At 39.8% G+C, this 105,541-nt stretch overlaps 1 protein-coding gene across 1 annotated transcript; it reads right to left on the bottom strand.

The window, feature by feature from the left end:
• Positions 1-3,865: 3,865 nt before the first annotated feature.
• TMOD3 (tropomodulin 3) lies at positions 3,866-99,212 on the bottom strand (the record flags this gene model as incomplete). The annotated part of the gene is made up of 10 exons (XM_079698774.1): positions 99,071-99,212; positions 58,799-58,992; positions 53,587-53,743; positions 20,932-21,054; positions 19,532-19,621; positions 15,969-16,099; positions 14,131-14,238; positions 10,487-10,630; positions 8,748-8,892; positions 3,866-3,900 (listed from the first exon to the last, which is right to left on the bottom strand). The coding sequence occupies exons 2-10, from the start codon at positions 58,922-58,924 to the stop codon at positions 3,866-3,868; spliced, it is 1,059 nt and encodes a 352-aa protein (XP_079554900.1). The 5' UTR covers positions 58,925-58,992; positions 99,071-99,212.
• Between the last annotated feature and the right edge of the window lie 6,329 nt (positions 99,213-105,541).

The following is a 105,541-nucleotide window of genomic DNA, read 5'->3' as shown; positions in this document are numbered from 1 at the left end:
CTAAATGAAGTAAGTCAGAGAGAAAGACAAATAAATACTGTATCACCTCACGTATCAGAATCTAAAAAAACTAAATTCATAGATACAGCAAGCAGAGCGGTGGTTGCCAGAGGTGGGGCATGGGGAGTGGGTGAAATGTGTGAAGGTGGTCAAATGGTACAAACTTCCAGTTATAAGAAAATGTCCTATGACTAATGTACAGCATAGTTATGACAGTTAATAATACTGTATTACATATTTGAAAGTTGCTAAGAGACTAGATCTTAAAAGTTCTCATCACAAGGAAAAACATTTTTTAAAACTACGTGAGGTGACAGATGTTAACTAAACTTATCGTGGTAATCATTTTGCAGTATGTGCATATATCATGTTGTACACCTTAAACTAATACAATGTTATATGTCAATTATCTCAATAAAACTAGAAAAAAGTTTTTTAAGTGAAGTGGCATTTGAAATGAACGAGAAAAACTGGACAGTACTGAACTTACAGAGAACGGAAATTGCTATGGATTCTAGAAAAACAATGATCCTTGCATCTGCTGGGAGGTAACAGTGATTCCTGATTTTATAAGGAAAAAGTGAGGCAGTCCTGGGACCACAGAGCGAAAATTTAAAGATTTTATGAAACCTCATGAATTATTTAATCTTATTTTAATGGTAGCAAGGGTTAAATATAATGTACAATAGAACATGACTAACATTTTATCAAAACATTTTTTCTTTTATAATTTTCAGTATACCATGGACTCCCCTTTTTAAATGAAAAAAGATCAGATGCTGTCAACGGAAAAACAATATACAAAGCTCTATACATGTAACTTTTCCAGAGGACACCTACTGTACAAAGCAAGTATGTGGATTATTTCATTCAAATAACAAGAATCTGCAATTTAACAATCAAGACATAATTCTCCTTAAGATCTCTAACAGTCTGCTAATTTTTTAAACACAAAATGTTTATTTGGTCTTTTAAACGACAGGCACCACACCATTAGAAAATGTATTTCACCTATGAATTAGACTTCTACTAGGCTTTAGCTCCAAGTATACAGCACCAAAATCCATTTTAATAATATCAATATTATTATTATTATTATTATTTTTTTTTTTTGTGGTATGCGGGCCTCTCACTGTTGTGGCCTCTCCCGTTGCGGAGCACAGGCTCCGGATGCGCAGGCTCAGCAGCCATGGCTCACGGGCCCAGCCGCTCCGCGGCATATGGGATCCTCCCAGACCGGGGCACGAACCCGTATCCCCTGCATCGGCAGGCGGACTCTCAACCACTGCGCCACCAGGGAGGCCCGATCAATATTATTAATATTGATTTTTTAATACATACAATTTCATGCAGACAAACTGGAAGAATTAGAACTTCCAATATGAATATAAAATTTTATAAAATGGGAAATTAAAAGCTTTTTAAAAAACAGCAATTTAAAAATGCAGAGAATAGTCTTTGCTTAGATAACCAGACAAGTTTACACTGGTTACACTACAAAAACTTAAAGTCTTAGAAAATCTTTGGTCTAAAAATCAAGAGTATTTCACAACTCCAATCTGTTATAAAAAATTTTAGAGAAATACAGAAATACTGAAAGTTACTAAAAGGGTAAGAGGTGCCAGATTTTTAAAGATCAAAGTAAACATCAGTTTTCTCCCTTGTAATTACAATTCTTGAAAGATTTTCTGCATTTAATCAGATGAATGTTCACCCTTATTTATTAAGAAATCTCTTCTTCAATTATATAATGAACTATTGTAGCTCAGAACTGGAATGGTACAAGGAAAACACTCAACTTCTTCATACTTTGATAAATAATAAGTGGAAAAGATATTACCCCAAGTATAACACACAATTTTAGGTGGGGCCCACCTACCTATATTTTAAAAAAAGCTTTGGGGAGGAAAGGGTAACATACTTAGCAATTTACTGACTGACTTACAGGGCAGGGCAAGCAAGCAAGCCTTGCTAAAAGTGTACTGGTAGCTCTGTACAGCTGCTCCATGCTGACTCCCCACCCTGCTGGAACTGTGCAGTCTCTAAACCAAGTGCATTTCCAAAGTCATTTATGAAAGGAGAGAGGGAGAGAGCGAGCGAGAGTGAGCTTGACTTGCTAACTTGGAAAAACCTCCAGCACCCTATAACTGAAAGGGAATAGCAGTATAGTACAAAGTCAATCTTTGGCCCCTCTCAAACAATGGATACTGATTCCAAAAAAACACACACTCAGTCCTCATGAGGAAAGCTTTTGCCTGTTAAGAAGGCTTATTACTGTAGCATGCAAGGAGCTGCCAAGCTCATTAGATAAACTGTCCAACCCAAGACAAAGGAGCAGACATTTTATAATTCAATTTCAAGAAGTTTAAAAAAATTAACAATAGACCTCTCCCCTATTCTGGAAGGAGATTCCTCCTTTAGAAAAATCTCCCTGTAAGTGATACACCCAGGCCTGAATTGTGAAGGCCAGGACTGCTCAGACTCCTTTGCCCCTGTCGTCTGCAGCTGTAACGCCTCTGCTATCTCCTGCTCCGGGGCTGCGCTGAAATAGGACATGAATGCAGGCCCAAATTGTCTATCATACTATTGGATCTGGAGTAGTCTTCCCACCACAGGACCACCGTTTAACTGTTCACCTTAATACTTTGAATGATAGGAAGACAGCTTGTGTTATGAGAAATTACTTTTATACAATGTAGACCAAAAAGTACAAGATGAAAGGAAACATGATAAGAGTTAGATTATCTATCAAGAACAGCCATTTTCCCTATTGGTTGGGAAAATCTGTAGTGAGTGGTGGTTATATACCATTCAGACAATTCTGTGTTGCATATAGGAACGTCTCAGTATCCTGTGCAGCTCTTAATTTATACCCAGGCCAGTTTCTAATTTACCATCAGTAACCATCAATTTAAAGGACTGTTTTGCATGCTCCTCAGACTTAATCTCCACCATTTATTAACTTTGATTTCATGTGTTTAACAACAGCTTTCTTTTTTCTTTTACCCTAAATAACTGAGAGTTGGCTGTATGCCTTTTACAGGGAAGGAAAAAATAGCTTTCCCACTCAGATGCTTTTTTTTTACTATGAGCTTTCACAAAAATTTAATAATGCCCACATTATTACAATGAAAAACGGTAGTGAATTTAGACCTAACTATATTTTTAAACAAAGTGTGCAACCTGGCCAAGCTGATGACTTTGTTGAAAAAAAACCGTAGGTGTTGCTGAGACACCTTGGACAGGTGCAGTGCCGTGGAATGCACAGGAGACTGCTTCCTCTCTCCTAGAGACCTGCTTTGACTCCAAAACAGATGAACAGGTTTTGAGTCATCTGTTTTAAAATGCTGGCATTTCCCTTTCTTGATAGAAGCAAAAACCATACTCTTGCCAAGTTCATGTGTTCTGAAACTTGGAAAAGTCTCCTTGCCATGGAATAAGGAAAGCTTTGAAGTTCCTTGTATCTAAGAGGTGCAACAATTCTGACATCAGCAATGTCCCTTTTTGACTTAAAAAAAGATTGGTCCTTAGAATGTTCATATTATTCTACATAAATGACTTCCTAAACTTTTTTATAATTGTATTTTTTTAACCCAAGACTCATCATAAACCATTTAATTAAGCTAAATTAAAATTGATTTAGCAGAAAGTAGAAATAATGCTTTAGAATACAAAATATCACCTACTAGTGATTTACAATTTGAAACTGGTAACAACTTAAACTAGATAAAAGATACATGTAGTTAAAAAAAAAAAAAAGATTTCCAGTCTTTTCCCTTCTCCCGAGGAAAATTTTACATCTGATATCACAACACAGGCCCTTCGCAAACTTTCGAAGTCTTCCAAAGATTATATGCTGGCAGACTTACTGGTGGTCTCCTTCAACTCGTCTCTTGCGAACTATGAGAAAAATAAAGAATGTTAGAAGTCCCTGTTAGTTTGTACAATGTTAATTTGCTTGTGACAAGTTTCTGTGTGATCCAGTTAGAGTTGTACAAAAATGAATTGTCCATTTGCAGTTCAGATGGCCATTAAAACAAAAAATTCACATCTTTCACCATGGTTACTTACCTGTTAAGAACTGAGGGGCTAAGCTCAGCTGTGCTTACACAGCAGTAACATTAGAAATCTACAACAGAATGGTCAGCAGTCACCTTCAAGTCACTGTGCCTGTCTCATTTGTGTATTAAAATTTATACCTCCATTAAAAAATGATTAATAACTTACTGTATTAAATTTTGCAATGACATTCAGGCAGCTGGGATTAGAAAGTATTAAACGTAACTATTTGCATGCTCTTCTGATTAATTCCTTAGTTTGTGCAAGAACATACCAAAAATAGTATTATCAGTTTCAAAGGTAAGTGACTTGCTGCTACTGCTCTCCAAATTTTCCTTCTCTTATCTCCTACAAAATGAGCCAGTTCAGGGCTCTGAGAAAACAACAAATGCAAAGTAATGAAGATCTTAGACCCTGGTAATGTGGTGATGTCACATCTCGCTACCATAAACTTGGGCAGCCACAGTGGTTGGTCAACTAGTCCAGTTAATGGAGTAAACAAAGGTGCACATCTGAGGACCCCCAGCCTCTTCCCGGGCTGGTGACCCTGAGCCACTTGGCTGTGCTCACTAGCAGCAGGGCAAAGTCTTCAGCGTCAGGGTCTTGCTACCTTCACTCTCACCTGTCAGCTACCAGAGAATATTTGCTGAGAGCCACCAGGTCAGGGCTCCTCAGCATTGTGGCAACTCCTATTTAGAGAGGAAAACGAACACAGGTTCTGGAGTCAGCAAGAGTGGGAATCTGTTGCTTTTTGTGGTTTGCTCTTTGGCAAGTAAGGTAAGCTCTCTGAGCCCCACCTCATCCTCTGTAACGGGGGATAATGATACCTGTACCTCACGGCTGTGCGAGTAAAGTCTGCTTAGTATAGTGTTAATATAGAAAACATTCAGTGAAGGGTACTCAGCCTCATCACCACAGTGGGGTCATGGGATGGTCCTGAGGTCAGCCATCTTTTCGGGATGAAGAAAGTCAATTTAGCTTTTATAAAGCTAGAGGATTTGCATGTATATGTAATTGGTTTTGATACTCTAACCAGTAAGTTCCTCTGTTTAAGTTACATTGCTGGTCTATTAATTTCTATACTCCCTTCTATGGAAGCAAGTAGGAAGACACCTGCCTTTGTTCAGCCTGAATTGGCTGTTTTAACAGAGGAATGAAAATCTAACAGGTGCACTGGCCTCCTGGCCAGGCTACGAATTCTGCTCTCATGCTGTTCTGACTGCTGGCTTCTGTTCACTGGCCTTCAAGAGATGAGACTGGACAGTTAAGTGATGCACATAAAAGCTTGTCCAGAAAATAAAAACCAGGAGGACTGAAGTATCAGGTCCCCATGAACATTTTTATACTTATTTAACTAGGTGCACCCAAACTCTAATTTCAGTCCATGTTAATTAACAAGTTTCATGTATTTACTGAAATATTAGGGGAAGAAACCAAATGGAGAATTGAGTCCTCAAATACAAACTTAATTCATGTATATGGATCTCTGAAGAAGATGGATATATCTGAAAGGCAAAGCACATAATTCTTTAGGGTAGGACATTTCCAAGAAAATTTTGAATTGCAGTAGTGTTTGGATGTTATTGGCAGACCATTTCAGATGTTAAAAAGCATGTTATTAAAAAAAAATGCACATTATAAACAAGATCAACAAGGACAGATGGAACAAACAAAAAAAGTATAGAAAATTAATTATGTAGTTAGCTAGTGTAAAGATAGTAACGTGAGACAAAGTTCAATCGAATATTTCACGTACACCATATAACCTCTTTGCTGTTATAGCCGTGATACTCCTTTAGCTGAAGAGATGGCGAGTAGGTAGGATTATTTCAATGAAAAGTTGAGACTAAGAAAACAATGAGAGAGGGAAAGACAGTATCAAAATCAGAACACTAAAGCTCTGATGTAGCCCCATTTGCAAGGTGAAGAAAAACTATATGTCCCAGAGATGCTGTACAAATTTCAAGTCTTGTGCTCCAATATCTGTCCAGTTACCACATACTAGAAAGCAAGTAAGAAGACGGTCTTTAGGCTTGCCACCTTGATCCACAGGCAGAGATCAAAGTGCAGGGCTAAAAAACAAATCCAGCTGAGGGTGGATGGAGGGCCGGCTGCTGTTGCTGTGACGCAGCACAGCAGAGGGAGGTGGGCAAAGAGCACTTCCGATCCCTCTTCCTCACTTTGTGCCCACTTGTTACCTCAGCAATTCTTCAGTTCATCCTGTGGATGAAACACTGATAAATTCGGCCCTATTAACAATTCTTTGGCAATTTCTTTCCAAAATCCACTCCACTAATATAAGTTCTCGATACTTCATGATTAGTCAGTTGCCAATAAATCCTAACTAATCTCATTTCTTCTCTATCTCCAGAAGAGTAATAAGAATAGTGTTTTTGAAGTATCATTTTAATCATGCACTCAGTGGCTTATAAACTCTCAAATGCCTCCACATAAAGTCCAAAGGAATCTAAGTTCCTTACCACGTAATTTTAGTGCCTTCTATCAGCATTCCCTCTTAATCTGCTGAAATAATTTTTTTTTATTCTGTTAGCTTCAAATAGCAAGTGCTTGTTCAAAGTTTATTCTGGATCCTGCATCCTGTTATGAGAGTCAGTTCTCAAAATCTGCAGGCTGTCTTCAGCATATAAATAACTTGCTTACTCCCAAATTTGAGCTTTTATTAATGCAATTCCTCACTCCAGGAATGTCCTTATTCTCATTTCATGCCTAAGACCCATATGTCTGAAGATCTGCTTTGGATCAGAATGAACAGCATGGGGAGGGCAGGCAGCTTGTCTAGAGAGCTGCCAGCACAGAGCTGTGTGCCGTTTCTCACCTCTGCTTCGTGTCAGACCGCACCTTCTCCAACACGGCCTCCTCATCCTCTATCACACATGCCTGTGCACAGCTCCTCGACTGCTCAGTGTTGACATAAAGCAGCCTAGGAAACTGTTTTCATCTACTCCCCTCATCTTCCATCTGCCAAAATCTTCCTTGCTCTAACAGTAGGCCCTCTTTTCTTAGAAAGATCTGGGCAAAGCACCTGCCATAACAGGCTCGCAGAAGAGCACAACTGCTGAGGCCTTGAAAGGCTGGCGTCCCTTTCACGTGCAGGCATGTGCACGTGCAGACTCTCACTCTGCTGCTCCTGCGGCACAGCTGCCGGCACCGCCTCCTCAGGGAGGGGCACAGCTGACAGACATGGCTAGGGCTACAAAGATGTCAGTGGGATCCTGGGACAGCTAAGGTGGTTTCTGAGGAAAGGAAGAACGGAGACACTTCTGGCTTAAGTTTATAGCTACTTAAGTTACCAGAAAATTTCAACTTTAAGCAGGATTCAAATTCTACCACTTTCTTTTTTTACTTAATAAATATTAAGTACCTACTATTGTCACACATGGTTTTAAAGAAAGTTGTGAATTCAACAGATGCACATGGCCCCTGACCTCCAAAAGGTTAAAGTCTTTGAAAACAGACTATTACAATGAAGTATAACCTAGTAAGTAAAAAACTAACTTTTTAGGGCCAATAATGTATACGTTCTTAAGGTTCTCTATTTATGAAGTTCAGTTAGACTTGAGAAACACTGCTCTAAAAAGCAAAATTAAATTCCTGAAGGAAAAAAAATAGAAGCCAACGAATGAAGCAACACTAAAATACTAGCATGACCTTGCAAACTACATCTAAAATCAACAATACACCAAAACACACCAAATTTCTCTTTTAAAAAGCAAGAGGCTAAAATCTTCCATGGGAAACTACAGTCATCAAAGGACAGAAAGGGTTTGAACTAATACTCTTTACAGTGATCTAGATTAAAGGAATGAGGCTGTAGTTCTGCTCCAGAAATCTTTAAAAAACTGCAAACTCAAATATGGCCAAAGCCTAAAAGAACTGCATCACGGTGAAATGTGACTCGCTTTAAGAAGTATTATTTTAATTCTTGTCTAAATGCATTTTTTAAAGTATTTCAATGACAAACACCAAATTTAAAACTCAGGTTAAAACTATTTTAGGGACTTCCCTGGTGGCGCAGTGCTTGGGACTCCACGCTCCCAATGCAGGGGGCCCGGGTTCAATCACTGGTCCGGGAAGTGGATCCCACATGCATGCTGCAGCTAGGAGTTCGCATGCCACAACCAAGGAACCAGCGAGCTGCAGCTGGGGAGCCCACAAGCCGCACCTGGGAGCTGGGAGGCCGGCGAGCCGCAGCTAAGGAGCCCTCCTGCTGCAACTGAGACCCGAAGCAACCAAATGGATAATAAATAAATTTTTTTTAAAACCTATAATTATTTTATATTTTACCATACAAAACTGAATTTCTATCTAGGCCTTTGATCAAAAGGGCAAAACTTTCCTGTAACATTGAAATCTTTGTTTTACTAGCTCCAAGGTGACCTGTAATTGAGAACAAAATATTTTTTAGGGAAGCATTTTTTATAATGTTTGTTGTAGAAAACTATTTCACTAAAAGCTGTGAAATAGGTTGTCACCCACTAACCTATAATCACTACAACCTCAGTTAAACTGAACTATAATTCAGTGAGTATTATAAAGGACTGTGTGGATTTTAGAAACAAAGGCCAAATAATCTTCCTGTGTAAAAATGTATTTTAAAAAAAGTCCCTCCAATACATTAGCTTAATGATACAATTCAGAAATTCAATTTTACACCGAATATGTCTTACCTAAGTCATTATTTTTTGTTATAGCATTAGCTGCCCTGGTTCGGGGTCCCTGCTGCGTAAACTGATACCCAAATTTAAGGATATTGGTATTTTCCTCAAGCATCTTGGCCATTTCCAATTCTACAGCCGTCCCCAACTGCTGCCTCTGGAATAATTGAAAATAAAGAATAGTGTTAATGAGCTAGATCAAGATACTTTTCAGGTACATGCTGATTCCTTAAAAATTTTCCCAAGTCTTACACCATACATAAGAGAAACAAAAATGTAAGTTTAGTGTATGATCATACAGACATCAAAAAAATGTGGATTATTACAGTGAGAGACCACTTCATACCCACTAGGATGACTATAATCAAAAAGACAGACGATAGTAAGTGTTAGCAAGGATATGGAAAAATTAGGAGATTTAGGCATGCTGGCAGGAATGTAAAATGGTAGTAAAACTGTTATGGAAAACGATTCGGCTATTTCTCAAAAGGTTAAACACAGAGTTACCATATGACTCAGCATTTCCACTCCTAGGTATATACCCATGAGAAGTGAAAACATATATTCATATACGAATCTGTACATGAGTGTTCACTGCAGCATATTTGTACAATTCGAAAAGTGGAAACAACCCAAGTATAATAGATTATTCAGCCATAAAAAGGAATAGGTACTGATATACGCTACAACATGAATACACCTCCTTAACATTTTGCTAAGTGAAAGAAGGAAGACACAAAAGGTCACATATTACATAACTCCATTGATATGAACTGTCCAAAATAGGCAAATGCATAGAGACAGAAAGTCGATTCGTGGTTGCCAGGGGTTGGTGGGAAGGGCGGCTAGGAAGTGACTGCTGACGGGTGTGGAGTTTCTTTTTGGGGCGATGAAGATGTTCTGGAGTTAGACAGTGGTGACGGTTGCACAACTCTATGAATATACTAAAAACCATTTAATTGTATACTTTAAAAGTAAATTTTATGGTAAGTGAATTATATCTCAATAAAAAAATTGGAAACATTGATTAAATAGCATTCTGGTTAAATTTTAAGATATAACTCTTCTTTCTACCTTCATAATCTACAAAATTTACTTTGAAGGATTAAGGGAGTCATTTACCACATATTTTTTTTAAATAACGAGTTATTTTTCAAGTAAAATAGACTGAAGTGTTTTAGTCAAATGTGTAATGTTGTTTTATTTTTAGTTAATTACCACTCTGGATGGAAACACCTCTAACATGTATATTTCTCTGCTTCTTTAAAGAAAAGTGCGTCTGGCGTGGGTGACTCAGCATTACCTTACAGCGTCAGCACTGAATGTGGCTGCACAGGAGTATGTGTCTCTGGGTAACCTGGGTACTGGAGTTTTTTGTTTTTCACTGAGCCTATTCTGTTCACCTACTGTGTCTGGGACTGACATGCTACAGATGCAAAAATTCTATTATGTGGATCTTGCCACTGAAGAGCTGAAAAATTTGAGGATGGACTGTCACCTGTAAGAATTATTCCAGTTCAAAACAGCCAGCCATCTAAATTCTCTTAAGCCAACCAGGGAGAGTTGCTTGTATACCTTTCTATACATTAAGTTAATATTCTGGATGCCCCAAATGTTCCTCTCATCCCTTTTCAGGACCATCTTCCCAAGGATTCCCTGAAAGCCCTCCTCCCACCCACCTCCTGAGTCCCCAAGCCCTGCACAGAGTGTGGGCTGTAGTTTCCTCAAAGCTGCTGCTGTACATCACCGACCTGATTGTCGATTTTCAGCTCAGCCAGGGTTTCATTATCTCTCAAAGCATCAATCAGTGCTAGAATCCCAGCTCCTGTAATAAAGTTGGACTCCATATTTAAGCTCTTCAAATTTTTGTTCACTCTTAGCATCTCTGCAAAAGCCTGGAAATTAAAGAAAATATTTGGAGATTACAGTTTGACAGCACCTAGTAAATAAACACTGAACAAGCCTGAAACAGATACACAAATCAATACAACTGCTTTAATGTTTCTTATTAGATTGTTTTAGCTTGACACACTACACCTCACAGGTCTCACATGTATCTATTTTCACATGCACTTGGTCACAGACTTTAGATTTTTTTTTTTGTCATGTGTAATTCCCCATTGGTAACATTCTCTACTGCTATTCATTCCTACTTCCACTTCATGCTTCTTTCTCCTGCGTCTCTCATACTTTCTCTGAGTCTCTGTGTAGGAGTAACTTCATCAATGTCTCTTTGCTTTTTTATTTCCCTTTGCCGGCACCACACAGCATGCAGGATTGTAGTTCCCTGACCAGGGATCAAACCCACATGCCCCTGCAGTGGGAGCGCAGAGTCTTAACCGCTGGACCGCCAGGGAAGTCCCATCAATGTCTCTTTGGAACATCTTTTCTTACTTGCGTCCTGCTGCAGCTGGGTTACTGTGAAGCCCAAATGAGGGTAAATTATGGACTAATTTCCAAGGCAGGGACCAAAAGGACTGCCTAAGGCAGAAGGCCAGAAAAGATCACAGATGACTGGAACTGAGAGAACACAAAAACTATGGAGAAGAAGGGGCTAACTAAATATTCAACTCAAAGAACGGTATGTTTTCCATCTGCTTCTGTTACATTTCTCACAGGATACGGCAGTGCTAGGCATTTGATCCAGTGCTTAATAAGTGCTATACTGATTAATTAACAAAGCCTGTAAGTGTGCAGAGGGGAAAGAGAAGGGAGGGGGGAGGAGGAAGAATACGAGTGTGAGTTTATTTAAAAAGTCCTGCAGAGGCGTCAAAAGAAAGGCCGAACTCCAGAGAACATGGGTAAGATCAAGCTTAAAATTAAAGTCAAGTTAAAGAAAAGGCAATAATGCGCAGTGATACTAGAAAGAACTGGCGACAGATATCTACACACTTGAACACTCTAATAGCAACAACTGGCTATGTGACTTGGAGCAAATCCCTTATCCATCCATCTGTACACACATTTATTAAAATATTACAATGGCCTATTTTTGATAAGTACTGTTCTGTAAATTCAGAAATAAAACATACAAATCTCTACCTGATGGAACTTACATTTTACTGGGGGGCTCACATAGTAAGTAAGCAAAATGTAATGTCAGATGGTAAAAAGGGCTATAGAGAAGGAAAAAAAGGCATAGCAGGGTGGATGGGGAGTGCTGGGGGTAGGAGTAGGGTTGCTGTTTTATATACGGGGGTCAGGAAAGGCCTCACCTGGAAGGTGACATCTGAGCAAGGACGGAAATAATTTAAGTGATGAAGTAAAACTACGTGGAATATCTTCAGGGAGAAAGTTCTAGGCAGGAGGAACAAGTGTAAAGGCTCTGAGTTGGGAGCATGCACCGGCATGTTTGAGGCAGAGCAAGGAGGCTGTGTGGCTGGAGCAGAATGAAAGAAACAGCAAGAGGGGAGATGAGGTCTGCTCATGTAAGGCCTTCTTAGGCCACTGAAAGATTCTGATTTTTACTTAGAGAACTGCTGGAGGGTTCTGAGTACAGGAATGAGAACATTTAAGTTTTAAGAGTCACTTCTGATGCTGTGTATAGAGATGAAGCAGGCAGCTCAGTTAGGATAATCCAGGTGAGAGAAGTCAGTGGCTTGGACCAGGGTGGTAGCTGTGAAAATGGTGAGACGTGGTTGGATATACAGGAAATATTTGAAGACATAGCTGGATATACATTTAAAGTTGTGAGAAAGGGAAGTCAAGGATCACTCCATTATTATTATTATTATTATTATTATTATTTTATTTTTTTGACTTGAGCAAATGAAAGAATGAAGTTGCCATTTAGTGAGATAGGAAAGAGTGTGAGAGAGGCAGGTATGGGACGGAAGTCAGGAGTTTGGTTTGGGACTTGGGTTTGAGATGTCTGTTAGATATACAAGTAAAGCTGTTAAGCAGTAGCTGGACATGGGTTTGGAGTTGAGGGGAGAGGTATGAACTGGAGATAATAATATTGGGAGTCATCAGCATGCATAGATAATAAATATATAGTAATGAAACAGAATGAGATCTCCCAGGAGGTGAGTGCAGATAGAGAAAAGAAGAAGGACTAGAACCGAGCTCTGAGCCATTTAGGTGTTTAGATGTTGGGGAGATGAGGAGGAACCAGTGAAGGGACCAGAGAGGTAGGAGGAGAATCAAAGGGAGTGATATCCTCAAAGCCAAGAAGAAAAGGGTTTATACCCTGATCAAGGGGGATTTACCCCAGAAATGCGAAGTTGATTTAACATATAAAAATTAATCAGGGGCTTCCCTGGTGGCGCAGTGGTTGAGAGTCTGCCTGCCGATGCAGGGGACACAGGTTCGTGCCCCGGTTTGGGAAGATCCTGCATGCCGCAGGGTGGCTGGGCCCGTGAGCCATGGCCACTGAGCCTGCGCGTCTGGAGCCTGTGCTCCACAATGGGAGAGGCCACAACAGTGAGAGGCCCGAGTACCGCAAAAAAAAAAAAAAAAAATCAATGTGGGACTTCCCTGGTGGTGCAGTGGTTAAGACTCCGTCTGCCAGTGCAGGGGACACAGGTTCAATCCCTGGTCCAGGAAGATTCCACATGCCGCAGAGCAACTAAGCCCGTGCGCCACAACTACTGAGCCTGCGCTCTAGAGCCCGCGAGCCGCAATTACTGAGCCCACGAGCTTAGAGCCCGTGCTCCACAACAAGAGAAGCCACTGCAATAGAAGCCTGCGCACCGCAATGAAGAGTAGCCCCCGCTCACCACAACTAGAGAAAGCCGACGCACAGCAACGAAGACCCAATGCAGCCAAAAATAAAAAATAAAATAAAAAAATAATTATTAAAACTAATCAATGTAATACACCATATTAACTGAATAAAGGACCACATGAATAAAACCACATGATCACCTCAACAGACACAGAAAAAGCATTTGATAAAAATTCAACACTATAGATCCATAAATGGAACCCTCTTGCAGGTGTTAAAAGAATGATGTAGAACTTTATATGCTGATATGAAAAGCTCTCTGAGATATACGGTTAAGTGAAAAATTAAGTTGCAGAACAGCCTACATTGCATGACTCCATTTATGTTTTAAAAATTTCATAGAAAGGAAATACAGAAAAAAGTAAACATAAAATGGTAGTAAATAATGTATTGCCTAATAGTAAACATCAATTGAAAAAGAGTAAATTTTTTTTAACTGATATTTGCTTTGATTGTTGAACATCATGGTTACTAACAGTTGATCTTACAACACAGAGTTTTGAAACTACATTAAAAAATTATTTTAGTTTTTATATTTATTTTTTATTGAAGTATAGTTGAATTAAAAGAGAGTAAATCTTGTTCATAAAATCAGTTTAAGCACCTTTGTAACATGCCCTGGTATTACACAGCCATAATTTCGATATTATTAGTAGTTAGCTTACTTACAACAGCAACGGGGTCATTGCTTCGGGTGGCTGCAAGACTGAAATATTTCACATGTGTGTTGGTTTCCAAAGCCTTTGCAAAATCTTTTAGGGTTGGAATTGGGATATTCTTGAAAGACAAAAATGTGACACATTATTACATTTTAGTTTTCAGGAAATTCGGTCCATTAATCAAATACATCTGTACTTTCTTTTTTGCATTAAAATGTATTCAGAAATTATGCAACATACAACCGCTGGTCTACAGCTGAAAACAACTCAGCCTCCTTCTTACCTCTTTGATTTTTCTGTTATGGTACAAACTGTTGGCATAGAGCAGAGCATACATCACTGTTTCTCTAGCATTGAGGTTAAAGAAATTCTCTTTTTAATTATTTGTATTATGAGAAGTCAGCCCTTGAATACTCAAAGTGGATCCACTTTTCTACAAAGAGAAAGATGTGGGAATCTACTTATGATGATTCCTGAGGCAGATGACATACTGTTTTCAGTCACTCAAGCTGTAAGGTATTAAGAGAGATTAACTCTACATTTCTTGAAATGAGGAAAGAGATAGTTTTAGGAGACACTGATCTTTCCCCTTAGTACCAAGACTTTAATTTCCTGTAGCCTGCCTATTTTCAGATTGTTACTATTGATTTAGAGACAGACATACACTGAATTGAACTGAATTTTTTTAAAAAATAAGAAGACTAGTGATCAACTAGGGATATTAGCTTTCCCCAAGGCTTTTCCCCCTCCACTCACAGGAAGGAACACCCACAAAAAGAGCACAGAGGTCTTATTCCCTAGGTTCTTGTAATTTCCACATGTTCTCCCTGCCTCCAATTCAGATAAATTAAGATTTAAAATGAGGAATTTGTAATGAAGCTATTATACAATGGCTAATACGTTAAGAGATCATTTGAGTTTACTCTTTGGTAATTAATTATCCCTATGCCCTCCTAACTCATTTCTTCTTTCTTTACTCCAGGGAAGAGTTGCATTTTAAAAATCCCAATGAGATCCCACAAAGCCCAGTTCTAGGTGTTTACTCAAGAGAAATGAAAACATACGTTCACGCAAAAACCTGTATGTGAATGTGTATAGTGGCTTTATTTATAATCATCCCAAACTGGAAGCAACTCATATGTCTATCAACTGGTGAATGGACACACAAACTGCAGCACATCCAGACAAAGGAATGCTGCTCTACAACACAAAGGAGCAAACCACTGAGACACACAACAGCATGGACGAGTCTCAAATGTACTGTGCGAAGTGAAAGAAACCAGACTCAAGGGCTACACACTATATGGTTCCATTTATATGAAATTCTGGAGAAGGCAGAACGATAGGGAAAGAAAACAGATCGCTGGTTGTCAGGGGCTAGAGCTGGTGGCAGGGAATGATGACACAGGGGTGTGACATGTTCTACATCTGACTGTGGTGGTAGTTGTACAACTGTATGCATTTGCTTTAACTCATAGAACTGCACACTAGAAAGGGAGAATTTCACTATATATACCTTATAGCTCAAGAGAGCTGATTAAAAAAACAAAACCTGAAAGGCTAAAATGCTCCTAAAAGTGGGCAGTACTTTGGAAGCCCTAGAGGTATACTCTGACAGTCCGTAGAGCTTATATTTCTATGTGATAGCCTTTAAAAAGTAAATCAGAAAAATACTATAATACTTTAACTTCTAAAATCAAAGGAATCTATGTTAGAATACTACTAGAAGTAAAAACTTTACCATTAAGTAGAAAGGATTAGACTACATCAAAACTGCCCAGCTCTCATCCTAGATCCAACTGACTCAAAGCAATTCAAAACAACTTTTTGTTTGCTTATCACACCTACCTTTATATTATTCAAATTAACTTCAACAAGACGAACATCATTTTCTTTAATTCTCTGTAAACTCTCTTCAACATTGGTTGGATTTGGGGGCTCATCAAATACTGGAAGAATCTTTTCACCTTTTACCACATCTGTAGCAACAAATGAAAAGAGCAAAAGTGTCACTGGTTGATACAATTACAGTGAATGCATATATTAACTTGGAAACACATAGCACACATACACAAACATATTCAGTAGAACAAATTTATAAGTTTTTTTCCCCAAATTTCTAAAACATCCTTTATGTGCTCCCACATAAAGCACTGAAATAAAATTTTACTGAATATAAATACCAAACATAATTCAACATTTAATTTGTTTGCAGTGTATCAGCCTTCAGAAATGAGTATTTTCACTGCCTCTTGCCTCTTGGTGTATTACAAGATATCTTTACCATGAAAATATAGTTGATGACATAAGCTGGTGATCCCATTTATTTTTAGCAATGTTCAAGATAAAGTTCTCATATGACAAAATCTAACAACTCATCATTTTCTCTGAGGATTGACTAGTAATTAAGGCAAAGGCAGTAAGAATCAGAGACATGAACAAACACAGCCTCCACAAAGAGTGCGCTGACAGAAGGACACACTGCCTGTTCCTCCCATGGGGAGTAAAGGGCAGAGGACTCTATCAGGAAGAAGAGTAGAGACAGGGAATGGGGAGACAGAGAAAGGTAATGGTACATAGAAGAACTACTGAGACAGGGATTCCCTGCCCTCCTTCATCCCACAGCCCAATCCTTCACCATTTACACCCACACGCATGGCCAGAATACAGCTATTCAAAACTGAAAGAGGACCCAGAAGGCTTGAACCCTCTAGTGAGATGTAAATGTGCTCTGAGGTATGTGTGGAGGTCCATGAACACCTACAACAGATAAACTTTTATGGATATATTTTCTGGGGAGAACACCTAGAGCATCAGATTCTCAAAGAGGAGAATGACCACAACATTAAGAGCAAGTGACATGGAAAGACTGACAGGGTCGCTGTTTGGCTTAGTTACTCCCTGGTGCCCTCCTCTAGCTTTTAAGAGCAAAACTCACCTTAAGACAAAGTATATTGCTTACTCATCCAATAAATTCCCTCTAAGAGTACCTTGTTCTTTTCAAATATCACACACACACACACACAGAGACACCCTCCTACACACAGCATCCTGAAGAGATCAGCTCAGACAAAAGTCTGAAAATTAATTTCCTGAGGACAGCTGAAAGATCAGCAAGGCAGTCTTCTTCAAGATGGTAGATCAAGGGGACTGGAGAAAATCTTCCTCACTGAATGGAAAATTCAATGAGCTCTTCCTCAGTTCTAAATTTTCTAAAACCAAAAAATTCCTTTTCTTCTCTGCAGAATGCATATAAAGAGCCTTGCTCTATAATGAAATAATGGATCCAGTCCACAGGATGTGGAAACCATTAAGAAAGGTTCGTGGGGAACTTTAATTGGATGGATCAGGGTGCCAAAATTTGAGTCCACTGATCAATCTTAACACATTCCCCAAAGAGGAATGACCAGACTTGATATGTTTGCTAATGTGATTCGATCACTACCCAGGCAGCATTCTTGCCAAAAAAAATTAAAAACTGCACCTGAATTTGATCAAGCTTCTAGAAAACAACAGTTTACAGAAACACAAGAGGTAGAGAGAAACAAGTAAAATGATACCACAAGGTTGCAATCAGCCAAATCCAGAATGTGGAAAATTCTACATGACAACACAGTTTCTTCAAGGGATAAATGCCATAAAGAAAGTGGGAAAGAAGTTGAGGAGGAGAACTGTTAAGAAATTAAGAGGAACTTAAACCAAACGACAACCAAATGCAATATGTGACCCTTATCTGGATCCTGATTTGAACAAACCAGCTGTGAAATGACGTTTTTGAGAGAAACTGGGAAACCTGAACATGGACTGGGCATTAGATGATATGAAGGAATTGCTGGTAATCTTTAAGTTTGATAATGGCATTGTGGTTATGTTACAAGAAAAGCCTTTGTGAGAGACACATATGGAAATATTTATGGGTGAAGTAATACAAACAAACAGGATTTGCTTTAAAATATTCTAGGGAAAAGAGTAGAAGGGGTGGGAGGGAGGCAGATGGTGGATGAAACCCAGCTGGCACAATGTGAAAAACAGCTGAAGCTGGACGATGGATATATTATTCCCTCTTCTATAATGTATGCTTGAACATTTCTACAATAGAAAGTTAAAAAAATAGAGGAATGGCCAATTATAGAACATTCATAAAATGGAATGTTATACAGATGTTTGAATGAGGTAAATCTGTATGTACTAACTAGGAAATGTGATATATTGCTAAGTGATATACTATATAGCATGGATTAAAATCCTCACCACCGATTTCGTGGGATATTGAAGCTAGTTACTTAATCACTCTAAAACCTCAGCTCCTTCAAAGGCATATTAAAGATAATAATAATACTTGTTTCATAGAACTGTTGTGAGGATTGAGAACAATTTACATTTAAGAGCTGTGCACAGAAGAACATGGCCCATGGTAAGCATTCAAAAAAATCAGCCAACAGTATTATTATTGAAAAATTCAGGGACAAGAAATATCTCTAGTATGATCCCATTTTTGTAAGAAAAGAAAAGACAATTCGTGTATAGCACGTATACATATGTAAGTTTATATAAGCATAATACAAAGTCTGGAAGGATATATTCCCAATTGTTAACAGTTAGGGAGGGGGTGGAGGTGGGGTACGGGGAGTAGGAGGCATGACGGCTGTGAATAGAGACACTTCTACTGCTTACCTGGTTCCCTCAGGTCTTGTTTAAATTTACTACAAAATAGGCATGACTGGTGATTTTTTTTTTTTTTTTTTTTTTGCGGTACGCGGGCCTCTCACTGTTGTAGCCTCTCCCGTTGCGGAGCACAGGCTCCGGACGCACAGGCTCAGCAGCCATGGCTCACGGGCCGAGCCACGGGTGTGGGATCTTCCCGGACCGGGGCACGAACCCGTGTACCCTGCATCGGCAGGCGGACTCTCAATCACTGCGCCACCAGGGAAGCCCGACTTTGGTGATTTTAAGATGTTTTATAAATAAATTTTTTTAAAAGCTTTGCTTTAGGTTATCTAATACTTTCCGTCAGACTAAAAGGTTTAGGGGCTGAATAGTTCTTTGCTTTCCCCTGAATCTGATTTTATAATATACTTTCTTTGTCAGCACTGTTGGGGGTTTCTTGAAAATCAGGAACACTGAAAATAAAATGTCAGTAAAAGCCAAGTTTGACTAGTTTTTATAGCGTTTACCATTAGTATTATTTAGTGAGGTGAGAGTAGTTCCTATTGCATTTGCTGACACATTAAGCATAAAATATTTAATATTCCATTCTCAATGGTTTTCTAGGTCAATACCATCTAACTGGAATCTTAGGTTTCAAGTACATATGCATTACATTTGGTATGCAAATACTGAAGCTATTACATGGAGAAAACAAAACATAATTAACAAAGGACTGGAATTTACAAAGCATTGTAAGTACTCACTTGAAAAATGTTCTTGGTCGACACCATTACTACTTCCCACTATATTGCAGAACTGTGTATTCGTTATCAAATTGTGCATCCCAAGAATAGCTATAAATATAGAAAAAGAAAATTATTTTTTTATTTCCATCAATTTTAAACATAAAGAATTAATTTTATGCCCCCAAATTTCTATCAACGATTTTAACACTCTCTGGGCTTTTTCCTACTCAATTAAATACACATTTCATAGCTAAAAAAAAAAAGAGAGAAAACATGATTAAAAACCACCTACAATCTCTTTCTTATCAATACCCTTGTAATTTCTCCCCACATTTCTGAATTCAGACACAGCTGGAGCCAGCTTAACCCTAAACCTAAGTCTATGCTTAGCTCCATCTGGTGGCCAAGAGAGAAAATGGAAATGATCTATTGTTGCTGTTCATCCTCAGAGGGTTTCTCCAAACATAATGCGATAAAAGGCAGATTTTTCAACTTAACCTTAACTCTCATATTAACTTACACTTGTATTTTAGCTAAGAGTAGAATACTACAAGTATGGTTGAATTCTCATATTTAAGATTAAAGTAGCATCCCTCAAAATTGACACTTAGGAGGAGAAATAAATTTGGTTTTTGATGGCCTTTTGTACAAATAAGGCAGAAGCTACAGTATGCCTCTGGCCCATTCCACTCTGATGAATGTACCATTTATAAATCCATTAGCCCTCAGCCCCCCCCCCCCCAGGGAATAAGATACCTGCTCTAGCTGTGGTACCACACCTTGACTGTCCCTTCCCTGGGTCCTTCCCAAAGAACCATCACTGCTCCTTTTAAACATGTTAGTTCTTGAAGTTATTTGGTACTAACCTCTCCCCATGTGTCATATTTTTCTATCTAGAAAAATGGGTGTGGGTGGAGGCAGCTGGGGGAAGATACTGGTCCAGATAAGAAACTGGTAATGATGAAAATCACAGGGAGGTCTGGAATGTTCCATATATCTTCAGAAAAGTTGGGAAAGTGGTGAGTATAGCTCAGGACTGACTATCTTACCTAATTTCCAGTTACCCGTTTCTGGGTCTTCTAATAAAATGGGATAGCAGTAGACTCTGGAGACAGCTTCTAGCTGAGCACCAGCTGATGAAAGATTTTTTATAAAGACTTTCAAAGATGGCAACATGGGAAAAGACATCCAATAATCAATAAATTCCATTAATATAAAAATTTCACCATTAAGAGAATTTAAAGAAACTAAATCCTTTATGTCAGATTTATAGTATAAAAAACAAAGCCAAATGTACAGTTACTTATTCAACAGCACTCTGCTGGGCAAAGCAAGCATTTGTATAGTGTGTATAAGGTGTGTGCTGGTATTTTCCTCCCCTCTATACCATTCACAAATTAATTTGTTTTAGGAGATACCTGCGAGATCACACAATTCTGTATCAGAAGCACTTGTCAAAGCTTCTTCTAGTTCTGGATCAAGAGATACTTTTTCTTCTGTAGAAGTCTGTACAGGTTTCTGCTTAGGGATAAATATTTTCCCTGTAAAATAAAGCAGTTTGTTAGTTTCATACTACTGCTAGTAACTCACCATTTTATTCTTACAAAAATTATTAGAAGTATGTGCATCTGAAGCTGAAGTAAAAGGTCAAGATTAACATCTACAATAATTTTGTTTCATCTTTGGTATGTATTTATAAGTTTCTAAGGCAACACTTTGGCCATATAAGTTGGAACAAGAAAAAGAAATGAACCGAGAAATTTTCCCATTTGTGAAAGTAAAAACAGGCTCTTTTTGGAGTAACTATGAGTTATTCTACAAATACTAAATCAAAAAATAAACAAATAAACAAAAAAATCTATAAATTAAGGAAAAAACAATTCATTTTCTTATTCTTAAGCAAGGAACTGCTACAGGCCCTTGGGGGATGGCAGAGGCAATTCTAATTCCAGAAATTCAAGTTCTAATTGCAAAGAAATTCCTGTATGTCTTGAGTGATAGTCTGAAACTTTCTGGCACTGTTCTTCTAAGCCTCTATGACACTAACAAGGTTACCTGTTAAGAAACTAGTTATTCTAGAAACCTACAGTATTTATTATGTGAAAATCAGTATTTTATTACCATATGTTCAACGCAAAACTGAAGACATGAAGGGAATGGAAAATGATAAGGATATAGCTGCAGCACAAGCCAACCAAACAAGAGGTACTTACACATGGTGGGACTGAGTTACCAAGATTGACTCTGGTTTCCCCCGAGACAGGTGAAAATTCTAAGTGATCTAGGAAGGCCTATGTGTGGATTCACACAAGCTCCAATTATTTTCTTTTCTATCAGAAAATTACCAGGAAATTGTGTGAGAATATGTGACCTGATGAATCTATGTAGTGCTCTATCAAAAGAAATGTTTGTGGGCTTAATAATCAGTGTAGTGAATGTTGTACAATTCTTGTTCAAGGTAAATATCAATCAGTGTAACTCATAAGAAATCCTTCCACAATACAGATTGCTCCCAGGAATCTGACCAAAGCTGGTCAGGTATTTTCAGCTAAGCCCATCTAAAAGATTTAACTTCTGATATTATATTTCTTTTTTTATTATTTCCACTTGGTTCTTTTTTTTTTTTTTTTTTTTTTTTTTTTTGCAGTACACGGGCCTCTCACTGTTGTGGCCTCTCCCGTTGCGGAGCAGAGGCTCCAGACGTGCAGGCTCAGCGGCAACGGCGCACGGGCCCAGCCGCTCCGCGGCATGTGGGATCTTCCTGGACCGGGGCATGAACCTGTGTCCCCTGCATCGGCAGGCGGACTCTCAACCACTGCACCACCAGGGAAGCCCTCCACTTGGTTCTTGTTAAAAAACATTAGCTTCCGTCTCTCTGCCAAAATTCTTCATCTCTTCACACATGCCTTGTCCACCAGATTTTCTGAGATTTTTATCATAAAGTTCCTGACTGATAACACCAATATTTGGGTCATCTCTGGTCTTCTATTGACTGTTTACTTTTCTTGACTATAGGCCACATGTGTTTTAAGACCTCTGACTTCGTATTGGGCATTTTTGTATAAAAGTATAGCAGAGACTAAAGGAAATGACATTTATTCCTAGACAGGAATGTGCCACTCAGGTCAGTGCTGAAGTAACATGCTCTACAGCTGAGCTGAATCTGGGCTTTTCGTTGCAACGTTAGTTTGATTCATTTCCTCACTGGCTTCAAACATTTTGAGGACAGGGTCGGGACTTAATCTTCAGCAAGGCCTAGGATTAGAACTCTGGTGAGGTTCTGGAGATCTCCTGAGCTGCCACTGCCTACTGTTTTGAACTGTAAAGTAGCAACATTGTTCCTGATGTGTAGTCCTGGCTGCCAGATTTCCAGGAGCTCTGTTTTCCAGTCTCACCCCCCACTTTCCCACTTTTGGGGCCTCGGCAGATCTTTCAGCCCGACGCTTATGTTGTCTGCTCTACACTTTGTGAAGTGGGAGATGGCCTGAAAGGGATTTCTCTCAGCTCTCCTGTCTCTCTCTCAATCTTCCGAGCTAAAAACCTATGCCTCAGGAATTTTCTCTCAGCTCTGCTTCACGGCCTCAGTTCTTGGAGTAGTATCCCTAGCACTAAATGAAGGCCTGAAGCAAAGAACTGGAGGGTAGCGCAGTCTCACCCTATCTCTAGGGCTGCACTGTTCAATATGATATGTTCAATACGGTATGTGACTATTTAAGTTTAAATTAGTTAAAATTAAAAATGCAGTTTCTCAGTCACACTAGCCACATTTGGCTAGTAGCTACCATACTGGTTAGCACAGATACTGAACATACCCATCATGGCATAAAGTTCTAGCGGATGGTGCTGCTCTAGGGATTCTCTGATTTCTAGTCTACCATGCTGGCCCATACACAGCCATTAAAAGTTTAAAAGTTAGGCTGACTTCTCCTTACTCCTCTCTATGGTAGTTTCCTCCTTTTCCCTATATTTCAGTCAGGAAAGAACGCAGAATGGATCACCTTTTTTTTTTTTTGGATCACCTCTCTTATGGAGGGCTTGCCACTTTCTGGAGTCACTAAGATTTGTGTCTTCAAGCTTTCCGATTTTTTTTTTAACTATGATTAATGTAGCTTATATTGCTTGTTTTGGTGAGAATAAGTCTCTTGCAACTTCCTACATCTGAATCAGAAGTCTTTCTAGGCAAGTATTTTCTTATTTAAAAAATGGCACTTGGCCAATCTACAATGTATATTAGTAAGGATGCTTGTAACTGCATATAACAAAATACCCATTTTAAAGTGGTTTAAACTGGTGCTTCTCAAGCTTTAATGTGCATGTCATCTACCTAGTGATCTTATTAAAGTGCAGATTCTGATGTAGTAGGTCTAACATGAGCTCTAAGAATCTGAATTTCTAAGCAGCCTCCCAGGTGATGCCGATACCGCTGATCCACAGATCACTCTCAAAGCAGCAAGGGTTTAAACAATAAGTTTTTTTGTTTTTTGTTTTTGCGGTACACGGGCCTCTCACTGTTGTGGCCTCTCCCGTTGTGGAGCACAGGCTCCGGATGTGCAGGCTCAGAGGCCATGGCTCACGGGCCTAGCCGCTCCGCAGCATGTGGGATCTTTCCCAGACCAGGGCACGAACCCGTGTCCCCTGCATTGGCAGGCGGACTCTCAACCACTGCGCCACCAGGGAAGCCCAACAATAAGTATTTTTTATCTCACTTAATAACCCCACAGGTAGGTGGCTGAAGGGTTGGTTCAGCAGCTCAATGTTGACGTCAAAGATCCAGGCTCTATTTTTCTCTTTGTCTATAACTAGCATGGAAGCCTCTGTTCTCAGGCCATTAGTCTCAAGATGACCTTTGTAATACTACATATCACATCCTCATGTGGCAAGGTCAGGGCAGGAAGGAAGGACACTTTCTCAACTGCTGACTTTTATAAGGAAAACTGTCCGATAGATTTCTTCTCTGGTCTCATTGACCAGCACCAGGTCACATGTCCATGCCCCACCTGCAAGGGTAGCTTGAAAAGCAAGCATCTGGCCTTTTCAGTCTATTTCAGAGATGGATTCTGCCAGTAAGGAAGAAGGAATTTGTGAATGCTTGTTAAATAGAAAACTACCACATTTGTCCCAATACTGAACCAGATGAAGTACACTTCTGTGCTCCCTTAATTCCCTGAACATTTCACTGTGGCTACACTTACTCATTTTGCATGTTTGTCTGTCCTCTGTGAGCTTTTCAATATTCTGTTCCATCCTTATATTTCCATCCCTACAATTCCATCCCTACATTGTCTGTCCTCTGTGAGCTTTTCAATGTTCTGTTCCATCCTTACATTTCCTAGCTCACAGCAGGCAATCCAATTTGTTGAATAAATAATCTGGTGATCACCTCTAGCTCAACTACCTCATTGTATAAAGTATAATATAAATACCCTGGTTCAAAGTTACACAGCAGAGTTAGCACGAGAACACAGGCTCCCAAACTCTCAATCCAGTAATTTTTCCAATAAACTGGTGGCTTTCAAACTTAACTCTTTAGCAGTGGACTTTTCAACTCAAACACATGCTTATCTATATGGTGGAACGTAACTGATCTTCTTAGTACCAAACTTTGGAGTTCTGGTGATTATTAGATAATCTTTTATCATTAGTTCACAGACAAAGGCAAACCCAAATCATTGCATTCTGATAATTCCTTAATACTTTTCACAGTAGCTGATATAACAAAGTGGCATACAATTCAGATGGCATGCCTTTAACTGCCATTTCAGGATAATTACATTTTCCTGAGCAAAATCTTACCAGCACTTTCAGGTGTCTATCTCCGTGGCTAATGTTGGCTGCACAATGGATTCACCTGGAAAATTTTAATAAATTCTGATGTCCAAGTCCCACCCCCAGAGATTCTGATTTAACTGGTCTGATGTGCTGTATGGGACATCTGGATTTTCAAAAGCTCTCTAGGAATTCTAATGCATAGCAGCCAAGGTCAAGAAACATTGGATTATGGTATTCACTTAGTAAACAAAACTATATAAACTATCAAGAAGCTGCCTATGTCTTATTCTAGGGACCAATGGAATCTAAAGCGTTATAAAACTCTAAAGTGTTTATTTTTGTAATCCTCATTCACAGTCCATAGAGGCATTATTCTTTTTTTTTTTTTTTTTTTTTTTTTTTTTTTTTTTTGCAGAAGGGAGTTCCAATCCCCCATCAGCATGTTCTTTCTTTTCCTTTTTAAAAAAAATGTTTATTTATTTATTTATTTGGTTGCACCAGGTCTTAGTTGCAGCAGGCAGGCTCCTTAGTTGCAGCTCACCAGCTCCTTAGTTGTGGCATGCAAACTCTTAATTGTGGCATGCATGTGGGACCTAGTTCCCTGGCCAGGGATCGAACCCAGGGCCCCTGCACTAGGGGTGTGGAGTCTTAACCACTGCGCCACCAGGGAAGTCCCGAGGCATTATTCTTAACTAATTTTCCCCCATACATAAACTTTTGCTAATACTTACAAATACAAAATGGATCTCAGCAGAAAAAAACAACAAAGCAAAACAAAATTTCCAAGGGCTTATGGAAATTCTGTGACACAGAATTTTGCTCTATTTATACAGCTGTGAAATAATTTGGTACCTCTTCTGATACTCCTCTTTACAATTTCTCTGTATGTAGAGATTTTTGTTGCAGAGGTATTTAGCTTATACAGTATTGTGTTTTTAACACTACAAAAAGTAATCACTTCATATTTCTTCATGATTAGTTTAACATGAATACACTGTAAGAATTATACTTTAATGTGTATATATAAAATCTTGTTATAGAAAATTAAAAGTAAAGAAAATTACTTTTGTAAGAAAGGATAAAATAGGCAGAACTTAAGTTTAGTATTATGAATACAGTACTTAACCGGTTCTCCTCAAACTCTTTATAGACTTAACCCCTTAAACAAATCTCAGCTATTTGCAGAAAGTGACAAGGTGATTCTAAAATTCATGTGGAAATCCAAGAGACCCAGAATAGCCAAACAATCTTGAAAAAGAAGAACAGCTGAAGGACTCACACTTCCCAATTTCAAAACTTAATACAAGACTTCGCTGGTGACCCAGTGGTTAGGAATCCACCTGCCAGTGCAGGGGACACGGGTTCAATCTCTGGTCCGGGAAGATCCCACATGCCGTGGAGCAACTAAGCCCGTGCGCCACAACTACTGACCCTGTGCTCTAGAGCCCGCAAGCCACAGCTGCTGAAGCTTGCACGCCTAGAGCCCATGCTCGGCAACAAGAGAAGCCACCACAATGAGAAGCCCACGCACCGCAACAAAGAGTAGCCCCTGCTTGCCACAACTAGAGAAAGCCCGCACGCAGCAACGAAGACCCAATGCAGCCAAAAATAAATAAATAAATAAATAATTTTTTAAAAACCTAAATACAAAGTTACTGTAATCAAGATAGCGTTATGGTGTACAAGAAAAGACATTTACATCAATGAAACAGAATTGAGAACCCAGAAATAAACTCATATTTATGGTCAATTGAATTTCTACAAGGATACCAAGACAATTCGATTGAGCAAGAGTTGTCTTTTCAACAAATAGTGTTTGGACAGTTGGATAGCTATATGCAAAAGAATGAAGTTGGACCCCTATATTTTATACCATACACAAATATTAATTCAAAATGAATTACAGACCTAAATGTAAGAGCTAAAACTATGACTGAGAAAAAAAAAACCTAAGAGTAAATATCCATGGCCTTGAGTTAGGGAATGATTTCTTAGACATAACAACAAAAGTACAAACAACAGGACTTCGCTGGTGGCACAGTGGTTAAAAATCCGCCTGCCAGCTCTATTTACAATAGCCAGGACATGGAAGCAACCTAAGTGTCCATCAACAGATGAATGGATAAAGAAGATGTGGCACATATATACAATGAAATATTACTCAGCCATAAAAAGAAACAAAATTGAGTTACTTGTAGTGAGGTGGATGGACCTAGAGTCTGTCATACACAGTGAAGTAAGTCAGAAAGAGAAAAACAAATACCATATGCTAACACATATATATGGAACCTAAGAAAAAAAAAAAAGGTCATGAAGAACCTAGGGGCAAGATGGGAATAAAGACACAGACCTACTGGAGAATGGACTTGAGGATATTGGGAGGGGGAAGGGTAAGCTGGGACAAAGTGAGAGAGTGGCATGGACATATATACACTACCAAAAGTAAAATAGATAGCTAGTGGGAAGCAGCTGCATAGCATAGGGAGATCAGCTCGGTGCTTTGTGACCACCTAGAGGGGTGGGATAGGGAGGGTGGGAGGGAGGGAGACACAAGAGGGAAGAGATATGGGGATATATGTATATGTATAACTGATTCATTTTGTTACAAAGCAGAAACTAACACACCATTGTAAAGCAACTATACTCCAATAAAGATGTTAAAAAAACCCAAAACAACAACAACAACAACATAAATAAATAAATAAATAATAAAAAGAATCTGCCTGCTAGTGCAGGGGACACAGGTTCGATCTCTGCTCCAGGAAGATCCCACATGCTACGGAGCAACTAAGCCTGTGTGCCACAACTACTGAAGCCTGTGCACCTAGAGCCCGTGATCCACAACAAGAGAAGCCACTGCAATGAGAAGCCCACACACCACAATGAAAAGAGTAGCCCCTGCTCCCCGCAGCTAAAGAAAAAGCCTGTGCGCAGGAATAAAGACCCAATGCATCCAAAATAAATAAATAAATAAAATTTAAAAGGTTATTGTAAAACAAAGAAAAGTACAAACAACAAAAGAAAAAAATAGATAAATTGAACTATATCAAAATCTAAAATTTTGTGGGACAGTGATACCACCAAGAAAATGAAAAGACAAGCTACAGAATGAGAGAAGAAAAATTTCAAATCATATATTTGAAAAGAAACATATCTAGAATATATAAAAAGTGTTTATCAATAATAAATCAAATATTTTGATTCACTGACAAAAATCAGTAATAAAAAGACATCCCAATTTAAAAATAGGCAAAGGGGTGGCACAGTGGTTAAGATTCCACCTGCCAATGCAGGGAACCACCAGTTCGAGCCCTGGTCCGGGAAGATCCCACATGCCACAGAGCAACTAAGCCCGTGTGCCACAACTGCTGATCCTGCTCTCTAGAGCCCATGAGCCACAACTACTGAGCCTGCGAGCCACAACTACTGAAGCCCGCATGCCTAGAGCCCATGCTCCACAACAAGAGAAGCTACCGCAATGAGAAGCCCGTGCACCGCTACTAAGAGTAGCCCCAATCACTGCAACTAGAGAAAGCCCGTGCACAGCAATGAAGATCCAATGCAGCCAAAAATAAATTAATAAATAAATTCATTAAAAAAATAAAAATAGGCAAAGGATTTGAAGAGACATTTATCCAAAGAAGATATAAGATGTCTAAGAGCACATGAAAAAATGCTCAATATCATTAGTCATTAGGAAAATGCAAATCAAAACCACAATGTATGTTATCACTTCACACCTACTAAGATGGCTATAATCAAAACGACAGACAAAAGTTGGTCAGGATGTGGAGAAATCGGAACCCTAATACATTGCTGGTGGGAATGTAAAATGGTGCAGCCACTTTGGAAAACAATTTGGCCGTTCTTCAAATTGTTAAAAAATAGTTACTAAATGACCCAGCAATTCCACTAGTAGGTATACATAGCAAACTGTACACAAGTGTTCACAGCAGCATTATTCATAATAGCTAAAAAGTGGAAACAATCCAAATGTCCATCAACTGATAAATGGAGAAACAAAGTGTGTGTTTCCATAGAATGAAATATTATTCCTCCATAAAAAGGAATGAAACACTGAAACATGCTAAAACACAGATGAAACTCCCAAACGCTAGGCTAAGTGAAGGAAGTCAGTCATAAATACATATTGTATGATTCCATTTATTTGAAATGTCCAGAATAGGCAAATTTAGAGAGAGAAAGTTGATTAGCGGTTTTCTGGGGCTGGAGAATAGAGTGAGGAATGGAGACTATTCATAGGTACAGCGTTTCCTTTTGGGATGATAAAAATGTTCTAAACTTAAGATTATGGTGATAGTTATACAACTCTGTGAATGTACTAAAAACCATTGAATTGTACACTTTAAATGGGTAAATTTTATGATGTGGGTTGCACCTTAAACACATTCAGCCAGCTAGTGCTTATGCTTCTTAGTTAAAATCAGCTGTTCTCTGGGAAATACATAATTAGCAAACTGCTTGATTGATTTCATATTAACAGAAAATGCGTTTCTAAACATGTGTGTTAATTTAAATTAGTCTCATATAAATTAGATTTAAGTTACAAATCTTAATTACTAAGAGATGCTGATAAATAGATCTCCATTATAATGGTTAATGTGATTTGTGCCCTCAATGTCTTGCAGGATGAGTGAAATGTTCAGCTTTTATTCGACGTATAGGTATTATGGGTGTGTGTGTGTGTGTGTGCGTGTTTGCAGAGGGTAGGGAAATGTGTAAATTTGATACTGCTTTTATCCAAAACCAACTGTTAACAAAATTAGTACACCATTTTATTATGATTATCTTTCTTCTGATATGTTTTTTTAAATTATGGATTATTCTTTATAGAAATTTCAGTCTCATTCTGATAAAATGATTTAACATATATAAAGCAACTGGTATACAGTAAACGCAATAGACACATGTTAATTAGTTATTCTTATTTTCTCTGGAATTTCTTGCATGTGTACGTGAGAAAGACACAGAGCGTTTTCCAAAACAAACAACCCAGGAGGACTGAAAACCATAAAGTCCCAAGTATCTATATCAGTGATTGTTTTTTAAAATTCATTCATTCATTCATTTATGGCTGAGTTGGGTCTTTGTTGCTGCGCATGGGCTTTCTCTAGTTGTGGGGAGCGGGGGCTACTCTTCGTTGCGGTGTGTGGGCTTCTCATTGTGGTGGCTTCTCTTGTTGCGGAGCACAGGCTCTAGGCGTGTGGGGTTTCAGTAGCTGTGGCTCGTGGGCTCTAGAGTGCAAGCTCAGTAGTTGTGGCACATGGGCTTAGTTGCTCCGCAGCGTGTGGGATCTTCCTGGACCAGGGCTTGAACCCATGTCCCGTGCATTGGCAGGTGGATTCTTAATCATTGCCCCACCAGGGAAGCCCTATATCAGTGATTCCTAAACTCAGAAAACGAAGATTGACTAGGCATGGATATTTTTGAAAAAGCTCCCTACGTGATTCTGATTTTTACCTACTCATGTTGATAAAGTGCTAATCTGTATAATTAGAGCTCTGAAAAGATTAGGATGAGTACTCCTGTACTGATCTAATTTTACTTTTCCTCTCCTTGAAGTATGTTCAAAAAGCTCTGACTTATAACTTTTAATATTTGTATTTATTTGAAATAACAAAATGTCTTAAAAAATGGTTATTCACTTCTATTCTTCAGTACACAGCATTCTATCTAAATACTTTATTTAACAAAGCAACATCTAAAACTGGATTTTTTAAAAACTGAAATTACAGTTCTTTATATTGTAGAAAAATATGAAAATAAGCAATGACAAGATCAGAAAAATCTCTGACAAGTATGAAAAGATATGCTTGCCACCCCCAAATGAAACAAAACAAAAACAGGGCTATGACTCTGGGTTGCTAAGAATGTTGAAAGAGTTCAGTAATGTTTCTGTAACTACAAAATGGCAGCTAAGGAAATAGAAGAAACCAAGATAAGAATTCATATAATGGTAGCTTAAATGCATGGCATTTATCCAAACCTGTGTTTGTGCCAAGAGGAGGGAAAAAAAAGGAATATCTTGCCAAGATCCTTGTTATTGTTCTAAAATAAGTAAGATACTATGAACCAAATTAACAATTTTATTGCCAGGACCTTTCTTCACAAGTCCTCATCTCTTTTGCTCCGATATCAAGTTACAGCTACTACAATGTTAAGAATTATCTTAGTCATGGTCCCATCCTTGCTAAGTATATAAAATGTACAATAACTAGGGGCTTCCCTGGTGGTGCAGTGGTTGAGAGTCCGCCTGCCGATGCAGGGGACACGGGTTCGTGCCCTGGTCTGGGAAGATCCCACATGCCACGGAGCGGCTGGGCCCATGAGCCATAGCCGCTGAGCCTGCGTGTCCGGAGCCTGTGCTCCGCAACGGGAGAGGCCACAACAGTGAGAGGCCCGCGTACCGCAAAAAAAAAAAAAACAAAAAAGAAAAAACGTACAATAACTAGAAACAGAGGAGTCTCTTAGTTATTTCATTTCTACAGAGGTGAAAGGCCCTAGCTAATTTTACTATGTGTATGTTTATAAGCTACCTTGTTCCAGAAAAGATTTAAGGGAACTAGGCCACTATAATCTCCACAGGGGGCTTTGGGATATCCTTTTGACAGGAAGTGCACAAACCTCAAATCAACCAAACCAAAGGATGAGGGGGCAGATACTGGAAAGGCATTTTTGGTTTGACCCAACAGCACACATGACACCTGCTCAATACTACAATATGATCACCAATAAATGCTTCTTTGTTCAACAAATGTTTAGTGAGCCTGTATATACTAGATAATGAGCTAGAAAGATAACATAAGGAAAATGAAATATGAGATTCTTTACTTTGAGGAGCTTATACTCTAGTTGGGGAAACAGGATATCTATTGTATATGATTCTGGAGACTTCCACTTCTGGCCAAGATGGAGTAGTAGGGTCAGGATTTATCCATGACTGAAACAACTCCAAAATGGACAAAATATAAGAAAGTTTACAAGACACTGATCATCAGGCAAAAAAGAACAGTGATTCCTGAGAGATGAGAAACAAAGTGAGCTCCATGACTGCCCAGGTTACTGCCTGGAGAAAAGTGTCCAGGCTGCAGCACAGGGAACAGAACCCACGCAGAGCCTGGGGAACTATCTGAACCAAAGAGACACAGCTGAGGTCCAGAAAGACGAGGGCAGCCAGTGTTTATAGAACAGAGTGCCAGAGAGGACAGAGTTACACAGCGCACTCTGGAGATCTGCAGAGCCCTGCCTTTTAGCGATCAGCAGAGCAGCACATGTGTATGATGAAACTACCTTGGGCCAAGGTAAAAAAAATCTGAAAAAATTAGAAATAACAGTGCACAGGCTCATGCAGGGCTGGGAATAGAACGTGCTCCCACCAGCCAGACTGGAAAAACTCGTAATTCACAGGGCACTGGGTAGGGAACTCAGGAGAGTCTTGCCTCAGTAGTGGAGAAATAATGAGCCCTAGACCGAACACTGCTCCAGTCCCATCTAACAAATCTGAAAAGCAAGACCCTAAAGAATCAAATGGGGCTTCCCTGGTGGCGCGGTGGTTGAGAGTCCGCCTGCCGATGCAGGGGATGCCGGTTCGTGTCCCGGTCCGGGAGGATCCCATATGCCACGGGGCGGCTGGGCCCGTGAGCCATGGCCGCTGGGCCTGCACGTCCAGAGCCTGTGCTTCGCAACGGGAGGGGCCACAGCAGTGAGAGGCCCGCGTACAGCCAAAAAAAAAGAAAAAAAAAAAAAGAATCAAATGACCAAATTGTTTCCAAGTAACTTAATTTTGTCTCAGAATGAAACTCAAGACTATTTATAGGGGTATCAAAATATCCAGCACCCAAAAAGTTAAAATTCATAATGCCTGGTATCCAATAAAAAATTACCAGCATGCAAAGAAGCAGGGAAATTTGACCCGTAAGGAAGAGAAAAAAAAATCAATATATCAAAACTGACTTAGCAATGACAGATGATAAAATCAGCAGGTAAGGATGTTAAAACAGTTATCATAATTATATTCCATATGTTCAAAATGTTATATAGAGACATGGAAGATATGAAACAAACAAACAAAAAGTTGGAAAGAGAACAAAGAACTGATGGGACAAACAGAAAAGATATACTATGTTAACACTAATCTAAAGAAAGCAACATTGGTTATATTAATATCAGACAAAGTAGATTTCAGAGCAAAGAATATTACCAGGGATAAAGAAGGTCATTCCATAATGATAAAATGGGCAACGCATAAAGAGGATATACAAGCTTAAATCAACTAAAAAGAAAAAACATGGGGGGAGGAGTCAAGATGGTGGTGTGGGAGGATGGGGAGTTAGCGTCTCCCCACAACTAGGGCACGTGCCGGCCGCTGATGGAGGACTCTAACCCCCAAGGAGACGGGAGGAACCCCAGAGTGAACCAGTAGGATGTAGGGGGACTGAAGGGGCAGGAGAAGTAGAGGCCAGACAAGATCGGCACCCCTGAAGCTGGAGAGATCAGGAGAGGCAGGTGGCAGGGACTCTCTGGGAAGAGCGGGAGAGGAGTGGAGGGTGATCGCCTGGACCACTGGGGCCGGGGAGCCTGCTGAGCTCGCAAGCCGGTTCCCCATCTTTCCAAAGCCCCCTCCAGGCCACATGGGTCCTGGGGGCATAGGAGGGAGGCCAGGGAGATCAGGAGACGCAGGCGGGAGGGGCCCTCCCACACCCCAGACCGGAGGAGCAGGAGAGGAGAGGAGGGTGTTTGCCCCACCCACTTGAGCCCAGGAAGCCTGCTGTGCTCCCAGGTGAGGTCCCCTACCCTCTGAGACTGGGACCCTTCAGTTCCTTGAGCCTAAGCCCCACCCCACACAGCCCCCAGGGCCTTTTCCAGTGCTGTGGGTCCTGAGCATTGGCCCTGCCCACCACCCAAACCTCGCCCTTGCTTAGGCCCTGCTCTCCACAGCCAAGGCCTTCCCCCGCTCCTTTTATTTATTATTATTTTTCTTTTCCCTCCTCCTCTCTTTTTTACTATTGTGGTACTGATGTACCTTCCACTTGTTGATTCATCTATATTTTTATTTTTAAATTGTTTCTAACATATCTGTTAGTTTACTAGTCTAATTTTTTTTTTTACTTTGTTATTGTTCTTTTTTTTTTTTTGCCACCCCATGCAGCTTGCGGGATCTTGATTTGCTAGCGTGGGGTCGGGTGGAAGCTCCTGCGGTGGGAGCTCTGAGTCTGAACCACTGGACTAACAGACACCTTCAGACCCCAGGGAATATTCATCGGAGTGAGATCTCACAGATTTCCTCATCTCAGCACCAAGACCCAGCTCTACCCAATAGCCTACAAACTCCAGTGTTGGAAGCCTCAGGCCTAACAACGAGTAAAACAGGAACACAATCCCACTCATTAAAAAAAAAAAAAAAAAAGAGACAGCAAAAAAATATGTCACAGATGAAGGAGCAAGGTAAAAACCTACAAGACCAAACAAATGAAGAGGAAATAGGCAACCTACCTGAAAAGGAATTCAGAGTAATGATAGTAAAGATGATCCAGAATCTCGGAAATAGAATGGAAGCACGGATTAAGAAAATACAAGAAATGTTTAACAAAGATCTAGAAGAACTAAAGAACAAACAAACAGATGAACAACACCATAACTGAAATGAAAAGTACATTAGAAAGAATCAGTAACAGAATAACGGAGGCAGAAGAACAAATAAGTGAGCTAGAAGACAAAATTGTGGAAATAACTGCCGAGGAGCAGAATAAAGAAAAAAGGATGAGGGCTTCCCTGGTGGCGCAGTGGTTGAGAGTCCGCCTGCCGATGCAGGGGACACAGGTTCATGCCCCAGTCCGGGAAGATCCCACATGCCACGGAGCGGCTGGGCCCATGAGCCATGGCCGCTGAGCCTGCACGTCCGGAGCCTGTGCTCCACAACGGGAGAGGCCACAACAGTGAGAGGCCCGCGTACCGCAAAAAAAAAAAAAGAAAAAAGAATGAGAAGAATTGAAGACAATCTCAGAGACCTCTGGGACAACACTAACTGAACCAACATTCGAATTATAGGGGTCCCAGAAGAAGAAGAGAAAAAGAAAGGGTCTGAAAAAATATTTGAAGAGATTAAAGTGGAAAATTTCCCTAATATGGGAAAGAAAATAGTCACCCAAGTCCAGGGAGCACAGAAAGACCCATACAGGGTAAACCCTAGGAAAAACACACCAAGACACATATTAATCAAACTAACAAAAATTAAATTCAAAGAAAAAATATTAAAAGCAGCAAGGGAAAAACAAAAAATAATATACAAAGGAATCCCCATAAGGTTATCAGCTGAGTTTTCAGTGGAAACTCTGCAGGCCAGAAGGGAGTGGCAGGATATACTTAAAGTGATGAAAGAGAAAAAACTACAGCCAAGATTACTCTACCCAGCAAGGATCTCATTCAGATTCGATGGAGAAGTCAAAAGCTTTTCAGACAAACAACAGCTAAGAGAATTCAGCACCACCAAATCAGCTTTACAACACATGCTAAAGAAACTTCTCTAAGTGGGAAACACAAGACAAGAAGAAGACCCACAAAAACAAACCCAAAACAATTAAGAAAATGTAATAGGAACATACATACTGATAATAACCTTGAATGTAAATGGATTAAATGTCCCAACCAAAAGACACAGACTGGCTGAATGGATACAAAAACAAGACCCATATATATGCTGTCTACAAGAGACCCACTTCAGACCTAGGGACACATACAGACTGAAAGTGAAGGGATGGAAAAAGATATTCCATGCAAATGGGAATCAAAAGAAAGCTGGAGTAGCAATACTCATATCAGATAAAATAGACTTTAAAATAAAGACTGTTACAAGAGGTAAGGAGGGACACTACATAATGATCAAGGGATCAACTTAAGAAGAAGATATAACAATTGTAAATGTTTATGCACCACACATAGGAGCACCTCAATACATAAGGCAAATGCTAACAACCATGAAAGGAGAAATCAACAGTAACGCAATAATAGTAGGGGACTTTAACACCCTACTTACACCAATGGACAGATCATCCAACAGAAAATAAATAAGGAAACACAAGCTTTAAATGACAAAACAGACCAGATAGATCTAATTAATACTTATAGAACATTCCACCCAAAAGTGGCAGAATACACTTTCCTCTCAACTGCACATGGAACATTCTCCAGGACAGATCACATCTTGGGTCATAAATCAAGCCTCAGAAAATTTAAGAAAATTGAAATCGTAGCAAGGAGCTTTTCTGACCATGATGCTATGAGATTGGAAATCAATTACAGGAAAAAGACTGTAAAAAACACAGATACATGGAGGCTAAACAGTGTGCTACTAAATAACCAAGAGATCACTGAAGAAATCAAAGAAGAAATAAAAAAATACATAGAAACAAATGACAACAGAAACACAGCAACCCAAACCGTATGGGACGCAGCAAAAGCAGTTCTAAGAGGAAAGTTTATAGCAATTCAATCTCACCTCAAGAAATAAGAAAAATCTCAAATAAACAATCTAACCCTACACTTAAAACAACTAGAGAAAGAAGAACAAAGAAAACCCAAAGTCAGTAGAAGGAAAGAAATCATAAAGATCAGAGCAGAAATAAATGAAATAGAAAAGAAGAAAACAATAGCAAAGATCAATAAAACTAACAGCTGGTTCTTTGAGAAGATAAACAAAATTGAAAACCCCTAAGCCAGACACATCAAGAAAAAAGGGAGAGGACGCAAATCAATAAAGTTAGAAATGAAAAAGGAGAAATCACAACTGACACTGCAGAAATACAAAGGATTATAAGAGACTACTACAAACAACTATATGCCAATAAAATGGACAACAAAGAAATGGACAAATTCTTGGAAAGGCACAATCCAAGACTGAACCAGGAAGAATTAGAAAATATAAACAGACCTATCACAAGTACTGATATTGAAACTGTAATTAAAAATCTTCCAACAAACAAAAGTCCAGGACCAGATGGCTTCACTGGTGAATTCTATCAAACATTTAGAGAAGAGCTAACACCAATCCTTCTCAAACTTTTCCAAAAAATTGCGGAGGGAGAAACACTCCCAAATTCATTCTACAAAGCCACCATCACCCTGATACCAAAACCAGAAAAAGATACCACACAAAAAAGAAAATTATAGACCAGTACCAATGATGAACATAGATGCAAAAATCCTGAACAAAATACTAATAAACAGAATCCAGCAGCACATTAAAAGGATCATACACCATCATCAAGTGGGATTTATCCCAGGGATGCAAGGATTCTTCGATATATGCAAATCAATCAATGTGATACACCACATTAACAAGTTAAGGAATAAAAACCATATGAGCATCTCAATAGATGCAGAAAAAGCTTTCAACAAAATTCAACACCCATTTATGATAAAAACTCTCCAGAGGGCTTCCCTGGTGGCGCAGTGGTTGAGAGTCCGCCTGCCAATGCAGGGGACACGGGTTCGTTCATACCCCGGTCCAGGAAGATCCCACATGCCGCAGAGCGGCTGGGCCTGTGAGCCATGGCCGCTGAGCCTGCACGTCCGGAGCCTGTGCTCCGCAATGGGAGAGGCCACAACAGTGAGAGGCCCGCGTACCACAAAAAAAAAAAAAAAAAAAAACCTCTCCAGAAAGTGGGCTTAGAGGGAAACTACCTCAACATAATAAAGGCCATATATGACAAACCAACAGCAAGCATATTCTCAATGGTGAAAAACTGAAAGCATTTCCACTAGGATTAGGAACAAGACAAGGATATCCACTCTTGCCACTATTATTCAACATAGTTTTGGAAGTCTTAGCCATGGCAATCAGAAAAGAAAAAGAAATAAAAGGAATACAAATTGGAAAAGAAGAAGTAAGACTTCCACTGTTTGCCGGTGACATGATGTTATACATAGAGAATTCTAAAGATGCCACCAGAAAACTACTAGAACTAATCAATGAATTTGGTAAAGTTGCAGGATACAAAATTAATGCACAGAAATCTCTGGCATTCCTATACACCAACAACGAAAAATCAGAAAGAGAAATTAAGGAAACACTCCCATTTACCACTGCAACAAAAAGAATGAAATACCTAGGAATAAACCTGCTTAAGGAGGTGAAAGACTTGTACTCAGAAAACTATAAAACACTGATGAAAGAAATCAAAGATGACATAAACAGATGGAGAAATATACCACATTCTTGGATTGGAAGAATCAATATTGTGAAAATGACTATACTACAATATACAGATTCAATGCAATCCCTATCAAACTACCAGTGGCATTCTTCACAGAAGTAGAACAAAAAATCTTACAGTTCGTACGGAAATACAAAAGACCCTGAATAGCCAAAGCAATCTTGAGAAAGAAAAACGGAGTTAGAGAAATCAGGCTCCCCAATTTTAAACTATACTACAAAGCTACAGTAATCAAGACAGTATGGTACTGCCACAAAAACAGAAAGATAGATCAGTGGTACAGGATAGAATGCCCAGAGATAAACCCACACACATATGGGCACCTAATTTATGACAAAGGAGGCAAGAACATACAATGGAGAAAAGACAGCCTCTTCAATAAGTGGTGCTGGGAAAACTGGACAGCTACATGTAAAAGAATGAAATTAGAACACTACCTAACACCATACACAAAAATAAACTCCAAATGGATTAAAGACTTAACTGTAAGACCAGACACTATAAAACTCTTAGAGGAAAACATAGGAAAAACACTCTTTGACATAAACCACAGCAAGATCTTTTTAGACCCACCTCCTAGAGTAACGGAAATAAAAACAAAAATAAACAAATGGGACCTAATGGAACTTAAAAGCTTTTGCACAGCAAAGAAAACCATAAACAAAACAAAAAGACAACCCTCAGAATGGGAGAAAATATTTGCAAATGAAACAACAGACAAAGGATTAATCTCCAAAATATACAAACAGCTCATGGAGCTCAACGTCAAATAAACAAACAATCCAGTTAAAAAATGGGCAGAAGACCTAAATAGACATTTTACCAAGGAAGACATACAGATGGCCAAGCGGAACATGAAAAGATGCTCAACATCACTAATAATTAGAGAAATGCAAATCAAAACTACAATGAGGTATCACCTCACGCCAGTCAGAATGGCCATTATCAAAAAAGCTAGAAACAATAAATGCTGGAAAGGGTGTAGTGAAAAGGGAACCCTCCTACACTGTTGGTGGGAATGTAAATTGATACAACCACTATGGAAGATAGTATGGAGGTTCCCTAAAAAACTAAAAATAGAACTACCATATGACCCAGCAATCCCATTACTGGGCGTATACCCTGAGAAAACCATAATTCAAAAAGAGACGTGCACTACAATGTTCACTGCAGCACTATTTACAATAGCCAGGACATGGAACCAACCTAAATGTCCATTGACAGATGAATGGATAAAGAAGATGTGGCACATATATACAATGGAATATTACTCAGCCATAAAAAGAAACGAAATTGAGTTATCAGTAGTGAGGTGGATGGACCTAGAGCCTGTCATACAGAGTGAAGTAAGTCAGAAAGAGAAAAACAAATACCGTATGCTAACACATATATATGGAATCTAAAAAAAAAAGGTACTGATGAACCTAGTTGCTGGGCAGGAATAAAGAGGTAGATATCAAGAATGGACTTGATGACATGCGGTGGGAGGGCAAAGCTGGGGTGAAGTGAGAGTAGCATCAACATATATACACTACCAAATGTAAAATAGTTGGCTGGTGGGAAGCAGCAGCAAAGCATGGGAGATCAGTTCAGTGCTTTGCGATGACCTAGAGGGATGGGATAGGGAGGATGGGAGGGAGGCTCGTGAGGGAGGGGATATGGGGACATGTGTATGCATATGGATGATTCACTTTGTTGTGCAACAGAAACTATCATGGTATTGCGAGGCAATTATACTCCAATAAAGATCTATTAAAAAAGAAAAAAAGAAAAAATCTAATAACAGAGCCTCACAGTGTATGATTCTGGAACAATTAAAATCAAAATTCTGTGATATGCAAATTATATACAGACATGTTGGAGGGAAAGGAATATCCAGAGTGGGTATGTTTATACAGGGAAAGTTTCCCATAAAACATGAACAATCCATCAGGCTAACTCCCCACCCCAAAGGAGTAGTGAGTGAATCATTCAAAAGATACAGTGACTAGTCTCCAAAGGAGATGCCTGCATCTGCATGACTAATTTAAATAGCCCAGTCTACATATCAGTGCCTGATAAGACCACTTTTTAGAGGTATATAAAGGACATTTACAATTTATGAAATTTGAGTACAAAAATAGAGCCAGTCTTTATCTTGAATTTAGTGGAAACCAACTGCACACTCACAGTTACATAATCCTGCTGATTTAGGCAGTTTATAACTATGATCCTTCTGGTTTAAGAAATCAAGTCTGCCTTTCCTCCAAAAAGAAATCATGTACTCAGAAAGATGAGGGAAGCATCTTTCAGAAGAGTGACTATAGTAAGTTTTCTGGAAGGCTAAGGGAACTGTGAATAAATAATCTAGAAAGTATATGAGAACCCTTAGTTTAAGGCAATCTGGTTAAATTCACCTTAGTAAGCAGAGCAGGGCATAGGAGATTCTTGGAAAGAAAACCCAAGGGCATTCCTTTATCCAGGAGAGGAAGGGAAACCACCAGAAAGAATAGATGGCTCTACCCCAAGGGCCAACTGGGAGCACAGGCAAGCTCTTCAAGGAGGGGAGGGGCCCAACCTAGGAGTGTCAGTGGCTCGAAGGGAGGGGTTCTTTGGTGGTGCACAGGAGAGAGTGTACAAGGTGCAGCAGGCTCTAGTCTATGAAATAAGGGACAATGAGGGGGGAAAATGTCTTAGGCTAGGTAAGGGTGAAGTGTGATGTTAGACATGGGGAGGAAGACTCCTGGCAAAGCAAAGCAAAATGAGAGTCAGTAAGAAGTATTAAAAACTGGGCCCACGCGAGCGGCTGGGCCTGTGAGCCATGGCCGCTGAGCTTGCACGTCCGGAGCCTGTGCTCCGCAACGGGAGAGGCCACAGCAGTGAGAGGCCCGCGTACCACAAAGAATTAAAAAAATAAAGAAAAAAAAAAAAACTGGGCCCAATTATTTCTTTGAGTGTCAAATCCATGGCAAGGCTCTGAGCCTTATCTATCCTGGAGACAGAATATTCAAGATATGTAAAAATATGATGAGAAATAATAACCAGTCTGAACTCTGCATTTTCACCATTCTCAGGAATGAGAAAGAGCTGGATAAATACTTCACCCTTGGTCTATGCCTCAGTTACATCTTCTGCAACATTTCAAGAAGAAAGAGGTAAAAAGCTTCCCAACATTTTAGTATTATATATTCAAGCAAATGGAACATTATATTGCAATTATGTTATTGTTTTAATTTTCTTAAACACTTAGTTTCTCAACATTTTGAACATAGTAGGCTCATAGCAAAGACATTTCCATTAATCTCTACCAAGATTACTTGAACCATTCCTACCATGAGCTTGTTAGATTTAGATGAACTTAACAGATGTATATTGTGGATTCTACTGTAAATAATGCACTTAAAAACAATCCTTCGGCTGCCGCCGCCGCCGCCGCGCCTGTGTACGAGCGCGGGTCACTGTCCGCCCCGCCTTCCGGGGGGCCTGTGCACCCCGCCACTGCCGGGGTCCCGGGACCCGGGGACGGCTTTCCCGGGAAAGCGCACGGAGCGCCACGGGCTGCTGCAACGTCACGCCGGCCTCTGCCGCCGCAGGCCCGCCCCACACTGCGCGCCCCTCCCTCCCCTCTGCCTGAGTGAGCCAGAGCCCCCGCATCAGCGGCTCCTTTAAACCCGTCCTGTCTGAGCGAAGAACGGACGCCCTCTGGCGACCTACGCGCAGAGGCGGGGCCGGGTCCAAGGCTGAGACCCGGGAGTTGTGAGAGCAGAGACAGGGAAATCTCTCTGTGCAGCCTCCGAGGCAGCGGATTAAAGCTCCACGGTCCATTTGATGTGCCCTGCGTCTGTGGAGTGCATGAATGAACAGCGAATCATCCCAAATTGAGGAAGTGGACCTTGAGGACAAGATTTAAGACTTTCCCCCCTTTTTCCTCTTTTTACAACGAATTATCCCAAATTAAGGAGGTGGTCTTAGCAAGATTTCAGACTTCTCGCCCTTTTCCTCTTTTTACAACGAATTATCCCAAATTGAGGAGGTGGACTTGGAGAGCAAGATTTTTGATTTTTCCCCCTGCTCTCTTTTTGTGAATGTGTATGTGTAATCTTCTGTGTAAGATTCTCTCTGTATAGCTTTGCTTCCACCATATGTCCCAGGGTTCTATCGGTCCGTGTTTTTTTTCAATAATTACTTTTTAATTTTAATAACGCTACTATATTTCATACTTTATTCTATTTTACTTTACCTGCTCTTTCTTTTTTTCTACCTTCCCTTCCTCCCTCCCTCCCTCCGCTCCTCCTTTCCTTCTTTCTTTTTCTTTCCTCCCTCCCTCCCTCCCACCCTTCTTCTTTCCACTTTCTTTTTCTTTCCTTCCTCCCTCCCTCCCTCCTGTCTTTCTTTCTTTTTTTCCTTCCTCCCTCCCTCCCTCCCTTCTTCCATTCACTCTTCCTTTTGCTTTCATTCCTCCCTCCCTCCCTCCTTTCTTTCCTTCTTTCTTTCCATCCTTCCTCCCTCCCTCCCTCCTTTCTTTCTTTCTTTCTTCCTTCCTTCCTTTCTTCCCTTCTTCCTTTCTTTCAATCTCTCTTTCTTTCTTCTACTAATTCTTTCTTTCTACTTTTTCTCACTGTTATTCTGAGCCGGGTGGATGAAAGGCTCTTGGTGCTGCAGCCAGGAGTGCTGTGCCTCTGAAGTGGGAGAGCCAACTTCAGGACACGGGTCCACAAGAGACCTCCCAGCTCCACATAATATCAAGCAGCGAAAATCTCCCAGGGATCTCCATCTCAACACCAGCACCCAGCTTCAGTCAACGACCAGCAAGCTACAGTGCTGGTCACCCTATGCCAAGCAACTAGCAAGGCAGGAACACAACCCCACCCATTAGCAGAGAGGATACCTAAAAACATAATAAGGCCACAGGCACCCCAAAACACACCACCAGACGTGGACCTGTCCACCAGAAAGACAAGATCGAGCCTCAACCACCAGAACACAGGCATTAGTCCCCGCCACCAGGAAGCCTACACAACCTACTGAAACGACCTTAGCCACGGGGGACAGACACCAAAAACAACGGGAACTACGAATCTGCAGCCTGCAAAAAGGAGACCCCAAACACAGTAACATAAGCAAAATGAGAAAGCAGAAAAACACACAGCAGGTGAAGGAGCAAGATAAAAACCTACCAGACCTAACAAATGAAGAGGTAATAGGCAGTCTACCTGAAAAAGAATTCAGAATAATGATAGTAAAGCTGATCCAAGATTCTATTTCCCAGATCCAAAATCTTGGAAATAGAATAGACAATATGCAAGAAACAGTTAACAAGGACCTAGAAGAACTAAAGATGAATCAAGCATCGATTAAAAACACAATAAATGAAATGAAAAATACTCTAGATGGGATCAATAGCAGAATAACTGAGGCAGAAGAACGGATAAGTGAGGTGGAAGATAAAATAGTGGAAATAACTGATGCAGAGCAAAATAAAGAAAAAAGAATGAAAAGAACAGAGGACAGTCTCAGAGACCTCTGGGACAACATTAAACACACCAACATTCGAATTATAGGGGTTCCAGAAGAAGAAGAGAAAAAGAAAGGGACTGAGAAAATATTTGAAGAGATTATAGTTGAAAACTTCCCTAATATGGGAAAGGAAATAGTTAATCAAGTCCAGGAGGCACAGAGAGTCCCATACAGAATAAATCCAAGGAGAAATACGCCAAGACACATATTAATCAAACTGTCAAAAATTAAACACAAAGAAATCATATTAAAAGCAGCAAGGGAAAAACAACAAATAACACACAAGGGAATCCCCACCAGGTTAACAGCTGATCTCTCAGCAGAAACTCTACAAGCCAGAAGGGAGTGGCAGGACATAATTAAAGTGATGAAGGAGAGAAACCTGCAACCAAGATTACTCTACCCAGCAAGGATCTCATTCAGATTTGATGGAGAAATTAAAACCTTTACAGACAAGCAAAAGCTGAGAGAGTTCAGCACCACCAAACCAGCTTTACAACAAATGCTAAAGGAACTTCTCTAGGCAAGAAACACAACAGAAGGAATATACCTACAATAACGAACCCAAAGCAATTAAGGAAATGGGAATAGGAACATACATGTCAATAATTACCTTAAATGTAAATGGACTAAATGCTCCCACCAAAAGACACAGAGTGGCTGAATGGATACAAAAACAAGACCCATATATATGCTGTCTACAAGAGACCCACTTCAGACCTAGAGACACATACAGATTGAAAGTAAGGGGATGGAAAAAGATATTCCATGCAAATGGAAATCAAAAGAAAGCTGGAGTAGCAATTCTTATATCAGACAAAATAGACTTTAAAATAAAGACTATTAGAAGAGACAAAGAAGGACACTATATAACGATAAAGGGATAGATCCAAGAAGAAGATATAACAATTGTAAATATTTATGCACCCAACATAGGAGCACCTCAATACATAAGGCAAATACTAACAGCCATAAAAGGGGAAATCGACAGTAACACAATCATAGTAGGGGACTTTAACACCCCACTTTCACCAATGGACAGATCATCCAAAATGAAAATAAATAAGGAAACACAAGCTTTAAATGATACATTAAACAAGATGGACTTAGTTGATATTTATAGGACATTCCATCCAAAAACAACAGAATACACATTTTTCTCAAGTGCTCATGGAACATTCTCCAGGATAGATCATACCTTGGGTCACAAATCAAGCCTTGGTAAATTTAAGAAAATTGAATTTGTATCAAGTATCTTTTCTGACCACAATGCTATGAGACTAGACATCAATTACAGGAAAAGATCTGTAAAAAATACAAACACATGGAGGCTAAACAATACACTACTCAATAACGAAGTGATCACTGAAGAAATCAAAGAGGAAATTAAAAAATACCTAGAAACAAATGACAATGGAGACATGACGACCCAAAACCTATGGGACGCAGCAAAAGCAGTTCTAAGGGGGAAGTTTATAGCAATACAATCCCACCTTAAGAAACAGGAAACATTTCAAGTAAACAACCTGACACTGCACCTAAAGCAATTAGAGAAAGAAGAACAAAAAACCCCCAAAGTTAGCAGAAGGAAAGAAATCATAAAGATCAGATCAGAAATAAATGAAAAAGAAATGAAGGAAACGATAGCAAAGATCAACCAAACTAAAAGCTGGTTCTTTGAGAAGATAAACAAAATTGACAAACCATTAGCCAGACTCATCAAGAAAAGAAGGGAGAAGACTCAAATCAATAGAATTAGAAATGAAAAAGGAGAAGTAACAACTGACACTGCAGAAATACAAAAGATCATGAGAGATTACTATAAGCAACTCTATGCCAATAAAATGGACAACCTGGAAGAAATGGACAAATTCTTAGAAATGCACAACCTGCCAAGACTGACTCAGGAAGAAATAGAAAATATGAATAGACCAATCACAAGCACTGAAATTGAAACTGTGATTAAAAATCTTCCATCAAACAAAAGCCCAGGACCAGATGGCTTCACAGGCGAATTCTATCAAACATTTAGAGAAGAGCTAACACCCATCCTTCTCAAACTCTTCCAAACAATATCAGAGGAAGGAACACTCCCAAACTCATTCTACGAGGCCACCATCACCTTGATACCAAAACCAGGCGAGGATGTCACAAAGAAAGAAAACTACAGGCCAATATCACTGATGAACATAGATGCAAAAATCCTCAACAAAATACTAGCAAACAGAATCCAACAGCACATTAAAAGGATCATACACCATGATCAAGTGGGGTTTATTCCAGGAATGCAAGGATTCTTCAATATACGCAAATCAATCAATGTGATACACCATATTAACAAGTTGAAGGAGAAAAACCATATGACCATCTCAATAGATGCAGAGAAAGCTTTCGACAAAATTCAACACCCATTTATGATAAAAACCCTGCAGAAAGTAGGCATAGAGGGAACTTTCCTCAACATAATAAAGGCCATATATGACAAACCCACAGCCAACACTGTCCTCAATGGTGAAAAACTGAAACCATTTCCACTAAGATCAGGAACAAGACAAGGCTGCCCACTCTCACCACTCTTATTCAACATAGTTTTGGAAGTTTTAGCCACAGCAATCAGAGAAGAAAAGGAAATAAAAGGAATCCAAATCGGAAAAGAAGAAGTAAAGCTGTCACTGTTTGCAGATGACATGATACTATACATAGAGAATCCTAAAGATGCTACCAAAAAACTACTAGAGCTAATCAATGAATTTGGTAAAGTAGCAGGATACAAAATTAATGCACAGAAATCTCTGGCATTCCTGTACACTAATGATGAAAAATCTGAAAATGAAATCAAGAAAACACTCCCATTTACCATTGCAACAAAAAGAATAAAATATCTAGGAATAAACCTACCTAAGGAGACAAAAGACCTGTATGCAGAAAATTATAAGACACTGATGAAAGAAATTAAAGAGGATACAAATAGATGGAGAGATATACCATGCTCCTGGATTGGAAGAATCAATATTGTGAAAATGACTCTACTACCCAAAGCAATCTACAGATTCAATGCAATCCCTATCAAACTACCACTGGCATTTTTCACAGAACTAGAGCAAAAAATTTCAAAATTTGTTTGGAAAAACAAAAGACCCCGAATAGCCAAAGCAATCTTGAGAACAAAAAACGGAGCTGGAGGAATCAGGCTCCCTGACTTCAGACTATACTACAAAGCTACAGTAATTAAGACAGTGTGGTACTGGCATAAAAACAGAAAGATAGATCAGTGGATCAGGATAGAAAGCCCAGAGATAAACCCACGCACATATGGCCAACTTATCTTTGATAAAGGAGGCAGGAATGTACAGTGGAGAAAGGACAGCCTCTTCAATAAGTGGTGCTGGGAAAACTGGACAGGGACATGTAAAAGTTTGAGATTAGATCATTCCCTAACACCATACACAAAAATAAGCTCAAAATGGATTAAAGACCTAAATGTAAGGCCAGAAACTATCAAACTCTTAGAGGAAAACATAGGTAGAACACTCTATGACATAAATCACAGCAAGATCCTTTTGGACCCACCTCCTAGAGAAATGGAACTAAAAACAAAGATAAACAAATGGGACCTAATGAAACTTCAAAGCTTTTGCACAGCAAAGGAAACCATAAACAAGACCAAAAGACAACCCTCAGAATGGGAGAAAATATTTGCAAATGAAGCAACTGACAAAGGATTAATCTCCAAAATTTATAAACAGCTCATGCAGCTCAATAGCAAAAAAACAAACAACCCAATCCAAAAATGGGCAGAAGACTTAAATAGGCATTTCTCCAAAGAAGATATACAGACTGCCAACAAACACATGAAACAATGCTCAACATCATTAATCATTAGAGAAATGCAAATCAAAACTACAATGAGATATCATCTCACACCAGTCAGAATGGCCACCATCAAGAAATCTAGAAACAATAAATGCTGGAGAGGGTGTGGAGAAAAGGGAACACTCTTGCACTGCTGGTGGGAATGTGAATTGCTACAGCCACTATGGAGAACAGTATGGAGGTTCCTTAAAAAACTAAAAATAGAACTACCATATGACCCAGCAATCCCACTACTAGGCATATACCCTGAGAAAACCATGATTCAAAAAGAGACATGTACCAAAATGTTCATTGCAGCTCTATTCACAATAGCCCGGAGCTGGAAACAACCTAAGTGTCCATCATCGGATGAATGGATAAAGAAGATGTGGCACATATATACAATGGAATATTACTCAGCCATAAAAAGAAACGAAACTGAGCTATTTGTAACGAGGTGGATAGACCTAGAGTCTGTCATACAGAGTGAAGTAAGTCAGAAAGAGAAAGACAAATACCGTATGCTAACACATATATATGGAATTTAAAAAAAATGTCATGAAGAACCTAGGGGTAAAACGGGAATAAAGACACAGACCTACTTGAGAATGGACTTGAGGATATGGGGAGGGGGAAAGGTAAGCTGTGACAAAGCGAAAGAGAGGCATGGACATATATACACTACCAAATGTAAAACAGATAGCTAGTGGGAAGCAGCCGCAGAGCACAGGGAGATCAGCTCGGTGCTTTGTGACCGCCTGGAGGGGTGGGATGGGGAGGGTGGGAGGGAGGGAGATGCATGAGGGAAGGGATGTGGGAACAGATGTATATGTATGACTGATTCACTTTGTTATAAAGCAGAAACTAAAAAAAAAAAAAAAAAAAAACAATCCTTAATATATCTTTTGTCAGCTGTGCCTTATTAGCTGCCTAATACCTTCTTTTTTGCTGTCAACAAAATTACAGTTATTAAAAGGAGAACATTTATTACTGTAGGACAAAACGTTCCCAAAATGCATCAGACATAATGCCTTGAATTTCACCTAATTAGGATGAATCCCTCCTTCTCAGATGTTGACATATGCTTTTAATTCTGTAAAATGTACTATTATAAACAACCATTTCACAAATCACAAAATGAAATTACTAATATATCTCTATATAACAACCCTCAAGTGTTCTTATTCTGTAGGTCTTTTTGAGGCAGTCTGAGATGATCTAGAAAGATAAAATTTGGCATGAGTGTACAGTTTTTGTTCATGGTCAAAAAGAAAAATCATGAAATGTTCAATTTTCAGTTTTATGGGGATTCCCTTTTGTCATACCAGTTCTGTATAATTTTAGCTCCAGAAAGAGTGTGTCTTTAAGTTAAAAAATAACAAGTATAATTAATCATCATTTAGTCTCAGAACATAAGAAAGTAGTTGGATAACTATTCCTTTTAGTGGTTCCCAATTTTTCTTTTAAAAGAGAATTGAGTAGTCATCTTTAAAAATAATTTACAATGAGAGATCCCTATGAGATTCTGGCATATAACTTGGAAGGAGTTCAAGGAACTGAGTGAATCGCTATAACATTCCCTGGTACAGAAAACTAATACTGCCATTGGGGACTGAACTCTGAAACCAGTCATCTTAGTATGAAAAATGATTTAGTTTAGAGAACAATGGCACATTTTACAGATTCTAGCTAGTCTGAGTACACCAAAAAAGTAAAATGCTCTTATTTCTTAACAGGTTTGCAAACTGTTTTAAGAAGAACCAGGAGAAACTCTCCTGTCTGGGAAGGCATTCTCCATCTGAAAGTCTATCTCCTGTGAAATAAACCATTCAGTAAGAAACCTGGGACTCAACCCAGGTGTTTAGGTAAAGAGTCATTAGAGAGGCAGCTTAAAAAAACAAGCTTCTGAATTCTCAGAGCTAAGGAGGGGATTCACATTTAGCTTGATTGGAAGGTATGCTAATACGACGTAGATGAATTATTCTGAGGATCTTCTGGAATGTGATCAAAATCTTGGGGATGAGACCCAAAGAAAGGAAGGCATATTAGTGACTACGAATAACTAAGGCCAACCAATTTAAGGATGAGCTCCAGGGTGGCTTTAAGAAGCCGAGAGCCGTCTCTTAGCTGTATTTCAAAACAGAGCTCTGCAACCAAAGTTCTCCAATTGTTGAAGGTAAACTTGCCCTTCTTCATGTCTACAATACTGTAACATGGCTTTTAAGGCTTGGCCTGAGGAACATGACACATAGAGGGCCCATAAATAAACGCATGCACCTATGGTCAACTCATCTATGACAAAGGGGGCAAGAATATACAATAGAGAAAAGACAGTCTCTTCAATAAGTGGTGCTGGGAAAACTGGACAGCTACATGTAAAATAATGAAATTAGAACATTCTCTAACACCATATACAAAAATAAACTCAAAATGGATTAAAGACCTAAATGTAAGCCCTGAAGCCATAAAACTCCTAGAAGAAAACATAGGCAAAACACTCTTTGACATAAATCTTAGTATTTTTTTGCATCTGTCACCTAAGGCAAAAGAAAAGCAAAAATAAACAAACAGGACGTGATTAAATTTAAAAGCTTTTTGCACAGCAAAGGAAACCAAGACAACCTACTGAATGGGAAAAAATACTTGCAAATGATATAACTGATAAGTGGTTAATACCCAAAATATACAAACAGCTCATAAAACACAACATCAATAAAACAAACAACCTGATTAAAAAATGGGCAGAAGATCTAAAGAGATATTTTTCCAAAGAAGACAAAGAGATGGCCAACAGACACATAAAAAGGTGCTCAACGTCATAATCACCAGAGAAATGCAAATTAAAACCACAATGAGATATCACCTCACACCTGTCAGAACAGCTATCATCAAAAAAACCCACAAATAACAAAAGTTGGTGAGGATGTGGAGAAAAGGGAACCCTTGGTGGGAATGTAAACTGGTGCAGCCACTGTGGAGAACAGTATGGAGGTTCCTCAAAAAACTAAAAATAGAACTACCATATGATCCAGCAATTCCAGTCCTGTGTATACATCTGAAGAAAACAAAAACACTAACTCAAAAAGATACATGAACCCAATGTTCATGGCAGCATTATTTACAATAGCCAAGATATGGAAGCAACCTAAGTGTCCAACAACAGATGAACAGATAAAGAAGATGTGGTATGTATATACAATGGAATAGTACTCAGCCATTAAAAAGAATGAAATTTTGCCATTTGCAACAACATGGATGGACTTGGATGGTATTATGCTTAGTGAAATAAGTCAGAGAAAGACAAATACCACATGTTATCACTTATATGTGGAATCTAAAAAATAAAACAAACTGGTGAATACAACAAAAAAACAGACTCACAGATATAGAAAACAAACTAGTGGTTACCAGGGGGAGAGGAAAGGGGGCGGGGGCAAAATAGGGATAGGGTATTAAGAGGTACAAACCACTATGTATAAAATAAATAGGATAGGGACTTCCCTGGTGGTCCAGTGGGTAAGACTCCAAGCTCCCAATGCAAGGGGCCTGGGTTTGATCCCTGGTCGGGGAACTAGATCCCGCATGCATGCCGCAACTAAGAGTCCACATGCTGTAACTAAAGATCCTGTGTGCCACAACTAAGGCCCAGCACAGCCTAAATAAATACATATTTTAAAATAATTAAATAAATAGGGTACAAGGATATACTGTACAGCACAGGGAATATAGGTAATATTTTATAATAATTAAATGAAGTATAACCTTTAAAAATGTGAATCACTGTGTTGTATACCTGAAACTTATAAACTGTACATCAACTATATCTCAATTTTTACAAAAAGGAATGAATGAACGAATGAATGAATGAATAAATAAAACCGTCTCTCTCTACACACACACACCCTTTTGGTTCTATTTCTCTGGAGAACCCTGACTAATACAAGTATCTAAGGTAGTGATTCTCAACTAGAGATAAGGGGAAGTGGGGTCGATAAAAAGAGCAGAGGGGTTGGAGAGGATGATTTTGAAAAGGCATGGGCAGACCTTGTGGAATACCTACTCAAAAGCCATTCACAACCTTCATCTATTACAGAGGTGGGAATACTAAAACGAATTTTCCACCTTCCCCTGCAGCTAAGGGATAGCCATGTAACAGAGTTGTGGCCAGAAGGGCTTCCTTCCCAAATAAAAAGCTAAAGCCTTACTAGGAGAAAGCACTATGCTCTAACCATTCTCCCCCCCTGGCCTACTAAGGATTCAGATGTAAAACCAGTGCCTGGAAGAGCTGAAGATCAACTCTACTGCTGCCACCATTCCCCAGTGTTCCATGCACAGCATTTTAAATAGGAGTGCAAGCAGAATCTGGCTTCTTAGGCCAACCTGTACTGAAAGCTGAGAAATTTAACCTACTTCATGTTAAATGTTATTATATAGACAGCTTTTAAAATTATAGCTGTACTCCTTCTCCACTGAGGCTAGCTAAGGTCAAAATCTGCAATGGGGGGCTTCCCTGGTGGCACAGTGGTTAATAATCTGCCTGCCAAAGCAGGGGACATGGGTTCGATCCCTGGTCCGGGAAGATCCCACATGCTGCGGAGCAACTAAGCCCATCTGCCACAACTACTGAGCCTGCACTCTAGAGCCTGCAAGCCACAACTACTGAGCCCGTGTGCCACAACTACTGAAGCCCACACACCTAGAGCCCATGTTCTGCAACAAGAGAAGCCACTGCAATGAGAAGCCCGTGCACTGCAACGAAGAGTAGCCCCCACTCGCTGCAACTAGAGAAAGCCTGAGTACAGCAATGAAGACACAACACAGCCAAAAATAAATAAATAAATAAAATAAATTTTTAAAATCTTCAATGGGAAGGACTTGGACTAGAAGAATTTCCTGAAAGTAATGATTATGAAGCACTGACAATTAAAATTATAATGGTTATGAATCAATGAATTAATAAGGAAGGCTGTAGGGTAAGAGTCTTTGAAAATATGTCCTGAATTTTTTTATGGCATTCCACTTTAAAGACAGGAGTTAGAATTGAGTGGCACTTTGACATCAATGCATTTTGTAATACAGTAGTGCATTTAAAATTTTACCTCAGTACACTTTTAATATTTGCTACAGTTGAGAACTAAAGAATTCTAAAGAGAACTAAAAATCACTGTGTAATAAAACCTCACTAACAAATCATTAACAAGGAACTTACTGGCCAAGTACGTGAATGTAAAGGAAGTGCCCAAATTACCTAATATTTATTTATTTGTTTGTTTGTTTGTTTGTTTTTGGCTGTGTTGGGCCTTCGTTGCTGTGCACTTGCTTTCTCTAGTTGTGGCGAGCGGGGGCTACTCTTCGCTGCAGTACACGGGCTTCTCATTGCAGTGGCTTCTCTTGTTGTGGAGCACGGGCTCTAGGCATGCGGGCTTCAGCAGCTGTGGTTCGTGGGTTCTAAAGTGCAGGCTCAGTAGTTGTGGCACATGGGCTTAGTTGCTCCACAGCATGTGGGATCTTCCCAGACCAGGGCTCGAACCCATGTCCCCTGTGTTGGCAGGAGGATTCTTAACCACTGCGCCACCAGGGAAGTCCCCTAATAATTTTTACAGTCAACAGTATCATATCTTTGAGGCTATCAATGATGCACCTTTAAAAATATTTTCTCCAGTCCTACCTGTAAGAAGAAAAATCGAGTGCTGTCAAATAATGACTTCAAAATTCTGTGCTTACCTTTTTTTTCTCCAGTGTAGGGCACATAGTCTTCCCTGTCCTTATGCTCCAAAGCTTCCTTCTCCAAATATGAAAGGAGGTGTTCTCTATCAAATGGCCCTGTGGCAGACTTTGATGTCTGGTTCTTCTGCCGGAACCCTGCAGGCAGAAGGGCATTCTGCCAAAGAGAATGAATCAGCCATTATGACCAGCAAGAATGCCAGTGCTATATACGTCCAGATGTTACCATCTAAGAAAGATTTATAGACTAGAATGGGATGTAGGCATTAAAGACTTCATTACAGGGTTTTAGGGCAGCAACATAAAAGTGTTCCAAACAAAGTTTTTAAAAATTAGGTAGAATTCACTTACATTATTATTAAAATAGGCACATTCACCTTTTCTTCAGAAAGTATTCTACTAGCAGGAAACACCCTTTACTTTTTAAGTATCCTGGGACAGTAATGATAAGTAGTTTGTAATGCTTAATAACAGCTCAGCATATATGTATACATAGAAAATAATTCCATTGCAAAAGAATGTTAAATGACTATATACATCATAGTCCTTCATAATGTCTGCTATTTCATCATAAAGACTTTCTCAGAAGAAAAACATGTATATCATACAGTAGGGTATCAGGATATTAATGTTTACTTGTTTGTGTTTAAATGCAAAGGTTCAACTTCTGCGTGTACGTTATGTGTGTATATATCAGCACTAGGACGTATCTGCAGCAACCACTGTCATTGCTACTCAAGACACTCAGAGATTCTCACGGCAAGAGTTATATCCCTAGGTTTCCACCTGGGTACAGCCTTTTTGAGTGCATGGAGTAACAGAGTCGGGGAGGGGTGAGAGGCAATGGACTAAAGTTGTCCCTTTTAGTCCCTACTCTGTATTTTCACTAAGCCCAGGAATAACAAGCGGTGACTAAACAATGTGAGCTGCATCTTTTTGCTTGTCAAAAACCAAAGAGGTGATACTACCTTGTCTCACAATTCCCAAGTATTCTTTGCTTTGAAAATGGGAGATGGCCAGAAAAGTTACACAAAAGGGCCAACTCTGTTCTACAACACCTCACAATATTGGCAAGGATGCTGAATCTCCTAGGTGTTATAAGATCATTTTTCATTACAAAGAGTGATCTTGTATGGATAGTGATAATAAAAAATACTCATTTTATAACTAGAAAATATGGCACTTCAACTTTGGCCATTTGCTGAAATCCACAATAATTTTCATAAAATTCACCTTTGTGTTTTCCTCATGTAATGGTGTATGCATAACACAGAAAGCTCACCTATCAAGATGAAATACAAGAGGTTTTTCCTAACCATGCACCAAAAATGTTTCTACAACACAAAATTGTCTATAGGAATATAAAAAAGAAACACAAGATTTCTACCCTCAGACTTTGAAATCAAGACAAGACTTGTACATGAAGAATCCATTCTCAACAAACCATCAAGTCCTATCCATTTTTACTTCCTAAAAAACTGTCTAACTTTTCTCCATCTCCAATACCATTACTTTGGTCTACACTATGATCCAAGCTGGGATGGACTATTACATTAGCCTCCCAACTGGTCTCCCTGGATCAGTTGCTGATACTCTTCAACCTTCACTCCCACCCGCTAAGGTCATCCTAGCCTCATCTCACATACCCTCCCGTTCTAACCACATCAGCCCTTGTTCCTCCCTGTACTTGCCATATACTTCTTTCCCTGGAATGCTCTGTCCATCCTTTTTTGCACCTCATTTTTCAGACTGCAGCTCCATTCCCCCAAGGAAAGCTTTTCCTGACCTCCCATTATATGCTCTTATATATGGCACGATTATTTGATTGATGTCTAACTCCTCACACTCCTACCAGACTATACATCATGAGGGCAAAGACCACATTTGTTTTGATCACTCTCATATCCCTAAGCCTAGCATAGTACCTGAGATGTATAGGTTGCCCCCCACCCCAATACTTATTGAATAAAGATTTGAGAATACTTTTAAAGAAAAATGCTCGTTAAGGCAAATTAATATAAGTTACTTTCCTTCACCATCAATAAGGCACATGTATACATACTGCTACTTCATGGCGGTAGCAATGGAGTTGCATTATACCACCTGCCTGTTCAAGCCCATGTCAAACATACAGGTTTTAAATGATATGTTAGCTTGAATCCTGGCCCTTAAAAACAGTCTTTGACCACAAAATAAATGACAGCTAACTGGCTTTGGAGGTTATGAGCTAAGCTTTATTAGAAGCACACTTTAATCAAGAAAGTTAATGGATCATAATTACTTAACAAATAGATAAAAAACTCATTAAAATGACTGCCTCTGAAAATTACATGCTTCTCCCTTGCAGTGGAATTTTGTTGTAATAATTTATTCCCAGTCTTAGAAACGAAAAAATACCTTTTGCCTAGGCCTGGCTGGCTGTCTTTTTGAGACAGAAGTTTTGAGAAAACACAGTTAAGCTAGCAAATAAATATACTGAATGCAGAGTAAGGAAAGTAAAATAGCCCTCCAAAATATAACAAAATAGCACCATATACAAACTTCATCTGCTCTTCTCTTATCTACCTTCTGAGACTTTGTAAGGTACAGTGTGTTCCTCTGGTTGAAGTAGCTGCTGCTACCCTGGCCCTCTTGTCTGCCCTGGTCCTTTACCGAAACACTTTCCAAAAACTTCACCCAACGAGTGGCAAGCTGTCAGTAAACATCACTGTTCTTCTAGTCTCAACTAACAGTATCTGAGGTTGCGGAAGTTACAACTAGGGTTGGGGAGTCTGCAAAATACATCCAGAAGTTAGAACCCAAGCCTCCCCATACAAGAAGCAGGCCATGGATTTGCAAATAAGAAAATATAAGCCATCAGCTTTTAGACCTATAGAATAAAGCACGAGTTAAAGGGGACTCACTGTAGTTTAACAGAAAAACCACTAGACTCGGCCAGGGATCAATCAGGTAGTAAAGGATCTAGTCTCAGTTCTTTCCCTAATTGTAATAACTGAGGCAAGTCACCTAACTTTTGTTTTCCATCTGTGAAACAGAGGGCAAGCACTAGATCAGTGTTTCTCAACCAGGGGTGTTTTCATCCCCCAGGGGACAACTGGCAATACCCGGAAACATTTTTGATTGTCACAGTTGGCGGGAGGGCATATTAATCACTTTTAAAATTTTCTGTATTTTATGATGCTTTGACATCTTGGGGACCTTGTTAATCATGGAAAGACTGCCCCTCCCAGGGCTAACTAATTCCTAGAGATAGCAAACAACTCCCCACAAGCCCCTGCCATGTGCCTCTCACACGAAAACCAGCCAATCCAGAGCCCACACCCCCGACCACCTCTTTCATCTTTCACACACCAAGCCAATACTTCCCCTGCCCTAAACTGCCCAGGGCCAGGAACTGGACAACTAGAGACCACTCCTATAGCCCAGAGCCACTGAAATTATTCAAACTATCCAATTTTAAACTTGCTCAAATCTGCCCACCCTGCCTCACCTATTCCTTCCCTTGGAAACCACAAGAAAAGTTCTGGGCCACACTTGCACCTCACTCCTACCTCCTGACCAACCCAGCTGCTCCCCCATGTGGCCCTGCGTGGCTTGGTGCGCCTCCTGCTGTTGGGAACTGAAAGTAATAAACTCTTCTTCAAGGAACTTTCCATGTATGGTATCTCACCAGACCTGATTAAAACAAAATCCCAGGTACATTTTAAATCAGGAGGGTATGCTATTAGTATGTTGTGAGTAGAGGCCAGGGATGCTGCAAAACATCCTACAATGTACAGGGCAGCCCCACAGCAAAGAATTATCCAGCCCCAAATGTCAACAGCGCCAGGGCTGAGAAACCCTGGACCAGATGAACTCTTATGCTCCTACCATTTGATTCAAATAGGTCTGATAGGCTGAACTGCCTGGAGCAGATACTGCTGTGACATGCAAAACAGCACTGTTATTCTGAGTTACCTCCACAGACTTAGGTGCACTGAAAAATCTTCCCTATAGTAACAATTATGGTTAAGGGATTTGATCAGTGGTATTGACACATTACCCAAGTGCTAAAGTAATGCTGAGAAAAGGAGTGTAATTCTCAATATAAATTAGAAAACCTTCTAGCAGGAAATAAATGTGTGGTAGTGACAAGAACATTTTCATAAAACAAACTCTTACCACAGTCCTTAAAAGGCACTAAAAGTCAACGTCTTTTTTTTTTTTTTTAAGTCAGTGTCTTGTCATAATAAAATGCAGTAAAAAAAAGCAGCCTTGGGCTTCCCTGGTGGTGCAGTGGTTGAGAGTCCGCCTGCTGATGCAGGGGACATGGGTTCGTGTCCCGGTCCGGGAAGATCCCACATGCCGCGGAGCGGCTGGGCCCGTGAGCCATGGCCACTGAGCCTGCGCATCCGGAGCCTGTTCTCCGTAACGGGAGAGGCCACAGCAGTGAGAGGCCCGCATACCGCAAAAAAAAAAAAAAAAAGCAGCCTAGCAAATAGCCATTACCTTCAGATCAATGAGCCACAACCTTAGTGTTCTCCCCTCACTGCCTCCCAGCCGCACACGCCCAGCCACAACAACCACTCCAAACATACCAGGGATTAACAATCCCAGGGTCAAGGGTCTCCACCTTAGCCTTATGTAATGCATAAGGTAAGCAACGGCCATTTTGCAAAATAAAACATATATACATATATTCACATCTGCTCTACATGGATTGCAGTATTGCCCAGAGTCTGCTTAGATCTATTCTACCAATAACTAGAAACTTTGATCCAATTTGGTCAGCATCTTTCAGAAAGGTAATAATTAGATTTTAAGGTCATGAAGGACCCTCTAGAGACACTCTCTACACTGCAGCCATCCTGGTACAGAAGCCCTGAAGAGGCATAGAAGCTGGCGTACGTCAAAGAGCTAATCATCTGCTGCATTTTACCAAAAACATTCTTCCCAGCCCAGAGAGAAAAGATTTCTTAAAGGGAAGAAAATTTCAGGAGATGTTTGAAAATAAAAATGTTGTAGAAAATAGTTTAGAACAGTCATGTCATTAGAGATACCAGGCAGAAGTGGGGGTACTGGAAAGGAAGCCAAAAGTTCATGTGGATAAAGAGGAGGAGGGGGATGGCAGTGTCAGGGAAAAATCATGGAAAAGCTAACTGTTCAAAGGCAGCTGCTTAGTATCAAAGGGTTTGAAAAATTATTTCATTTCTCTGTATTGCCTAGCACCTACCTCAGGGTCAAGATCATCCAGCACAGTTTCCAGTTGTTTCAGTTCTATTTCTGACAGATTCCCAAGGAGTTCATCTTCATCAACGTCCTTGTACTTTTCTAAGTCCTTCCGGAATGATAGTGCCATGGTTTGCAGTCACTTAATTTTTGCTATTCAGTACAGTCAGAAGTGATTTCTTATTTTTTTTCTTAAAGCTATGGAGAGAAGAAACAAAAACATTTAAAATATTAAGTCATCCCCACCTAATTAGATCTATTTTAGGTTAAATGAAATGTAATTTCCATGTGTCATATATTCTTTGACTATGTATCACACACTACCCTTGCCTATGAATCATTCAATGTCTTTACCTTTTGTCTTTTGTTGACAAAAAGCAACCAAACAAAAACAAAAAGTCACACTGGGAAAAAAGAGGGGGAGGAGAGAATAAAATTGAAATCCATTAAAACAGCTACTTGACAGAATTTAGATTCCTGATAACTGAGCTTTAGGGGGGAAGAACTTATAATATGTACCAAAATATATTTTTTTCCATCAATTGCTTTCAAATGATTGCTACCAGTACCAGAATACTTTGTTTAAGCACAGTATGTTTGAGGCATGCTTGTTTTCCTGTAAATTGCTTAGAACATTATTTTCTGACTCAATATTAATATAGAAGAGATATTAATATACTTCCATGGGAGGAATGGCCATTGGAAAAAACATTTTTTGAAAAGGTTCATTTAAAAATTTTTTTTGCATTTTTTCTTCTAATTTATATTTTGTTGCATTATGAAAACAATACATTTATTTGGCAAAGTAATCTAGGTTACAAGTTGAAATAAAAGAAAATTCTGAAGAAAGTGCACTGATTATTTTTTAAATATGAAATATTCGATGTATTCTAACCAATACATACTAGCATTCTTATTAGGAAAAGGCATTTTTAAAGGAAAAAAAAACATAGCATTCTGAAAAGGTTTCAGCAAAATATTCAAAACCATGCTGCGATATGTCATCCACTGACTGGCAAGATTGGTCAGGAGGGTCTGGTGGCAGGAAAGGATCTTCACCATTTCCTCACCATGTTCATCTCTCCCAAACAGCTATGAAGTGACTCAAAAAGCAGCATCTTTCCAGATATAGCAAGACTATTCTATAGGAAAAAAAAATACTTAAAATAAGTACTGCAAAAAGCATGAAGTAAAAATGAAGTATTTCTATAAATTCTAGCCATATATGTGGATCATTTGCCTCATAAAATGTTCCTATGTGAATAAGAAATAATCCTTAGACTTCCTGATTTGGCTATATTTTTCTTGGCTGTAAAACGCCCAGTACTTCAAAGTTTGGATATACTTTCTACTCCCTTCTCCCAAGTTTTCCCAACTTAATATTTTAACGAATACATTTTCCTCCTCAAACTAGTAACATTTTATGGACCCTTTTATGTGTTTTCATATCCTATGAAGACAGGAAGGTTCACCACAGGGGTCTGTCAGCTAGCAAGCATCTGGGACGAATAACAAGCAAATTAACAGAGCTGTGCTTATGCAGATGTTAAATTGCAGGCATTTTGTGTAACTGCCCAAGACAGGTCTGGGTTACACCTGTTCTTCTGGCACTTCATTGGTTGAGCAGTTACCCTGGATTTTTTTCGCTTTTTTGAACACATAATTATCATTGTTGTCATTACTAAGTTTGGTAAACATCCTTTGTATTTCCAACTTTAAGACAACAAGCTTACCAAGTATCCTGAGAGTGTATTTTCTCAATTAAAAATAATACAGTCTGAGGAGACGATTCAATAGAAGGTAGTAGCACTTTCAAATATATTAACCGTAAAATGCAATTTTAAAGAAGGTGGCACAGGACTTCCCTGGTGGTGCAGTGGTTAAGAATCCGCCTTCCAATCCAGGGAACACAGGTTCGAGCCCTGGTCCGGGAAGATACCACATGCCACTGAGCAACTAAGCCCATGTGCCACAACTACTGAGCCTGCGCTCTAGAGCCCGTGAGCCACAACTACTGAGCCCATGTGCCACTACTACTGAGGCCCACGCACCTAGAGCCCGTGCTCCACAACAAGAGAAGCCACCGCAATGAGAAGCCCGCGCACTGCAACGAAGAGTAGCCCCCACTTGCCACAACTAGAGAAAGCCCACGCACAAAAATGAGGACCCAACGCAAACATACATACATACATACATAAGTAAATAATTCACTTTAAAAAAATAAAATAAAATAAAGAAGGTGGCAGGCAACTTTAGGAGAAAAACTAAGTAGATGGAACATTTTGAAAAAATACTCCCTTTATTAAAATACCAATGATATGGTATTTGAGACAGATAAGGGTAAGAAATTGATAAAAGTACATGAATAGGTACCATGAGTAATTATTTAGTTTTCACTATTCTTTAATGTTTGGACAATCAATCCAAAAAGTTTTTAATGTAGTTTATATTTTTGAGGTTTATAACATACAATAAAACCAACTTCTTGTTCAATAAATATTTCAAAGAAATACATATTATTTTGAGCATCCCCTCACTTTACTCTCAAGTGTTCCAGTTTGGGCCATAAATTCAACGGTCATCCTACTAATAAGATATTACAATGGGCAATATGATAGGAATGAGGTGTTAGGGGCAAAGGCAATGTTATATGCCACCCAGGGTCTATAGGTTTGGAATATGACATCCCTTAGAGTGACTAAACAGGTTACTCCAGAGATGGCTCCTTATCCCAAAGTAAAATCTGTCAAACAAAGCATGTTTATAGTATTGCTTAAATAAAATGAACACCATGAACACACCACCCAGCCTCAGAAAGAAAACATTACTTTGTACTCTCATGTTCCCCTTTCCAGTTGCATCTCTTCCCCCAAAAGAAGTAGCCATTGTACTGAATTCTGAATTAATCATTTCCTTACTTTCTTTAGTTTTACCTTAAATGTACATATCTTTAAACAGTTTTAGTTTTGCTATTTTTTGCATATATATATATATATATGGACTCACACAGTATGTATCCTTCTGTGACTTGGTTTTTACACTCAGCATTGCTTTGAGTTCATGCTTAGAGCTGAATTTCTTTCATTTTCATTTCTATATAATATGCTGTTGTATAAATGAACATCTGAATTACTTGTAGTCTTTCCTGCTCTACTTTTCTGCTGTTACCTATTTCCTGGTATACATGTGCAAGAGTTTCTCCAAGTTGTCCAAACCTAGGAATGGAATTGCTGGGAAAAGGGTATGGTATTACTCAAGTTTACTAGGTAATGTCAAACAATTCTCAAAGTGGTTGTACCAATTCACATTCCTAGAAGATTCAATGCATGACAATTTCATGTTTCTCATCCTTGCTGATTGTTGATATTATCAGTTGTTGTGGGGGGGTTTTGCCCATTCTGGTAGATGTGAAATGATATTTCATTGTGGTTTTAATTTGCATTTTGCTGAGTTATGATGAGGTTGAGTATCTTTTCATACGTTCTTGGCCTTAGTCACTTAGACATAGTGGTGTTCCTTAGTCTGTGAAGAATCTTTGCCCGTTTGTTTTTTTTTTAATAAATTTATTTAGTTTATTTATTTTTGGCTGCGTCAGGTCTTCATTGCAGTGAGTGGGGGCTATTCTTTGTTGCGGTGCGCGGGCTTCTCATTGCAGTGGCTTCTCTTGTTGCAGAGCACAGGCTCCAAGGCACATGAGCTTCGGTAGTTGTGGCAGGAGGGCTCAGTAGCTGTGGCTCCCAGGCTCTAGAGCACAGGCTCAGTAGTTGTGGCGCATGGGCTCGTTGCTCTGCGGCATGTGGGATCTTCCCGGTCCAAGGGTCGATCCTGTGTCCCCTGCACTGGCAGGCGGATTCTTAACCACTGCGCCACCAGGGAAGCCCTCTTTGCCCATTTTTATATTCTGTTATCTTTAAAAAAAAAAGTAGTTGCTCCTTACTATATTCTGGATACTAATCTTGTCAGTTATATGTTAAAAATCTCTTCCATTTTCTTTTTTTTTTTTTTTTTTTCTTCAGTATGCGGGCCTCTCACTGTTGTGGCCTCTCCCGCTGCGGAGCACAGGCTCCGGACGCGCAGGCTCAGCGGCCATGGCTCACGGGCCCAGCCTCTCCGCGGCATGTGGGATCTTCCCAGACCGGGGCACAAACCCGTGTCCCCTGCATCGGCAGGCGGACTCTCAACCACTGTGCCACCAGGGAAGTCCTCTTCCATTTTCTTTTAATTCATTAGTTTATTAAGGTATTTCTAGGGGGAAACGTATCAAAGTGTTTTTCATTTAATCATTTAAGGAATTTACTTCTTTGGCTTGTTTTTTCCTTTTCAAAGCAATGGAAAGGCATTTCCTTCAAGTTCGGATTATGAAATCTTGCCAAGAACTTCCAGGTACTATACCAGAGTTTCCCAGAAGCTTCAATTCTGCTTCAGTAAAAAGCAAACAACTGCTGCTCATCCTACCTAATGCTGCTCAAAACTCACCACAAGTGTTCACATGCTCAGAGTCTCTAACTTGATTGTACCTTCTCTCTCAACTCTCATCCTTTACTGAGGATTATCTGTGTGCTGACAGTGCGCCAAGTATTAGCAAGAGAAGCTCAGAACTCCTTAAGAAGGGAAGCTCTGGAAGCCGTGCTTTGCTCTGCTTTCTGTCCCATGGATAACATGTCCTCTCTTGCTTGTCCTCTGCCATCTGTATATTGGAAGGGGAACAAATTCTGAATGGTTTCAACCAGTGTGCTAGAAAAGTATCTTAAGTCTACACTAGGTCTACAGGAACTTTTTTAATCCCCAAGCTAATGTAAAATACATTTCATAAAAATACACTTCATAATCTACACAGCACAGGAACAGATTTTTTTAACCATAATATTCTCAGTCTTTTTTTTTCCTAAAGGTTGTATATAAGCAAAAGTTAGTTTTGCCAGATAAGTTAGGTAAACTTTCAGGCGGATGTAGAAAATCTTTTAACTTGAAATTCTGGTATGATCAGACTGTTTAATTCTCCATCCTTAACTCACTTTTTAGAGCAGTGGTTTTCATGTTTTAGGCTGAATCAGAACCCCCTGGTGGGCTTGTTAGGACACCACACCTGGGCCCCACCCCCAGTTTCCTGATTGAATAGGTCTATAGGGTAGGGCTGAAAATCTGCATTTTTAACCAGCTGCCAGGTGGTGCTGATACAGCTGGTCAGGAACTAGGCTTTGAGAGGCACTGCTCTAGAGGAACTGACTTCATAAATTTGTAAATTCTGACAACTAGGTCTCACATTCTTGTGGCAGTCTATCTTGTCCTATTCACAGGCTGCAGAACTTTGTTAAAATAGTCCCCAGAGTCTATGGGATCTGTTGCCATGGTACGCTTTCCTTTTCACTCTGCCACTGCTTCACTGGATTTCAGTTAGCAGAGGCAATACCGAGGAACATAAGGAAACTCCTGGAGTATTCTGGGCCAAAAGCTTTCATTCCATTAACCAACTTTCTTTTCATGTATTACTAGTCTCTAGAATCCTCCTTATTTTTCACACAAGACTTTCAGGACCCTGTTAATTTCCAGGTGGATTCTCAGCCATCTCATTTCACAGATGTTTTAAATTTTAGCTTTCTATTTAGATACTTTTAAAATAGCTGTATTCTAGATCTTTGGGATCATTTTTTTAAATTTATTTATTTATTTATTTATTTATGGCTGTGCTGGCTCTTCGTTTCTGTGCGAGGGCTTTCTCTAGTTGCGGCAAGTGGGGGCCACTCCTCATCGCAGTGCGCAGGCCTCTGACTATCGCAGCCTTTCTTGTTGCGGAGCACAGGCTCCAGACGCGCAGGCTCAGTAATTGTGGCTCACGGGGCTAGCCGCTCCGCGGCATGTGGGATCCTCCCAGACCAGGGCTCGAACCCGTGTCCCCTGCATTGGCAGGCAGATTCTCAACCACTGCGCCACCAGGGAAGCCCCTGGGGTCATTTTAAATGAAGCACTGTTGTGAGATTTCAGATGCCATATTTACATTTATTTATCATTGCATCAGCACCAGGTAGAACTGCCTTAATTGTTCTAAACTAATACAGAGGCAGTCTTAATACCTAAATGATGCATTTGCACAAAATGGAGACACAGCACTACGTAACCAAAGGTTGCTCTGAGATTCAAACATAGAAAAATAGTAGAAGGGGACTTCCCCGCTGGTCAAGAATCCATCTTTCAATGCAGGGGACGCAGATTCAATCCCTGGTCAGGGAACTAAGATCCCACATGCCACGGGGCAAATAAGCCCAAGCGCTGCAACTACTGAGCCCGCGTGCCTCAACTACAGAGCCCACGCACTCTGGAGCCCACACGCCACAACTAGAGAGAGAAAAACCAGCATGCCACTAGAGAGAAGCCCGCACGCTGCAACGAAACATACAGCATACTGCAACGAAGATCCTGTGTGCTGTAACTAAGACCTGATGCAGCCAAAAATAAATAAATAAAATGTTTAAAAATCTGTATAAAAAAGAAAAATAGTAGAAGAGCTATACCTGCACATGGCAGATGGTCAGAGAGGCACAGTGAACTCAAAGAGAACTTGTACTGAAGCAGTCAGTGCCATATTCCCATCGATGGCAATTTAGTTTTTGCAAAAATCAATTAACACTAGGATCCACAATAATTTTTTAAGAGAAATACTTCTCTATTTAACCAATCTCCACTTATTTTTCTTCAGTTTCACATTTTTTTATAGAGTAAGGTCTTGACACTGACTATTAAGAAAAAAACTGGAATTACGTGATTCAAAGTTACATTCTCTCAAAATATGAGGTGTTAACCCCCATTTCATCACTATTTCAACAGGGCAGGCTCAGAGTTCAGCCTCTTATCTGTTCTCTCTTAAATGCACACATGTGATCATGTTGTTCTCCAGTTCAAAAATCTAAAATAGACCCATAGTACCTTCAATGGGGTTAGGCAAAGTACAGTGTCAGTGGGCCAAACTCGGCCTGCTGCCTATGGCTGTGAATAACGTTTTACTGGAATAGTCCCATTCATTCACTTACGTATTGTCCATGGCTGCTCTTGTGCCACAATGGCAAAGTTGAATAAATGCAACAGAGACCCATATGGTCTGTAAAGCCTAAAGTATTTACTATCTGGCCCTTCAAAGAAAAAGTTTGCCAAGCCCTGACCTATAAGATAAAGTCCAAATTCCTCAGCATGATATACGTAGTTCACAACCAGGTCCCAGCTAGCTTTCTATTATAATATTATCTCCGGCTGCTCACCATCACATAGCCCATAGGCCAAATAGGCCCCAAAGTTTTAGGTCTCTAGGCCATTTGCTTATTTCATTCCCTCTCTCCACAATGCATGCACTCTTTCTCATTTACCTCTGTCCTCAAACCCCTACATATTCTTCAAGGCCTAGCTAAAATGTCATACATATCTTCCCTGAAATTTTCCCTGCTCTCCTGTTTGATAGGACCCCCAGGAAAGATTAGTATCTTCAACTGATAAGATCAACATACGATAAGAGAATGTTTCCCAAAAAAGTAGATAGAACAAATGACTATAGAATGATGGTAACATAACCATGGAAAGAAGGCAGTAAGCAGGCAGATATAAGAAAATGGGGTTCATTAAGCAAGATTTGGCCGTGTTCATGAAGCACAAAGGAGGTATGATATCCTGACCAGCAGACGTGATTGGTTGGTTCCCACTGCAGTTATATGTCCCATCTGAAGAAGCATCAGATGGCCAATGCCTGATGTCATTACATCACTCAATTCCCCTTATTCCTCTCCATGCTCACACCAAGTAATCTTCTAATTAAAACTTGGCTATTCATGTAGTCTTCCTCACTGTAAATTAATAAACTGATGTTTTGACTTACGCACCAGTCTTTTATGAGTGTGGTTAGTATGGGTCACTTTTTAAGAAATTAGGCACCTATTGGTGGATTGAAATCAGGTCTCTGCAAAAGCAAAGCTGAGGACCATCACATGAAATCCTATCCCAAGGATGGCTGGTCAGCTACTCCTAAAGACACCCTCTATCTCATGTCAAACCAACAATGACAGTGTATTAGGGCATCTTCTGTCTCTCTTGCTGGACACTGTAAGCCCCTTGATGAAGAGAGATTCTCTCCTAGATCTCATTTCTTACTGGGTTGCCATCACCAGGTGCAGTACGTGGTTACACATAGTTAAGCCAAATTTGATTTAATTGGATCATATATCAGTCTCTCCTTTCCCTTTTTTGGTAGTTCCCTCTACCTGCCCCAGATATCTAGTATCTCTCTTGCTCCCTCACTCTATTTCCCTTATCACAACTAACAAGGCACTGATAATCAGTCCTTGATACTTCTGCTAATCCTTTACAACCTCTGCATTGTTCATCTTTTCTTCCCTCAGTGTCAAACCATTTTGGCTCAGAGTTCTCTGCTGTCTAATCTTCCCTAGTTAAAACAAAAGAAAAACATCTGATTATCAGTCACCAGACCTCTGAAATTAAATACATGCCCTGATGATGATTTGATTTTCTTTTGAGTAGAAATGAATTTCCTCTTTGGGAGATACCAAGCCTTACACGTCAGACGTGCTGGGCTTATGACTGCGTGTCTTTTCCTCACTGGCTTCTCCTAGGACCCCTGGGTACTGAACCAACCTGACCCGCCAGATCAGAAACTTCTTTTTTTCTGTCACAAGATTCCCAGGTGATTGTTTTCCAATATATTTACTGTTCATTCAACAAATATTTTTGAACATCTTCTGTACCAGAAATTGACTTGTTCCAGACAATAGGCATAAGAATTATACAAGACAGACAAGTTCCTTGCTCCAGTTTAAAGGTGGTGGAAAGACAAAAAACAATGAACAAAAAACCAAGGTAATAACAGATAGCAATAAATATGATAAGGAAAAACCCAGGACAATGCTATAGGAGAAGTGAGGGTCGGGAAAGTTACTTTAAGTGGTTCAGATAGACTGTTCTGAAAGGTGACTTTTAAGCCAAGATCTAAAGGTCTCTCGCAACTCTCTCAGCCTAGGACTCTGCTAACAGCAGCAATCTAGGTGAAAAACAATGGTGGCTTTGCTTGAAGTTGTAGCTGTGGAGACAGAAGTGGGAAAAAACATGTGACATATTTTAGAAGCAAAGCCAAAAGGACTTGTTCACAGACTGGCTGTAAGGAGATAAGGACAAAAGATGCCCTAAGGGATGACCTCTGTGTTAATTTCAGTTAGTATTTAATAATTTTTGTTGTTGTTGTTCCATACCTATTTTTTCTGAAGAGCTGAACATGGCCCTATGCCACCTATATTTCTAGGTCTGAAAAAAAAAAGGTTCTTGGTTAATATTTTCATAATCATTTGTTTTGAGATCCACATTGTAAACTGTTCTCATATGACAAATCTTGAACACCCATAATAATAATAACCAATTAATGAAACAAAATAAACCAATTAAAAATTACTAAATAAAACAATTGCTGGCTATGGTCTTTAAATATATTTGTAGGCTAAACAAAAGTGCCTGTCTATGTTAATACTATTTCTGGCATCATCTTTTGCAAAGAGCTGAGACTAAAAAGTGAAACAAGCAAATATTTTCATGATTTAAAAAAAATATTATACAATTACTGTTCCAAACTTATTTTTCTCTCCAATATTTTTAATACTTATAGTCAAACTGCTGAAGAAGAGATGATCATGAATTTGGCACCCAGCAATCACTGTGATTTCAAGATCCACACTGCTGACCCTCAACACCTAGTCTCTGAGTTCCTTGACCTTCTCTCTTCTGATGGTCCCGTCCTCTGCCCTACCTCAGCTCTACATCCCTATGGTTGTAACCTAGTTCTAATCATTACCAATAATTGTACCCCTGCATAACTCTCAATTTCTTTGATCCTCTCTCTCTGGAACTCCTCTAGCAAAACCCCAATCCTGGTTAAAACGCTCTTCCTACTTCTCACCTGTACCAGGGTGACAGATAAAGCAGGAGAAAAACACACCAACTGACCAGCCATATTTAATATTTATCACCACTAACATCAAAGAGTGCTGCCTACTAATCCCACTGCATTTCCCTAGTCCAGTGAGTCTCCCACAATCTGACTATTTTACTTCTTCTTTTCCCTCAGACCTTTAATATTTCTTATCTATCACTCTCAGATGAAGACCCTACCTTAATATTTCACTGACAATATAGAAGCAAACATAAAAGGATAACTAAGCTCCCACTGCTACATCTACCAACCGACCTAAATTTGTACCCATATACTCTATCTTCTCTCTTGTTTTTATAGATAAACTGTCCAGACTCTTATCTAAAGTGAATCCCACTGCCTGTGACCAAATCCCATCCATGCTCATTTATACAAGATCACTTCAATAATTGGGCCCTTTTTCTACAGGATCATGCCCATCAGCATACAGACTGTAACATACCTCCCAAATTAAAAACAAGCATTCCTTTGACTTCATATCCCCCTCCAGACACTTCGCATCCCCCTCCCAACAATTTCTTGGCTTCTCTCTATAGCAGAATTCATTGAAAGAACTGTTTTTGGTATCCCAAGTTCCCTCCCTCTTATTCTCTTATACCTTCTCCAATTTGGCTTTTGTTCCCAGCATTTACTCCACCCAAACTGACCTTGTCAGCAATGACCTGCATGGTGCCAAATCCAGCTGTCAATTCTTTTTTTTAATTTTAAAATATTTTATTAATTATCTATAGTATATTATTACATTTTATAAATTACATATAGAACTGTACATCATTCTGATGTACAGTTCTGTGAGCTTTGATAAATGCAGAGAGTTGTACAACCACCACCATAATCAAGATACAGAGACATCAATTCTTAGTCCTCATCTTAGGAGGCCTATGAGAAGGAGCAACTGACAACAGATCACTCCTTTATCCTAAAACACTTTTCTCACTTGGCTGTGGGGACATTATTTTCTCTTGGTCTCCTTTTATCTCTCTGACTCTCCCACCTCATTCTCCTTTGCTAGTTCCTCCTCATCTTTCCTACCTTTAAATGTGGGAGTGTCCCCAGGACTTAAGTTCTTTGGACAGCTTCTCTTTCTATATTCACTCCCTAGGTGATTTCATACACTGACAACTCTTGGATTTACATCTCCAATTTGGATCTCTCTCCCCAACTCCAGGCTTAAAAATAACTACCTATGTAACATCTCTACTTGGACGGCTAACAGGTATCTCAAATGTGAATGAACAAAACAGACTCTTGGGCTTCCCTGGTGGCGCAGTGGTTGAGAGTCCACCTGCCAATGCAGGGGACACAGGTTCGTGCCCCGGTCTGGGAAGATCCCACATGCTGAAGAGCGGCTGGGCCCGTGAGCCATGGCCGCTGAGCCTGCGCGTCCGGAGCCTGTGCTCCACAACGGGAGAGGCCACAGCAGTGAGAGGCCCACGTACCACCAAAAAAACAAAACAAAACAAAAAAAATAGACTCTTAATTTTCTCCCCCAGACCTGCTCTTGCCATGTTTTTATCATTTAATAAACAGCAACTCCATTCTTTTAGTTGCTCAGTCCACAAATTTTGGAGTTAACTTTGACTTCTCTCACACTCCGCATCTGATCCATCAAACATTTGGCTCTATCTTTAAAATATCATGGACTTACCATCTACACTGCTTCCACTCTGGTCCAAGTCATCAACATCTCATTCCTGGACCACTGCAATCTCCTCCTAACTGGAGCTCCTCCTCCCACTCTAATGCCCATACAGCCTATAGTCTATTTTCTGCTAAGGTACCAGAGCTATCTTATTCTTTTTAACTGAAGTTTTTATTGAGATAGTTATAGGTTCATATGCAGTTGTAAGAAACAACACACAGGGATCCCTTGAACACGTTGTCCAGTTCTCCCTGATGGCAACATTTTGCAAAACTATAGTACATCACAATGAGCATATTGACATTGATATAGTCCACTGATCTTATTCTGATTTCTCCAGTTTTACTTGTACTCATATTTGTGTATATGTGTGTATAGTATGTTCCATACAATTTTATCACCTTTTAGGTTTGTGTATCCACTACAGTCGAGATACTGAACAGTTTCAACACCACAAAGATTCCCCATATTGTCCTTTTATAACCACACCCATCTCCTTCTCTAACCCCTGGCAAACAACTTATCTGCCCTCCATTTCTAAAATTAAGTCATTTTAAAAATGCTATATACATAGGATCATACAATATGTAACCTTAGGGATCATTAAGCATAAATTCCTAAAGATTCATCCAAGTTGCTGTGTATCAATAGTTCACTTTTAAAATTGTATTCCATGGTATGTATTTTCTGCAGTTTAACCATTCAGATGTTGAAAGACAGTTCTTGACTACTACAAATAAAGTGCCTATTTGTGTACAGGTTCTTGTGTGAACTTGCCAGATTCCATTACCTCTGCTACTCACAATCTTCTAATGGCATCTCATCTCAATCAGAATAAAAGCCAAATGGCTTTACAATGGTCCACAGGCCGTACACAATCCCCCCACCCCACTAAGCCTCAACTCATCTCCAACCATTCTCCACTTTGCTCACAGCACTTCAGCAACTCTGATCTTCTTGCTCTTCCTCCAACAAACCAGGCATACTCCTGCCTGAGGGCTTTTGCACTTGATGTTACTTCTACCTGTAAAACTCTTCCCTGAAACAGCTAAATGACCTGTTCCCTCACTTCTTTAAGATCTCTGCTTAAATATCAATTGCTTAGAGAGGACTTCCCTGTCCACTATATACAAAATATCAACTCCCACATGCCCCTCCACTACTGCACTAGGCAATCTCTATTTTCTTACCCTGTATTTCCCTCTATATTATTATCTGACATGCTATATATTTATTGGTTCATCATCTATATCTTGTCACTAAAATCTAAACTATATTCAGTCAGAGACTCTCTTTTGTTCACTACTACATCCTCAACAGAGAATAGATCATGGCACATACCAAGTACTAAAAAACAGCAGATATATGTAATTTCAAGGCTAAGTGTAAACTTATTAAAGTCACTTAAGTTAACCTGGAGTCATTCAAGATTATTGAAACACTAACCTCTTACCTTTATATGACAGTAGCTTTGTTTATGATGTTTCTTCCTAGATCAAAGTTAGGAAGTTGTTTAAGAACTAAATCGAGGCTTATTTATTAAGAAGTAAATAAATTAAGCTAAGAATAGGATAGTTAACATTCGACTGAGCTGCCTAACTCTGTATTTTTAAGTTTCTCATATTAAATTGCTGAGATGGCCTGGCTTTTTTTTCCTTCATAACTTGCCTTTTTAAAAATAAAAATACATATACCTACCAGCATGGCTAAAATGAAAAAGAATGACAATACCAAGTGTAGACAAGGATGTGTAGCAATGATACGCATAATTTGCTAATGGAGTACAAATTGATTCAACCACTTGGGAAAAGTATTTGGTAGTATCTACTAAAACTAAACATACTCATACCACAATGGTGTAGCAGTTTCACTCCTAGCCATCTACCCAAGAGATGGCTAGGAGTGAAATAGTGTTTGTGTTAATAAAATAAGATGTACAAAAATGCTCACTGCAGCTTTACCCATAATATCTCCAAACTAATAGAAAATGAGCCAAATGTCCATTATCAGGAGAATACACAAATGAACTGTGGTACAGTTATAAAAGACAATTCTTCATTAAAGAGCAACTATGATTATGTGCAAAAACATGAATGAATCTCACATGTATTATGTTGCAGCCAAAAAATAAAAAATAAAATAATAAAATAAACACACAAAAAATACTTATAAAATAAAATAAGTTATCTCTACCTGGAGATTTTAACATTTAAAGCATCTAAATGTTGTCCCATTTAATGTCGGCCTTTAGTTTCATCTCTGCTGGTCTGAGGAACATTCTCTTTGATGGAGAAGGCTGGAGTAAAGAAAGTCATCTATTCCTGGCATTGCTAAAGCACAGGCTGAGTATGAATATCTGTCTGGGATATTGTGCAGCAGATTCCTCAACTGAAAGGGAGTTTAAGAGTCTCACAAGGTCATTTACTTTTTATGAGCTTATGATTCTAGATAACACTAATTATAACCAAAAAATGTACTTAGTGCTCACTGCGTCCAAAGCACTACGCACACAGTATTTACCTTCTAAAAAATAAAAACCATTTTATTTTAGTTGTATATTATGTATATTACTTTTGTAGTAAATAAGACATTTTTAAAGGAAATAAGTTGGATGCTAAATCTATCCTTCTGTTCTGTTCACTGCCTCTTCTATACAATGAAGTGAAAAAGCCAGTGCATTAAGTAATGATTTTTGCAGAGTTCTTAGGATGCTATGGTTGACCCAGATGTGGACACATCTGAGTGAGGTAGGTGCTCAGCACACAGAAGTTTGAGAAACTGGTGGTTGATTATTCTGTGTAAAAGTTCTATGGAAACTTACCAACCTTCACTAATTATGAGATTAGCTAAGCAGCCCCATCTTTCCTGTCACTGCAACTGATGCCATCTCGATTTTTTAAAAATGAGATCTGTAGATCCCAAAAGCACAAGGAAAGAAAATAAAGTCTGAAGTCTGAGGGCAGTCTGGAAAAACTTGTTAGGGCCAGAACAGAGAAGAGATTTAATTGGAAGCAGGTTACTGAGGGCAACCTTAAAGTTGAAAGCAGCAAGGTCATTTCTGTGACTATTAGGAGAAATACTTCATAGGTTACTCATAGCACTTCAAAAACAATCTTTCAACAAGACTCTACCGAGAGACTTTGTGGCTCCCATGTGAGTACCCCCATTTCCTTTTCTGGCTCAAAGCAGCCAAACCAGCTCCCAGTGGTAGCCCACCTCCTCTCTATTTATTCTTTGTGGAGTTGCAGCAACAGAGGTACAAGGCAAGGTCAGAGAGGAACCCACTCAGTGCTAGGATGAATGCCACACCAGCCACACCCTTAACACACCCGTTTCTCAGTAACAAATGTTTTCCAGTCTTCTTTTTGGTTTGTTTGTTTAATAGATTGGGCAGGGGAGGAAATGCTCAAGCTTTTTAAAAAGTTATTGCAAACTCAAAAAAATCTTAAAATAGGAATGACATCATAAACAAGTCTCTCAGGATAATCAGGTTACAGAGCTCTTTATCTCTGCTGGTTAACCTAAAAAGATTCTTCTACCAGTTATACTGTGGACAAAATCAAATATGACATGAGGTGGCTTGCAGGAAAAACTTATCGGTGCTCAGCCATCAATCAAAATGCTGAATCCATTCCAAGTATATAATGGAGAGACTGAGGGTTTTCTTTCTCTTCTCTACCAAGGGAAGTATCGCTATGACTCATTCTTCCTCTTGCAAGAATTTTCTTAATACACTGAGTTAGTAAAACTATATACAAAATCCTAAAATAAACTAGGCTAGATCTTAAAGAAATCATGCTGAGACCAAGTTGAGTTTTATGCAGGGAACAAACGGTGAACGGCAACATCTTTCCTCAGTTTCACCCTTATGAATTTCCTGGGCTTCAGACCAGACTTTTTCCTTCATTCTGAAAAATTCTTTTCAACCTTACCAATTTCCCCATCTTCAGATCAATATGTATTTGTATATATTTATTAAGTGCCTATTACATTTAACGTGCTGTCCTGGGGAAGGGAGACATTGGACTGGAGGCGGGTAGGACATAGGAAGAGGAAAGGGACCACGGGAAGGAGAGGAAAAGAATTTCAGAAAATTGTACAAACAGATTGTTGTTCTCTCTCCCCACTTTATAAGTGTTTCTCAAACTGGAATTTAAAAGATTATAAGAATCAAAGACATGGCAAAAATAGGGCACAGAGACTGTAATATTCAACTGTAGATGTAATGTTAAATGCAGATTCAATCTCAACACTTTAAAGTTTTCTTTGGATGTACTGTTGTGCTGTCTCAATATGCAAAACTGGTGATCAGCAAAGCTGGGCATATAGTGAAAGTAAATCTGATTCTCCCTCACACCTTCTCTTGCCACCTTCCATCATAAGAGTACAGCCCAGGTGGCACACTGAAAAGAACTCTTCACTGGCATGTCTCCTCTCTTCTCCACTTCCTTTTACATCCATGGGTATGCAGAACCCTATCCTCTAGCAATGCTGTGTATCAATAATTGTGCCACAAAAAAGGATTAAGAAGTATATCTGTGTCCAACTGAAAATGTGTTTATATAGAAAAATATACCTCCATATGAGAAAACTATCCTGGGAGAAATCAACTATTCTCAACAAAATGTGACTTGATGAAGATGTACATAACTGTTGTTGGCAATACTTGCAGACCTGCTGGTTAACAGTTAATAAGGCATAAAAATATTTTGTGTGAAAGCTGTCCCAGCATTCTAGAGTCTTAAAAAAGTTAATGTTTTGGTAATACATGGAACAAAGTGCTCTAAGGAATTACCAGAACTATTCTAAACCACCAAAATAAGCCCATAAGATGTAGAAGATGTCAGAGAAAATATATATTTTTTAATATGAAGTTTTCCCAAATCAATGATCATAAAATAAATACTAACATACACACAGAATATAGCTACTATTGTTATTTGTCTTGTGTATTGTGTTGCCTGTATTTGTAATTGCAAAATAATGCATGATCTTGGCCAAAATGTCAAATAGTACAGTTGATAAATGTTGAAAGTAAAACGTTATTTAAGGACCTCCCTACCCTGTCTCACTCTGCTAGTGTTTTAATCCTTCTAGACCAGATTTTGTTTTGAACCAACAATCTCACTCTAATAAAATTCACTCTTTCTCATAAAATTCTACTTTTCCTCCCTTTTTGGGAGGGTGGGTCTGGTTGGATAGTAATGAGGATAAATTTTAAAAGTTTAATGGGAAAACTTTCAGTCTTAAAAATAAATGAGGACTTCCCTGGTGGCACACTGCTTAAGAATCTGCCTGTTGGGACTTCCCTGAAGGCACAGTGGTTGGGAGTCTGCCTGCCAATGCAGGGGACGCGGGTTCGAGCCCTGGTCTGGGAGGATCCCACATGCCATGGAGCAACTGGGCCCGTGTGCCACAACTGCTAAGCCTGCGCTCTGGAACCCACGAGCCACAACTACTGAGCCCGTGTGCCACAACTACTGAAGCCCGTGTGCCTAGAGCCCGTGCTCTGCAACAAGGAAGGCCACCCACAATGAGAAGCCCACCCACCGCAGCGAAGAGTAGCCCCCACTCACATGGAGAGGGCCCGTGCACAGCAGTGAGGACCCAACGCAGCCAAAAACAAACAAATAAATAAAAAATTTTATATTAAAAAAAATAAGTGAAAAGAAAGTTCTCAGTTTTAGCTAGACTATGTAACTCAAGCCCCCTTTCTTTCCTAGGATGAGGAAAAGCCTATTTTTAAACTGCCCGATGAATACTTCTGAGTTTTTCCTGAAGATACAACAAACTGTGACAAGTTGATGTACTTAATAGAATTCAATTATGACTCGAGGAGGAAAAACAAAAACAAACCAAAAAATCCAGAAAGAAATCCAGAATTCTTAGGGAGAAAAAAGGCCTAGCACTTAGCTCCTAGCATTGGGGGTCAGTAGATCCATGGACTTAAGGGCTCTGTGACTTTAAGCAAGTTACTTCACTCCTCAGTTTTCTGGGCTAGATGAGGAATAACCAAGATATGTCCTAGTTCTGACAGTAGACTTCTCCAGGTCCAGACACGGGAAATAAAACAGCCTTTTCCCCAGTCAAGGTAAATTCTGCCTCAGTCTTTAGGCAGCCACTATCAACAGATGAGAAGTGGCAAAGGGATGAAGCCTATTCACTTCATGCCCAGGCTCAATGTCATCAGGTCTCTTGTAGCTCTAATGTCTATGATCTTAAGGAAACACTAACTCAAACTTGCCAACATGAACAATGTATAAGCAGAAAGGAAAAATATGAGAGCTGAATCATGCTAGGTAAGCACAGAAACAATAAAGTGAAATACTTTAGGAAAGTGACTTGAAAAACCAGAACAGATTAAACAATGAAAAAAAGTAAATAATGAAGTCAAACATGGGCCTATGTTGTTATGTACTAGAGAAAAAGAAGTTAAAGTGGAATGACCATATTAATAAATGCTTTCTTGAAAGTTGCCAAATAAAGCAAATTTCTACAGGTCATTTCCTATTTTCCCATAATAAAATTAGAACTGTTTCTATGAAAACATGAATTCCTAATACATCATAAATCATAAGAACGAATGCAGAAGAATTTTAATCACAAAATTAAATATAAATTTTAGTAATACAGTAAAAGTACTGAAGTATAAAGCAGCACATGCACTTCTGTCTTGTTCTTTATTTCATTTTCTTTTTTAAAAATAAATTTAAACGCATCTAACTACTGTCTCTATTTTAATTAAATATTAAATCCAAGACAATCAAGAGTAGGACAGTACTGGAAGATATTAGGAAAAAGACTTTAGAACAAGGAAAATAGATTGGAAAAATAGATTTGGAATTTAGGAAAGAGACCTTTGGGAAACAGTCTTCATAAAGGCTTTAGTTTCAGATGGTGATATTAAGAAATTTTAGAGGAGTCACTCAACCCCATTAATTCATCCATGTCCATTCCTCAAATCTGGCCCACTTTTCTCTATACCACAAGAAACACTAACGGGGCTTCCCTGGTGGCACAGTGGTTGAGAGTCCGCCTGCCGATGCAGGGGACACGGGTTCGTGCCCCGGTCCGGGAAGATGCCACATGCTGCGGAGCGGCTAGGCCCGTGAGCCATGGCCGCTGAGCCTGCGCGTCCGGAGCCTGTGCTTCGCAACGGGAGAGGCCGCAACAGTGAGAGGCCCGCGTACCACACAAAAAAAAAGAAACACTAACAGTTGACAAATGACCCCTATGGTCCTTCCAAATCTAAAAGTCTAATATCACTCAACTTTTAAAAATAAGTGCCTTGGGAATAACTCTGGAAAGATCCACGAGAACCAGAGACAAACTAGAGAGCTAAAGATACAGGGAGAGTGTTCACCAGATATCCAGTGGTCACTTTTGAGTTTTGTATCATGTGCATTTATTTTATTTTTAATTTAAATAATAACTCAATCATTTGTTGCATTTTGTTGCTGTGTATGAAAAAACAGTAACAAATATTGCCTCTGACTTTATGCATGCCACCCCCAGGTAATAGCAAAAAGTGCTTTGGTGGAAAAGCAAAACAATGAAAAGCATCAGCCATTAGAGAGTCCTATTAAAAGAATTTCAGAACATTAATTAAGGGGGAAAAAAACTAACAATCTATGAGACCAATAGTAAGAATCATTTAAAGAGATATATAATTATATATTCTCCAAAGCTCCACAGCTTGGGCCCAAAGGCCCTATATAATTGAGACTTTGAAACTGGGATGGGGCCAGTTTTGGGGTGTTTTATTCCTTTTCCCTAAGGAAACATCAAGAGAAATAACTTTTCTGAAGTTCTGTGCAGGCCTTCAAAGCCTTGTGTTTCTGAACCCTGCCCCTTCCCAGGAACAGTTCCAGTACCTAGGGAAATTTCTGGAGTCTCATAAAGACAGGAAGTAAAAAACAATGCTTTACCAAGCCCTTCCTCCTGGGGGCAAGCAAACTCCTTGCCTGACTAAGCTCTTGCCTTCCTGCTCTAACGATCTTGATCACAGTCACCTGACTATGCTTCCTGAAACACTGCTTTTACATTTCATTCCTTTGCTAAGAATTTTTTTCTTATTTGTTAGGTGCTTGTATTTTGACAGTTTCTCTTGTGATTTTGATAAAACTCCACTTTCCTACTTTCACTACGAATTACTAGGAATCCTCAGCTCTAATCAGGCTGGTTTCCTCAGGGTCTCACAAATATCCTAAGTTCATTTTTACCTTTTTGCCTCATTTGTTTCCCAATATGGTCTGCACTTCTCTTCAACAATTCTCCTTACCCGAAGCCCAAATTTCACTCTCCATCCTATCCAAACTTGCATACCCTTCAAAGACTAGCTCAAGTCCATCTTCTCCAAAGCCTTTCTTAGCTCCTCCAACCCTACTTGGCCTCTTTTCCACTCTGAAGGTCAACAACACTCAGGATGCACCACACCATTTAGCCCCAATACTCGCCATTGATTCAGGCGTCTGGTGCCCCGCCTGCTATGAATGCATGTCCCCCAGTGGAACATGCCCCACTCCTACACGGTGAAGTATTTCATATACACCTTTCGAGAAATAGCACACTTGTGACTTTTAGGGATACCACTCGTTTTACCCTACTCAATTTCAGGGGACTAGGGACATACCAAGTTTGCTATAGCAATTATTGAATTAATTTTCAGAGTAACATGGAGAAGCAGTTATGTTTTGGAGAGGTACATGCCTAAATTTACATAATGTGTCTTGATGTCTCAAGGGGGAAGTGGGGAATACAGAGCCAATCAGAGAGATTTGGAAGGCCCTGGATTTAGGGTATAATTCTCATCAGGTGGAGAATACCTAAGATGAGAGAATGAGTTCCCTCAGTTAATGCCAAAAAGGAGCCATTCTTCAACAAAATGGTAGTGTCCCACCACTTTGACTCAGTGTCCCAACTATAGAGAACCTCACTGTTAATGAAGTACTATGATATCCAGAGTGAATAACAGAAGCAATAACCAACAGATGGGGTACGTGTATGTAACCACATGGCAGCCAGGAGCAAGACCACACAACCCACCATAAATGACCTTGGGAAAAAAAGATGACTATCCTCTTATAGACTAAAGACAGCACTGAAGAGTTTTTGATAGGAAAATGTTATTTGCTATTATTGAATTGTACACTTAAAAATGATGAATTTTATGATATGTAAATTATGCCTCAGTAAAATTGTTCAAAAACTTTTTTTGGTGACTTGAGCTGGAGTACTTGCATGTGGTGAAGCATCTGACAGTCCAGTAAGGAGAGGGTATCACAGGTTTTTACTGGAATTTCAAGACAGAAGGCAAAACCTCTGGTGCCAAATTTTTTATCGTATTAAGATAGGAGAGTTCCCTATAAATAATAAAAATTACCAAAATATAGCCTTTGAGAAATACATATACACACACAATAAAAACCAAACCGTATAAAACTAGTGAAGTAATAACCATACAGCTAATGTGGATAGTTTCTGAGAAGGGGGAAATGGAAGGGGGTGGGGCTAGAAAGAAAAACAAATTAATATTTAAGCTAGAGATAGCTGAAAAAAGCAGAACTGATGAAAGAAAGGAAGTCTCAGAAGTCACGGTTATTGGCCAAGAAGCTTGGTTTATTGCCCCCAGTGTCATAAGGTCTGCCTTGGCATAGGTTCTTTTGAAAAGGGCTAAGGGACATTTTTCCTTTAATAGCAAACAAGGAAAATCAAGAAAGCCACCCAGAAAGAAGTAAAGGCAACTTAATTTAATGCAGAGAAGGAGAGGAGGTTACTGAGAGCTTAGTACAAGGACCCAAAACAGAAGTTTAGGGTAATCCTCAAATTAACACTTATGACACCAACTGTAAATTAATATTTTTAAGTGATAGAATAAAAGTGTCTACATCTTTCTTACATCTTAGAAACAAGTTTCTTTCCTTTACCTGAGTTTCTCAGATTAACAAAGAGGCCATATGCCATATTCCAACATAATGAAGAGAAAAATAAAGGGATCAATTTTTACTTGCATACCTATTATTTGCCAGGTATTCACTTTACCAAATACATCTCCTCATAATAACTGCAAAATATTGTTATCCCCATTTCATAAATGATGAAACTTAGGCTCAGAATAAAGAGCCTGCCCAAGGATATATAACTTCCTTCTCAACAGTAGATGTGAGATTTGAACCTGACCCTAAAATCCATGCTTTTTATACTATATCATACTGCCTCTATAAAATACTTAGTTTCTACCATGCTTTTACTTTTATGTTACTACACACCACACATTAACAGAAGCAAGTTACTGATATGACAGTAATTGGTAAGAAGCTGCAGCTAGAGGCAAAAGCAAAGGAAAAACTATAAAGTAACTAAAGCACTAAAGTGTGGGACAGTTTAATTACCAATAGTCCATGAACTGCAACAACCTCAGAAGGCAATTCAGTAGCACAGAATAACACCTGATGCACGCAATGAATTCGAAATTCTATGTCCTCCAAATCACCTTGGTTAAAATAAGTTTGAAGAACTTCATTTAAGAAGACCAGGAAAAGCTTTATAATGCATTTTACCAAAAATGACATTTAAAATAGATTTTTAAAAAAGATCTCAATCTTCTTACAGATATTTCACTTTGTAATCTTAGGCAAGACAATAAACTACATTTTGTCTCTCTGTTTTTAAAATGAGAATAATAATAGTACCTATCTCATGGGGCTGATACATTAATTCATTAAAGGAATACATATAAATCAATTAGAACAGTTTTGACACAGAGCAAGGGTTCAATAAATTTTAGCCAATAAAGTCATTATCTTCAAAATTCATTTTTAAGGAATACTTCATTATTTCATACTAGGTAAATGAGATATTACCATACTGAGATCCATATAATCCAGACAATTAATTGCAAAGACTGGGTGAGAGCAATGAAGACTAAAAAAGGGAATATAAAAAAATGAGAGACAACAAATGTACAAAGAAAGCAACAGAAGAAGAGAGGTGTTAAGTCACCACTTTGCCTACACTTCTATCAACATTTATCTCATCATAATCAGCTGCTTAATACATATCTTCTTCATAGACTGTGAGCCCTTTAAGGACAGGAACTTATTTTTTTATTTTATTTTTTTTAGTATTTATTTATTTATTTATTTATTTATTTGGTTGCACCAGGTCTTAGTTGAGGCAGGCGGGCTCCTTAGTTGCAGCTCACGGGCTCCTTAGTTGTGGCATGCGAACTCTTAGTTGTGGCATGCATGTGGGATCTAGCTCCCCGACCAGGGATCAAACCCTGCATTGGGAGCATGGAGTCTTATCCACTGTGCCACCAGGGAAGTCCCCAGGCACTTTTTTTTTTTTTTTTTTTTTTTTTGCGGTACGCGGGCCTCTCACTGTTGAGGCCTCTCCCGTTGCGGAGCACAGGCTCCGGACGCGCAGGCTCAGCGGCCATGGCTCACGGGCCCAGCCGCTCCGCGGCACGTGGGATCCTCCCGGACCGGGGCACGAACCTGCGTCCCCTGCAACGGCAGGCGGACTCCCAACCACTGCGCCACCAGGGAAGCCCAGGCACTTATTTTTATATTATCAGCCCAACATAGTGCCTGCAACATAGCAGATACTAAGTATATAACAAAATAATAAGGGGGTGGGACTCAATAAGATTTGAGATCAATGATGGGAGTACCTGATTTTACCATATCCTAACAGGACTGGGGGGCAGAGTCTGTAAAGACTTATCACTTTTTATTTAATTGATTATCAATATTCTAATCCTCTATTCTTTCTGAACTGGAAAATAAATTTCAAAAATGTTTTAAAAATAGTTAATTTGCTCTAAAATTAGAAATCTTTCAAATGATAATAAAACAAATTTTGGTAATTTTTTAATATTAAAAATATCTCTGGGACTTCCCTGGTGGCCCAGTGGTCAAGAATCTGCCTGCCAATACAGGGGACAAGGGTTCGATCCCTGGTCCAGGAAGATCCCACATGCCTCAGAGAAACTAAGCCCGTGCGCCACAACTACAGAGCCCGCGCACCACAGGTACTAAAGCCTGCATGCCTAGAGCCCGGGCTCTGCAACAAGAGAAGCCACTGCAATGAGAAGCCCATGCACCACAACGAAGAGTAGCCCCCGCTCGCCACAACTAGAGAAAGCCCACATGCAGCAATAAACACCCAATGCAGCCTAAATAAATAAATTTATTTATTTTAAAAATATTTCTCTGATTAGCCTGTTATGCCCAAAAGGTAATCCTAATGGTCAAATGGTCAGGGAGTCATAGCAATAAACAAATACTAAAGAGGCACACCCACTTTTTAGCTGTTAATCTGCCAGATGCAGTGCAGATACAAAAACAGTGACATGGTCACTTCCCTCTTACCTCTGGTACTAAAGTAAGCATGTTTGGGGATGACCAACCCTAAAGCCCCCTCTCTGGGACCCTTACCCCAAGCCCTGTGAAGTACACAACCATAACAATGCCCCTCCCTCACAGATATTCGGTACAGGCAGTACCCCTAGCCCAAGCAAGATAGATCAAATCCAGTTCTTCTCCAGGAATTTGGAAAGCTGAGAAACAAAACCTAAGCCGAGAGATCATATATCATCCAGTCTGGAGGCAGCATCACAGCAAGCTAAAGTCACATTTAATCTGAAGCTAAGGTGAAAGCAGAAGAGAGAAAGAAAGCAAGAGAGAGTAGAGAAAGCCGGCCTATAAAGGAGAGAATGGAGCAGCGCTGGGGCATTTGCCTCAGGTGCAAGATTTAAGAGGATGCCAAGAAACTCAGTAATCAAGGTAGATAATAGTGTTAGGCACAGTATTTTTAAAAATCCAAATTATTGTTCTGGTATGAAGCAGAGGCACAGAAAGAAGCCGAAGACAGTCCATGCAAAACTGCAGTCAGAGGGAGAAAGGACAGGGACTTTCCAAGTGCTTGCTCTGGGTTCCAGTTGTAGTTCATTTCAAGGAGCACAGCTGCCTTAACAGGGTAAAAACCCACTACAACTCCCAGCCCTGCTGCCATATCTTCTAGTAGCCTAGCTTAAGTGGGTGGTGTTCCTGAGACCTAAGAACCTTGATTAATAAACTCTATTTGGGAAAATGAGACATGCACATAAAGCTTTTTTTTTTCCTTTTTAAATCAAGGCAATACATATTTAACTGACAAAAGAATGGTACTGGCAATTAGTGATACAGAAGTTCAGAGATTGCTATGGGTGGTCAGGGAAGGATAGATTTAGCCAGATAGAAGTGGGGAGGAGCAATATCTAAGCAAAGACATCAAAGTACATGCTAAAAAAGGGGTGGAAGGAGGATGGGAAGGGAGCCAGGGAAAAGAGGAAGAAAAGTCAAGTAAAGGGGAAGGCATGACCTTCACACACCCTGTATCATAGCCAAAGAAGTAAATACAGTTCCCTGCTCTTCCGCCTCCAGCCCTCAGACTACACTGTTCGTTACACGTGAAATATCCTTTTCTACCTTTTTTCATGTTCAAATCCTTTCACATCTTTCAGGGACCAGTTAGAACATTTCTTTGAAGAGGCTCCTCTGATATCCCATTCAAAAGGAGTTATAAGCCAGAATTCCTATCTGGCAGTGGGAAAAGATAGAAAAGAGGATATGGCAGATGGGAAGCTAACTAAGAAGCTGAATGCAGTGACAAGGGCTGTCCTGTGGTGGGGAGCAAACTATATCCAGCAGTTTACTTGCAATGTCGTCTGATATCTTAGGAGAGTACGAAGTGAGATCATTTGACGAGGAGTAGTGGGGGCTCCAGAAAAGTGGCAAAGAAAAAGCAGGTGTAGAGGGTGTGCTGATAGCTGACAGAAGGGCCAAGCTGCACAGAAGGCTTTGCAGAGATAAAATGTGCAAATCTGTCGAGGTCCATTTCTGTGCATGGTTCTGTGATTTTCTCTAAGAATGTGTAGATCTTTGGGACAAATGAGTGGAACAAAAGGGGGGGGCTGACTTTTAAATAATCATTTATTGATATTTCCCAATCAAATTAAACTTTCTTCCCCATCTCCCCACCCCCTAATCCCACCCTCAAGCCAAGTAAGCATCCCAGTGGCCATTAAAGACAAAAGAAAGAAAAAAAAAAGAAAAAAAAAGGAACAGTTCTTTAAGAATACTAACTTGGGTTAATAATCGCCCACCATAAACAAAAATAAATCCTGGGGTTATACCAAATCTTACCACACTTGCTCCAGGGTAAGGGCTGCCTGAAGATGTCAGACTTATAATGTATACGTTTGTATACATTACAGTGTATCCTCTTTTCACTGGTATGCATATCAAGGAAATATTCCTTAACAACTCCTCATTAAAATGATAACACCACACCCAGTGAACTAAAATATTTTGTTGGTTATACTTTTCCATGTGCAAATCCCCTACTTTACAATTAATAACGTCCTGCTCAAAAGGACTGCTATATAATAAGCTAATTACAACAATCTTTCCTACAAGTCTATATACATATTAAATAATACAAACATATCAGACAATTGCTACTGGTTTAAAAGATGAAAAGCTCTAGAAAGTGTTTTAAACACCAGGAGAATACACTTTGAAATAAACACAACTTGCCGTCACACTCTCATTCACTCTTGTCCACTCAGGCCTCTTTTCCTCCCAGTTTATCATTTTCTCACATATGCTTCAGGAGTTGTGTTTACATGTGCGTACGTGTAGTGATATTAGTGCTTAGATATGCCCAGATATGAAACTGTTTATTTGTAAAGGGTTAACTCCATGTATCAGTTACCTTAGTTTGTAAGTTCATCTTGGTGTGTTTGTGTTCCTCCCTTAGTGAGTAGGTGTAAGTGTTTGAGCACATGTACCAAAGGGAGTGTATCTCTCTACAGGTCAAAAAGTGTGCACATCTGTGGAGGAACCTACCTTGTAATACGATTCTCAAAGCAAACTATTAAGAGTATAATGGTGAAAGAGGCCCATCACAAAAGACTATATATTGTATGATTCCATTTATATGAAATGTCCAGAATAGGCAAATTCATAGAGACAAAAAGCAAAAAGCAGAATGGTTGCCTATGGCTAGGGGTGTTGGGAGGAAGTACGTAGTGACTACTAATGGTCAAGGGGGTTCTTTTCTTTTCTTTTCTTTTAATTTATTGATATTTATTTATTTGGCCACGGCACGTGGCATGTGGGGATCTTAGTTCCCCGACCAGGGATCAAACCCATGCCCCCTACTTTGGGAGCTTGGAGTCTTAACCACTGGACTGTCAGGGAAGTCCCAGGGGTTTCTTTTTGGTGTGATGAAAATGTTCCAAAATGAACTGTGGTGATGGTTGCACAACTCTGTGAATATACTGAAATCCATTGTCCTGTACACTTTAAATGGGTGAATTGTATATGTGAATTATATTTCAATAAAGCTGTTACACATTAAAAAGAGAGAGAATAAGGAAACCAAAGTTGTCCTCCATTTCCATGGAAGGGTAACCCTGTCTTTGAAAATCTTAACTTTGTTCTACTTCAATTTTAATTAAGCTTTGGATTCAAGATTTCCCACTGCTAAGTCCCCTAGTGGTCTCATCTCCATCTCCAGCTTTATTTACCTTTACTAACAAGGGTGACCCACGTACAGAACACGATGTCCACTGGTTACCACAGAAAAGGACATGTACACTATGACTTCAACCATACAAAAATATGTGGATGAACAAAGCCTGGAAGGAAATGAGGAAAAATAAAACAGTTACAGTAGAGTAATATGGTTAAGGTGACGTTCTTTTAAAAATGTTATCATTGTATTGTGTTATCAGTCAATAAAATCTGGAAGAAAAAAAGAACCAACCTGTCTCCTTAGAAACTGTTCCAAGACAAATTCAGGAACTGTGTCAAAAAGGATTGGACTGAGGCTTCCCTAGTGGCGCAGTGGTTGAGAGTCCGCCTGCCGATGCAGGGGACACGGGTTCGTGCCCCGGTCCGGGAAGATCCCACATGCCGCGGAGCGGCTAGGCCCGTGAGCCATGGCCGCTGAGCCTGCGCGTCCGGAGCCTGTGCTCCGCAACGGGAGAGGCCACGGCAGTGAGAGGCCCGCGTACCGCAAAAAAAAAAAAAAAAGATTGGACTAGTGGAGTAGTGTAGTAGAAAGATGAAAACTAAAATGCATGGGTTTTATACGTATATATATATTTACATCTATATTGACCAAGTCAATAAACAGGAAAATATTAAGCTCTCTATAGCTTGCTCAGGGTGCAACTTCTACTGAAATGAGATCGGCTCCATTAACTCAACCAACAGAAAAGCCATTCAAAATTAAAACTTAGGGACTTCCCTGGAGGTCCAGTGGTTAAGACTCTGCGCTTCCACTGCAGGGGGCGCAGGGATCGGGAACTAACATCCCACATGCCCAGTGGTGTGGCCAAAAAATAAATAAATAAAATAAAATTCAAATTCATTATTAGCACCTCCATCAGGAAATACAGGGTAACTAGCCCTGGATCAATCTCAGTCTAGCTGCAGTATGGAAGAGGTGCATAAAAGTTGTTGCTTTGTTTGTTTGTTTTAAAGATCCAGGACCCTTCTTAAGAAACTGACAGTATAAGCAAAACTAAATTACAAAGTAGCTCAGCTTATTTTCAATTAAGTTGCCAAGTCAATCTAATGGCAAAAATTTTTTAACCTATGTTGCTGCAACAACTGGATATCTGTATGAAAGGAAAATAAACCTAAACCCCTACCTCCCATCATAACACAAAAATTAATCTGAGATGGAACAAAGATCTAAAATGTAAAACCTAGAAAAAGAAAGCTTTAAAGAAGAAAAGCTTTTTTTTTTTTTTTTGCAGTACGTGGGCCTCTCACTGTTGTGGCCTCTCTCGTTGCAGAGCACAGGCTCCGTACGCGCAGGCTCAACGACCATGGCTCACGGGCCTAGCCGCTCCGCAGCATGTGGGATCTTCCCGGACCGGGGCACGAACCCGTGTCCCCTGCATCGGCAGGTGGACTCTCAACCACTGTGCCACCAGGGAAGCCCAAGAAAAGCTTTTTTTAAAGAAAGCTTTGCAAGCCTGGGGGTGGGCATAAAAAAACACTAACCATAAAATTAAAAGTTAATAAAATGACTCCATAAAAAATTTCTGCTTATAACATCATTAAGAAAAGAAATAGAAAAGCCAAAGCCTAGGTTAAAAAAAATCACCAACACGCGTACCAGACAAAAGACCTGTACTCAGAATATATAAAGAACTCCTTCAAACAACAATAAAAAGATGAACCACCCAATGAAAAAAATAGGCAAAAGACTTGAACAGATGCTTCACAAAAGAAAATAAAGGATAGCTAATTAGCACATGATAAAGCATTCAACGTCCTTAATCCTCAGGAAAATGCAACTTAAAACCATAATGAGGTACCATTTTACATCCTCTAGTATGGCTAAAACACTAAAATTTGGCAACATTAAAAATTAAAATTTGGGGGGCTTCCCTGGTGGCGCAGTGGTTGAGAGTCCGCCTGCCGATGCAGGGGATACGGGTTCGTGCCCCGGTCTGGGGGGATCCCACATGCCGCGGAGCGGCTGGGCCCGTGAGCCATGGCCGCTGAGCCTGCGCGTCCGGAGCCTGTGCTCTGCAACGGGAGTGGCCACAACAGTGAGAGGCCCGCGTACCGCAAAAAAAAAAAAAAAAAAAAAAAAAAATTAAAATTTGGGGCTTCCCTGGTGGCGCAGTGGTTGAGAGTCCGCCTGCCGATGCAGGGGACGTGGGTTCGTGCCCCAGTCTGGGAGGATCCCACATGCCGCGGAGCAGCTGGGCCCGTGAGCCATGGCCTCTGAGCCTGTGCGTCCGGGGCCTGTGCTCCGCAACGGGAGAGGCCACAACAGTGAGAGGCCCGAGTACGGCAAAAAAAAAAAAAAAAATTAAAATTTGGGGACTTCCCTGGTGGCCCAGGGGCTAAGACTCTGTGCTCCCAATGAAGGGGGCCTGGTACGATCCCTGGTCAGGGAACTAGATTCTACATGCAGCAACTAACAGTTCACATGCAGCAACTAAAGATCCTGCATGCCGCAACCAAAAGATCCTGCACACGGCAACGAAGATCCCACGTGCCGCAACTAACACCTGGTATGGCCAAATAAACAAATATTTTTTTAAAATTGTGTAGGGTTTCCCTGAGAGCGGAGTGGTTAAGAATCCGCCTGCCAATGTGGGGGACACGGGTTTGAGCCTTGGTCCGGGAAGATCCCACATGCCGTGGAGCAACTAAACCTGTGCGCCACGACTGTTGAGCCTGCACTGTAGAGCCAGGAGGCACAACTACTGAAGCCCACGTGCCTAGAGCCTGTGCTCTGCAATAAAAGAAGCCACTACAATGAGAAGGCTGCGCACCACAACGAAGAGAACCCCCCACTCACCACAACTAGAGAAAGCCCGCACACAGCAACAAACACCTAACGCAGCCAAAAATAAATAATAAATAAATTAAATAAATAAATTTTTTTAAAAAAGAAGAAATGAGATAAACAAATTGCAGTATATTCATACAATGGAATACTATTCATCAATAAAAGAGAACCACTGATACACACAACACAGATAAATCTCAGAAACATCATGTTACAGGAAAGAGGCAGACACAAAAAAGCACATACTACTGTATGACTCCATTTATGTCAAGCCCAAGACTAAGCAAAACAAACCTATGGTGTCAGAAATACAGAGTAAGAAAGTGGTATCCTTTCAGAGGGTGGGTGAGGGAAATGGCTGGAAAGTGGCATGAGGGTAGTTTCTATGGTGAGAAAAATATTTTCTATCTCTTTTGGTAGAAGTTACAGTGTATAAAATTGGCAGAACTCCTTGAACTGGACACTTATGATATGTGCATTTTATTGAATGTTAATTATACCTCAGTAAAACAATACAAAGTAGCACTCTGCTTCAAGATATAATGATTTTGTTTCAAATGAAATTCTAGAACACCACCCCCCACATGTTCAATTACTTTCCACTTTGGATTACTGACATCTCTATTCCTTCATTATTGCAAATCACCTAACGGATTACAGATGCACATAGGTAGATTGATATAATTGTATCTGTTCATGTTTAATTTTTCATAAATGGCAAATTAAGTTTGATTCTTCACAATTTCAATACATACCTAATGGACTATGAGAAGTTCAGTAGAATTTTCTGTTTTCTTTACCATTTTCCTCTCAATGATTTTATAGTTGTCATTTTAGAGGGTCAGATATAAAATTGACTGAGAAAGAGTAAGGCATGTAAATCGAATGTCAGCAAGGAAGGACAACAGTGCTTTGACCACTATCACAGCCTAAAGAAAAAGGCTCTCAACTATTTTTATCAAGACAGAGTCATATATATTTAAATTTAAGAACAACTGAAGGGGAGACCTTCAAGATGGCGGAGGAGTAAGACATGGAGATCACCTTCCTCCCCACAAATACATCAGAAATACATCTACATGTGGAACAACTCCTACAGAAAACCTACTGAATGCTGGCAGAAGACCTCAGACTTCCCAAAAGGCAAGAAACTCCCCACATATCTGGCCGTGTGGCTGACAGGGTCTTGGTGCTCCGGCTGGGTGTCAGGCCTGTGCCTCTGAGGTGGGAGAGCCGAGTTCAGGACAAGAATTCAGAGTAATGATAGCAAAGATGATCCAAAATCTTGGAAATAGAATGGAGAAGATACAAGAAATGTTTAACAAGGACCTAGAAGAACTAAAGAGCAAACAAACAATGATGAACAACGCAATAAATGAAATTAAAAATTCTCTAGAAGGAATCAAAAGCAGAATAACTGAGGCAGAAGAACGGAGAAGTGATCTGGAAGATAAAATAGTGGAAATAACTACTGCAGAGCAGAATAAAGAAAAAAAAATGAAGAGAATTCAGGACAGTCTCACAGACCCCTGGGACAACATTAAACACACCAACATTCAAATTATAGGGGTCGAATTCGAATTCGAATTATAGAAAAAAGAAGAGAAAAAGAAAGGGACAGAGAAAATATTTGAAGAGATTATAGTTGAAAACTTCCCTAATAAGGGAAAGGAAATAGTCAATCAAGTCCAGGAAGCACAGAGAATCCCATATGGGATAAATCCAAGGAGAAACACGCCGAGACACATATTAATCAAACTATCAAAAATTAAATACAAAGAAAAAATATTAAAAGCAGCAAGGGAAAAACAACAAATAAAATACAAGGGAATCCCCATAAAGTTAACAGCTGATCGTTCAGCAGAAACTCTGCAAACCAGAAGGGACTGGCAGGACATATTTAAAGTGATGAAAGGGAAAAGCTACAACCAAGATTACTCTACCCTGCAAGGATCTCATTCAGATTCAACGGAGAAATTAAAACCTTTACAGACAAGCAAAAGCTAAGAGAATTCAGCACCACCAAACCAACTTTAAAACAGATGCTATGGGCTTCCCTGGTGGCGCAGTGTTGAGAGTCCGTGTGCCGATGCAGGGAACACGGGTTCGTGCCCCAGTCCGGGAAGATCCCACATGCCACGGAGCGGCTGGGCCCGTGAGCCATGGCCGCTGAGCCTGCGCGTCCAGAGCCTGTGCTCCGCAACGGGAGAGGCCACAGCAGTGAGAGGCCCGCGTACCGCAAAAAAAAAAAACAAACCAACAGATGCTAAAGGAACTTCTCTAGGCAGGAAACACAAGAGAAGGAAAAGACCTACAATAACAAAACCAAAACAATTAAGAAAATGGGAATAGGAACATACATATTGATAATTACCTTAAATGTGAATGGCTTAAATGCTCCAACCAAAAGACACAGGCTCACTGAATGGATATAAAAACAAGACCCATATATATGCTGTCTACAAGAGAACCACATCAGACCTAGGGACACATACAGACTGAAAGTGAGGGGATGGAAAAAGATATTCCATGCAAATGGAAATCAAAAGAAAGCTGGAGTAGCAATACTCATATTAGATAAAGTAGACTTTAAAATAAAGATTGTTATGAGAAGCAAGGAAAGACACTACATAATGATCAAGGGATCAATCCAAGAAGAAGATATAACAATTATAAATATATATGCACCCAACATAGGAGCACCTCAATACATAAGGCAACTGCTAACAGATATAGAAGAGGAAATCGACAGTAACGCAATAATAGTGGGGGACTTTAAAAACTCATTTACACCAATGGACAGATCATGCAAACAGAAAATTAATAAGGAAACAGAAGCTTTAAATGACACAACAGACCAGATAGATTTAACTGATACTTATAGGACATTCCATCCAAAAAGAGTAGATTACACTTTCTTCTCAAGTGCACACGGAACATTCTCCAGGATAGATCACATCTTGGGTCACAAATCAAGCCTCAGTAAATTTAAGAAAATTGAAATCATATCAAGCGTCTTTTCTGACCACAACGCTATGAGATTAGTAATCAGTTACAGGGAAAAAAACGCAAAAAACACAAACACATGGAGGCTAAACAATACATTACTTAATAACCAAGAGATCACTGAAGAAATCAAAGAGGAAATCATAAAATACCTAGAGACAAATTACAACGAAAACACAACGATCCAAAACCTATGGGATGCAGCAAAAGCAGATCTAACAGGGAAATTCAGAGCAATAAAATCCTATCTCAAGAAACAAGAAAAATCTCAAATAAACAATCTAACCTTACACCTAAAGGAACTAGAGAAAGAAGAACAAACAAAATCCAAACTTAGTAGAAAGAAAGAAATCATAAAAATCAAAGCAGAAATAAATGAAATAGAAACAGAGAAAACAATGGCACAGATCAATAAAACCAAAAGCTGGTTCTTTGAGAAGATAAAATTAATAAACCATTAGTCAGACTCATCAAAAAAAAGAGGGAGAGGACTCAAATCAATAAAATTAGAAATGAAAAAGGAGAAGTTACAACAGACACCACAGAAATACAAAGCATCCTAAGAGACTACTACAAGCAACTCTATGCCAATAAAATGGACAACCTGGAAGAAACATACAAATTCTTAGAAAGGTATAACCTTCCAAGACTGAACCAGGAAGAAACAGAAAATATGAACAGACCAATCACAAGTAATGAAATTGAAACTGTGATTAAAAATCTTCCAACAAACAAAAGTCCAGGACCAGATGGCTTCACAGGTGAATTCTATCAAACATTTACAGAAGAGCCAACACCCATCCTTCTCAAACTCCAAAAAATTGCAGAGGAAGGAACACTTCCAAACTCATTCTATGAGACCACCATCACCCTGATACCAAAAGCAGAAAAAGATATTACAAAAAAAGAAAATTACAAACCAATATCGCTGATGAATATAGATGCAAAAATCCTCAACAAAATACTAGCAAATAGAATCCAACAACACATTAAAAGGATCATACACCATGATCAAGTGGGATTTATCCCAGGGATGCAAGTATTCTTCAATATATGCAAATCAACCAATGTGATACACCATATTCACAAACTGAAGAAGAAAAACCATATGATCATCTCAATAGATGCAGAAAAAGCTTTTGACAAAATTCAACACCCATTTATGATAAAAGCTCTCTAGAAAGTGGGCATAGAGGGAACCTACCTCAACATAATAAAGCCCATATACGACAAACCCACAGCAAACATCAATTCTCAATGGTGAAAAACTGAAAGTATTTCCTCTAAGATCAGGAACAAGACAAGGATGTCCACTCTCACCACTATTATTCAACATAGTTTTGGAAGTCCTAGCCACGGCAATCAGAGAAAAAAAGAAATTAAAGGAATAGAAATTGGAAAAGAAGAAGTAAAGCTGTCACTGTTTGCAGATGACATGATACTACACATAGAGAATCCTAAAGATGCCACCGGAAAACTACTAGAGCTAATCAATAAATTTGGTAAAGTTGCAGGATACAAAATTAACGCACAGAAATCTCTTGCATTCCTATACACTAATGATGAAAAATGTGAAAGAGAAATTAAGGAAACACTCCAATTTACCACTGCAACAAAAAGAATAAAATACCTAGGAATAAACCTAGTTAGGGAGACAAAAGACCTGTATGCAGAAAACTATAAGACACTGATGAAAGAAATTAAAGATGATACAAACAGATGGAGAGATATACCATGCTCCTGGATTGGAAGAATCAATATTGTGAAAATGACTCTACTACCCAAAGCAATCTACAGATTCAATGCAATCCCTATCAAACTACCACTGACATTTTTCACAGAACTAGAAAAAAATTTTTCACAGTTTGTATGGAAATACAAAAGACCCCGAATAGCCAAAGCAGTCTTGAGGGAAAAAAACGGAGCTGGAGGAATCAGACTCCCTGACTTCAGACTATACTACAAAGCTACAGTAATCAAGACAGTAGGGTACTGCATAAAAACAGAAATATAGATCAATGGCACAGGATAGAAAGCCCAGAGATAAACCTATGAACCTATGGTCAACTAATCTATGACAAAGGAGGCAAGGATATACAATGGAGAAAAGACAGCCTCTTTTATAAGCAGTGCTGGGAAAACTGGACAGCTACATGTAAAAGAATGAAATTAGAACACTCCCTAACACCATACACAAAAATAAACTCAAAATGGATTTGAGACCTAAATGTAAGACCAGACACTATAAAACTCTTAGAGGAAAACACGGGAAGAACACTCTTTGACATAAATCACAGCAAGATCTTTTTTGATCCACCTCCTAGAGTAATGGAAATAAAAACAAAAATAAATAAATGGGACCTAATGAAATGTCAAAGCTTTTGCACAGCAAAGGAAACCATAAACAAGACGAAAAGACAACCCTCAGAATGGGAGAAAATATTTGCAAACGAATCAACAGACAAAGGATTAATCTCCAAAATATATAAACAGCTCATGCAGCTCAATATTAAACAAACAAACAACCCAATCCAAAAATGGGCAGAAGACCTAGATAGACATTTCTCCAAAGAAGACATACAGATGGCCAAGAAGCATATGAAAAGCTGCTCAACATCACTAATCATTAGAGAAATGCAAATCAAAACAACAATGAGGTATCACCTCACACCAGTCAGAATGGCCATCGTCAAAAAATCTACAAACTATAAATGTTGGAGAGGGTGTGGAGAAAAGGGAACACTCTTGCACTGTTGGTGGAATGTAAATTGATACAGCCACTATGGAGAACAGTATGGAGGTTCCTTAAAAAACTAAAAATAGAACTACCATATGAGCCAGCAATCCCACTACTGGGCATATACCCTGAGAAAACCATAATTCAAAAAGAAGCATGTACCACAATGTTCATTGAAGCTCTATTTACAATAGCCAGGACATGGAAGCAACCCAGGTGTCCATCGACAGATGAATGGATAAAGAAGATGTGGCATGTATATACAATGGAATATTACTCAGCCATAAAAGGAAACGAAATTGAGTTATTTGTAGTGAGGTGGATGGACCTAGAGACTGTCATACAGAGTGAAGTAAGTCAGAAAGAGAAAAACAAATACCGTATGCTAACACATATATATGGAATCTAAAAAAAAAAAAAAAAAAAAAAGAATGATTCTGAAGAACCTAAGGGCAGGACCAGAATAAAGACGCAGATGTAGAGAATGGACCTGAGGACACGGAGAGGGGGAAGGGTAAGCTGGGACGAAGTGAGAGAGTGGCATGGACATATATACACTACCAAACGTAAAATAGATAGCTAGTGGGAAGCAGCTGCATAGCACAGGGAGATCAGCTCGGTGCTTTGTGACCACCTAGAGGGGTGGGAGGGAGACGCAAGAGGGAGGAGATATGGGGATATATGTATATGTATAGTGGATTCACTTTGTTATAAAGCAGAAACTAACACACCATTGTAGAGCAATTATACTCCAATGAAGATGTTAAAAAAATAAATAAAGATGTTAAAAAATAAATAAAGACCTCTGGATGGAAAAAAAAAGAACAATTGAAAAGCTAGCATAATTTGCTAGCTAATTTGAACTTTAAAAGAAAATGCATCCTAAATAACAAGAGCACTGTACGTCAACAGACACCTGAAAACCACCGAGACCTTTTCTACTGTTTTACTGAGTCCTCCTCTGTGCCTGTATCCAGGTCTATTTTCATCTTCACCACCTCTCATCCTCCCTAGGATACTGCTCAGACCTAACTGATTTTCATATAGCCAGCTCACTCAAAGTTCCAAATAAATTAATTTATGAAATTGTACTATATTCTATGTAGATATGTCATAAACACACTCAAACAGTATAGAGAGTACAGCCTGGGGGGAAAACAGATGACCACTGAGTGGGAAAAAGATGACTTCACTTGTTTCCTACCACAAAAACTGTAGAAGATCTCTCCGTTTGAACTCCTACTGCAAGTTTTTATTCCCTACAGACAACTCTTATAGTGCTCTGAACTATAAACAAGTACACATGCCTAATCTCAGAGGGAGTAGGCTCCCAGACAAAAAACATGTCTTCTATGTCTGTATTCACCATGAGCCTAAGACAATACCTTGAACAGGATGGGGCAAAACACAAGTTGAATTATTGAATTACTGAATTAACGTAAATGAAAACAGTTGAGGGTGGAAGAGGAGGAGAGAAAAAAAAGCTGAGAGGATGCATCAAAGAGAAAGGAGAAGGGAAGGAGCAAAAGAAGAGAAAAAAGAAAAGAAAATTTGTGAAGGAAATTCTTTTTGTTAGAGTAGGATTACTTTTTTTAAATTGGGAGTTGGAAAAAGCCATTGCTATGCACCTCATATCACAGCTATCAACACTAGTCTTTTTTTTGTTGTTTTTTAACATCTTTATTGGGGTATAATTGCTTTACAATGGTGTGTTAGTTTCTGCTTTATGACAAAGTGAATCAGCTATAGGTATACATATATCCCCATATCTCCTCCCTCTTAAGCCTCCCTCCCACCCTCCTGATCCCAGCCCTCTAGGTGGTCACAAACCACCTAGCTGATCTCCCTGTGCTATGCAGCTGCTTCCCACTAGCTATCTATTTTACATTTGGTAGTGTATATATGTCCATGCCACTCTCTCACTTCGTCCCAGCTTACCCTTCCCCCCTCCATGTCCTCAACTCCATTCTCTATGTCTGCATCTTTATTCCTGTCCTGCCTGTAGGTTTTTCAGAACCATTTTTTTTTTAGATTCCATATATATGCGTTAGCATACGGTATTTGTTTTTCTCTTTCTGACTTACTTCACTCTGTATGACAGTCTCTAGGTCCATCCACCTCACTACAAATAACTCAGTTTTGTTTCTTTTTATGGCTGAGTAATATTCCATTGTATATATGTGCCGCATCTTCTTTATCCATTCATCTGTCGATGGACACTTAGGTTGCTTCCATGTCCTGGCTATTGTAAATAGAGCTGCAGTGAAAACTGTGGTACATGCTTCTTTTTGAATTATGGTTTTCTCAGGGTATAGGCCCAGTAGTGGGATTGCTGGGCCATATGGTAATTCTATTTTTAGTTTTTTAAGGAACCTCCCTACTGCTCTCCATAGTGGCTGTATCAGTTTACATTCCCACCAACAGTGCAAGAGTGTTCCCTTTTCTCCACACCCTCTCCAGCATTTATCAACAATGGTCTTTAAACTGTCATTATAAACACCTTAAAATATCTCCCAACCCTTGATATTAAAAGTGTGGCCTCCCACTGCAACTACAGTATTCCCTTTCTGACCAGCAGATTCCAAGCCCCCACTTCAAACCTACAAGTTTCTGGGTGATTTATGGCTGTTAAAGTTTGAGAAGCACCACCTACACCATTCAAGTCCTTCCTGTTGTACTGAACCTGTGTTTTATTTAAATGGACCAGTAGCTAACAGTTGAAAAATCTCTGATTAGAGGAAACTGATCATTGTAATTGGATTTGATCTGTATGTATTTAACTTTAGGTTAAGTTACTAATTACAGAGTAATTTGGCCTGGAGGGTATACCACAGAACTTTGTAACTAGTCATAACAACATGATTAAAAGAAATCGAGCATTAGGTCAGTGACATCCTCAAGAACTCAGTTTTGTTCCTTCATGCCTAGCACTGGGCTTGGAATGACAGGTGTGGCCAGTGTTTCCTGACTGAATAAAATAAATGAATTTTTACAATCAGATATCTAGGGCTGACAATCTTGGGGTCATGTGGCCAAACAACCTCATTTTAAAGATGAGCAAACTAGAAATCCTGAGAGATTCAAAAGCAAGCAAGCTAAACTAGCCAAAATATGCTGCATCTCACATTTTCCCTTTTTGTTCCTTTCCTAGGAATGTGTTAGAAAAGTGATTCTAAGTATTCTAATAAAATGACTGTGGGCTCTTAAAGAAGTGATAGGGTAAAAAGGTGCCTAGGACTAGGAAGAAGAGACTGGCAAAAGTAAATGAGGTTGGGCTTCCCTGGTGGTGCAGTGGTTGAGAGTCCGTCTGCTAATGCAGGGAACACGGGTTCGTGCCCCGGTCCGGGAAGATCCCACATGCCGCGGAGCGGCTGGGCCCGTGAGCCATGCCCGATGAGCCTGCGCGTCCGGAGCCTGTGCTCCGCAAGGGGAGAGGCCACAACAGTGAGAAGCCCGCGTATCGCCAAAAAAAAAAAAAAAAAAGGTAAATGAGGTTGGACAAAACTGTTTTTCTAAGCCTAATATACTTTTGGACAGGCCAATTAATTAATCAATTTAATCTGCTGAAAAATAAATCTGAAGGAATTCTCAGAAAAAGAAACATGAGCTGCATGAAAATGTTACAAACCAAGGGAGACCGCACATAACTAACTTAAATCTCCACAGGCTTATTTCCTGTTCAAGTATGACCTCCTGGGATAAGTTTTACTGCAGTGTTCATTACCAGATGACTTTTGGTTTTAAGAGAAGCCAAGGGCAAGTTGGAAATATGATTCTTAACTAAACATTAAAAAACCAAAAACCAGAACAAAAATCCCCCTGCGGCTGTTTCTCATTTGTTTGTAATCAGAATGCGGGCTTGCAGAGGAAACACACCAATTTCTGTAAGCAAAAATATAACGACCCAGTCACGTCCTCAAAACAAACCAACATACAAACTTCACAGCCGGATCCAGCTGTGCTGAGCAGGAGCCAGGAATTTATTCTAAGAGCAGATAGATCAAAACGGCGAACGCAAGACAAGCCAGATTTCAATCAAAAAGAAAAGGGTGTGCCCTACTTTTTTTTCTTTCTTTTTTTTTTTTTTCTCTTCTTCTTCTTATCAACTTTCACCCAGCAGAAACCTCTGAAGGAGTCTTGGTGAAAAAAACCTTTTCAGACGCTAGTCCCCAGAGCTACACCTCGGTGGGGTGGAAAGGGTAGGCACCGCGAGCTCGCACGGTCGCGGCCCGCGCAGGCTCCAGCCGGGAGGGGAAGGGGCCGGTCCCGAACCCGGCAAGGCCGGGCCCCCCCGACTGATTCATCAGCAACTCGGGATTCGCGCGCCTCCACCGCGGGCAACGCCCAGCGCGTCCCACGGCTCCTACCCCGGCCCGTTAGCCCCGAAGCAGCCCTCAGCGTCCCCTCGCTCCCCGAGAGGGACTGGTAGGGAAGATCCCAGCCTGGCAGTTGGAAGGCAACCTCTCCCGCCTCAGCCACCATGGCCGGTGCGACTCCCTGCCCGCGCCCGCAGACGGACTTCCTGGAAAGCACGGGCTTGGCTTACCTGACTGGGGCCCGCTAGGGTCACCGACCTCCTTCACAGACCCGCGGGGACGGCCAGCCGCTCAGTTCCCAGTACCCGCCCGTCTGCCTGCTGCCGCCTCCCAGGGAGTTGTCTGATGCACCGCCGGCAGCTCCCCCAAATCGACGGCCCTGGTTCCCACTCCGCCGCCGATGCGCGTGCGCACTCCCAGGTCGCGGGGCATCCTGGGAGTTATAGTTCGAGTGAGGAGGGCGCGGCTCAGCGCAGACCCTGGTCTGTTCTGTGTGCAGGACTTAGGAAGTGGCTGCGGATACCAAGCCTTACACCAGCCTGAGAAAACGTCCTTTACTAGTGGAAATATCTACCTTGGACCCTTTGGGAGCTATAAACAGCAGCTAGAGGCTCCTTAATATAGATTTCCTTTTTACTTTGACTTTTAGTCAAGAGGGGCACAAGGCAGGACTTGTGTTGTACCCTTCGTGCTAATGTGAGGACATAACATCGAGACCTTTAAACTTGTCGTGAAAAACTGATAGAAAAGGAAACAGGCCAAGCACGAGAGGGACGTAAATCAGGCGGATGTCACCGCAAGCGCATAGTGGCCCTAGTGATTTCCTTAGGTTTGCAACCAGGGGTGATGTTGCTGCGATCAGTTTCCACCCCATCCCATCTTCACATTCCAGCTTCAAGCTATACAACAGGCAGTGGAACTGGGCTGATGTAAGTGGGAGAAAAAAGTAGAAGCGCTGCTTAAAGGGGGGAACTGGGGCAAGTGGGCGCTCTGAAGACGAAGAGGAAGACAGTGGGAATACTTCAGATGGCAGCTCTAGGGTGGCCTATGAAATGGCTGCCTTTTGTCCAGGGCTCTGAGAATAGGGAAAAGCCACGGCCTTGCATTCATTACTTTAATCACTCACCGGTAATTTTCCTGGCCTGCTCTTCAGGAATAAACCACTCCCCGGGGTAAGGATCAGCTTTGATAGGCCTTCTCAAAGAATACAGCCAGATAGAGGATTGAAGTGCCTGCTTGAGATACATTCCAGCTACACCCAGTGTGGGAGCCGACTAGTTGTTAAGCCTCCCCTGGCATTTACTTCTTCCCCTCAGAGCAGGGAGCACGCCAGGTAAACACCCTGGAATTTCATGCAATTAACATCCACTAATTCTAGCAATGAAGATCACTGATGATTTGGAGTTTTTCAGGAAAAAAAAAAAAAGAAAGAAAACAAGGGAAAAAAAACCCTCCAAAATGCAAATACACTTAGAAGGCAATTAACATTAAATCTTGTGCCATTGCATCTTGTTTTCTATAGCATCTTCGTGGGAATCAATTTCTCAAATATTCTTGGAGATAATAGCTGAGGGCAATTTCCTACAGAATTCAGAATTCAGGTTCAACTAATATTTATTGAATATTTAACCCATGCCAAGAACTGTGCCAGCACTCCCTTTATAATATCTCATCCAATCCTCTAAATAACCCTGCAAAGAATATATTAGTATACTCCATTTCTACAGATGAGAAAACTAAGACTCCGAAAAGTTAAGTAATCTGTGCAAGGTCACACAGCCAGTAACTGGAGATCCAGAAATGAAGTACAGGTAGCCTGACTTAAATTCTAGCATGCTTCCCAACACATTTCCTTTGGAAAGGAAAGGAAATTCCTTTACAATTCAATCCACCCCCACAAGTCCTTACATGAAGATTTTTATTTCCTACCACACATACGCTCTTTTGCACTACTCCAGTCACAGTGGCCTCCCTGAGGTTTCTCAATCCTGCCAAGTATTTTCTCACTTCAAGTTCTTTCTACTGCACAGGAGAATGCTTCCCTCCCAAATACTCGTGGCTCATGCCCTAATTTTCATGAAGGTTCTGTTCAAATGTCACCTCTGAAAGGTCTTCTCTGATCCTCTTACCCCGTCTTTCTCCTCTGTACTTGCTTTGTCTTCTTAGCACCTGTCACTCCCTAACATCTTGCTTTATTTACTCATGTAAGCTTAAGGAGTTTGCATCATTTACCCCCTCTCCCTAGCATCTGCAGCAGTGCCTGACATACAATAGGTATTCAATAAATATTTGTAAATAAATGAATAACTTTCCCTCCCCCTCCTGCACAGGAGTGGGATACAGATCCACAAGGTTCATGGTAAATGCCAGCCAAGGTCCTGATGCAACTATAAACAGCAGTTGTGAGAGGGTTTGGCTCCACAGGACAAGATCCAGTGAAACTCATCCTGAAATGGAGCCCGAGCTCTCTTAAAAGGACTACACTTTATGGGTTGCCATTATTAGCTTACAGCTAGAAAAAGCACAATTCTAGAAGAGGGAAAAAAAGGCAAAACCTGAAAATTATATTTACATAAATAAGTGAAAAGGTTAATCCATTAAGTGCCTGTGGTGGATTGCAATGTTGTTCCCAACTATTTGCTCTCCCGTAGAGGAAAAGACTACCTTACCCACTGTTATATGACTGGCAGTGCCTCTCTGTAGATACTTTCAGGCTTCTTTTCCTTCTTTCTTCACAAAAATACTGTCATATTGTAATCGCAAAGCTTACAAACATGAATTTGCTTTGGCCAATAAAATGAATTGAAGCGACAATACGACAGCTTTGAGTGGAGGCTTTAAGAGTGCCATTTCCTACTCGTGTGCTTACTCTTTCCTTCCACCAAGAGAATGGCATGTCCCAAATAGAGTCTTGTCCTTCTGCCTGGGTTTTAGAATGAGAAGTCACATGGAATCAGAGCCTTGGCTGAACACAGGTGCTGACGTGTAATGTGAGCAAGAAGTAAACAGAGATTTAGGTTTGTTTGTTACTACAGACTGACCTAGCAAAGCTGACTACTGCAGTGCCTATTCCATGAAAGGCGATCCTCTGAAATAAAAGTGGTCTGGCACCCCTCCCCCACACATTTAATCCCACTACAAGTAAGGGAAAACAGTTTAAGTTCAACATAGGAAAGAGAACACATCTGAGACTGTTAGGTAAAATATTTGAATAAGGAACAGTGTACACATCCTGTTCGTTTTCAGGGTTTTGGCAGAGTGAAAGTGATTGACAAAATGACACTGTGACATTACTTAATTTATTACAAGCCCTAAGTAGTGTTATCTTTAAACTCCCTGCCAGAGTAACTCATTAAGCGTGTCACACTGAATCATCATTTGCAACTTAATGCCAGCGGCAATTTTCTTGTTATCAAAAGTTCCTTAAGGAAATAGTTTCCTTGATATACTGAAGTTTTTTGTTGTTTTTTTTTAATGTGTTTTATAGGAGAACTGAGAAAACTTAAGCTAAAGACATCAAGTTGTAACTAAAAGGTAAGGATTTCATCCCTGGGAGCTTGGAGTTGGTTAAAGCAGTGGGAGGGAGGAATCAGAGAAGACAAGCACCATAGATGGGGCGCACGATTTTATAGAAAGGATTCAAGCAAAGCCTTTAGCTTGAAATATCTTTCCCTAGCACCCCATCTCTGCTTGTTAGAAGCTTCCTCATGTTTCATTGCCCCTCTCAAATGCCTGTTTCTGACTCAAACTTCCCTAAGGCCATCAGCTGGAATTGATTTTGCCATTCCTCATATTTTCATACCCTACTGTGCCTCCGCTGAAGCTGCACTAAATGCATATTTCAGCCAAGTGCCAAAGGGCTGAGAATTTACATTTTCAGCTGAAGCCAAGGTTGCTCACAGATATCACTATCAAAAAATAAACTTCTGGATACACAAATAAACCTAAATTTTGATGCCAAAATTTAAATTATTGTTTTAATATTACTTAAAATGTTAGTGCTAAAATAGTAAAGTTTAACATAGTATAGCATAGGAACAATAATTTCCCAGTTCTGTGAGCTGTTAGACTCTCCTACAGTCACTGGAGAGTCAGATTTCAGCAGAGGCGAGTGGATGAACAGAGCCATGTCCTAAATGGAACTAAATAAGAATTAAATTCTGGTTTTAAATTATACATGCTAGGTACACCAAAGATTTCTATAAAGAATAATAGTATGATGTAATCTCTACTTATCTTTCCTTGTATTATTATTTTAGAATTTTAAGCATATATTGACTAAAAAAGATGTTGTTCTTCCTAAGTTATCTAACTAATGCAGTCTCTCTTTATATTTGTAGTAACTGTCAACCTATTTCCCTACTTATCTACTTGAAAGTTCTTAATGCTTTTTAATAATTTTTGAATTAATTTATTTTTAATCGATGTTGAAGACAAAAGAAACCTTTCACAATCAGCAATTATTACAGCATTTTACTTATCCAATTAGCAATATACATTTATATTTGATAGAATTTCAACAAATAAATAACAGATTTTTCACTCAGATTAAATCTAGAATACCTGCCTATATCTGAAAATCAATATTCATAAAATAATAGCAAATCTAAATGACATACTTTGTTCTTATCAGTGACACTGTTGACTGATTATATATAAGAATTACCTTTAAAATTACCTATCACCAACCATGCCAACGTTCAAGGATGACGGGAATAATATTGAACTAGGCATTCCAAAAGCTGAGGCCCAAAGCCCAGGACAAATAACAGATTTTTGGACAAATATCAAGACTCTTTGTCTACTGTCATTTAAGCTAGAGTTGGCTTTTAGGCAGGCACATTCTACTTCTTACTCACAGTTAAGCTTTTAGTCAACACCAAAGTTTTTATCCACACAGATGGCAATTAAGTCACATTTTCCCCATTCTATCTTTTGTAGTTGACTTTTTGGATTAAAAGTAGAAAACTAGAGACTTCCCTGGTGGCACAGTGAATAAGATTCCGCCTGCCAATGCAGGGGACATGGGTTCGATCCCTGGTCCAGGAAGATCCTACATGCTGCGGAGCAACTAAGCCCGTGCACCACAACTACTGAGCCTGTGCTCTAGAGCCCGCGAGCCACAACTACTGAGCCCATGTGCCACAACTACTGAAGCCCACGCACCTAGAGCCCAAGGTCTGCAACGAGAAGCCGCTGCAATGAGAAGCCCGTGCACCACAACAAAGAGTAGCCCCCACTTGCAGCAACCAAGATCCAACGCAGCCAAAAATAAATAAATAAATTTATATATACATTAAAAAAAGAGTAGAAAACTACTATTGTTTCTATTCAATTTCATCTGATTAGATACAGGCTTGGATTTTGGCCTGTCCAGATATTTTTGAACCTCTCAAAGTAGTTCTTATCTCTCCCAGTGCCCATTAGTTAAAGACTCAGTCTGTATTCTATGAGTATCACATCCAAATTACTGATGAACTGCTAACCAAAACTCATCAAGGAAAGAGCCATGTAGTGGCTAAGCCCTCCTGGTTGAAATTCTTCCATTCATCAACCTTTACTTATAATCATGAGTCAAAAAAAAAGACTGTTCAAACCAGTCATTTAACTATTTAGTTGAACTGTTATACAGCCCACATTTCTCAAGGGTGTTGAGACTTTCTCAAATGTCTTGATGAAATCCAAACACAGTACGTCCTTTTGACTGTACTCCCATGATTTCCTATCATTTAATATAAGTGAATCTGTGCTACCTGTTAAGAGATCACTGCTTCACTTCTAAGTGCTTATAAACCACTAAAGTGGATAATACACTTTTCTAAAATTTTGCTCAGGATAAGTTCAGTGGTCTACAATTTGGAGACCTCCCCCACCTCCACCCAGCCTCCACCACCACGCCTTTTGAGTCATGCATTGATTTTCCTACATCATCTCCCTTCTTAGGTTGGTTGGGCCAAAGCATAGCCCCGCCTCATTCAAGCTCACGTACATCTAGTTCCTACAGAGGCCCTGTGATATGTGGGATACTTGCAGGAAGCTGTGGGCATTTGATTGTGTTCCCTGACTGGTGGGCTGGGAAGTGAGCTGTTAGCTGAGGCAGGGAGGGTGTGGGGCGCCACTTCTTACAGCCCCAAAAGGCTGAATGATCAAACTGAGAGAGGGTGGTCCATAACAGAGTCAAGTCTAATATACAACAGAACCAAAGTCAAGGAGTCACTGCTCAAAGCCAGACTGCCAAATCCAAAGGAGGGCACCCAGAAAGCAGGGCAAGTACAAGCAAGTTGAAACATCAGGGAATTCATGAGGAGCTAAATGAGAGGGCGGGTCAGGAGTAACTTCTGAGTCAGCTGTATCTAATTTATATTTGATTCTTGGAGTGATGGGGGAGGGCCTGTCTGCCAGAAGGGCATGGACAGTGGAAACACAAAAATGAGTAAGATTCAGTCCTCCTTAAATTCCTGACACTGTCAGCATTAAACGGAGAACTTTGTTGCTGTTAATATCCATGGATATTAATTTAGGTTAGAATTTAGGATACTAATACCTAAGCGCCTTCTGTATGCCAGGCACTACTCTAAGTATTTTTACACATGAATCCTCATAATAGTCCTACTGTGAAGTACGACTGTGATTCCTATTTCAGAGGTGAAGAGACTGAAGCTAGGTAATTTGCAGAAATTCACACAACTAACAGAAGTGAG

The sequence above is a fragment of the Hyperoodon ampullatus genome (assembly GCF_949752795.1).
Source record: "Hyperoodon ampullatus genome assembly, chromosome: 3".
In the NCBI taxonomy this organism is placed as follows: domain Eukaryota; kingdom Metazoa; phylum Chordata; class Mammalia; order Artiodactyla; family Ziphiidae; genus Hyperoodon; species Hyperoodon ampullatus.
The sequence above is the reverse complement of the archived record's forward strand: the minus strand, read 5'-3'. Positions and strand labels throughout refer to the sequence as shown.